Source organism: Microcaecilia unicolor, chromosome 11 (genome assembly GCF_901765095.1).
Source record: "Microcaecilia unicolor chromosome 11, aMicUni1.1, whole genome shotgun sequence".
NCBI classification, from domain to species: domain Eukaryota; kingdom Metazoa; phylum Chordata; class Amphibia; order Gymnophiona; family Siphonopidae; genus Microcaecilia; species Microcaecilia unicolor.
Window position 1 is genome coordinate 193,113,956 of NC_044041.1, and position 120,113 is coordinate 193,234,068.

Genomic DNA, 120,113 nt, shown 5'->3' on the forward strand with positions numbered 1-120,113 from the left:
TTAGCTTTTGAGAAGAATACTTCCGTCCTCCAGAGCTTACTCAAAGACTAATTTACTAAAATCTGTTAGAGGATACACACGCTTCAGCAGCAGCGATTCCGATTCTGGGCCTCAATGCACTAGTGGGCCCCATAAAATGTTGAGAAGGGTCACGTGAGGCCAATGCAGCAGTTTTGTGGTCATTCAACCAGGAAAATGAAAGCTGCAACGCAGGGAAGCAGGACAGCAGTTTAGCAGCGGTATTATTACTACAATGCACCTAGGAAATGAAGACTGAGGACAATCAACTGAGATAGCCAAGGTCACACACACAAGACGTGGCAGAAAGGATTTGCACTGGAGTCACGTTCTCTTGGCTTTGTAGTCAAAGGCTTTGAATAGTGACTCGTAACCCTGGGGAACAATATACCTTTGAATCAGAGGCCAGCAGGAATAAATCTCCAGACTTGCTGCCCTCTGCCAGTGGATGTTTTATTATCAGAGTTGACTTCTTCGGTTTTAATAAAGGGAGTTTTGGCCAGCCCTTGTTTTGGAACTAACAATCCCTGTGCATGGTGGAACTTGTAGTCAGGTGACTTGGAAAAAAAATCCAGATGGGAGAGGGAATTTGTACAGACCTTCTCTCTCTGTACCTCCCTCCACCAACCTATTTTCTGCTCTATCTCATATTTTCCAAAAGGGTGTGGATGTGAGGCATTTCTTCTGCAGGAAGAAGTGGGTTTGATGAATATGCACCACAAGGGATTATGGAGGTGAAACAAAACACCATACAGTCCATATGTAAGGAACAAAACAAAAGCTCTCAAGCAATGCCCCCTCGTCCGTCCAGCTGCAGTCCAAGGAGGTTGAGAACCAAGTCAGTCATGTTCAAATCCCACTGGTTTCTCTTTGTGATCTCAGGCAAGCCAGGGCAATCTCTGTCACCTCAAATACAAACTTGAATTGTGAGCCTTCCAGGCTCAGGGAAATACCAAGTGTACCAGAATGTAACTGGACTTGAACTCCATGTCGCTTCTTTAGGATCCTTTAACTAAAGTGTGCGCTTAAGTCCTAAGAAGCCCATAGGAATAAAATGGGCCAAGCTGCAGATAACTCAAGCTAAGCTTTAGTAAAAGACCCCTTTAGTATTTAGTGTCTGCCAAATTTGTAAGGGCACCTTAATAAAGGGAACCCTTTGAGTCTGGCTTAGGCTGCAGGTGTTATTGTCTTCCCCTACCCCCCCCCCCCCCCAAGGGCGCTTACTTGAGGGGGGGGGGGCACAGAATGCTGAACCACTTTTCTGATCATGTTTCAAATTTGTATGAATATGAGAGAAAAAAATGAAGCTTTTAAATCAGTAAAAAAAATGCAATCAAACACTATCTATCACTATACAATTTACACTTTAAAACGATAGTCACAAGCAAAATAAATAACTTTTTTTTTTTTTTTAGAATGAGTGGGGTAGGGATACTAAGCTCAATACAAAGCACCACCTTCTAATCTAGATACAATGATAAGGTAGGTCTTGATATCTACAGCTCGGGTGTGACTCCTCCTCCAGTACTTGTCTGAGCAGGAAGTACACCGCCGGGACACAGGAGGCGCAATCTCTCCGGGATCCCAGCAAGAGCACAGGACAAGACCAATCCGTCCTCTGGGGGGCTCTCCAAAACAGAAAGCACAGTATTCTCAGACAGATGCTGGAAAGATGGCACAAACTTGGTTAAAACATAAAATATCCACTACTAACCTCTCACTAGGCTTTTCTTCAATGAATAATATGTCCTTTTGAAGCTTGCTTTCTTGTTCAGTTTTAAAACGTTTCCCCTCTACTCCTGTCTCCATTGGTACGCTCCACATTGTTTACTCCCTTTACGAGCTCTCGGGGGAGGAGCTGCTCCTTCGATTTTGCGCCTCCCAGCGTACGCAAATTGCGCGCCGTTTGACAGGCAGTTCCGGAGAGCCAATCGGCAGGGGGCAGGAGCCAGCGGACGACCAATCGCCTTCCAGATACGGCGCCCGAAGAGCGGCGGGACTTGCCTCGGGCCAACTAAGTTTCTTAGTTGAGGAAGAGCGCGGGCGGGGTGGGGTTTCCGGTGTGTGGATGGCGGTGAGTCGCTGTGACCGGTGAAGAAGAGGAGCAGCGGTCCCCAGGGAGAGAGGCGCAGACGGAGGTCTCGGAACAGCCTGCCGGTGAGGGAAGGTGCGAGACGGAGGCTCCGGGTGGGACAGGCCCCCGCCACCTAGAGCTTCGCCTGGTGCCTGTCGGCCTCGGGCCTAGAAGTAGCCTCTTGGAACGTTTGGAGAACAGCTTCCTGCTTAGAATCTGGGCTCCCCGAGGGGGGGAGGGGGGGGCGCGCGAGAACTTTAATGTTCAGCTGAGTTGGTGAATTCGGCCTGGGAAGGGGTTTGGCTGTCTAGGGTTTCACTTTCTCCGGAGTTTGGCAGGAGGAGAGTCTAGTTTTGTAGAAAACTGTTTTTATTATTTATTGCATTTGTATCCCACCTCTTTGCAGGCTCAATGTGGCTTACAATACATCATGAGTAATGGAAATATATTAGCAAATGGACATTTAGTGTTACAGAAGAATCTTTGCTAACATCAAACAAATAAATTGTGAGTGACCGTACTCACTCACAAATGCGCAGTAGAGACTTTCCCTCTCTGTCCCGCCCCCGCGTCAATACGTCAATGCGCAAAGGGGAGGGAGGGAACCGCCGAGGTCGCCGCCGCCCCCCCTCCACCCGACCCGGGCCCTCTCTTCGCAATTGAACTTACAGCGCCGAAAACGCAGCAGGCAGACCAGCTGAGCTCCCGTCGGCCTTCCTTCCCTGCCTGTGTCCCGCCCTGCCGACGTTACATCACATGAGGGCGGGACGCAGGCAGAGAAGGAAGGCCGACGGGAGCTCAGCTGATCTGCCTGCCTGCTGCGTTTTCGGCACTGTAAGTTCAGTAGTGAACAGAGCGCCTGGCCCGGGTGGAGGGGAGGCGGCGACTCTGGGGGGGGGGGGGGAACGGAAGGGGGGATATTGGGGGGGGGGGGGGGGGGAGCGACGACCTGGCGAGGAGGGGAGCTGGAAATCTCGCCCGTTTTAACGGGCACAACGGCTAGTGATAATGATAAGACATGAGAGTAGTATTACAAGCAGATATTATAAGACAGTTCTGAATATGTGTGGAGGAGTTATGTATATTCACATTGGTTGATCTTTGTGGTAAGCCTTGTTAAAGAGATGGGTCTTCAGTAGTTTGCGGAAGTTCGTTAGTTCAGTAGATCAGTTTATATTTTGCTCTTCGGAATCCAAAATAGAGAGGTGTGGTAGCCGTGTTAGTCCACTCTTACGGTTATCAATAGAAATCAAAATAAAACATGGAAAAGAAAATAAGATGATACCTTTTTTTATTGGACGTAACTTAACACATTTCTTGATTAGCTTTCGAAGGTTGCCCTCCGTCAGATCGGAAATAAGCAAATGTGGTAGCAGATATATTATATATAAGTGAAACATCCAAGCATTACTTTGACAGGCTGACAGGGTGGGAGGGTGGGGGTGGGTAGGAGGTATGCATGGGGACATCAAAGCATTTCATTGATATTCTAACAGGATGGGTGTGGGTAGGTGAGAGGAGAGTGATAGAGAAATCCAAAATAGAAACTTCACGTCTCCCTGTCCAACCCCTGTGGAATTGAACCCATATTCGCCCATCCCCACCCGTACCTGCAGGTGTTGGTGCCAGCACTTGCAGCCCTCTGTTTCCTCCCAACCTCAGCAGCCTCCCGTGGGTTTTTTTTGGATGGTATTCACTAGTCAACTAGTGAGCGTTCCAAGCCTCGGTCTGGTGCTCCAGTTGCCCCACTCAGTGTATTCCTAGGAGTCACTAGAAATGTTTGACTACACTCCTTCGGGAATCCCACGGTAACTAACTACTTCTATACCCACGGGAATTCTGTGGACAAATCCCCATTCCTGTGCAGCTCTCTAGATCCTAAATGAGGAAGGGATAGCGTGGGAAGTGTTTCAATTCTCTCTTCCTGTGCCACCACCACCACTTTTGTCAGCAAGAGAGTAACATCCTGAACAGCCACCTCTGTGGAACCAGCAAAGTTTTACACTGTAATGGGGCTTTGCTAAACAGAATATCTGATGCTTTAAGTTGTGTACCATGTTTATACATTTTGTTTAGTATTCTTTGTTCTATTTTGTGGAAAAGTCATAAACTCCAGCCCTGCTTATTGGGCAACGTGTGTTAGTGGTTGACAGAGTGCTGTTTTCAACAGCTTCAATCTCCTGCCTCTGGGGCCAATGCAGAAAGCCACACAGAGCTGGTGGCTGAGTGCACAATGTAGTGATAGTTGCTGGTTGATACAGTAAGCTAATCATACACAAGTCCAATATGCACAGAACCTACTGTCAATCAGGGAGTGCACACATCTGCTGATACTTATATGCAGAATAATATTCCAGCACATGTTCAAATACAACTTTATTTTTCCTGCCAGGACCTATGTGCTGAATGGTCACTTCCCTGTGGGTGCTGTTATGCTCACAGCAAAAAGAAGCAGGCTTTAAATCCTCAGTTGCTGCATAGAAGAACAAGCTGACCCTGACTTTTAGGTTCCTGTGTTATGCAGGGTTAGCATTTGTACAACCCCTTTTTGCATCATGCACCCAGAACATTATGTGCAGACCTTGCATAACCCTGTACATCATCTGTGCTAGCTTTCTGCATCAGCCCATCTGCACCTTATTGAAAAGGCCAAGTGGCCCATCCTCCATAACCACTAACCCTTCCTATTCCTAGGGGATCCCACATGCTTGCTCTCTACTTTCTTAAATTCTGACACAAGCCTCGTCTCCACTACCTCCACCGGGAGGCCATTCCATGCTTCCACCACCCTTTCTGTGAACAAATACTTTCTTAGATTCCTCCTGCGCCTATTTCCTCTTAACTTCATTGTATGCCCCCCTCATTCCAGAGTCTTCCTTCATTTGAAGAAGGCTCACTTCCTGTACATTAACGCCCTGAGATATTTAAACATGTCTATCTTATGTCCTCTCTCCTTCCTCTTTTCAGCGTATACATGTTGAGGTTCATAAACCTATCCCTAGGTCTTGTAAGCCAAGACTGCTTACAAATGTTGTAGCCGCCCTCTGGATTTACTCCATCCTGTTTCTATCTTTCCGTAGGTGTGGTCTCCAGAATTGTACACAGTACTCTAAATGAGGCCTCACCAGAGACTTATACAAGGGCACTATCTCCTCTTTGTTCCTGCTGGTCATCCCTCTCCTTATGCACCCAATCATTCTTCTGGCTATGACTGTCGCTTTTTTACCAGTTTGGAAACTTTAAGGTCATCAGACACAATCACTCCCAAGTCCTGCTCTTCCTTTTTCCACAGAAGCACTTCACCCCTTTTATTGTACCGTTCACTTGGATTCTTGTGACCCAAGTGCATGACCCTGCACTTTTTAGCATTAAATCTTAATTGTCAAATATTGGACTATTCCTCCAGCTTCGCTAGGCCCTTCCTCATTGTCATTCACACCCTCCGTGGTGTCCGCCCTGTTACAGAGTTTGGTATCCTCTGCAAAGAGACAAATGTTACCGACAAGCCCTTCTACAATATCATTCAAAGATGTTAAAAACAGCCGGCCCTTTTATGCTAGCGCCTCTCACTTGATGCCATTAGTTGCTGTCGCCCCTCTTTCTTATGTTGTTGCAGCTGTTTCCTACCCCACCAGTGCTGCTACCTGTGGAGGCATTTTCCAGTTGTGTTCTGTAAGAAAAGCAAGATTGCAAGTTCTGCGTGTAGTGGAGTAAACCAAGGACTGCAGCCAATTGGCAACCCTTGTGCTTTGTATTCCCCTCTGACTGCTGTAGTCTACTCTTGGAACAGTTTATGCTTCCACGGTCTCTTCTTCTTTTTTTTTTTTTTACATTTGTACCCCGCGCTTTCCCACTCATGGCAGGCTCAATGCGACATACATGGGGCAATGGAGGGTTAAGTGACTTGCCCAGAGTCACAAGGAGCTGCCTGTGCCTGCAGTGGGAATTGAACTCAGTTCCTCAGGACCAAAGTCCACCACCCTAACCACTAGGCAACTCCTCCACTGTTGCTACTATTTGAGATTCTACATGGAATGTTCCTATTCCACTAGCAACATTCCATGTAGAAGTCGGCCCTTGCAGATCACCAATGTGGTCGCGCAGGCTTCTGCATGGAATGTTGCTAGTGGAATAGCAACATTCCATGTAGAATCTCCAATAGTAGCAACATTCCATGTAGAATCTCCAGTAGTAGCACCATTCCATGTAGAATCTTCAATAGTATCTATTTTATTTTTGTTACATTTGTACCCTGCGCTTTCCCACTCATGGCAGGCTCAGTGCAGCTTACATGGGGCAATGGAGGGTTAAGTGACTTGCCCAGAGTCACAAGGAGCTGCCTGTGCCGGGAATCCAACTCAGTTCCTCAGGACCAAAGTCCACCACCCTAACCACTAGGCCACTCCTCCACTTTTTCCCTATTTCCTCTTAACCACTGGTCATCCAACTCTTCATTCCTTCAAGAGCTGGAAGGGAACTGGGGTGTGAAATGATGTGGGCTAGGGAGGGAAGGTAAAAAAAAAAAAAAAAAAGGGAAGAGAGCGGCTGTGTTGAAGAAAGAAAGAAAAAGTGGAAGGACCCCAGTTGGCATAAATCACATGCTGCTAAATGTTATTTTTTTAGTGCAGAGAGGGAGTGTCTGTAGGTGGAGAGTGGGTGTTTCTGCGCTCATCAGCGCATCTACCTTATCGCATGCTGATCGCAGGATTAGGGTCTGAGCCCTTACCTCTTATTTATTTATTGTTTGCATTTGTATCCCACATTTTCCCACCTCTTTGCGGGCTCAGTGTGGCTTACAATAAGATATGAATAATGAAAATACATTTGTTACAACTTGGTTATGGGTTACATTGTACAAGTTATGCGAGATAATCGAATTATCATTAGGAATATCACAATGGGACATCAACATTGAGACATTGGGAGCAGACAATGGGAAGCTTAAGGGCAGTGTTAAGACACAAAGGCATATGGTTTACATATTTCTGTGGGTAAATGTATGAGTAATGTGGAATTATGGGGGATGGGAGATCATAAGTGGATGTATGATGCATTGATGAACAGTGAGTGTGGACTCTATAGATAACATTAAGTGCTTGTTGGCTAATGGCCATTACTTAGAAAATAGGCCATTTAGTGGCTGTGGTAAAAAATGGCTGTAGGGTTTGCTAAACCCACTTTTCCCCTCAGGTTTGAAAATTCCTCCCCATCCTCCATTTAAAACAGTTTACTTATGTATAGTAGTCAGAATGATAATTTTGTTGCACACCCAAGTAAACTGTGCCTGCCTGCTCTGGAAAGGACTATTTCAGTAGTTCAGTGGTTCCCAAACCTGGTCCTGGAGGCCCCCCAGCCAGTCAGGATTTCATACACATCTCTCTGATGAATATTCATTGTGGATATCCTGAAAACCTGACTGGCTGGGGTACCTCCAGGACCAGGTTTGGGAACCACCGCAGTAGGAGAAAAGAGAGAAAGTAAGACAAACTGAACTTGAGGAGAGAGGAAAGGTATGTGAATAAAAGGAAGTTTTAGTAGAGAGAAAATGAAATAGATATTTTGTTTTGGTGTGATATCTTAAACTTTTGGAAAGATGTCTTAAAATTTGATAAAATGTGAATTTTCTTAAAAAGGAACAAGCAGAACAGAATATACATCAAGGTAACAACATAGTAAGTGACTACAGACTCGCAAAAATTGAGAAACAGTGCGTTTTGGTTTTTGGTGATTATTTTCTATTTGCTAATTAAAAAATGTCTTCTCAGCTTGCTTATTAAATGTCAGGTTTGTGCAGAAAGGATGCCTGGGGGAGTTACCAGCGTTGAGGAAGAAACAAAAATTGTGAACTCTGCGTGTAGGCCTAAGTGTTAACACTTGAGTTGTTCCCTGTTGATGCCTAGAGTGTGCAGTCTGCATAAGGAAAGAGGGAGGCAGCCTAACCTGCTTAATGTTGAGATGTTTTGTCCTAGTTTTTCTCTGTAAGGCCTGTTTCCAGCTTAAGTTGTTTGATAATCCTATGGGAAGTTGCCTGGAAACCCTGATTTATTTTTTTAAATTACTGGAAGTGTCCCCATCGTATTTCGATTTCACACTGGGAATAAAAGAGTCCTTTCAAGGACTTGCTTGGCAAAGGAATATGAAGCCTTCCAATTCTAGGTCACTGCTTTAATCTTACTCAGGTTGGCAGTGGTCAAAATGCATTAGCATCTGAAAATTGTTGACTGGTGTGCATGAAGTAAAGCTGGTGGTCTTAGAGATGTTCCTAAATGATAATATTATCACATTAAGAATCCTGCTCAGTTGGACATCCTTCCCTTGTCTGCGCATGGTGTTTCTTCCCAATAACGCATAGTCCTTCTACCTTCTGCCTATTAGTTCTGTGGTAATCTTTGTGTGGCACTCTGATTAAAAAAAAAAAGAAAAAAAAAACAAGGAGTGGGAACTGGATCAGGCTCTTCAAAAACACTCAGGACTCCAAAGTGAAATTATAGGACTTTGTTTAAGCTGACTTAACACGGTACCATGTTTAGCCACATACGTGCCTGCCTCGGGAGTCTATACAAATAAAAACAAATGGATAATAATACGATCTTAAAATCATACATAATGATGAACAATAATATTAAAAGAATGCAATCAAATGGGAAAATGATAAATGAAATACAGATCCTAAGGAGCTTAGCCGAGATTGGGTAGCACAGCCGGAGGCGGGGATAGTGCTGGGCAGACTTATACGGTCAGTGCCAGAGCCGGTGGTGGGAGGCGGGGATAGTGCTGGGCAGACTTATACGGTCTGTGCCAGAGCCGGTGGTGGGAGGAGGGGCTGGTGGTTGGGAGGCAGGGATAGTGCTGGGCAGACATACGGTCAGTGCCAGAGCCGGTGGTGGGAGGCGGGGATAGTGCTGGGCAGACTTATACGGTCTGTGCCAGAGCTGGTGGTGGGAGGAGGGGCTGGTGGTTGGGAGGCGGGGATAGTGCTGGGCAGACTTATACGGTCTGTGCCAGAGCCGGTGGTGGGAGGCGAGGATAGTGCTGGGCAGACTTATACGGTCAGTGCCAGAGCCGGTGGTGGGAGGCGGGGATAGTGCTGGGCAGACTTATACGGTCTGTGCCAGAGCCGGTGGTGGGAGGAGGGGCTGGTGGTTGGGAGGCAGGGATAGTGCTGGGCAGACATACGGTCAGTGCCAGAGCCGGTGGTGGGAGGCGGGGATAGTGCTGGGCAGACTTATACGGTCTGTGCCAGAGCTGGTGGTGGGAGGAGGGGCTGGTGGTTGGGAGGCAGGGATAGTGCTGGGCAGACTTATACGGTCAGTGCCAGAGCCGGTGGTGGGAGGCGGGGATAGTGCTTGGCAGACTTATACGGTCAGTGCCAGAGCAGGTGGTGGGAGGCGGGGATAGTGCTGGGCAGATTTATACGGTCTGTGCCAGAGCCGGTGGTGGGAGGAGGGGCTGGTGGTTGGGAGGCGGGGATAGTGCTGGGCAGACTTACACGGTCTGTGCCCTGAAAAGGACAGGTACAAATCAAGGTAAGGTATACACAAAAATTAGCACATATGAGTTTATCTTGTTGGGCAGACTGGATGGACCATGCAGGTCTTTTTCTGCCGTCATCTATGTTACTATGATTAAGATTAATCACTGAATCATTGCATGTCTCTTAAAAGCATAGAGCGAATAAACATAAGCTGGTCTGAAAAGAGAAAGTAAGAAGAGAGACCTTACTTTCCTTATTGCCGTGTGTGATGTGGTGTAGAATGTGGGTTTGATGAAACAAGTAAGAAGCGGGCGTACCAAAGTGCTGTTGAGCAATGTGTGAATATACCATCCAGATGATCATTGATGTGTGATAAATGTGGCGGTGAGTAGGATAATGGATATAGTGATAAAGTATGAATAAATATGGAATGAAATGGAACGACAAAACCAAAAAGAAGACTACATTAGTGAATAGGGATCATGCATGTGAGTAATGAAACTTCTCGTACCGGTGTGGCAATCCTGAGCCACTGTTTGCGAATATGTGAATGTATAGTAAATCTCCCTTAGTCAGTACAGAAAAACATATAGCAGTGTTCTGTAAAAAAAAGACAGTATAGTTCATTGTGTATGTAGGCATGGTTTTACTAGAGGTAGGGTTTGTCAGACAAATCTTATTAATGCCTTTGGATGACCAGACAGTTGGATCAAGGGAGAGCGCTAGATGTAGTGTACTTAGATTTTAGCCAAGCCTTTGACACAGTCTTGCATAGGCAACTTATAAATAAACTGAGTGCCCAGGGTATGGTCCTTAATGTGACTGGGTTAGAAACTGGTTGAGTGGATGATGACAAAGGGAATTGGTAAATGGAGTTCTCTCTGAGGGAAGGGGCGTTACTTTTTTGTAAGTGATATTACAGAAGGGCTGTCTGGTAAGGTTTACCTCTTTGTAGATGATACCAAAATCTGCAATAGGGTATACACTGCTTATGGTGTGGATAACATGAAGAGGCATCTAGGGAAGCTTGAAGAATGGTCTAGAACAGAGGTTCTCAACTCGGTTCTCGGGACACGTCAAGCCAGTCTGTTTTTCAAGATACCCACATGAATATGCATGAGATTTGCAAACACTGGCGGTGTCATATGTAAATTTTTCTTATGCATATTCATTGTGGCTATCTTGAAAACCAGACTGGTTTGGTATGTCCTGAGGACTGGGTTAAGAACCCCTGGTCTAGAAATTGGCAGCTGAGATATAATGCTGAAAAATGCAGGGTCATGCATTTGGGCTGCAAAAGCCTGAGGGAACAGGGGGTGAAGTACTTCTGTGCACAAAAGAGGAGCAGGACTTGGGTGTGATCATATCTGATTTTTTTTTTTTTTTGTTACATTTGTACCCCGTGCTTTCCCACTCATGGCAGGCTCAATGCGGCTTACATATTGTATACAGGTACTTATTTGTACCTGGGGCAATGGAGGGTTAAGTGACTTGCCCAGAGTCACAAGGAGCTGCCTGTGCCTGAAGTGGGAATCGAACTCAGTTCCTCAGTTCCCCAGGACCAAAGTCCACCACCCTAACCACTAGGCCACTCCTCCACTGTTGCTACTATTTGAGATTCTACATGGAATGTTGCTATTCCACTAGCAACATTCCATGTAGAAGTCGGCCCTTGCAGATCACCAATGTGGCCGCGCAGGCTTCTGCTTCTGTGAGTCTGACGTCCTGCACGTACGTGCAGGACGTCAGACTCACAGAAACAGAAGCCTGCGCAGCCTTCTACATGGAATGTTGCTAGTGGAATAGCAACATTCCATGTAGAATTTCGAATAGTAGCAACATTCCATGTAGAATCTCCAATAGTATCTATTTTATTTTTGTTACATTTGTATCCCGCACTTTCCCACTCATGGCAGGCTCAATGCGGCTTACATGGGGCAATGGGGGGTTAAGTGACTTGCCCAGAGTCACAAGGAGCTGCCTGTGCCTGAAGTGGGAATCGAACTCAGTTCCTCAGTTCCCCAGGACCAAAGTCCACCACCCTAACCACTAGGCCACTCCTAAGGTGACTAAACAGAAAAGGCAATGGCAAAATCTAGAAAAATGCTAATGGCCAGCAGGAAAAAGGAGATTAATAGTGTCTCTGGTAGATTACTATGTACAGTTCGGAAGACTGCACATTCAAAAAGCAGCCTAATGATTAGTGCAACAGATTTTGATCCTAGCATCCTGGGTTCAATTGCCACTGCAGCTCCTTGTGACCCTGGGCAAGTTACTTGACCCTCCATTGCCTTGGGTACAAAAACCAAGATTGTGAGCCCTCTAGGGACAGAGATAGTACCTGCTTAAAAATGTGATACTGTTCTCTGCTTTGAACTTGATGGTTAAGCAGATTATAAATGTTCAGAAGGTGGCTTCTAAAATGGTCAATGGTTTTGCAATAAAGTGTATGGCATCAGACTTGAAGATCACAATATGTGTACTTTGAAATAAAGACGGGAGATATGATTAGAGGTTTAACTGGAGGCAAGTCTTTCAATTGAAAAGAAGCTATGGAATGAGGGGACATGGGAAAAAGGTAACGGGGCCATACTCAGGAGTAATCTAAGGAAATGCTCGTTGGAAAGCGCGGTGAATGCATGCAGTGGTTTTGTGGTAGAGGTGGTGGAGACGAAGATTGTATCTGAATTCAAGAAAGCATAGACAAGTGCATAGGATCTTTAAGGGAGAGGAATAGATATGTAAACTGGATAGGCCACATGGTCTTTATCTGCTATAATATTCTATATTTCTTTGTGGACTTAGATATCTGAAATGTATAATGTGGGTTTTATTTTATTTTTTGCTTATTCTGTTTCTATGGAGAAGCCTGTGATACATCTGGTTTTTAGGGTCATTGTTTCGAAACCAACCTGTAATCGGTTCCAGATCCTTTTGGGCTTTATATGATAGGATCTTTCTGAAATTATAGTTAAATTGGCAATTTAAAATTCACCAAAGTAACAAACGTGAAAGGGGGAGCTTGCTTGAAGTCAACGTAGACAATGTAACAACAAGCGAACTTATGTTTTGGTATGAATTAACAGTGTGACAATTAAAAAAATAAAAAGGGGGGGGGGGGGGGAAGACCTCGGAAAGTAGTGACCATCAGCTCCAAGACTGAAGTGACTAAATCGTGCTGGTCACAATTCTTCCGTGTAATCATCGGTCAAAACCCCCCAACCAACCTGGATGGTTGTGCAAATCTTTTGTTTTTTCTTATTGCATTATGTGAACACCAAAAAAAGAAAAGGAAGGGAATTGCATCCAATCAACAAACACTCCCCACCGCAAAGCTGTAGTTTTTTGTTTTAGTATAAAAGTTCAACTTAACTGACTGAGCTTGACTGTGTGCAATAGTCACAGGAAGGCATCCAGACCCGTTTCACCGTGGGGCTTCTTCAGGGGATGCAGGATACCAAACTCCTTGGTGCAGATTCCGACTCGGCAGTGGCGCTCGACAGGTACTACAGATTATAATTCTCAATTCTGCACTTCCCTGGCTCCTTTGTGTCCCGATTTTTCACCAGCCTTTCCAATGTCTCCCGCAGACTGCGGCCGTCACCTACACTGCTTGTCTCAGGCATCTGTCACTACCTTCTCGGCTTTGCTGTCCTGTTCGCCTGCCTTAATGAGTCTCAGCGAGTCAAGACCTGATTTTGGACTTTTCCTTCCTTCCTCCTCTTTTTTATGCTTTCATTTCCCTGCCTCCTTATTTATTTGCTTTGATTGTATTTATATTCCCTTCTTTCCTTCCTCTGTCTGTTCCTTCTACCCTCTCAATTCTCATTGTAATTATTCCATTAGTTCATTGTAAGCCGCTTTGGGGCTGCTAAACTGCGGCAAAAGGTGGGGTATAAATGACCTAAATAAATTTTTAATTGTCACATTGTTAATTCATACCAAAACATAAGCTCGCTTCTTGTTACATTGTCCCATTTTAAAATTAAAAAAATAAAATATTTTTTAATAAAATGGCAACCCACCCCTGATTAGTCCTAATAGCCAGTACATACTTTTATCTTGCACAAAATTTGAAGCACTTCATAAACAGTGTTTAATTGGTGCACTATGCACCTTTACAACACTCTTTTCACTAAGCTTTCTATGGTTTAGGTTTAATTGCTGGCTGTGTCACCCAGTGTGTTAAAGAGCTGTGGCAAAGTGCACTTCTTGCAACAGGCCAGGGCTTGACTGATGTTTGACAAGGAACGGGGCGTTCTTTTAATTTCTCAATGATGAGTATTTAAATGACAGGGTAAAGGGGTGGGGGATGGAAGCTGGCAGATTCAGGCAATCATTAACAGATGAAGATTGTGGGGAGAATATGAAAACGAGGCTGCCTTTGAGCCCTTTCATAGGATGCCAGGATGAGTCTGTACAGAGTGCAGACAAGCTGAGGAGAAATAGTTGGAATGCTGTGAGCACAAATGGTCATAGTCTAGGCAATAAAATTCCACATTTGAAAGCTTTAATTGCTGTTATGGAGACATGGTTCAGTGACTGCCGTGAATGGGATGTGGCCATTTCAAACTATAATCTGTTTATGAAGGACAGGGCTGGCAGAGAAGGGAAAGGAGTTTCTTCTGTGCTCAAAAAAAAAAAAAGGAAGTGTGTAATGGACCAGCTTGAAGTGAGGAGATGCCATTTGCACTGTTGTGATCTACTGACTGTACACAGATGTGGTAATGAAAGGGGCGGTGCCATTAGAGACTTTTAATCAGCCAGTTGGAGAAAAAGGATGCATATTTGCAGATGACAACTAAGATCTACAACAGGGTGGATATGCCTGAGAGAGTCTTCATTCCCAGCCCCTCTGGGCCACCAACAGATCAGGTTTTTAGTATAACCTTAATATATAAGAGAGACTTTGTGTGCCTACTGCCTTCAATTATATGCAGATCTGTCATGTATATTTGAGGGGCATCTTGAAAACCTGACCTGTTATTGGCCCTTGAGGACTGGGAGCGTAAACAAGGAGGTAGACTGTATGAGAAGCAATCTAAGATAATCCAAACAGCAATCCACTAATTTTTTTTTTTTTTGTTACATTTGTACCCCGCGCTTTCCCACTCATGGCAGGCTCAATGCGGCTTACATGGGGCAATGGAGGGTTAAGTGACTTGCCCAGAGTCACAAGGAGCTGCCTGTGCCTGAAGTGGGAATCGAACTCAGTTCCTCAGTTCCCCAGGACCAAAGTCCACCACCCTAACCACTAGGCCACTCCTCCACTGTTGCTACTATTTGAGATTCTACATGGAATGTTGCTATTCCACTAGCAACATTCCATGTAGAAGTCGGCCCTTGCAGATCACCAATGTGGTCGCGCAGGCTTCTGCTTCTGTGAGTCTGACGTCCTGCACGTACGTGCAGGACGTCAGACTCACAGAAACAGAAGCCTGCGCAGCCTTCTACATGGAATGTTGCTAGTGGAATAGCAACATTCCATGTAGAATTTCGAATAGTAGCAACATTCCATGTAGAATCTCCAATATATCTATTTTATTTTTGTTACATTTGTATCCCGCGCTTTCCCACTCATGGCAGGCTCAATGTGGCTTACATGGGGCAATGGAGGGTTAAGTGACTTGCCCAGAGTCACAAGGAGCTGCCTGTGCCTGAAGTGGGAATCGAACTCAGTTCCTCAGTTCCCCAGGACCAAAGTCCACCACTGCTAAGTTGCAGTACTAAAAATTTCAGAGTTATCAACTTGCTAAACAGAATGAGGCATCTTTTACTGCTGCCTTATCAACATGTTTGGCCATGTTTTAAGATCGTCCAGTACGGTCACCTAGATCAGTGTTTCCAAAGTTCGTTCCTAGAGTACCCCTTGCCAGTTAGGCTTTCAGGATATTCATAATGAATATGCATGAATTTGATTTGCATACACTGCCTCCATTATATGCAAATCTTCCTCGCATATTCATTGTGGATATCCTGAAAATCTGACTGGAAAGGGGTACTCCAGGACCCGGACTTGGAAACACTGACCTAGATCCCTGCTATGTGCACAAAACAAAATGGATGTGGGTGTGACCATATTGGATTGCAAGTTGAACATGCTTTGGCAAGGCCAGGATGGTGTTGGGTTATATAGGTAGAAGAATAACTAGCATTTGATAGCGCCATTGTATAAATCATTGGTGAGACCGTTCTGGAGACTGCAGAAAGATAGCTATAAACTGCATGGCTGGTAATCTTAACTATAAAGCATATAGGAGAAGCTTAAGTGTAAAACTGTATACCCTTGACGGACATATGAGCTATAATATATTGAAATAAATCCAAGGAATAAAGGTACATAAGTAATGCCACACTGGGAGAAGACCAAGGGTCCATCGAGCCCAGCATCCTGTCCATGACAGCGGCCAATCCAGGCCAGGGGCACCTGGCAAGCTTCCCAAACGTACAAACATTCTATACATGTTATTCCTGGAGTTGTAGATTTTTCCCCAAGTCCATTTAGTAGTGGTTTATGGACGTCCTTTAGGAAACCGTTTAACCCCTTTTTAAACTCTGCCAAGCTAACCGCCTTCACCACGTTCTCCGGCAACGAATTCCAGAGTTTAATTATGTGTTGGGTGAAGAAAGATTTTCTCCGATTTGTTTTAAATTTACTACACTGTAGTTTCATCGCATGCCCCCTAGTCCTAGTATTTTTTGGAAAGCATGAACAGACGCTTCTCATCCACCTGTTCCACTCCACTCATTATTTTATATACCTCTATCATGTCTCCCCTCAGCCGTCTCTTCTCCAAACTGAAAAGCCCTAGCTTCCTTAGTCTTTATTCATAGGGAAGTCGTCCCATCCCCGTTATCGTTTTAGTCGCCCTTCGCTGCACCTTTTCCAATTCTACTATATCTTTCTTGAGATGCGGTGACCAGAATTGAACACAATACTCAAGGTGCGGTCGCACCATAGAGCGATACAGGAGGCATTCCCCTCTGTGAATGGAAGCTACATCTAGAATAGTGAATCATGGGATGATGGTGAAAAAGAGGAGAAAAGTAATCCAAGGAAATAATTCTTCACAGAAAAGGTGATGGAAGCATGGAATGGCCTTTAGTAGAGGTTATGGAGACAGTGTCAGAATTCAGGAGTCCCTGGGACAAACAGAGGTTCTCTGAGAGAGAAGAAAGGATGATACTGAGCAGGTGGTAAAGATGGACCTTATCTGCTGGCATGTTCTATGTTTCTGTATTTTGGGTGCATAGATCTAAGGGAGTGCAAAATGATGGGGGAGGGGGGGGAGGGGTTGAGTTACTGAAGTTCACAGAATAGGAGAGGGACTTTGTGGTGATTGATAAGGTAGTGAAACAATTGAGCAGGGTGGTAGCCAGAGTGGATGCTAAGGTAAAATGGGGTAAGGCATAACTGGTAGAAAAAGTGTTTATGCTTTTGGCAGTGAAGCCTTGTCTTAAGTAATGTTGCCGGTTTGGCAAGCTGACCTCCTGAAAGGATATAGTCAGACACCCTAGAGAGAGGTTACTGAGCTACTGCAAAGTCTGGTGGTTATATGAGAGGATACTTAGGGATTTAATAATATATACAAGGAGAGATGAGACAGGGAAAATAATAATAAGACATTTAATAGTACGTGAAAATTAATACCAAGAACCACATCTTTCTGTGGAAAAGATGTTCTGGTAGACTCAGGAGCAATTCAAGAGGGTTTTTTCATAGAAATGGTGGGGAATGCCGGAAATGTTCTGGTTCTCTTGACATATGTAACCTGCTTAGAACTTGATGGTGTTATAGGGATTTAAGACGGAGTGTAATTTAATGACACATCTGGAGTGAGTGGTGGAAACTGTTCTTGCAGATGTGGGATGAGATCAGTGGATTCTTGGCTGCAAGAAAGAATAACTAGAGGTCTTAGTGGAAATGCAGAGGGTCAAGTAGCTGGGACCTCCTGGCAGGCTAGGTGCTTCTCTTATTGACTGGATGAGTGTGGTAGGTTGTTTGTGGTTGAGGAGCCACCTGGAAAAGACAATGAGGCCAGATGTTTGGCTGACAGCTGTGCTGGTGTTGATATCTGGATTATTGTGGAACTTGGGAGCAGAAAAAGACAACCTTGCATCCTTGGCTATCCTGGTGGAAGATGGCAAGTTTTTTTTTTTTTTGGGGGGGGGGGGGGTAGGGTGTGGCAAATTCTTCCAAAAAGTGGTAAATAAATCCTAATAAATAAATAGATTAGATAAAAAATAAAGATAAACCTGTGGAAAATCACATTATGAGACAGCTCTAGGATATGTGCCTGGCAGTGTGAGCCAGAGGTGCTGAGCAGATAGCATAGGCCAGCTGATATTTTTTCTGCCAAAACTTATTACCGAGTTTTGGTATTCACCAACTACTAAAATATGGACAAAGTATCTTAAGTTTTAATAATCTGCCTCAGTGTATAGTGTTATGCCCTTAAGTTACTTTTCAACTTGGCTTAGGGTGTTTGCTATTTGACATGCCCATTACTTGGCTTACAATCTTTGATCTTTAAGCCTCTCTCTAGGTTGTGGGTAGGTGGGTATCTCATGGGATTTGCTAATTGGTTCTAAACATAGAATAGTCATTTATGGTGAGTTGACATGCTGAGAAACAAAAATCTTGTTTCACAATACTATGATGTACTGAAAGTGTATTTATTTACAAAAGAATTTATTCTGCTTTTCTGGATCAACCATTCAAAACAAACAAAACTCCAATTGTGACATAAAGGCAGAAAAATAAAACCCTACCTTATGCAAAAATATATCACATACAAATCATATGTCTCTTTCTAAGGTATTGGTATTTAAACCAGGGGTATCAAATGTTGGCCTTTGCCCAGACAGGTTTTCAGGATTTCCCCAATGAATATGCATGAGATCTGTTTGCATGAACTGCCTCCCTTGTATGCAAATCTATCTTGGGCATTTTCATTTTAGAAATCCTGAAAATCTTACTGGCAAAGGACAGATATTTTATACTCCTTGTTTAAACCAGTATTGTTGGTAAACTGATTTAAACTTATTTTGGTTTAATTGGTGGTCAGTTAAGTTCCAAAACCTACATCCTTTTTTTTTTGTTTTGTTTTTTTAATTGCAGCCTAATTGTGTGAACAGTAAAATAAGTTTGCAATGTTCATTGTTTGTGTTGCTGTTGACCTTTCTTTTTGTAGGGTGTGTGTATGCGTGTATATGCATTTATATTTGCAGCCATTTGCGTTTTCAGGATATCCCCAGTGCATTTGCATGGCATAGATTGTCATCCATTGGCGACCCAGTATATCCACATTTCTTATAAGTAGTTATTGCAGGTTATCCTAAAAACACTGACTGTAGGGCAGTGGTACCCGAACCTGTCCTGGGGAACCCCCAGCCAATCACACTTTCAGGATATCCACAGTGAATATGCATGAGTGAGTTGCATACCAAGGAGGCAGTGTATGCAGACTGATCTCATGAATATTCAGTGCGGGTATTCTGAAACTCTAACTGGCTGTGGTTCCCCCATGACAGGTTTGGGAGTCATTGGTGTAGGGTCACTAGCACAGGTGTGGGATGCTTTTGCTGATTTTTGGATCTAGGTTGGTGGTTCTTGTCTGTCCTTTTAAGTTTGTCTCTTTTTATTTTTAAATTGTCCATAATATCTATTAAGCTTATTCTTGGCTACTTGTATATAAATGTCTGAATAGTCATATGGAAAGTCAGGCCTGTTTGTTAATTGAAAATCTTTGTTCTGTGGGTCCTAAGTAGAGAATGACACAGGGACGAGTAACCGCGGGGACAGGGGACAAACTTTGTCCCTGTCTCATTTTCTACTTTGTCCCTGTGTCATTTTCTACTTTGAAGCCTGTTAATGAACTGGACTGTTATTTATATTTAAGTGATGCCTACAAAGATATTTAGATTTTTTGGAAAAGCGAACAAACATACTGACCACAAGTAGCAAAATGTGCATGGAGGATCCTATAACATCCTGCTACCAGCACATCTTCTAAGAAGACAACTTCTATTCCAGGAAGGACTGTGGAAGACAGGAGAGCTAGATTGAATCCTGAGATTGTTGATGATGACTTAATTATCCACGGATTAAAAAAAACATAATGGTGCTTTATAGGGCATATTTTTCCCTTCTAGGGCATACAGAACGGGTTGTATTTTGTACCCCTGGACATTAACAGGGTGTATGAGGATTCCTTGGTGTAGTAGAAATCAAACAAAATAAAACATGGAAAAGAAAATAAGATGATAGCTTTTTTATTGGACATAATACATTTCTTGATTAGCTTTCGAAGGTTGCCCTTCTTCGTCAGATTGGGCAACCTTCGAAAGCTAATCAAGAAATGTATTAAGTTATGTCCAATAAAAAAGGTATCATCTTATTTTCTTTTCCATGTTTTATTTTGTTTGATTTCTATTGATAACCTTAAGAGTGGACTAACACGGCTACCACACTCCTCTACTTGGTGTAGTAGAAATCACCTATTGTTGGGGTTGGAAGGGTAGAGGGTGGTGGTGGGAAGGAGAGTTGTTATATTATTCTCTATTTGTAATTTATACTCAACAGTTGCACAATATTCCTTTTTATACTTTAATAAAAAGATTTAAATATAGAATCATAAGCGTTCAAGGCTTCTGCAGATGAGGATGGGGTGGGGATGGAGACAAACTTTGTCCCCTTATCATTCTCTAGTCCTAAGTCAGCTCTGCTGTTTCTGTTCTTTGTTGAGTAGCCTATTATGGAAGACTGAGGGTTTCTGTTGCAAGAACCAAGAGTGAATGAGCCTGTGCCTGAAAGGTTCTTCAGAGGTGAGCCTGTTGGGTTTTCAGCAATTTCCAGTGGCCTAGTAGCTGACATGGTACAAAGGAATGAGGAAACAAAACAAAAAAGACGAGTTAATTGGGTGAAGTAGATAGCGTTGCCACTGTTTTTGAACATAAGATTAAGCCGAAGAATATAAGGCCTTTTAAAGTAGGAAATGTGTTAGAGGGTTGCTTCATTTCTTTCATATGGTTCTGCCGCTATGGTTTTTTTCAGTGTGAGAGGGGAAAAAACCCCCCTGCTGTTAAGGTGTGGCTCCTGAGATCTGTCTTGTTGCTGGCTGCAGTTCCCACTCTACAGCTGGTTGCTTTTAAGAAAACCTTCTAGTGTGGTGCAGGTTGCAGCATGGGCAGGCCTGATAAGGATGCTTATTAAGATTTTAAGAGAGCCTTTTCAGGTTACTCAGATTCATAGATTTCTTTTGCAGCATTCAGACTTTTGAGGTTCAAAGGTTTTACTCTCCTAGGTAAAATAGCTGAAACCATTTTTCCATTTTCGGAAACACAATAGTAAACACAATTAGATATGCTGAAACCCAAATCATCAATTTTAAATGTTTAAAGATTTGGTGCTAGCTGGTCATCAATTTTTTATTTTGGTCTTTTTCTTAAATTCCTTTTTCTTCCCTAAGTTATTTCTGTATTGTGACTTTGAAGTTTTATTGTACAAATCTCCTTTTCTGCATAGGTATCTATTCTTGAATGCTTCCACTGATGCTTCCTACCCATGTTTGTGACAAGAATCAAACCTATAGGGATCCAAATGCTGATTTGTCTCTGAGTTTGAGTAGGAGTTTTTAGAAACAATATTTTAATATAATACAAATCAACATACAAATAGAATCTTAATGGTTTATTTAAAATCTTTCATTAACATAGTTGAAGATGGAAGCTGAAGACTAGAAATGCCCATCTGGTCTTTCCTCAGTTTGCATGCTTTGGATAGATATGCCTATTTTTATTTTTACTATTTAGCTCATGCCTTTCAAGTATTAGTTCAAGGTGAGTTACATTCAGGGTACAGTATGCATTTCCCTGTCTCCAGAGTGCCTACATTGTCTGTACTCGAGGCACTAGAAGGTTCTGATTTGCTGATTCAAACCCTCCATCGCTGCTTCACAGCTCTACTTCTTTAACGACTAGGCTACTGCAAACTATTTGGGGGGGGGGGGGAGGGATATAGCATTGGTTTTTCCAAATTCTGCAATCTTCACTGATGACAAGGACTTTATGTCCACTAGGCCGCTTTCAAAAGTACACAGCAAGTGCATTTCTTCCCTTGTAGATCACATAGAGGGGCATAATCTAACAGAAACGCCTATCTCCATGGGCGTTTATCTCTGAGAACGGGTCCGTGAAGGGGCGGACCCAAGCGTATTTTCGAAAAACTTAGACGTCCATGTTTTATTCGCCAAGTTGTGAGCTGGGCGTTTTTGCTTTTCAGCGATAATGGACAATGAAATCGCCCAGCTCAAAAACGAATAAATCCAAGGCATTTGTTCGTGGGAGGGGCCAGGAGTCGTAGTGCACTGGTCCCCCTAACATGCCAGGACACCAACCAGGCACCCTAGGGGGCACTTTTACAAAAACAGAACAAAAGGTAAAAGAGCTCCCAGGTGCATAGCACCCTTCCCTTGTGTGTAGAGCCCCCCAAATCCCCCTCAAAACCCACTGCCCACAAGTCTACACCATTACTATAGCCCTAAGGAGTGAAGGGGGGCACCTACATGTAGGTACAGTGGGTTTGGGGGGGGGGGGGGGTTGGACGACTAAGCATTAAGCAGCACAATTGTAACAGGTAGGGGGGGATGGGCCTGGGTCCACCTGCCTGAAGTCCACTGCACCCCCTAACAACTGCTCCAGGGACCTACATACTGCTGCCAGGGAGGTGGGTATGACATTTGAGGGTCAAAATAAAAAGTTGTGAAACATCATTTTTTGAGGTGGGAGGGGGTTTATGACCACTGGGGGAGTCAGGGGAGGTCATCCCCGATTCCCTCCAGTGGTCATCTGGTCATTTAGGGCACTTTTTGGGGCCTTATTCGTGAAAAAAACAGGGTCCAGGAAAAGTGCCCTAAATTCTAGCTAAAAACGCATACTTTTGTCCCATTATCTGTGAAATGCGCCCATCTCTGTTCGGCAGATAACCACGCCCCAGTTCCGCCTTCGCCACACCTCTGACACGCCCCCATCAACTTTGTCCGCATCCGCGACGGAGTGCAGTTGAAAACGCCCAAAAATCGGCTTTCGATTATACCGCTTTATTCGTTTTTGTGAGATAAACGTCCATCTCCCGATTTAGGTCGGAACTTGGGCGTTTTTCTCGTTCGATTATAAGCTGGATAACCTCCGTTCCATCCTTATAAAATGATCACACAGTCCTCTCTTCTGTGTGCTCCAGGTGCAGTCTCTCTCCCTTTTTTCCCCAGGCCCTAATCCTTCATACAGCTTTTCTCTTCTCTCTGTCCTCCCAGGCCTCAGTGAAGAGCCAAAGCTGCTACCACTTTTACAGAAAGAAAAGGTTTCTCTGCGATGATCAGGCGAGCAGTCGTCTTATTTTTTGTAGGCCATGACGAATTTGAATGTAGAAATGTAACCTTCTCTAAATCACCAAGTTAAAATCTGCTGTTAATATTTATCCAGTTGCATAGGGAAAGGAATATCCTGTTGTGAATCTTTCTCCTCCCTCTCCCCCTGTTTGTAAGAACAAATGGAAGGTCAAGGCATATGTCTTTGGCCTTCACTTTCATCCTCAAGGGCCACAAATAGGCCAGGTTTTCAGGATATCCCTAAAACCCATGAAGTTAAAAGACTGAAATTGGTTTCGTTTTTGAAAGAAGGATGGATTATATAAATACGAAACAATAAAGAAGAAAAGAGGGAAGACGTGTTTATGAACTGTTTTGAACGGTTATGAACATTCTGGTTATAGAAAGTTCACACAGGACAAGAATAGATATCTGTGTAGGAAGTATCATAAAACAGTATTCATAAATACCTTTGGGGCACTAGGATCATTTGAAGTTATTTATGTTGTTGTAACAGGTTTTATGGTATGTGTATATATGGTTGAATGGATTGAATGAATGGGTGTATATTGGGGGTGTTTTAGATGACATGTTGAGTTACTTATATGTAAAAGATTGGTTAAATAAAGATTTGTTATGTTTATAACAGTTGTTGAAGATTGAGTAGATATATATTACAACTATTTATAGAGAGGAACTTGAATTTGGGGTGTGTAAAACCCATGAGAGAGATTTTGCATGCAAATCTGTCATGTATATTAAGAGTATTCTGAAAAACGGACTTGCTGGCGGCCTTTGGATTGGGAACAAAGGCCAAGGGCCTGTGTGCTTTACTTTTTAGTGTTCTTCCTCTGCGGTTTTCACACCCTGTCAAGATAATTCATACTGTTAAAAACTTCTTCACAAAGGTGGTCGGTTTCTGAAAATTAGAGATATGCAGGGCATTAAGTGTGTAGGTATAAATTTTGTCTCTGTCTGTGGCTTAACTATGACATACCAGCAAAGAGCCATGATAAATGTTGGTTAATATTTGATTGCTAATTGGTTTTAAGAACAGCAACACTGATGGAATTCTCTCTGAACTTGCTGATCTGTCAGCTTTCCTCCTAGAGTTAGGTTTTCAGCTTGTTCAATCAGGTGGGGGGAGGGGGAGGGGGCTTGTTTACACTGCAAATTAAATTCGCATTCATTTTACTGCCTGCCAGACAACTTCTGTGCTCCATAACTCCGCTGGTCTCTTGTCCAGTTTAACCTTTAAAGACAGAACAGTGACCAAATGCAGTAGTTTTCCCACTTCCCCCTTTGCAGGCTAAATAGAAGTATGAGGCAATAAATCTATTTTCAGATGTGGTATCGTACTGTTGTCAAGAATTTTGGGTGGCGAGACGTCCATTTCCAGGGGCATGCATTATGTGCAGTCTTAACAAAGGCATCTTGCTGGAACTTCATAGCTTGTGGCAGTGAAGTGTACGTCTTTTGTATGTATGCTAGTATGTGTTGAGAACTGGACCTCTTAAGTATGTTTCTGTGGAAGTTGGTTGATATATTTTGTGTTGTTTACCTGCAGTACTGTGCCTTAGAAGTTTGAAGAGCAGTTGAAATGGAATCAAGTCTATAACATCACTGCTGCCCATTAGAATGCATAACGTCATTTCATATAGGAATTCTATATCTGTGTTCCAGTACTGGAATACAGATGTGTTAGCGGTTGTAACTAGATGTTGAAATGAGTGGCAGCTTACTGATATTTGATGTGTAAATATGCTCATCCAAGGAAAGAATTGTTCATTTACAACAGAGACATTTATAGTCTTCATAACTTTCGAATTGGAATATGGTGGTTCATTAGAATCAAAAATAGTCGCCTTGAACTATTGAGAAAGCTGCGTGTTAAATCCAAATCATGGTAAAGATGCTACTGGGAAACGAAAATCTCAATTGACCCCAAAATGGGGAAGAACAAGTGGTTATCAGAATTGGGTGATTATTGGCAATCAGAAGTAGGGAAAGTAGAGCCCACAAGATACCCTACACATATCTTAAAGAATGTAAGTTAAAATATTTGTAAATCAAAGCTATCATAAAATAGAATAGGGAATGTTGTTTACGAGATCAAGTTTTTTTGAGGTATTCTTGAGCAGAATTTGAAAACTTGCTTTTTTTAATGCACACCTGCTATTGGGATCCCATTGGTAAGTAAAAATTTTCAAAGGCCTGGATGTGTGTTATGTGCCAGTAAACTCTACATAAGCCATTGGATAGATGACTGACCTTATGGCTGCATAGGATGTTCATCAGCTAGTGGCAAAAGAATATGTAAGACCTTGAGGCCTTCCTTGGGGGTTTGTTGTCCACACAACTGCTTCAGACTTCTAGCATACCAAAACCAAAGAAAACGGCACTGTAAAATTAACAGAAGTGAGCCACTCGGTAATGGGGAAATAGACTCCAGCTCTGTGGCTAGTGTGTCTGATGATTTTAAGAGCGTGAGTATAGATGTTAGTAATGAAGGGAAAGGGAAATGGGACTTTATACCGCCTTTCTGAGGTTTTTGCAACTACATTCAAAGCGGTTTACATATATTCAGGTACTTATTTTGTACCAGGGTTAATGGAGGGTTAAGTGAGTCACAAGGAGCGGCAGTGGGAATTGAACTAGGTTCCTCAGGATCAAAGTCCACTGCACTAACCACTAGGCTACTCCTCCACTCCTTATATCAAACCTGAATTATACTTGGTGTGTTGGGAAACTGAATGTGAAAATTACCTGAAATGTCACTGTAACCTAAGAAAATGTGCATAGTGGTCTCTAAGGAGTAGGAGTGATCCCTAGTTGCTTCTGTCCCCGCCCACTGCATAGTCAAAATAACTTCCCGTAGGAGGTTGTGGCTGCCATTTTGTGTTTGGAACCGTCATGGGCAGGAGCAATCCGCAATCAATAATTTGATTAGTTTAAGATAACATAGGTGAGTAGTAATGAGTTTTTTGCATTTATTTTGGGGAGGGGGAGGGAAAGGCCTTCTTTCTCTGTTCCCTCGGCAGCTGTGAGGAAACTGCTGTTCTAAGATTATCTGTGTAACTTAAGCTAACCAGATGGATGAGGCAAGGAGCAGATGTGGGAGGAAGTCAAAAGAAAACTTGTATTGAACTAGATCAAATTGTATCTTCCGCTACAGAGAGACCCTTCTTGTATGGGTTGAATCCCCATGAGTTTAGATTGCGAACAGCTCTTCCTGATGCAAATAGCTTCTATTTTACTTCTGATAAGGATTTAATCCTAGAAATTTGTGCATGAAGCCTTTTTCTTCCAAGTATGGTAGGTATTAATATGGTGATATCCTGTTGGTAGCATTACATTTTGATCCAGAAATGAGCATGGAAATAAACACCTGATAGGCCTGTGTAGAACGAGTACAGCTAATTTTCACCATCACTTGACCGTAGTGAAATACCATGAGTAACTTTTGGGCGAGGAAAAGATTGGTGGATGAAGGGCCTTGTTTAAGAGGGATGGTCCAAGAAAACAGCAGGGTAATCGATCTGCAGACTGCAAGATGGACACCGAACGAAGCAGATACATATGTGGAAAACAATATTTAATTGATATGGGCTGCATCAGGGGCTACAAAACAAACAATCATATAACAATTAGAACAAATATAAAAGCAAGTAAACATAAAAATAGATATAAAATAATAATTACATTTCATTACCATAATCTCATACTCAGCTGATAGTAATAGAACACCATGGTGATACAGTTAAATAAAAATTAAAAAAAAAAATTAATTGAAATATCAAAATAACATTGTATAGAACTTAATTGTACACATTGAATAAAAAATATGAATAAAAATAATATAATGTAAATCACTAACATAACATTCATAGACAAACAAAGGTGCAGCGTACTTGTAATGGTTGTGGGGATGTTTTTGTATTCCATGTACTTTTGAAGATGTAGACTGCAGTGATACATATTCTGTTAGAATCCAGAAGAAAAGCACGTTATCATTTACATTGCATTAAATATTAGTATAAGTCAGCAAACTATGGGTACCCATGGTCTGCCCACCGTGAAGCACAATGCTGAAATAAAAAATCTCTGCCAGATGCCTTTTCATCAACACCATAAAGCTAAGCAAGGTGCCAATTTGTATTTCTCACACTGAAACTATTACTCTTGGATATTACTAAGTGCTTTGTGCTGGATACACAGAATACAGCGAAATGCTGAAGGGCTTTGTTTCTTGATAAGTTAAGTAAATATAGAAGCTGTCTTTTTGTCATTAGTTCAAACACTTAAGTGAAATGCTCAAGACTGGAGCATTGTGGCACCTGTGTGTTTTGCATTTGCTTTTACAGCAACTTTGACATTTGTTACTGCCAGTAAATTTTCTTTGTTGGAGTTGGTGGTAGTTTTATTAGTCTCCTCGAACTTCTTGGTCAAGGGGCTGGGGAGTTTGGCGTGGGAATCAGTTATTTGTGTGAGATGCTGCACTGTAGCTGTTCAGTGATGGAAGCCAGCTTGAGCTTTTGTGGATTTACATGAACAGAATAATAAAGGCCTTCATAAGTATATCCTATTTAAAAAAAAAAAATTAAATCACGTTAAGATGTTTTAATGAAGGACAATGAATGTAACTTGATGTTTACAGCACAGAAATAAAGTTGAATTCCCATAATTCATTCGTTACTTAATTTTTGCATCTAATTTTTGTGATATTTTCATTTATTGTCATTGTAGTACCTATCTGTATTACTCCGTTAATGGTGATCACCATTGCGGCATAATGTAAGCCACACTGAGCCTGCAAATAGGTGAGAAATGTGGGATACAAATGCACAGGGCCGGTCAAACCCAGTAAGCGAGGGAAGCACCGCAGGGGGGCGCCTGCCTTCAAGGGCGCCACTGCACCCGCCATACTGCACCACTGTTGGGGGTTTAAATCTTTTATTTACCTCCGTCCCAGCAGCTGCGTCATTTCAAAGCCCTGCCCGTCTCTAGCCTTCCCTCCCTTCGTGAGTTCGTTCCCGCAGAGTCCCGCCTTCTGACGTCATTTCCTTGTGGGCGGGACTCTGAGGGAACGAACTCACGAAGGGAGGGAAGGCTAGAGACTGTGGCAGGGCTTTGAAATGACGCAGCCGCTGGGGCGGAGGTAAATTAAAAAAGACTTAAACCAAGCAGGGTGGCAAGAAGAAAAAGGGGGGATGTTGGGGGGAGAAGAGGGTGGGCAGGTGGCCATAAATGGGAGGGGGATGGGGCGAAGGAGAATCACTGGGCAGGGTGGGAGGAGAAGCTGGGGGGGGGGGGGCGCCAACTGATAGTCTGCAGGGGGGCGCCAGAGACCCTAGGACCGGCCCTGCAAATGCAGCAAATGAATAAATAACTTGCTTCTTGCTTGTCTGGCCTGCAGAAGGCCTTCCTTTTCAAATATGCAGTTTTCTCACTTCTGAATGATTTTTTTGCTTTAGTCTCGAGAGAGTTCCACTTGTCTTGCCTTATGGGAAATGCAGTAGTAAACCAAATTCATTCTCTCTGTGCCCAAATGGCTGGGCTTTGCATACTAGCCTTTTAGCTAAACAGTGCTGGCATGTTTTTAAGCAGCTGCTTACAGTTCTTAGGTGGTAAACCTACAGGGAAGTGGAAGAGTTGGGCAAATACTGTGCTGTAATTGACATCTGACAAGGTGTCTGATACAGCCAGGCTGTACCCCATCCTGCCACACTTGGGTCATGATTGCAGAAGGGCATGCGAGACGCTTTCTGGAACAAATAAGGTTTCTGCAGCTGGAAGAATGGAATACTTGATGGAGCCATTGCATGGCAGCTTGCTGAATAATTACACTCCCTATTGCTTCAGAGCTTTTCTGATGTGGCACTGATTGCTAATTAAGACACTTGTGCTGTGCTGGTTCCCTGGGTTCACAAATTGTTCCAGAGTTTCTCTTGACTCTCACTTTTTCTCTGCTTGTGTGGTGAATCTAGAGATAGTTGTGTTGTAGAAATGAATAAACATCACTTATTTTATTTGTAATGAAATAATACACTAAGGTATTCTTTGTTTTTAGGAGGACAGCAAGTGTCCTTTTCATGTTGTCGTTCTGCTTGATGTAGGAATGATTTTAAAAGGAGCACGTTCATGGCACTAGTATAAAAAGGTTTGTTCTTTGGTCATGTGATGAGATTACAAATTCTGATTTTTCTGCTTCGCTAAACTTGCTGCCTGTTAACTGGTTTTTGAGGTTGGGACTGGAACTTGGAAGGTACCGGTGGCAGTCTCATGGCTGTATTATAAGTTGAAACACTGCTAAAGGGAATTTTGATCCTAAAGGAGATTTTTAAAACTTTTTTTTTTTTGCATTTTCAAGTAGTTTTACTAAATTCAATACATTTTTGTTTCTGATTTGTAATTAGAAAAATCTATTATGGAAATGGCTAAGGAAGAAGTTACTGGTTATAGTAGAATAAGTGGAAAGGGAAAGGTGTTGACTACTGAAAGACAGAGGAAACAAAGTACTTGTATCCTGTGATAAAATGGGAAGCACATGCAGGTTCTCTCATCCTTTGAAACAGCAAATAAAAGATCCTGTGAAGGGATCTGGACTTTATAAAGTTACATCTGTCTTTATAAGTTCAACATACATTCACTTGGTATAGGGTATATTCCTGACCCCGATGGGCTTAATTAGAGCTGTTTCTAAGGCAATGCAGGGTTAAGTGACTTGCCCAAGATCACAAGGAGCAGCAATGGGATTTCATCCCTGGCTTCCTTGGTTCTCAGCTCACTGCTTTAGTCATTGGCTACTCTTCCCCTCCTGTGTAAATTAAAACTGTTTCTGAACCGACGTCAGTTAGGATTAAAAAAAAAAAATTTTTATATGGACTGCTGCAACGGGACTGAAGAGCCAGATGAGGAACCCTGGAAACAGGGCTGGGAGTTGGACTAGGCCTCATGCTGTCCTTCCTGCCCACTGGGTGGGCCTGTAACCTCATAAAATGACTGAAATGCACAGCAGGGCAAAAGGAAAGCCCAAGATTGCTGAAAGAACTAAATGGGGAGAGGAGGGGGAGCAGGGTAAGAGCCTTGGTTGCCACTTGGTCACTCACTGAAGGTGGCTTTGTTCTATTTTTTTTTGACACGCTTCCATCGGCACTAAGCCAGTTTGAGGTCCTTGCTGCAAGTGAAGCTTTCTGCATGCTGTAATACCACTCGTCATTTTTTCCAGATCCTCTGGCTTATAGAATATAAAAGGGGGTTTTGTTCTTTTTAAAATAGAACTCAAAGACATTTTGCTTCTGCTTTTGGGAAAATGAAGCAGCTCTGATGTTTGTAAAACAGGGGAAGATGTTACACAGTGGAAATGTTCTGTGGTTGACAGCGTTCCTTTCTATAAAGAACAGAAAGCTGTACTGAATATGCAGAATTTGGGGAAAGATTTTGCTTGCACCCTTTTAGTGGGAGTTACATTCAGGCACTTGAGGTATTGCCCTGTCTCCGGAATGCTTTCAGTCTCTAGTTTTGTACCTGAGGCAGTGGATTAAGAGATTTGCCCCAAGATCACAAGGAGCAGCAGCAGGATTTGAACCCGGCTTTGCTGGTTGTCGGTCTAGTGTTCTAACCAATTATCTTCCCACCCAGTGTGCAAATTGCTGGTAAGCACCTGGACTGTGCCTTCTTGAAACAAAACTTAATGTGGGTAAAGAATGAAAAAAAACCTGGTCAGCTACCACCCTGGGCAGTCTTTTAAACTATATGGAGATAGTTTTATGAGTAGAGGGATTCCCCTGCTTAGGAAGTGCTTGGGAGCTGAATAGGGGCAAAGAGGTTTTCCTATCCTGGTTTATAGTATTGAATGACTTGTCAGAACTAAGGTAAAATGGAAATGTTAAGCCTGTTGAGCTGTCAAAATGCATGGAAGTGCTTAATAAACACTAAAATGTTCTAACAATAACATTTCCACGCAGAGTATACACTTCTTTTGACATACTCTGATTGTGGTGATGGTAGTACTATGCTGGATTCTGCTGCGCCTACATTTGGCCATCTTCAGTCTGTTGTCCTCATGTTCACATGTTTTACTCTTTTTCTGCTTCAATATTTGCAGCAGTAGGTATGACAAAGGACTTTGGGTAGGGCAGGAGGACAGGAAAAGGAGGCACAGACATGTCTGGGTCAGCGCTGAATGCCATCTACAGAAAAAAGCCCCAGCTCTGACACGCTGAGCAAACTTGGAGGACGTATCTCATCCATCGACTCTTCAGAAACTTAGATCTCAGGCCCACTTCTACAAATCTACCATTCTTAATGTTAAAAAGAAATATTACTCCGCCCAGATAGGAAAAGCACCTCATTCCAGATAATAAAATCCCTGATCGACACCCCCCCAACCACCACACATTTGCTGAGAACCTAGCAACAGTCGCACTTCCGGTGATCGGCAGTGTAAAGTGTGAGGCTTTAACTCAGTCCTGCAGGGCCTTTGCTTGAAGGGTGTGCTCCCCCTGCAGTTTCCATGCTTTCCAAAAGTGCTTGCTTCGGTAGCACATGTACCCAAAAAAATAATTTTTTTCCAATTGGCCTCTCTAGCTTCATGTCCTTTGTCAGGGGCTGATGCTGTGGTAAAGAACTATGTAGAGGATTCCCTCTAGGCACACTCAAGAGCCAGGGACAGCAGAGAGAGGCCGTGGCAGTCACAGTCCTCCGTGCGTCTGTCGTGGTATAGCATGCTGGTGGCACACACTGCATGGTCTTCAGAGCCAGCAGCTGAGCAGGGATAATGGATTATTTTTACAGTGTGTGTAAATGTGGACTCTTCAGTCTGTCTTTTCTCTCGGTGAGCTTTTTACATGTTCTGTTCCCTTCTGCCCTTCAGCTCAAATGGATATATTTTTCACAGTGTGCCTGCCAAGGCACATTGGCAATTAGAATCCACTCTTCTCTCTCAAATCACTCAGACTGGAAGGACAAATCCCTGGTCATCTGACAGGCTCTTCATTCCAGTACACCCCAGGTCCCGTTGTGGGCCCCTGGGGATCTGTAGGGCCCTGGTGGGGTTTTTTGGGTCCAGAGCTTGACCCAGATGGTTAATCAGGCCGTAATCCTAGCCCTTACCCTAACCCTCATCCTGTTGATGGGGGAGGGGGCCCTGAGGGGATCAGCAGGGGCCCACATTTTGGGGTCTTAGTGCTGTAGAATGTATCTGGTTGTTTCGGGAGGGGGGGTCCAAGCTCTTCAGAGGGAGCAGAGGAGACCTCAAGTCCTCTCGGGCTCCCAGTTCCCCATGGATTCTGTTTCCATGAACCCTCCCTGTCAGGAGGCTGTGGAGTAGTGATCCCATGGGTTCCAGCCCTTTTATCATGAGTAGCTGTCTTGTCTCTTAGACAAGGACATGGGGGCCTTGGCTTAAGCTTCCTGCAGTGAGCCCCTCAGGCCCCGAAGCATTTTCTACTCCATAAGGCTCTCATTTGCTTAATGGCAGAGTGGGAGTCCCTTGATGTCCCCTCTGGGGTTGCCTGTGCTCTTGGTTGTGTCTGTGCCTTTGCCGAGGAGGTGAACTGTTGGGCCTTCCTGAAGGTGGATGCCCTGGTTACAGTGTTCAAAAAGATGACTGCTGTACCTGTCTAAGGGGGGTGGGCTTGGCCTTTATGGAGCTCCATGAAAAGTATGTGAAGCAGCAGCTCTGCCTTTCAGGCTTCTATTTGTGGCGGTTACATAGCTCCATGCTGCGTTGGTCCCAGCAGTTGCTGGAGTTGCCAGAGACTTCTCACCTGAGGTCTGGATCTGGCTTTTTGGGTGGTCGTCCTATACGATCTGGTCCATCTGGCTTCTCACTCAGTGGCAGCGTTGAGGGTCGCTGTAAGTTGTGGCTTCTAGCTCTTTGGTGATTTGGAGAGGTTGGGTGAAGGTTATGGGGGAGGTGTGGCAAGGGTGTGCAGCAATCTTCGGTCTCGAGGATTAGTGCCTAGGCAGGGGGCAGAGTAGATCCGTCAAGCAGCGGTCATTTTAGGCCCCAAGCAAGCTGGACCCTGGAGTCCCTCTGGTGGGACCTCAGGTGCTTGGCCTGCTCAATGAGGGTCTGCTGGGTCCCTCATTCTTTCCAGTGGGAGGCAGGCTGTCCCGCAATGAGTGTGTCTGCTTCCTGAAGTCAGTGGGTTCTTGAGGGGGTACTCCATGGAATTCACCTTCTGGTTCCGGATGCCTTTGTGACATCTCCATGCAGCTCAGCGGTTGTTGCCATTGAGCATCTGTGTAATATGAGAGCAGTGGAACCTGATCCACCAGCAAGTTGCAGCCTGGACACGTACTATTTCAAGGTCTCAAAGAAGGGTGGCTTTCTTCAGCCCATCTTGGACCTCAAAGGGTGCAATGCTTGTCTCAGAGTTCAGCACTTTCAAATGCAAGTTCTGTACTCAATTGTGTTGGTGTGGCCAGGGGAGTTTTTGACTTCCTGGACCTCACGGAGGCTTATCTCTCCATTCTCACAGGAGATATCTGCGCTTCTGTGTGCTAGGGCATCATGTTCAATTTCAGGTCTTGCCTTTTGTCCTGGATATGGCACTGTGCATGTTCTCTAAAGTAATGGTGGTGGTGGCTGCACATCTTCAGCACCAGGGGGTTCGGGTTCACCCATACCTGGACAGCTGGCTGATTAGAGTGGATCCAGTGATGGAGGCCAGTCAGGCTGCTGCTTGGGTCGTGTCTTGGAGTCTCTGGACTGGGTTGTGATTCGATCCTAGAGACACCTTGCTCCGTCTCAGGTTCTGGAGTACCTGGGAGTCCACTTCGACATGAGCTGGGCAATGGTTTTCCTTTCGGAGCAGCAGGTGGAGAAACTGCAAGCTCGGAGGCACTAGTTGTGTGAGCTTCCATAGCCCACGGTCTGGGGCTATTTGCCGCTCCATGGCTGTGAGTCTGGAAGTGGTACCATAGGGGCTCACATGCTCCCTCTAAAGCGAGCCTTGTTGTCCTGGTGGGTGTCAGCCTTTCAGGATTTCCTTCTTTCTCTCCCGCTCACACTCAGCGAGGATCGGTCAGGCCTCCTCAGTGGGTGCTGGTCACCATGGATGCAACTCTCCTTGGTTGGCAAACTCACTGTCTTGGTCATGTGGCATAGGGCACCTGGTCAAGCCAGGAGACATCCTGTCCAACTGCCTGAAGACCCAGGCAGTCCATCTGGCTCTGCAGGAGTTTTCAGCCACTCTTAGAAGGGAAAGTGGTCAGAGTGATTTCGGATAGTGCCACGGTGGTGGCATACATCAACTAGCAGGGTGGAACCAGAAGTCTGGCAGTGGCCATGAAGGCGGCAAGTCTGTAAGTGGGCGGAGATGCATCTGCAGGTGCTCTCAGCAGTCCATATTGCATGTAATGGCAATATGCATGTGGACTTTCTTAGTCGCTCTCTTATGAATCTAAGAGAATGAGAGCTGGAACTTTAAGCCTTCCAACTCATTATAGACCGCTGGGGGGCCACCTCAGTTCGACTTGATGGCGTCCAGAGCCATAGTGAAGGTCTCTCGGGGGATAGGTGCCCTGGTACAGCCTTGGTTTGTAGTGGAGCCTCTCTATATCCTCCTTTTATGGCCTATTGGTTGCTTGTTACTCAGGATGGTGCATCATTCTCATCTGGTCTTGCTGATGGAGTCAGATTCTCCTCTCAGATCTTGGTGTGTGGATCTCTGGCTTCTGCTGGTGGAGGTCCCATTTCTGCTGCCCAAGAGTCAGTCTGCACCTGCAAGGGCTGGTATAGATGGATGATCCAATCCCTTTTGGCTTATGATATGGCCATTGAGAGGCGACTGTTAGAGAAGTGCGGGGTTTCCTCTGCAATGACTTGAATATTGCTTCACTCCAGAAAGTTCTTTACGTCCCTGGCTTATGTCAGGATCTGGCATGTGTGTATCCTGGCGCGGGGAACAGTCCCTATCTCTGAGGACTCAGGCTCTCGATATTCTGGGTTTTCTGCAGCAGTGCCTGAAACAGGCTCCCTGAGGGTCCAGGTAACTGTGTTTGCCAAGTTTTTTTTTTTTTTTTGGGGGGGGGGGGGGGGGGGGAGGTGAAGAGCATCTCTCTGGCTTTGCATGAAGAGGTAGCTCAGTTTCTGAAAGGGGTGTTGCATCTGCACTCCCTTTATTCTTTGTTTCCTTCTTGGGATCTCAATCTGGTTCTTTGGGCGTTGTCCAAGGCTTCATTTGACCCACTGTGCTTGGTTTCCATCAAGAATCTTACCCTCAAGATCGTATTTTTTGTGGCCATCATTTCTGTTAGGGCCTGCAATTCCAAAACCTTCCTGTCATATTGGGATACTTGGCTCTCCTTGGAGGATTCCATGTCCTTGTGCATGATACCATCCTTTCTTCTGAAGGAGGTTTCTCCATTCCATGTGAATCAGGATCATAGCCGGAGGATTGGAAGCTTCATAAGCTGGAAGTCCAGAGGATGCTGCTCAAGTACCTCAAGGGGACAAACATTTCATCTCTGACTACCTCTTTGTACCTTTTTCCATGGCCCTCAGAAGAGCCAGATGTTTTCAAAAGGCCTCCATTGTAAGGGATTAAGGCATCTATTGAGTCTGCTTACATCCGCAAGAATCGTCCGGTGGCTCAGGCATTCTAAGCCCACCATAATAGGGCTCGTGCAGAGACCCGGATGGTATCCCCTAAGGAGATCTGCAGAGGGTGATGACTTAGTCGTCACTTCATTCCTTTAAGCACTACAGATTGGATGTGCTGGCCAGAGCCCACAAGGATTTTGGCAGAATTGTCATTTGGGGGGGAACATTGGGGCTGACCCTGAGAGGAGAAATTCTTACCTGATTTTCTTTGCATTGGTCAGCGACATTGTTCTGAAGTCCCACTCTTAGAAGACCTCAGCTTGGAATTCTAGGTGTGCTCTGTGCTTCTTTTTCTGTGCTACAAAAAAAAAATCATTTTGTGATTGGCAGCCATACGGGTTCCCGTTATATGACTATATTCTGATATGTTCAGGGTAGCGAGTGCCACACTGGTGTTTTTGCTTGCTTGACTTATCGTTGCAGCTCCAGTGGTTGATGGGGTATGGGTGCCTTACAAAGAGACCTTGCTTCTTGGGCAGATGCATACTGGGTTGTTCCAGGGAGCACCTTAGATTATGCTGGTGATGTCACTGGCGGGGTTCAGTTTTCTCTGCCTCCACCTGCCGGTAGGAAGGGATAACACCCATTGATTCAGAACAATGTTGCTGACTAAAGAAAAATTATCAGGTAAGAAATTAATTTCTCCATATTTCCAAAAATAAAAGCTCTAAGGCAGCTCCTACTGATCGTTCCAATTAATGTTCCATTCATATCTAAGATTGTAGAACGTCTAGTCTCACATCAGCTAGAAGACTACTTGAAGAAAATTCAAAACTTCACCCCAACCATATAGGATTTAGATAATCCCGTAGCACTGAAACAGCACGTTTAGGCATCATTATCTTCATCTATCAGGCCTTTGACCAAGGCAATATCTTTTTTTCCCTTGACCTATGATCTAGTAGACCACATTCTTCTACTGATCAGGTTACACGATGTCCCTTGACTTGTTTCATTCTTATCTCTCTAACAGAACCAATACATTGGCGCAGTGTGCGTCAAACCCTATGCCAACTCGGAGCTGTCGGGTTTCCAGAGCATTGGGGAGGAATGGGGAATTCTGCCAGCATGCATTTGCTTGCTAGCAGGCCCCCCATCGTGCCCCAATAAAATCAAAGCCCCTCTCCCACAGCCCCCACCCCAAGCCAACAACACGGGGATCTTCAGGCCTCCTAAACCCCCCCCCCCCCCCACTCCTAATTTAAAAAAAGCCCTGGTGGTCAGTGGGCTGCAATCAAATCTCTTTCCCTCCCACAATCATGGTGGTCTAGCGGCCCCATTCCCCTCCCCATACCTTTTGAAGGTGGCACTGAAGAGGAGGTAGTGTGCTACTTCCTCCACCACTAAGGTACCAGGGGGAATAGGGCCACTAGATGTAGGTTTGGGGGGGGGGGGGGTTGCGATTGACCAACAGGACTTTTTTTTTTTTTTTAATGGGTGCAAAGGGGGTTGGAGATCCACCAGAACTCCAGCCCCCCCCCCCCCCATCCCAGTGAGCTTGTGTTGGGGGGGGGGGGGGAGGGTGGCTGGAGGTCTGATGCACCTCCATCCACCATATTGCCGGGTTGGGGGTTCAGGAGGCACTAGGCCACCAGGGCCTTTCAGTTGTAGGGGGGTCTGGGGGTTCCACGGACCTCCTCCAGCCCCTGTGATGATAGGTCCGGGCTTTTGACTACTACTACTACTACTTAGCATTTCTATAGCGCTACAAGGGTTACGCAGCGCTGTACAAGTTAAAACATGGGGAAGGACAGTCCCTGCTCAAGAGAGCTTACAATCTAAAGACAGCCTGGACCTGGCAAGAGTGCGGGTGCTCAGGCACAATCCTCTCACACTTTTACCCTATGATCAGAGATAATGGCGTGCTTAAATCTGCATGCTATTATCTCTGATCATAGCATGGGAACAGCGCAAGACTTTACCGCCCCTCTTTTTAGAGCGCTGTTTAGAACAACGCGGGGCTTTTGATATCTGCACCTCCTGCATTAGCAGGAGGGGTTGGCAGGCAGCTCTGATTAACTCCTACCACCTTCCCTGCTGGCTTTTCTCTGCTGCCAGAGAAATGGGAAGACCCATTTATAGGAATTTTAAAAAATATTTTATATTACAATGGGGGATCCAATGTACTTGTTTGTCTAGGGCCCAACAGAATTAATCCTGCCTTGCAAATAAGACTTGTAAAAGTTCTGTAATGCAGGTATGTTAGGAAAGGAAACATTTTGGTAGAGGATCTATTTTAAATCAGGATTATCTCCCCCCCCCCCCCCCCCAAGTTAACAGTATAGGCACAAAAATGGCAAAATAAAAATACCAAAATGATGGGGGGAAAATGAATCTTTCATGCAAAAGTGGAGTAGGCACTTCCTGCTTTTTATGATTCATCTTCCAACTTAGTCATAATGTAACTTAACTCTTCCTTGATATGTGCCACATACCTTTAGTCTGTTTCTAATTTTTTGGATTGTTTTTTCTACAGAGTCTGTTTTCAGTTTGCAGGATATATTTACGTACTTGTACTTGCTGTTCTGCCTTAAGTTTACATATGTAGGAAATTACGACAACATACAAATATGGGCCATGTTCTGTGTAGACTTATAATATTCAGTTGGACCAGGTTGCATAAAATAGTTCAGATCTAGGTTTTCTGCTGCTTCTTCCAAATTTGTGGACTTTTTTTTTACCCATGTCTGCATTCTAGAATTTAAGACATATGCAAATCGATTGTATGCATGTTATATTGACTTTATGTGTACTAAAATTAAGATGGGTTTAAACCAGATGTGCATTAATAAATACACATCTGTAGTTTTATGAAAAGGACGGTTGAAAACCCACCCCTCCCTCCTGCTGCATCTGTCCACTTTGCTGTTGCCTAGAGTTGGCAGTGACTGTGAACATTAATAGAATATGTTCCAACTTAAAGTGAAAAATAAAGGGTTATTTTTGTTTGTTTTTCAGAATGCTCCCCCGACGCTGAGTATTAGCATGTATAACACTTATTTTGACCTTGTACATGTGGGCTAGTAATTATTCCCCCTCCCCCAAAAAACACACATGTTTTGGCTACTTGGACTGGTATTCTGGGGGGGGGGGGGGGGGGGTTATGCTGGTTTGTTCGGCTGGATCAGATACCTCGTTCTATTGGTTTTCCATGAGCAGAGCCAGTTCGTATTTTGGCAGATGCACTCAACACTCAGCTGCTGCCTGCTAGATAAACCCACGTATCTGGTCAGTAGCTTGATCTTTTGCAGTGGTCAGTTTTGTAATTGTGAGACAGCTGATTGGAAGGAAGTGACAAATTTCAGCATGAGATGAGCTGTCAAGTGCTGTGTTGCTAAGAGTTAAAGGTACCATGAAACCTAATGATTTCCTGGTTTTTTTTTTTCTGTTTCTCTTTGATCTTTCCAGAACATTGCCTGAAGCAGGAGCACCATGCCGTTAGTAACGAGGAGCATTGAGCCAAGGCACCTGTGCCGTCAGACTTTGCCCAGCGTTCGAAGCGAGCTGGAATGTATGACCAACATCACCCTGGCAAATGTCATCCGACAGCTGGGCAGCTTGAGTGAGTGCCGCAGAGAGGCTCTGCTCCGCTTTCCCCTGCGGAGCCGCTCTGGTGCCGTTTCATCTTTATTTAGCTCAGCTCTCTACTGGTGCTGCTCGGACTCCCCCATCTGCTTTTCCTAGTCTAATGCAAATAAAAATCTTGCCTTTTTGTTTTTTTTCCCTGCTAAGCATGGGATCTTTGCTGCTTTTACTAAGTCTAGTTTACCAGGTGTCATTTATGCTAAAATCAATGAGATACTTTAAAAAGGAGACTATACAAAGCAAATTTAGACTCTGTAGAAAGTTGGTACCTTGCAGAACGTAGTAACATTACGTTACATTTCTGACATAGCCTAAAACAGAACTGAACCATGTAAAACTTTAAACCTAAAATAATCCTTGCTTGTATTCGTAACCAATGTAACGAGACATCTCTCATTTAGAAAGTCCAAAAATCAAACAAACCACCGTATTCTGTACAGTCTGTAGCCTTTTCAAAAGCCTCTTTGTACAGCCCAAATATATCAAGTTACAATAATCGAGATATGATAAAATAAGAGCATGAATTAAGGGCTCAAATTCTGTCAAAATATTTCTGGACAGTACATTGCTTTCTCATCATAAAAAAGCACTTCTTAACTATCGTATTGGCCTGCATTTCCATTGAAATAGCACTATCGACCTGAATGCCCAGAATTTTGGTGATTTTTATTTAAACATTTCTATATCACAGTGGTTAACAAATTGCACATGCGTTAAAAACATTGTTTATACAAACATAAAACTTCAAACAAGCTAAAGCAGAATAAAAAAATCAAAGAAAAGCTAATTATTTCTGCAAACTCAGTTTTGATCTTCTGCAGCTCCATATGCCTGTATAAAGAGACAAGTTAACTCTTGCTTTGAACTGTTTTACTTCCTGTATCTTTTTAAGCTGCAATGGAAGAAGGGTATTTCACATGGTAGGACCTATTACATAAAAAAAAATATTAGCTGTGTACTCATTCACTCAACTTGATGTGAGGGTACATCTAAATACATTTGCTGTGTGTATCTTAAAGCTCTAAAGGGTTAACACATGCAGCTTTGCAGCCAATATGGCCAATACCTGACCGGTTAATATAGTAAATACTAAGAGCAGAATTTTAATACGATACTCAATGGGCAACCAGTGCAAAGATTTCGGCACCGGTGCATAAGATCCATCAAGCCTAGCATCCTGTTTCCAGCAGTGGCCAATCCAGGTTTTTACAAACACCTGGCAAGATCCCAAAACAGTGCAATACATTTTATGCTGCTTATCCTAGAAATAAGCAGTAGAGTTTCCCCAAATCCATTTTAATAATGGCTTACGGACTTTCCTTTTAGGAAACTAACCAAACTTTTTTTTCTTAAAACCCTGCTAAGCTAACTGCTTTTACTACAAAACTCTGCTAAGCAAACTGCTTTTACTACATTCTCTGGCAACAAATTCCAGAGTTTAATTATGCTCATATCTAGGTAATACCCACTAGTACTCTTGCCATAGAATTCTGGGTGATTTGTAATGCTTTTAACTGAGGTTTAGAAGTACCAAGAAATAAACCATTACAATAATCAAAACATGGCATTGCAAAAGAGAACAATGGTTAACAGTAATAGTTTTAGGCATTCTCTGTGGTTAGTGTCAAAACACAGAAATTGTTTCATCTGTGTTTAGTTTTAACTAATGGTATATCCTCCATTTATCTAATAGATTTATGCAGAGTCTGGAAGGTTCATTTCCAACAGTTGATTGGATATGAATTAATACTGTGATATCTGCTGAGATTATATTGAAGAAAACCATTTCTTTCTAAAAGAGGGACCATGGGATCGCAAAAATACAGTAAACAATACAGTGGAAAGACCAGACCCGTGCGACACTCCAGTTATGCTCCACTGGCTTGACATCGATGAAATAGAGGGATCAGAAGGTCAAAAGGGGTTTGATTAAATCACCCTAGAGTTTTAAAAGTCCTGGCAGAACCTCGAGGGACCTAGTCATCACTTTAGAATTCAAGGTTCCATGTAGAATTTCCAAAATACGTAACATACCAACAATCATAGGTGCCAAACACAGTACAGATTACCCCTCGCTAGACATAATGAACGAGCTTGCTTAATACTGGGGGTGCTTAGCACCTAGTGGCAGCCACAGAGCTGGCTCTTAGGCCAACAGCAAAATTCATAGCATTAAAACATGTCGCCGTTGGGTCATGAGTTTTGTAGAATCTTTTTTATCCAGGTTCTTTAAAGTGCTCCTGAGCAATTTGGAGCAGCTTATGTTACAGTCCAAATTTCTTCCCCTCGTTGAACGTGATTTGGTTCAGCTTCAGTTTTGACTTTGTGACACTATGGTCAGCATGACTTGTTTAGTTGCTATATATACTTTGCTGACTATATCTCCCTCTAGGACTCAGGGAAATTGCAAGAGACCTGCTCAAACTCCAGAGTTAAACCTTTTGTTGTGTGTACTTAAAATTTTCAGTTCGTGCTTTATATTGGCACTAGTAACGAAGGCCCCTTTCAAATCGCAATGAAACGGGCGCTAGCAAGGCTCCCCTCCGTCCCTTTGTGTCTCCGTGTGTCGGCGGCCCCCCCACCCCACTGACCTGCCGAAGTAACGTGTGCTCTGCCCTCGACGTCATCGCGTTTTGACGCGAGGGCGGAGCAGAGCTACAGTGGAGTACAATGTTGGAGCTGAGAATGTGCTCCGGCCTCAACGTCATAACGTTTGACGCGAGGGTGGGGCCCACAGACTGTGATTTTCGAGGCTTCAGAGCTTCGAACATACGAACCTTGGCTTCAGTGATGTCAGCAGCCAATAGAAGGTTGAGGGTGAGTTTTATATATATAGATGTGTAAATCAACATAAAACCATAGGAGAGTGCATCGAAGCAGTGGCGTAGCCACAGGTGGGCCTGGGTGGGCTAGGGCCCACCCACTTAGAGCTCAGGCCCACCCAACAGTAGCACACATTTAGCGGTAGCTGGTGGGGATCTCAAGCTCCGCCAGCTGAAGACTTCCCTCTGATGGTAACGAAAACACTACTCTCCATGATACCGGCATCTGTGCATGCTCAGTTTTCAGCGCATGCCTGCTGGAGACTGCCATGGTGGAAAGAAGCATTTTCCTGCCAACTGAGATATATATTTTTTTGGGGGGGTGGGGGGGGGGGGGGGGGGGGGAGAACATTTGGTGCCCACCCACTTCTTGCCTAGGCCCACCCAAAATCTGTTGTCTGGCTACGCCCCTGCATTGAAGAGAACAAATTTTTTTTTGTTACATTTGTACCCCACGCTTTCCCACTCATGGCAGGCTCAATGCGGCTTACATATACAGGTACTTATTTGTACCTGGGGCATTGGAGGGTTAAGTGACTTGCTTGGGGTCATAAGCTGCAGTGGGAATCAAACCCAGTTCCCCAGGTTCTCAGCCCACTGCACTAACCATTAGGTTGCTCCTCCACTGTGTAATATTTGCACCAAATACATGGTACAAGTATACATCATTCCTGGTGGGAGCAGCAGCCATCCTCTCAAGAAGGATCAGAAAGATCTTGCTGAAACTTTCTCTCCCCCCCCCCCCCCCCCAAAGCATGTGTGCAAGTTCAGCACTATGATAGCTGCATACCAAAGTTTATTAAAGAACTATTGATCTACCCAGAAGTATTTATATGTTAAAATATTTTCTGTGCATAATTTCCTTCCTGTTCTTGCTCAGTTCTCTCCAATGGAATAAATTATTTTATTTCTCAGAATTCCATTTCTGCATCTAGGTTTTCTTTAGCTTGTCCCTGTCTTTTTGACATCGCAATGTTTTTCACAAGCAGAGTGTTAGATTTCTGCTGAGGAGGATGAGAGACTCAGCAAATAAACTTTCCACGTTAGTCTGTAAGGGAAAAGAGATGGCTACTGAAATAATTGGACTAGGAGTAGATTTATATTTTGTGTTGTGATATTAAATGCCTGCAGCCCTTCCATGGGGATGGATTTCTGAATCTGCAGCTATCGGTCTGCTTTTACAGTGTGTGAAGGGAACAGGAAGTACGAGAGATGAAATCACAGCCTGGGAGAAGGCACTAATCCATCTGTCACTTATTGCAGGGTGCATGCCCCCATGGGGTCAGATGTGCTCAGGCAGTGCTGTAGAAAATTTCTGTATAGCGGTGACATTGGCAGAGGCCTGCTAGAGCATCATTTTGAGAAGAAAAGGAGTAATCTGAAATAAACCACTCTCGCCTAGTGACACAGTTTATTGGTCAGTCTCTGGTCCTAGTTAAACATTTTGATATTATTTTAAAATCCCCTTAGAACTGTTTATTATCTTCCTCTCCCCCTTGTCCCTAAGCTTTTGTTCTTCCCTTGCCTTTTCTGCTTTTTTTTAGATACTAGGTTGGTTTGGAAAATAGCATTGAAGTAAATTCTGCTTTCTTGTAACTATTTGCTCCAACATTCTTATATGGTAGCCTCTTTTCCGGGTTATATTACTTCAGAAATGCCATTTATTCCAATTGGACGGTTAGCCTGTTCTTGTAGTGTCAGGTCCTCCATTGGGATTATGGGTTTAATCAGTAGCGTTGGAGCTACCTTCTTGATAAGTTGAATTGCATAATATAGATGTGAATATATTATAATTTGCATAGTTCATACAAGGTGTACATATTTATTTTATTTATTACATTTCTATCCCACATTGAACCGACCATTCGGTGGGATAGTGTGGCTTACATGGAACAAAGGGTAGGTACAAAATGAAGGGTACAGGGTAAGGAATGGGGTGGGTTTGGAGGTCAACAGGAATAACTAGAGGTTGTATGAGCTCTTGTGGAAGAGATTAGGTTGGGCGTTAGATCAGTTTGCTTGATTCGTTGTTGTGGAATAAACAATGAGAGTCGAGAGGGGTCAAGAGGAGTTGGGTTGAGTTAATTTCTTGGTCGGCCATTTGTTGAAAGTGAGAGTGTGTGATTGTGATACTCGGTCCCTGCTCTCTAAGTAGCTTAGTCGAGACAGGACACGTGGCGAAAAACAGAGGCTTTGTGTTGAGACATAACTGAGAAAAAATAGGTGGGATTAAATTGAAGAGGGACAACTTCTGTACTACAGACATTTGATAACCATTAAGTGTATTATAGCTTATTCTCACTTTCTATACTGCCCAAGCTGACCAGCAGATCTGGTTGGTGTACAAAAAGTAAAATTTACAAATAATTAGAAAAAGTGCATTCAGACCAATTATTGGCAATAAGGTTTCCCCACCCCTAATATGGCATGGAATCGTGCAGGAGTCAAACAAGAGACTTTTCTTTTTAGTATCAGGGAAAGGGGAATAAGGTTTGATATATACTGCCTTTCGGTGGTTACAATCAAAGCAGTTTACATATTCTGTACCTGGGGCAGTGGAGTGACTTGCCCAGAGCCACAAGAAGCTGCAGTGGGCCCTGGTTCTCAGGCTGCTGCACTAACCATTAAGCTACTCCTCCACTCCAAGGCCATGATTCGGTTTATAGGTTGCCTAGATTGAGGAAGGGCATCTGTAATTGAACAAAAAGTGTATGAAATGAGTCGTCTTAAGTCTAAACGCAAATGACCGGTAGAATTGATTAGTTGTAATTCCATGTCCTAATCTGAAAATTGAGTAATACTATACAGGAAGCCCAGGCTCATCTGCATTTCAGTTCTAAATAATTAGAAACCAAAGAATAAGCCAAGTTGAGTTAATCGGTGGGATAAAATTGAGCAAAGGGACCAGTCCGAGCAAAGCTGCAAGAACTTGCTTTATAGGGCAACTAGTAAAAAAGGCCCGTTTCCGAAACCAATGAAACGGGCGCTAGCATGTGGTTTTTTTTGTGTGTGTGTGTATGTGTCACAGAGTTATTTTGTGTGTGTGAGTGTGCGGTATGTGTGCAGGTTGTTGATGTGTGTCTTTTTTTGTTTTGTTTTTTGCTTGGGGGTTGGGGGATGTGCTGTGCTGTGCTGGCAAAGTGGGTTGTATTGGTGTGTGGCTTTGAGGGTGTGTTTCTGTTGTATTGTGTGTGTGTGGTTTTGTCTGTCAAGGAGGTTCGTGGAGGGGGGTTTTTCTGTTGGTGAAATGTAAATGTGAAATGTAAATGTAAATTTTTGCACATACCCACCACAGCAGGAATATTCTTCTCTCGTTCCAGCGGTGGTTCTGTGCTCTCCATGCTGCACAGATAATGAGCCATTCTGCTGGGGAATGCTCCTCCCTTATTGTCACGTAGTTTCCTCTGATTGGTCCGTCTTACGTTGCCTAGTGTTGCCTGGGAACGGTGTTGTGATGGTCCTTTGTGTTTCAGAATGTTGAGGGTGTTTTTTCTGATTGGTCTGTCATGCGAGGGCGGGGCAGAGAGACATGGTCAGTGTTGTGGCTTCACCACCATGAATCCATGAACCCTTCAGTGACTGACTGAGTGACTTCAGAATGTTGTCTTCAGAACGTTGAGGGTGAGTTTTATTATAGTAGATAACCAGGCCATATGAAAAACAGCACACAGTGTGAGCGAGTGAAAGGCAAGTTAGAAGATGTTTCAGGAGAGCTGAATGTACTGCTGCCTAGTACAGTGCTTCTCAACCCTCCCCTGGAGGAACATCTAGCCAGTTGGGCTTTCAGGATATCACAATGAATATGCATAAGAGAAACTTGCATGAGAGGCTGACTGAAACCATGTTTTCCAGTTTTGGGCAAAACTTGCTGCTCTTTTTCAACCGAAACTGCCCCCCCCCCCCCCCAAACAAAGGTAGTGCCGCAACCCCTCCTCCCCACCAGAAAAAATTGTGGGTCTGACTTAGAGTTCCTGGTGGTCTCTAAGGAATCCTGTTCAGAAGGAATGGATCCTAAGGAGCTTAGCCGAGATTGGGTGGCAGAGCCAGCCGGTGGTGGGAGGCGAGGATAGTGCTGGGCAGACTTATACAGTCTGTGCCAGAGCCAGTGGTGGGAGGCGGGGCTGGTGGTTGGGAGGCGGGGATAGTGCTGGACAGACTTATACGGTCAGTGCCAGAGCCGGTGGTGGGAGGCGAGGATAGTGCTGGGCAGACTTATACGGTCAGTGCCAGAGCCAGTGGTTGGGAGGCGGGGATAGTGCTGGACAGACTTATACGGTCAGTGCCAGAGCCGGTGGTGGGAGGCGAGGATAGTGCTGGGCAGACTTATACGGTCTGTGCCAGAGCCTGTTGTGGGAGGCGGGGCTGGTGGTTGGGAGGAGGGGATAGTGCTGGGCAGACTTATACGGTCTGTGCCCTGAAGAGGACAGGTACAAATCAAAGTAGGGTATACACAAAAAGTAGCACATATGAGTTATCTTGTTGGGCAGACTGGATGGACCATGCAGGTCTTTTTCTGCCGTCATTTACTATGTTACTATGTCTAGTGGCTAGTTGGAGAGGGCGTGATCTTGGTTGCTCCTGGCCATGTAGTCTCCACCATCAAAATAGCTTCCACAAACCCCAGAGGATGTAGTATGGGCAGTTAGTGTATCAGGGTTTAAAAAAAGGCTTGGATGAATTCCTGGAGGAAAAGGCCATAGTCTTCTATTGGGATAGACATGGGGAAGTCCACTGCTTGTCCCTGGGATCAGTAGCATGAATCTCGATGCTATTTGGGATTCCGTCAGGAGACCTGAATTGGCAGGATACTGGGCTATTGGTCTGACCCAGTATGGCTGTTAATGTTCTTATGAGATTGGAGCTGGCATGGGTAGAAGCAGCTGGGGGTTGGGGAGGGGGGGTTAAGAGGGAGCTGAGCCTATTATTGTTTGGGGGAAGAAAGGAAGAAGTGAGCTGAGCCCGCTTTTGTTGTGGTGGGTTTATAGGGAAGGGGAGAGAAAATGAGCTAAGCCCACTTTTCTTCAGGGGTGGAGGGGGGAGGAGCACTCAGGGTGCACAATAAGTTTTGGTTTTGACTGAAATTGAAACGACAGAATATGGATTTGGAGCAGATTTCAGTGCTGAAACCGAAATTCAGTCAGCTTCTAACTTGTATATATTAGAGAGCTATTGTATGCAGACTTCTCTTGCATATTCATTGTGGTAATCCTGAAAACATAACCAGCTAGGTGTGCCTCGAGGAGGGGGGTGGGGGCGGTGAAATTGAGAAGCACTGTCCTAAATAGCTTAGTGGCCATGAAAAAAAAATAGGCACTTCTCTGTTTCTCAACTTGATCCTGGACACATCCCCAGGCCAGTCATTTTTTTCAGGATATCCATAATGAATATGCATATGAGGGATTTGCATGCATTGCCTTCATTGTATAGAAGTCGGGCGTCCTGAGAAACAGACTGGCTCAAGGAGGTACTCGAGGATCAGCTTGAGAAACGCAGAAATCCATATCGCAGTAGTTTCTAAACAAGCCCACGTTTTGAGCAGGCATTTTGAAGTACTGTTATAGACCACTGATCTTTTTGTATCTGTGTGGATCCCGTACTACGGTTTATTTAGTATTTAGCTTTGTAAACCCACTTGATGCCTTGTTAACCAAAAGACAGTCAAGCAAGCAAACAAATATTCTCCTTCAGCATATGGTATGCCTAGATAAATGGGGATGGGACTTGATATATTGCCTTTCTGTGGTTACAATAAAATGTTCACGTTTGATCCAAAAAAAAAAAGGGTCCTCTGAAGGAAGTTGAGGATTTTGTACATTGCTGACAGATGACTGGGTCAGTTCTTTTTTTTTTTTTTTTTTTTTTTTTTTGATTAATCAAATTCAGGCGTCTTAATGTGGAAGGTGCTTCATTAATTTGTTGGCGTGTAAGAGGAGAACGTATCTCCTGAAGAGGTCTCAAGGTGATTCTTTGGACTGACTTGATAGGGCTGCTTAAAGCTCTTGGTGATTACAGATTCACGAAACCAGCACTTTGGAAGAGCCATTAGATATGTGAGAAATGTGTATATTGCTGTCTCAGCACATTTTGTTTTGGTTATTTTATTTGTCCTCCGTCTATAGGTTTAGAAATACTCATCACGTCCATGGAGACCTCTGCTTGGTCGTGGAGACAAACAAAGCAGATCAATCCAGCAGCTGAGAGATGCGACCAGACTTACCCTGTGTATTGAGCTGATGTCCTCACCTTGATTGAGGAAAGCACCCTGCTGGTTTTTTACCTTTCAATCTCATGTCCTGCTTGGACTATTAGCCCCTGACGCAGCCCTTGTGGGCGAAACACAGTCTGTGTCGGGCGAATCTCTGAAAATAAAGTTTTGAACCATATCACTGATTGATCTGCTTTGTTTGTCTCCACGTTGGATTTTGCAGATCGCTTGCCATCTTGTTTTTTAGGACCTCTGCTTGGTCTGCATAAACAGACTTTTTGGTCGCAGCCTGGCTAGATTTCAAAGCTGAGCCTGAGCTTTAGAAAACTTTGCATGCTTTCTGTTTTTGTGTAGATGAGGGCAGTCGTTCACTCATTTCTGATAATTCCAGGTAAATATGCCGAAGACATATTTGGTGAGCTGTTTACAGAGGCCGGCAAGTTTGCTGTGCGGGTGACCTCGTTAGGAGAAAGGGTGGACCGTCTGCAAGTGAAAGTCACCCAGCTGGATCCCAAAGAGGAGGAAGGTAAGGAGAAAGTGTATAGTCCAAACAGATGTGTTGGCGTCTACCTGGAACAACTTTGAGCTGACATATCTTTATTTGTGCCCTCTTCAAGCCCAGCTGTAAGACTCGCATCTCTGAGATTTACTGTTCAATCCAAAAACTCTGACTTTCTGATCTGACCCTCTCGCTTTAAACATGTTTAATATACTTTGGTGACTAAAAATTGTCTTGTGTGTGGTGCGATATACATATTGGTTCTGGAGAAATGTTAAAGTAGCATTACATAAGAGTAGCCATAATGGGTCAGACCAATGGTTCATCTAGCCCAGCATCCTGTTTTTCCAAACAGTGGCCAAGCCAGGTTACAGTTACCTGGCAGAAATGCAAATTGTGGCAACACTCCACACTACAAATCCCAGGGCAAGCGGTTGCTTCCCATGTCTGTCTCAATAGCAGACTGTGGACTTTTCCTCCAAGAATTTGTCCAAACATTTTTTTAAACCAAGGTACACTAACCGCTGTTACCACATCCTCCGGCAAAGAGTTCCATAGCTTAACTATGCCCTTGGTAGGTACAGGAGATTTTTTTTTTAACTTTATGGAACAACTAGTAAAAAAGGCCTGTTTCTGGGAGAGATGAAACGGGCGCTAACAAGGTTTTGGGGCAGGGGGAGATGGGGTTTGCAGCCTCTAGAGCCATGGTCAGCGACCCAGCTGTCCCCGAAGCCCCCTGCAGGCACGGGGAGATAGCGTTTGCAGCCTCACCACCCACCGTCAGCGAGGCAGCTGTCCCCCAACCCCCCTCGAGGCACCTGCGCGCTCCGTGATGCTGTTTCCGTGGAGATGGCACGTTTGTTTCCTGCAGTGTAGTCCGCCGGAGATTGCGTTTGTTTCCTGCAGTGTGGTCCGCCCTCATCGTCATGACATTGTGACGCGAGGGCGGGGCACACGACGCTTCACAGTTCTGACTTCCGGTTTACAGACATGGGCAAACAGGATATCTCTGGTGCCTTAGTTCCGGTTTTGAGGCTTCATTTAGAACGTTGGGGTTGTGAATTATGTCCGGAAGGGGCGTGGCTGAGGGCGGGTCCTGAGTGACAGTGAGTGAGTGGTGCATGAGTGAGAGTGAGTGTTGCTGACAGCCTAGCCTTCAGTGTTTCCCTCCCACAGAGTGAGCTTCAGAATGTTCCAGGTGAGAATTATTATATAGGATAATAGTACCTCTAAAGTTCTGAAATTTCTCATCTCCTGAGAGAGAGAGACTCGGAAACCAAACTGGTGTCTCTTTACTGGTGCAAAACTCATCCTGTTCCTGAACATTTTCTATGCATGCTGTTTCGGTCTCGTATTTTAAAATGCTGTATTTAAAAGTGAGAGAAAATGTTCTTGTCGTACATAGGATTGTATAAAACCATGGTTCTGTGTAAATTCATAGGGAGCATTGTTATTCAAGACAGTAAGTCATTTGTAAAAATGATTCTTCCTTATTGAATCTGTTATGCTGAGGCCGCATCTATTCAAACTGCCAGGAAGTGACATGGGCAGTTTATTTAAAAAAAAAATAAAAAATCTTGAACTCACATTTTATTTTCTTGTGTACAGCAACTGTGCTTTGAAATAGTAATTTTAACCAGAAAAACACCCATATGTGACTATAAATCAGAGCAGATGCACATATAGTACCTGAAAGCTCTGACCTTGCTTCGGAACCCTTTAAATGATCTTTTGAGCGTAGAAGATATAACAGAAGTGATGCTTCTTTACAGTGTGAACCACCTTCCTTTTTACTTCCTCAGTGTCCTTACAAGGCATTAACACAAGGAAGGCCTTCAAGAGCTCCACAGCCCAGGACCAGCAGCTCTTTGTCCGGGATTCCCTGCCAGTTCCTGTCGTTGAAACCTACGGCACATGCAATACCCCTCCACCACTCAACATCCTTTCCCCCTACAGGTAAGCAAGGCTCCTGTTACTTTCAACCCTTTGACATTTTTGTGTGGGCATGAAATATCTGCAGTGACTGTAGTATACAACATTCGTTATATTGGCGAGTTACATTTGTACTAATTTTATCACTGCCTTTCCATTCATACCTTCCTGTCTGAGCACCTTTTATTGTTAACAGTATACTCGTGTATAAAATACTCGTTACTAGGCAAGATGGGGTTAATTATGCCGTTCACAAACCCATTCAAGTCAGCAGTATGTGAATTTCTCCGTCTTGGATTTGAAAAGCTTTCTTGTCTGTACGTGCTGGTCAGTTTTGCTGTCTTTTGAGCACCAGCCTCAGACTCTTCCATTGGTTTGTAATTCCCATGTTTTGTGGAGCTGTGAATTTGAGAGAGAGCTGTTAGTTTGAAGTAGCAAAACTGACTGCTGCTTTCACCTCAAGACTTTCAAAGGACTAGAATTCACATTGTCACCTGCATGTATTGTCCTCAACTGGTGCATTGAATGGGTTATTGTGTAAGGTGTGGCCAGTCTGTTTTGGTAGCACTATAAGAGGCACTATGATGTACACTAGTAAAATGAAGCAGGCAGAGGTGTGAAATGCCATTACCAAAATTCTTCGTGAAACCTCAGGGCGTATAAAATTGTATCTTTCTTTTTTTTTTTTTTTAATTTGTATACTTTCAATTTGAATAGAGAAGGAAATGCTGCTCATCAACCTTGTTCTGGCATAATGGCATGTTTCCCTTTCTCTGTTCATAGACTTCGGGATGTCTCTGTGAAGGACATAGTTGGGGCATACTTACCAGCTTATAATCGAAAGACAAAAACGCCTATATTGCGACCTAAATCGGGAGATAGGCGTTTATCTCCCAAAAACGAATAACGCGGTATAATCGAAAGCCGAACTTGGACGTTTTCAACTGCACTCCATCGCGGAAGCGTACAAAGTTGACGGGGGCGTGTCGAAGGTGTGGTGAAGGCGGAACTGGGGCGTGGTTATCGGACGATCAGAGATGGGCGCCTTTCGCCGATAATGGAAAAAAAAATATGCGTTTTTAGCGAGAATTTAGGGCACTTTTCCTGGACCCTGTTTTTCCACGAATAAGGCCCCAAAAAGTGCCCTAAATGACCAGATAACCACTGGAGGGAATCGGGGATGACCTCCCCTGACTCCCCCAGTGGTCACAAACCCCCTCCCACCACAAAATATGCCGTTTCACAACTGTTTATTTTCACCCTCAAATGTCATACCCACCTCCCTGGCAGCAGTATGCAGGTCACTGGAGCAGTTATTAGGGGGTGCAGTGGACTTCAGGCAGGTGGACCCAGGCCCCCCCCCCCCCCCACATGTTACACTTGTGCTGGTAAATGGGAGCCCCCCCAAACCCACTGTACCCACATGTAGGTGCCCCCCCTTCACCCCTTAGGGCTATAGTAATGTTGTAGACTTGTGGGCAGTGGGTTTTGAGGGGGATTTGGGGGGCTCAACATACAAGGGAAGGGTGCTATGCACCTGGGAGCTGTTTTACCTTTATTTTTGTTTTTGTAAAAGTGCCCCCTAGGGTGCCCGGTTGATGTCCTGGCATGTGAGGGGGGACAGTGCACTACGAATCCTGGCCCCTCCCGCGAACAAATGCCTTGGATTTATTCGTTTTTGAGCTGGGCGCTTTCATTTTCCATTATCGCTGAAAAACAAAAACGCCCAGCTCACAAATTGTCGAATAAAACATGGACGTCTATTTTTTTCGAAAATACGGTTCGGTCCGCCCCTTCACGGACCCGTTCTCGGAGATAGACGTTTTCGTTCAATTATGCCCCTCTTAGTTCTTAATGGGGTAACAGGAGAATGTGGGGGATGTTTGAGAGTGAATTATAGAGGGGTGTGGGGTGGGAGCATTCTCTCCTCCTTCCAAACTTGATGGCTGGTTATTCTGAGCATGTTCTGGTGACAGAACCGGAGCTGGTTTTTGCTAATTCACTCCTTCTGATGCCCCTGCTGTAGCTTCCACCAGGCCTATGGGTGACGGGGAGTTCCCTCTCTGCCACATTGAGACTTACTCCCTGTGTATGCACAAATGGATACACAAAGATGAATAGACACTGACCCCAGACAACTGACTCTTTTTCTGTGAAGTGTGCCCACAAAAGAACTTTTTGATATTAGAGGCATTATTATGGTTCCTCACCGTATTTCCTGGGGTAATGTAGAGCTTAACATCCCTTTGGTGACCATAAGGATGAAGTTTAACATATGTGTTTTTTTTTGCAAGTTTGTAAGGTTCCCCAGTTCAAGTCCTGTTCTAAAGCTGTATTTCTCTGTTGATCGCCCCACCCCTCACCTATCCACACCCATCCTGTTAGAATATCAATGATATGCTTTGATGTCCCCATGCATACCTCCTACCCACCCCCATCCTCCCACCCTGTCAGACTGTCATAGTAATGCTTGAATGTTTTCACTTATATACACTGTCAGCTAGCACATTTGCTTATTTCCCATCTGAGGAAGAAGGGCAACCTTCGAAAGCTAATCAAGAAATGTATTAAGTTATGTCCAATAAAAAAGGTATCATCTTATTTTCTTTTCCATGTTTTATTTTGTTTGATTTCTATAGATTCTACATGGAATGTTGCTATTCCACTAGCAACATTCCATGTAGAAGTCGGCCCTTGCAGATCACCAATGTGGCCGCGCAGGCTTCTGCTTCTGTGAGTCTGACGTCCTGCACGTACGTGCAGGACGTCAGACTCACAGAAACAGAAGCCTGCGCAGCCTTCTACACGGAATGTTGCTAGTGGAATAGCAACATTCCATGTAGAATCTCCAATGGTAGCAACATTCCATGTAGAATCTCCAATGGTATCTATTTTACTGTCATAGTAATGCTTGAATGTTTTCACTTATATACACTGTCAGCTAGCACATTTGCTTATTTCCGATCTGAGGAAGAAGGGCAACCTTCGAAAGCTAATCAAGAAATGTATTAAGTTATGTCCAATAGAAAAGGTATCATCTTATTTTCTTTTCCATGTTTTATTTTGTTTGATTTCTATAGATTCTACATGGAATGTTGCTATTCCACTAGCAACATTCCATGTAGAAGTCGGCCCTTGCAGATCACCAATGTGGCCGCGCAGGCTTCTGCTTCTGTGAGTCTGACGTCCTGCACGTACGTGCAGGACGTCAGACTCACAGAAACAGAAGCCTGCGCAGCCTTCTACACGGAATGTTGCTAGTGGAATAGCAACATTCCATGTAGAATCTCCAATGGTAGCAACATTCCATGTAGAATCTCCAATGGTATCTATTTTACTGTCATAGTAATGCTTGAATGTTTTCACTTATATACACTGTCAGCTAGCACATTTGCTTATTTCCGATCTGAGGAAGAAGGGCAACCTTCGAAAGCTAATCAAGAAATGTATTAAGTTATGTCCAATAGAAAAGGTATCATCTTATTTTCTTTTCCATGTTTTATTTTGTTTGATTTCTATAGATTCTACATGGAATGTTGCTATTCCACTAGCAACATTCCATGTAGAAGTCGGCCCTTGCAGATCACCAATGTGGCCGCGCAGGCTTCTGCTTCTGTGAGTCTGACGTCCTGCACGTACGTGCAGGACGTCAGACTCACAGAAACAGAAGCCTGCGCAGCCTTCTACACGGAATGTTGCTAGTGGAATAGCAACATTCCATGTAGAATCTCCAATAGTAGCAACATTCCATGTAGAATCTCCAATGGTATCTATTTTACTGTCATAGTAATGCTTGAATGTTTTCACTTATATACACTGTCAGCTAGCACATTTGCTTATTTCCGATCTGACGAAGAAGGGCAACCTTCGAAAGCTAATCAAGAAATGTATTAAGTTATGTCCAATAAAAAAGGTATCATCTTATTTTCTTTTCCATGTTTTATTTTGTTTGATTTCTATTGTCCTGTTCTAGAATCTGAATTTTACAAACCTCAGTCACACATTGCAGCTCTACTGAAAACAATATCTTAACATTTCTCTTCTTAGTTAGCCAGCACACAAACACAATGATTTTTTTTTTTAGTGTTAAGTCAAGTATTTTTCACTTTTTTTTTTTTAAAAGCAGCCAGTATTTCAGTTCATGTATTTGTTTTTTAGCCCTATGCCCTCCACACAACAACTAGTTGAAATGGATATAATAGGTACCACTTGAGCATCCTTAATATTGAGCAGGCTCTTTCTGTCTGGCTCCTTTGACGGAAACCATGCAAGCTGTATGAAGAAGTGTCCTTTGCTCGTTTTGTCTTCTATATTAAAAAAAGGAGAAAAAAAATCTTCCCGTGTATCCTGGGAGAATCCATAGCCCCAGTCAGCTAGCGCCTCCCCACCAGTGCTGCTGTCCGGATTCAAAGAGCTAAGCTGCTCTTTATAATCTTCAAGCCCCAGTTTGATTACATATGCAATTTGTTTTCTATCACCTTCACAGAAGACCATGTCACTTTTTAGTGATTAGTGCTTGCTAACCTCCTTCATGACCTGGTTCAGAACGCACAAGAAGGTGCAGTCTGGGGCAGTCTAGTTGCTGCAGATGAATTCAGCTTGCTTATTAGTGTTTGCCTGATTCTGATCTCGGGCAGATACTAGTGTCCACTCAAGCAGGGAGAAGGATGCAAAATCAAAGTGCTGCTATCGTTTTGGGAGATGCTACAGTTTTGTATAATCTCACAAGCACGAATGAATCTGAAGCAGTATAAGAATGTCTCATTGCAACCTCCCCCCAGCCCCCCCCCCCTTTTTTTTTTAAACCAAAGTAATTTCAGGTTGTTAGAGGCATCTGTAAGAGAATAGTTGGTCCTTCTGAAATCCAAGGACAGCAGCCTGATCTATGGCCCTTGTGACCAGAGGTTACTGTTTCCTGCCGCAGCGGGGTTCCAGTAGCTCACTCTGAAATGTTTGCTTCTTTGTGCCTTTCCCAAAGGGGGGAAAGGCAGGATTCCTGTGTTGAGTGTTTTTCTTTTTGGTGCACTCTGGATGCAGACATTGACCAGTATGCTGCTACCTGCTGCTAGTGAGCATGCTCAGATGCACTGAGCAGTCTTAGTGTTTTCCTGTGTCAGCAGGAGTCGCATCTGATAGATTCTCTAAAGGGAAGACGGCAGAAAAACAAAATGGGGAGTGAATCTGATAGAGCTGTTCTGTTCAGTAATTTTGCATGGAACACAACCCTACCAAGCAGGCCAGTGCTAAAGCAAAGGCAGCAAGTTTTCAACAGAAGTTAAAGCCAGCTGTAGCTTCTGATGAGAGAAAAGCCGCCCCTTCTGTTCAGGTTCCCTTGAATTAATGTAATTGTGTTAGAATGATTTCTGTCAATAGCGGCAGAACATAGAATTAGGGGAAGGGGCAAACTGGAGCAGCCACACTTCACTTTGCTAGAAGAACTATAGACATAGACCGCTATTAAATGGACTTGGAAAAATTCCGCATTTTTAGGTATAACTTGTCTGGAATGTTTTTACGTTTGGGGAGCGTGCCAGGTGCCCTTGACCTGGATTGGCCACTGTCGGTGACAGGATGCTGGGCTAGATGGACCTTTGGTCTTTCCCAGTATGGCACTACTTATGTACTTATGTTAACTAGAGCAGAGCTTCCTAAATGGGGATCGTGAAATCCGCATTTGGGGGCACAACCTGGGTAGGCTTTCCATAGGACATCATTCCCCTGCGCTGCCCAGTGGCTGCACACTTTCTGCAACCATGTGACTTGAGGTCATGGCCGCAGAATGATCACTGAGCGCTGAACTAGGGGTTACGATTTTATGATGTCGCCGAATTGTTGCCATATGCTTACAGATACAGGGGGAAATATTTGCTGTTTGTGAAAGAATATTCCATCAGTAACTCTGCTGTTTAGTCATTATTGTTGTTAGCGTTACATCCTCATTCTTCTGTAGCATTCATGTATTGTACTTCTCTTCTTTTTATAATTCATGTAAGCCACATTGCGCCTGCATTTGCGGGAAAATGTGGGGTAGAAATGAACCATAAATAAGGAGCAGGAGATGGTGGTGTTAGTTTTTTTTTTTTTTTAATAATTTGGAGCTGGACTTTTTTCTCATAAATGTTGACTTGTTCTGTTGTCAGGGAGGATGGCAAAGAAGCACTCAAGTTTTATACCGACCCTTCATATTTTTTTGACCTGTGGAAGGAGAAGATGCTTCAGGACACAAAGGATATCATGAAGGAGAAGAGGAAACACAGGGTAAGAGACGAGGAAGGATACCGAGATCTTGTGAAATGGTTCTCGGGAGTCTGGTGAAGCGGAGATGATGACCAAGCATATGAGAGAGAAGAGTGTATGAAAGATCATGAGAAAATACCATAGAACTGGTATGCAGGAAGAAATAGCTGGTAACGGGAGCCAAGGAGGAGGTACCGTATTTTTCGGACTATAAGACGCACCTAGGTTTTAGAGGAGGGAAAGAGGAAAAAAAAAATTTTCCTCTTTCCCTCCTCTAAAACCTAGGTGCTCCGGTGCGTCTTGTCCGAATTTTTGACCTCCGTTTTGTACTTACAGGATTCCGTGTTCCCTGGTGGTCTAGTGACGTCGGGGCAGGAAAGAGCCCCCTCTTTCCTGCCCATCGTGCTGCTCTCCCTGCTTCTCAATTTGAATATCGCCGAGACCGCCGGAAACCATTGAGAAGCAGGGAGAGCAGCGCGATGGGCAGGAAAGAGGGGGCTCTTTCCTGCCCCGACGTCACTAGACCACCAGGGAACACGGAATCCTGTAAGTACAAAACGGAGGTCAAAAACCGCTACCTTCGGACTATAAGACGCACCCCCCATTTTCCTCCCAAATTTTGGGGGAAAAAAAGTGCGTCTTATAGTCCGAAAAATACGGTAATGCCTTAAATGAGAAATGAAGGGAGGTACATATGGCATGCAGGAGACCTAATTTACCTAGAGAATTTGCCCCTTTAGCTCCCTAGTAGGCCCAACTGTAAAGGCAGAAAGTGGCAGGTTAAAATCCAAACGCTGATAGAAAATTATTGAGCATTGCAGAGTGCTACAGCACTTGTACAACCTACCATGTGGAGGTGAAGATCAAAGCAGGAAGCAGCTTGGAGAGAGCCACAGGAGTTAATGGCTGCAAAGGAGATGAAGGTGGCTTTCAGTTAATTTTCTCCATCTTTGAGCCCTGAAGTACCTCGGAGCTCTCAAATTAGTTTCCATATTTTTCTGATTTAAACTTGTAATATCCTACTACTACTAATAGTTTGAGTGCAGCATAAGTGTGTATATAAAAGGTTGCTTCTTCCCTCAGAATCGCCAAAATGTATTTACTTCACAGCAAAAGGAAAAATAGTTTGGAGCATTAGAATGTAGATCCTGGTCTCTACCCCAGCCGAGTACCCCTCAGCCCCCAACCCTGCTTCCAACTAAGCTCACGATCACCCTGCAGACAACACCTGGACTTTGTGTTGCCTGAAGGATCACAGTTTAGTACATTGTGTTGTGACCCTCGTCATGACCGATTGCTGGTGCAGTGCTTCAGGTATGGTCTTGAGTGAAGCGTTCAGAGTAGAGCACAAGTGCATTTTCCTGCGCACCTTCTGTTGTCCCCATTCAGGGACCGATCATGCTTAAATCTGCTTGGCTATAGAGATTAATTTTTTAATGGCTTTCTTCCTCTTTGTGTTGTCTCAATTTCTGCCGCACTTAATACATAAGGAGTTCTCAGTGTTTCCTGTTAAACGTAAAGCTGAGCACCATGGATTAGCATGATTATCGACAAATACTACTACTTAACATTTCTAGAACGCTACTAGGGTTACGCAGCGCTGTACAGTTTAACAAAGAAGGACAGTCCCTGCTCAAAGGAGCTTACAATCTAAAGGATGAAATGTCAAGTTGGGGCAGTCTAGATTTCCTGAATAGAGATAAAGTGGTTAGGTGCCGAAGGCGACATTGAAGAGGTGGGCTTTGAGTAAGGATTTGAAGATGGGCAGGGAAGGGGCCTGGCGTATGGGCTCAGGGAGTTTATGCCAAGCATGGGGTGAGGCGAGGCAGAAAGGGCGGAGCCTGGAGTTGGCGGTGGTGGAGAAGGGTACTGAAAGGAGGGATTTGTCTTGAGAGGGGAGGTTACAGGTAGGAACGTAAGGGGAGATGAGGGTAGAGAGGTAAGGAGGGGCTGCAGATCGAGTGCATTTGTAGGTTAGTAGGAGAAGCTTGAACTGTATGCGGTACCTGATCGGAAGCCAGTGAAGTGACTTGAGGAGAGGGGTGATATGAGTATATCGGTCTAGGCGGAAGATAAGGTGCACAGCAGAGTTCTGAACGGATTGAAGGGGGGATAGATGGTTAAGTGGGAGGCCAGTGAGGAGTAGGTTGCAGTAGTCAAGGCGAGAGGTAATGAGAGAGTGGATGAGAGTTCGGGTGGTGTGCTCAGAGAGGAAAGGGCGAATTTTGCTAATGTTATAGAGGAAGAAGCGACAGGTCTTGGTTAAAATACAAGAGGCAAAAGGTGGGGAAAGAAACAAAAGCAGTGAAATTGCATAGAAAATGAAGGGAAATGTCTCATAACATACTCCAAAACATCTCCAGTTCATGAAAATAACTCTCCCCCCACCCCCTTTCCATTATTCTGTTTAGAAAGAGAAGAAGGATAATCCAAACCGTGAGTATGTGAATCCTCGCAAGATTCGGACACGAAAGGAGGAATGGGAGAAGCGAAAGATGGGTCAGGAGTTTGTGGAACAGAAGGACAAGAACTTACCACAAAGGTATGAGATTTTCTTTAGGCTTGGTGGTGGTTGGCCTCCTTTCTAAGGGACTCAAATGTCTGCTCATTATTCCTCTTGTTTCCCAGAGGAATGTGAGTACTGGCTGGAGCTATCTCACTTACTTGAGACAGCTGGACTGAAAGTAATGTGAGCTACAGGCGAAGTAACTTCATCCCTCTCTCTTTACCACCCTCATTTCCTGACGCTGACTACAAGCAGGTGCTCCCCAGCTCACCCCACACACTTTATCCCCCACCCTCCTTGCCACCTTCTCTGAATGGACAGCTGTATGTATAATGGAAGCTTTGAGACTGCTGTATTTCATTTTTCTCCAAGCTTTTGCAGTTGATTAAGATTCATTTACTGCCTTTTTGGAGAAATTCACCCAAGACGGTGTACAGGAATTGTAACTGGACATATGCTGTCATAATTTTAAATTGCCTGTCTGTAACAAGATGCTCACATCTGCATAAGTACACAGAAAAGCAAAGTAAACGAGAAAAAAAGGCAAATTGATCATAGTAGCAGGAATATGAAAGTACCACACAGTACAGTGTAGAATGTTGGCCTCCCATCGTTAATTGTAATAAAATTTGCAAAATTGTACCTTGAGGTACACAGTTACCTTTTTACTGTGTGTTTGCTTACCGCCCCACCCAATGCTTGCGAGGTCCTTATTGATAGCAAGCTCCAGTTGTATCCATCCTGGAAAAAAAAAAGAGTTTCTCGTTAGAATTCAGACTCCAGTGCCTGCTATAATCTCTGTTGTGTGCAGCCTTGTTGATGTGTATGTTTTATAAAAAGCCATTTTTTCTTTCTGGGGACTTTTTTTTTTTTCCCTTAGCCACCCTTCCAACGTGGTATACCAAAATGGCTCTATAAGTTCTGGTGAGAATATAGATATGCAGCACTATCCACCACCACTGCAGTATGACTCTGCTTCACCATCTTCTCCCTCATTCTTGGATGACTCTTTACCGCCGCCACCTGCAGATTTCAGGTAAGCTTCAGTACCTGGGTATTCCTCAGTAGTTTTAGCCTCTCTTCAGGATTTAAAAGGACATTTAGGTTTGGTAAAATGAACATTTCATGTATTTCTTTCCCACCCAAATGTGGTGACTTGGGATGCATCTGCTCTCAACTATTGGAAAGCGATGTAGGTTTTTGTGCAGTTCTGTGAGGTGGGTGGGGGGAGGGGGGTCCTGTGAGGAAATGCAACTTTCTTCACCAGACTTGGTAGTGCGAGAGGATTTTCAGGTATAATGACAGAAGCTGTGGAGTACAGATTCCCTCTCCAGCGTCCAAGGTAAGGGCAGTTCTAGCTCTTCTCTGAGAAAAAGCATTTGGAATTTATAGCAGAGTGTTGGGTCGTGTGTGTGTGTTGGATTTTGGTGGGAGATATTTGTGTTCAGAAAATAGTAGAGAGAGAGAGTAAGTTAGGTCTACCAGAAATGGAAGGATGAAGAAAGGCAAGTAAAGGAGACCGCATGACCTAATAAAGGGGAGAACATTTGCTGACCCTTCTGGAGGGTCTACAGCTCAGTAAAGACCTGCACGGCTTAAAGCTGCAGGCTCTGAAGCTAACCACCTGCTATAGTGCTATTGGTGACCTTTCACTCCTAAAAAATCAAGCCTATCAACCTCTGCTCCCTGGTTAATTGTGAGACGAGTTAGTGACCAGCTTTCTCTAGGGGGATTAGTGGGACAGTATGGAGGTGTCAGTGTTTTACCCAATCTGGAAATCCCTACAAAAATTTTGTTGAGTATCTAGAAGGGGGGACGGTAAGGTGTCTTTAACCAAAACCGAGGTGATCCAGCAATATGGCGTAAAAGGCTTTGTATCCTTTTTGAGTTCTGGCAAAAACCGGATTCTGTGTAGGTTGTGATACCTTCTTAAACTGGATCAACACATTGCATGACCTTCTAAACCTTGACTAGTATGTTTTAGTGGAGTGATGGACCAATGTTTATAGAGGTGATTCAGCAGTAAAGGTGGGGAAACTGAAGCAGCAGAGCTCACGGAAGCAAGCTTGACAGGGTAGCACAATCTTATTTGGTTTCACCCTTTTGCTGTTGTCCCCTAGTTACAAGCTAGAGGACAAATATTCATGCAGAAGGTTATGTAGATCAAAGTAGAAGTGTAACCCAGCAATTTTACAGCAATAACGTGATAAACTGTAGCTTAATTATTCATTGACAATAATCTGAAAGCTCTAGGTATAATTTATAGACAAACATTTAACTTTTGATACTCAAGTTCCCTCAGTAATCACAAAATCTTTCAGGTCTCTTTGGAAGCTAAAAAGGATCAGTCCCTATTTCTCATCAGAAACATTTAGACTATTGGTTACAATCATTAACATTATCCCAACTCGATTATTGTAATGCCATATATGCTGGCTGTAAGGAGTACCTGTTGAAAAAAACTCCATCATATACAAAATCTCTTATTTTGAAAGTTCCTCCCCTTTATTAGTCAGATTACACTGGTTTCCCATCAAAGTGAGAGTCACTTTCAAATTATGTACCTTTATCTTTCAAATCCTAAATGGCACAGCTCCAGACTATATGGTACTATCAATAAACTTACCTCAAAGAAACACTAAATATGCGGCAAGAAACTCTCTCAGACTACAGCTCCCAAATTGCCAAAAAGTGATCTACAAAACTGTCCCCTCTGCAAACTTCACTTACCTAGGAACCAAATGGTGGAACCCCTGACCACCCAAAATAAGAAATATACTAGATTCCGCAAAATCCTCAAATCGTTCCTATTCAAGCAAACTCTCACAAAGAACAACCATATATCAAACAATTAATTTTGACCTGAATTGGTTATTACTCTATTTACCATTAACCTTCTCTTTGCTTCATGTACAATTTCTCGTTCATAATAGATTTCCTAAATGTTAAACATCCATCGTTATCCCAGTATGTTTATGATACTGTATTGTAAAATTGGATTCTTACAGCAAATTACTTTTTGATGCGTTATTCATTGTTATGCATCCTATACTGTTTATTGTAAGCCACATTGAACTCATCCTTGTTTGGGATAATGTAGGATAAATAAATACATTCAACAGCATATTTATAACATTTGTTAAGGGTTCCTCAGAAGAACTGGCATACACAAAGCACAGAACATTTCTCTTCGTGATAGAGTAGGCCCTTCCTCACTGGTCCTAGGTTTTATACAAAAACATCTTATGAAAAACTTTAAAAGCAAATAAACTTTGCCAAAAACATGCTTTTGCTGCTGAACCAGCTAGCACTGAAATTGGACCTTCTGCCAGCGTGGCCAGGTTTTAGTTTCTTCATCAGGGTAGCAGTCCGAGATATATGGTGACTGCTAGTAAAGACTTGCTATGTTATACAAGTTAGAATTCTCCGCTGTAATCATAGATTCTTTCTTGGAGTCCCCTTTTGCGCAGATTGCAGAAACTAGGGGGTCCTGGGGGGGCGGTTGTTCCAGTACCCAATAGTGCCTCTGTATAAGGCTCTGGTTAGAGTTCATTTGGAGTCATATGTGCATTTCAGGAGACCGTTCCTTCAAAAAAGATAGAAACGGAATGGAGTTAATCCAGAGGACAGCCACTAAAATGGCTCTATGAAAACATGTGGGATCAGACACAGATCTCTATACACATACATTTAATTTTCTCTGTATAGATGCAACATAGTAGATGACGGCAGAAAAAGACCTGCACGGTCCATCCAGTCTGCCCAAGAAATGTGCCACGTTTTTGTGTATACCTTACCTTGATTTGTACCTGTCTTTTTCAGGGCACAGACCGTACAAGTCTGCCCAGCACTATCCTCACCTCCCAACCACCAGCCCCGCCTCCCACTACCGGCTCTGTTATCCAATCTCGGCTAAGCTCCTTAGGATCCATTTCTTCTGAACAGGATTCCTTTATGTTTATCCCACGCATGTTTGAATTCCGTTACCATTTTCATCTCCACCACCTCCCGCGGGAGGGCATTCCAAGCATCCACCACTCTCTCCGTGAAAAAATACTTCCTGACATTTTTCTTGAGTCTGCCCCCATGCAATCTCATTTCATGTCCTCTCGTTCTACCGCCTTCGTATCTCTGGAAAAGGTTCGTTTGCCGATTAATACCTTTCAAATATTTGAACGTCTGTATCATATCACCCCTGTTTATATGTGTATATACCTATTTACTTTGGAACAGAGGCAAAAGAGCCACATTTTAAATACCCCTGTGATGTAAATTCACAAGAGGCAGGTCTCTTTTGAAAGGAAGCTCTGGAATGAGGGGTGAAAGGGGACAGACCCTGGACTAATCTAAGGAAATATTTCTTAAGGGAAAGGGTGGTGGATGCATGGAATGGCCTCCCAATGGAGGTGGAGGGAAAAGGACTATCTAAATATATGCAAGCATGGGATAAGCAAGCACAGAGGATTGGATGGTAGAGCTTTAATAGTTGGTAAATAATGGACATACTGGCTAGGCCATATAGAGGTGTACTTACAAAGTTACATAGTAACCTTTGGAATTTTGTAAGTCGTTCTTTGAAAATGATCCTCATAGTATTTTATCTGCTGTCATTTTCTGTGTTTCTATATTCTTGCTGTAATGTAGATGCTAAATTGACTATTAAGCTGAACATAACTATTAAAAAAATAAATTGGGAGATTGCAGCCCTCTGAGCAAAGCCCCTTCCACTGCTCTGAAATACAGGTCATCTTTTGTATGACTTATTTGTAAACATTTGTTATACCACAGTATCACCAGGTATCAAAGCAGTTTACAGTATCCATAAGTTTTTGGTTTTTTTTTTTTTAAAGCATGTATATTAAACAATCACAAATAAACATATCGGGGGGTGGGGGGGGGGGGGGGGGGGGGGGGGGAGACAATTAGAAGCCAAAGATTCAAAATGTGCAAAACAGAAAACCAGAACACAGAAGGAAATAGGATTGCAAAATTACAAAGAAAACTTTCCTAAAAAAAAAAAAAAAAAAAGTCTTTAATGACGATTTAAATGTAATATACAAAGGGTTATGCATCCCTGTTTTTAGTTTTTAATCTAGCTATCATGTACCTAAGTTGAAAATCGTAGTTTAAAAAGCTGGCAAAATTAAACCGAATCTTAGCTGTTCTTCCTCATTGCATAGTCACTTCCTGTCAGTGCTAGAGGACACAGGAAGTGAACACACACTACAAATTGATTCTTGGTCCTGGCTCCTTTGGCTCATAAATGGGTCTATAAGAATATTTGTAATGAATATGCATGATATACATTTGTTCTAAGGACCATGTTGATTTGCATATTTGGATTACCGTTAAACATTTTTTGAGTTTGGATTGGAGATTAACAGCACTGATTGACAGCAGCTAGATCACGCCTGGTCTCTAGCTAGTATAGAAAAGCAGATTCTCAGAATTGCACTGCAGCTTAGATTTGGGGTTTTCTTTTAGCTTGTGCAGCCAACACACAAATGGAAATTGTTAAACTACATGGACATTCATCTTGCTAAAATGATGAAATCCTGGGTGTTTGTGATGGTATTAAAAGCAAGTTCCATGCTGAAGTGTTTTTCATAAGATTCCATTTCTTATAATTTGTTTCCTCCCTCCAGCTTCTCCGGAGACGCCCACAACGGATCTCTTCCTGGAGGCCAGAAACGCTCTAGTCTGATCAGCCCCAGCCATCCCCCTCCTGCCCCACCAATTGCATCACCAGGGACCAGACCAGGCTTTTCTCCACCCCCTGCTCCACCCCCACCTCCCCCCTTTGGAGCTATTCCTCCACCACCTGCTGTGGGTTTTCCAGCCCCTTCAACTCCACCCCCTCCCTCACCTCCATCCTTCCCTCCTCACCCTGGATTTATTGCCCCTCCTCCTCCTCCGCTGCCTCCACCAGCACCAGAATTTTCCTCCCTGCCACCATCCTCTTTTCCCCAGCCAGGTGGGGCTCCTCCTCCACCTCCACCACCTGGTCCCCCTCCTCCAGCTTTTGGGGCATTGGATGGTCCACCACCACCGCCTTTTCTACCATCAGACTCCTCTGTGCCTTCCTCCACTGCAAAACCAAAGTCTTCTCTGCCTCCTGTTAGTGATGCCAGATGTGACCTGCTGTCTGCCATTCGTCAAGGTAAAAATCCCTTTTATCTTGTATTATTTTCTCTCCCCAATTCAACTTGCTATTGCTCTTCCCAGTGAAGCCAGTGTGTGTTGCCATGGTAACTAGTGAGCCCTTTTCTCTGCTCTGTTCCTTCCTCGGGGCAGCTGAGGGACTGGCATTATGACTGTCTGCTTTCAGATCCTCTCCCACCTGCCTCACTTTCTTACATTTTAATGATGCCACAAGAGCCTGTGGACTTAGTGCTGAGCCATTTCTGCACATGTGCACGAATCCTTTCAGCGTTAGATCACTGTGCAGTGAGCGAGTGGTACAATCATGTACCCTGATCAGTTGGTTGTCCTGTTTGCTGCTCTTGGCTCCATCTCCTTACTGCCATGTTTTTGGATAATTGCTTTTTTACATTTGTTGTGTATTCCTAAATGCCACTGATCCCCATCCTGGGAGCGTTATAACCTGGGGACTCAAGTTAGGCTCGTAACTTCTAGAGAATCATTGGATGACTGTTCTTGGTGCTTCTTGCACTTTCTGAGCCACGGGTTTCAAGCTGGTTTTAGTATGTGCTGTCCATCATTTGCTTTCCTTAAGCTTTCAATTTTACCTTGGTTTGCATTTCCATGTACCCCCTTTGTCCTGGGTTTTGTTTGGTGCCATGTGAAAATTTTGAGAGATGGGTTTTTGGGGGAACAGGATTGACCTGAAAGCTTTCTTGCGGGGTGTGTGCACATGACATGATTTGCTCGATTTTTGGACTTGGAGCTAGTGTTACTGTAACTTGTAACTCAAGTTGGCAGCCGTACTTATCCTAGAGAAACTGGATTCTCTGCAGGGTGTTATGCCTTTTACAAGATCAAGATCATGAAAATTATCTGATTTGCAGTTCACAAACTTTTTTGAGCAGTGACAGAGTTCCATCTGATACTGTCTGTTCTGGTGCCACACAATCACCCACCCCTGTCAGCCTCTCTCTCTCTCAGTCCCTGCACTTGCCCTCTTAAGGATCATGCTACTGCAGCAAAGGTCAAATTATAAAGTGAACACAGGCTTCATCCCTGCTCTCAATGTACAGCAAAGGATTATGCTGTGGGGAGGAAGGTGGGCAGCAGTAAGCGGAGAGATTTTGGAGGTTCGAGGCAAAGTGATAATTCAGCAAGTTACGTGCAGGTTAAGATTCAGAACACTGTGGGGTTAATTTGCTTATCTCATAGCTCTGCTTAACAATTAGTGCATAATGTAAAAAGTGAGGTGATGTGCAAATAGAACAGTAGTAAAGGATCACGCAAAACACATGCTTATTCTTATCGGCTGGGCATCTCTTGGGTGATTATCTGCTAATCATTTGTTTTTCACAAGCAGACAGGCTGGGGTACCTTACAGTGCTAACACTCCTTAGTGCATGCACCTACTCCCACAGTGGAGAAGTCCCAGGCTGCAAGCCAGGAGAGCCCAGTTCCAAGTCTTTCTGTGGCAAGATTGGTAGTCAGCTGGGGGGGGGGGGGGGGGGGGGGTCAGAAAATTGCTACCCTGGGCCCAAACCTGTGTGTAAATTCAGTTTTTTTTTGTTACATTTGTATCCCGCGCTTTCCCACTCATGGCAGGCTCAATGCGGTGGGCAATGGAGGGTTAAGTGACTTGCCCAGAGTCACAAGGAGCTGCCTGTGCCTGAAGTGGGAATCGAAAGTTCCTCAGTTCCCCAGGACCAAAGTCCACCACCCTAACCACTAGGCCACTCCTCCACTGTTGCTACTATTTGAGATTCTACATGGAATGTTACTATTCCACTAGTGCAACATTCCATGTAGAAGTCGGCCCTTGCAGATCACCAATGTGGCCGCGCAGGCTTCTGCTTCTGTGAGTCTGACGTCCTGCACGTACGTGCAGGACGTCAGACTCACAGAAACAGAAGCCTGCGCAGCCTTCTACATGGAATGTTGCTAGTGGAATAGCAACATTCCATGTAGAATCTCCATTAGTAGCAACATTCCATGTAGAATCTCCAATAGTATCTATTTTATTTTTGTTACATTTGTACCCTGTGCTTTCCCACTCATGGCAGGCTCAATGCAGCTTACATGGGGCAATGGAGGGTTAAGTGACTTGCCCAGAGTCACAAGGAGCTGCCTGTGCCGGGAATCGAACTCAGTTCCTCAGGACCAAAGTCCACCACCCTAACCACTAGGCCACTCCTCCACCTGCTGTTTAGCTTAGGGTCAGGTGAGTTGGCAATGGTTTTAGCCAAGCTGATGAAAGTTTAGCTTGTATGCACTTACCTCACAACTTTTTCTAAGGTTGAAGGTATTTTCTGTGTCCCCTAATGGGCTGTATCTGAGGCAATGGAGCATTAAGTGACTTGTCCAAGGTCACAAGGAGACACAGAAAGACTTGAACTGGGCTCTCCTGGCTTTCAGCCTGCGACTTCTCCACTGTGGGATTAGGTGCATGCACTAAGGAGTGTTAGCACTGTAAGGTACCCCAGCCTGTCTGCTTGTGAAAAACAAATGATTAGCAGATAATCACCCAAGAGATGCCCAGCCGATAAGAATAAGCATGTGTTTTGCGTGAGCCTTTACTACTGTTCTATTTGCACATCACCTCACTTTTTACATTATGCACTAATTGTTAAGCAGAGCTATGAGATAAGCAAATTAACCCCACAGTGTTCTGAATCTTAACCTGCACGTAACTTGCTGAATTATCACTTTGCTGTTGGTGCTCGGGTACGATTTCACAACAGTTTTTCACCAAGCTCCTTTATTCTACTATATATCTAGTCTATTCACCTAAAAACTGGCTCAGGTGTTCTTACCTAGAGCAAGTCATTGTAATAACTTTTTTTTTTATTTTGTAGCCTCCCTCCAAATGATGCTCAAGGTGACTTAAAATTGGGTTCATACCCAATCAGTCTTTCCCCTCCCCCCCCCCCCCCCCCCCCCCCCCAAGAAATTTTGATCAGAGTGGGTGCCTGAGTGTCCGTAAGAGCAGTGGAATTTCAATACTGGTTTCTGGGGTTATCAGCACATTGTTCTAGCCTGTGAATCCTTTTGCGTGTTAGCAATTTGGACCCATGACACTTCATTTCTGTGATTTACTGTGTTCACTGTGTAAATATAAAGGCGCATTTATTTTATTTATTTTTTTATTTTTGTTACATTTGAACCCTGCGCTTTCCCACTCATGGTAGGCTCAATGCGGCTTACATGGGGCAATGGAGGGTTAAGTGACTTGCCCAGAGTCACAAGGAGCTGCCTGTGCCTGAAGTGGGGATCGAACTCAGTTCCTCAGTTCCCCAGGACCAAAGTCCACCACCCTAACCACTAGGTCACTCCTCCACTGTTGCTACTATTTGAGATTCTACATGGAATGTTGCTACTATTGGAGATTCTACATGGAATGTTGCTATTCCACTAGCAACATTCCATGTAGAAGTCGGCCCTTGCAGATCACCAATGTGGCCGCGCAGGCTTCTGCTTCTGTGAGTCTGCGTCAGACTCACAGAAACAGAAGCCTGCGCAGCCTTCTACATGGAATGATGCTAGTGGAATAGCAACAGTCCATGTAGAATCTCCAATAGTAGCAACATTCCATGTAGAATCTCCAATAGTATCTATTTTATTTTTGTTACATTTGTACCCTGCGCTTTCCCACTCATGGCAGGCTCAATGCGGCTTACATGGGGCAATGGAGGGTTAAGTGACTTGCCCAGAGTCACAAGGAGCTGCCTGTGCCTGATCTGGGAATTTCTGAGAAGGCAGTTCTAGCATCTGCTAACTTGTGTAGCACATTACGCTGAATATAGGAAATTTGCTTTAGGGGAAATTCCTGCTTCCTGTCTTCCTCCGTTGTCACTGTCTCAAATTACTATTGCCATCCTCTCTTCTTGACAGGATTCCAGTTGCGAAAAGTGGAGGAGCAGCTGGAGCATGAGAAAAGGGACATTGGGGGAAACGATGTGGCAACCATCCTCTCTCGTCGTATTGCTGTGGAGTACAGCGACTCGGAAGACGACTCCTCGGAGTTCGATGAGGATGACTGGTCTGATTAATCTCTCAACTAACTTCTGGAAGATTCAGCTAATCGTTTTTGTTGCCAAAACTGCTTCTCCATCCTGTCTGACTGGAAGAGCAGAGGTTTACCAGTAACCTCAAATAGATTCACAAGATGCCTAGCAGAAAAGACTTTTGGGTGTTTCACCCTGGAGAGCTCTCTGTACATAACCTTAAGTGCTGACAGACTGGCTGGTTCTAGGTGGTTGGGGAAAGTGAGGGAAAGGGAGGTAGAGGAACTACATAAATAACAGTACCCTTACTGCTTGTTGCTGAAAGGTTGTAAGTTCATAATGTAGGTGCTAATTCCCCTAACACTGTTTTAAAATCAGCAGATGAATAAATTTGCACAGGAAGATTCAAGGAAATTGAAATTCGTGTACCATGTGCTTCAGCTGTCAGTTCATATGTAAGCACAATTTTCACTTTTTTTTTTTCTTCAGGGACATCAATATTGACCAGTTCTGTTCTGCTTCTTATATCCTGGCCTCTAGCATTACCAGAATGAATTGCACAAGATATGCAACATGTGTATTCTGATACTGGCCCTGTGTGCATCAACACCCTGTTTCCTGTTCCTCTAGCTGAGTACCAAAGCTTAGTCCTGGCGTTGATGTTCACCCAGACAGTGGGTTTCTTTAGATTCCTCCCTGCACATTAAGTGGGAATTTCTTGAAAATTAATAGCTTGTTCTCCCTTACCTGGTGGTGGGGCTTTGTGCGTTGTGTGGTCCCAGGATCAGGAATTTAGTGACTGGGTTTTAAAGATTTGTTCTTCTGTGTTGTAGTTACGGGAAGTTTTATTGATCGATATCCTCCTCAGAGCCAGGAGATTGCACGGATACACGCTACCCTTCGACAGTTGCCTGGATGGGGCACTGCACTGAATGCAGACCGGAGTATAGGAAACACGTTAGGGGCAGGGGTACCTAGATTATAGTTGCCTTTGATTCGACTCGTGCAGGTAGAGAGAGGTTTAAACATAGTTAGCTGTGGTCTTACCTTACCCCTGAGGATACAGCAGTATGTCAGCAAGAATCCCTGTGTAGAAGCTTCAGAGTCTTTTCTTGCATTATTCACTTCTTGGCTGGCTGCACTGTATTGGGGACCTAGTGATTTAAAGTTTATTCAGGATGTATTACATGTAGCCACGATTACTTGTTTCCTTAGGATTCTGGTAATGTCTCTTGCCTTTGCCGTCATTGTAAAAGATTTTATTTCCCCTCCCCAAACCACATCCTCTTTTGATATGTCTGGGAGAAATGAACTTGTAGCATTAAATGTAAAATATTTTGGGTCATTCACTTGGTTAGCAGGTATCTGTTATCGTGGTTGAGGAATGGGTATGCAAGATATCTTTTGAAAACACCTTTGGGGACCAGATGTGTGTGTGTGTTGAGAAAGGACATATATGTAATGAGGCAAGAATTAATTCCATAGGAAGAGGTGCATTAGGGCTTGTCTGTTCTTGCACATGGAATGCTCTTTATGAGTTAATGAGGAACCAAGCAAAAACTTTGATTCTGATATATGCAAATAAATTATTTTCCTCCCGCAAGTGAAATGAGAGAATGGGCTACTTTGTGTTGGTCCATATAGACGGGGAAAGACTTTTTAGATTACTTGTATTTTTGCATAATTTCGATACTTAAAGTGACTAAGCGTTAAGATAGCTGTAGTTGTAGGAATGGGCTTAAATGTTAACCTTTTGTATATATGCATATCACTTAACTATAGAGATCTTTCTAACACTCTAATCAGTGCCTGATGGGTGTGGAAGGTTGTCATTTTCAAAACAAATAATGGTGGCCAACCATCCCCTTCCCATTGAAACTCTTGGATATAGACTTGCAGCTACTGTATGCACAGGCCGAGCCACAAGCCTTTTTAGCTAGTCGGTCACTTTTTTCTATTTTAAAAGTTTTGTATAGCTTTTCTTTAAAAGAAAAATTGGTAATATTGCTCTGTATGTATATCTACAGTCTAAAAAAATAGTACAGATTAGAGGTGTCAGATGTCCAGATTTGAAGATTGGTTGGTACCCTTTTCTGGTATGTGCACACTTGTCTCTAGGAATAATCAGACATCTTTAGCCTAGCTGTTTCCGACTTCAGGCTTTTTCTTACTCATCTCTCTGAACTTTTCAGATGCCAAGCTGAGTCCTGGAGCATAAGCTCCTAAGGGCCGAGATTGAGAGCACCTGTAGCTCTGAAGCCTGATAAGAGTTAGGTAGCCAGAACTGAGGCTTTGGCAACCTAAACATTTAAGAGAAATCTCCAGTCATTCTTTCTGAGTATTTTGCTTTTTAGTTTGTGATGAGAGGGTAGTGAGTATGAGACACCCAGCTGTCAAGCCTTGAAAGGAGGGTGAGAAGGGTTGGAATAGTTTATGATCCCTCTATGCGCCACCTTCACGTGTCAAATGTTGGTATACAGACCATATCTGTTAATAGCATGAGCTGAGGTGGATTGTGGCCCGGATACTGGGTAGCTGGAAATTTAGTTAAACAAAACTGAGGTTAAGACCTGGTGGGGAGACAGGGGGTGCTGGCTGAGGAATTTTTGGAATGGGACAAGATTAGTATGTTAAAACAGATCTTGAAGATGGTGAAAGGGTGTGTTTTTTTTTTAAATAATTTCCAGTACACACATCAGATTGGATTGAAGGGTGAGACCAGGTTAGCAGTTGGGCTGTGCTGCAGGAATACATAGTCACCAGGTTTTGATAGTATTGTTTTGAAGATGCAGTTGGGCAGACAATGTGCAATACAAGTATCCTTGTCTAGCTGCAGAAAGGCACCGACGAGAGATTCCATTTTTTGACCTGCTTACTGTCAGCCATTATAAGAGATGAAGGAGATGAAGAAAGAGCTGCACACCTTCAATTGGTCAGGTAAGTGTGAAGCTGGCTGCCAAGGTCACATGTAATCGCTTTGAGGCATGTGGGGCTAGAGTAAAGAAGATTCCCTGTTGAGCAGCCATTATTTCCCTGGTGTAGGAAGGAAGTGTGTATTGATCAGCAAAATCTTAAAAATAATACCAAAAATGTAAAGATGATCAGACGGACAGATAGGATCACCCAATTTTCTATATTTTCAAAGCCTTGAATTTGGTGGCTGGAGCAGTTAAAAAAAAAAAAAAAAAGGTTTTTAACCCATATTGAGAAGCAGCAAATGTAAAAAAATAAATAAATTTGCTTGAACGAGAGCCATAGAAGATGCATAAAGTGCCTTATTTTATCAAATGATGCAATGTGTTTATAGATGTTTCAGGCGCAGGGGAAGGAGACGGCGCACAGAGCAATAAGAGGATTTTATAATAAAGAGATTGTACTCCTGGAATTGCTTTTTTTGTTATAATGTAAAACTTTCCGCAGACTTTGGGAGGTGGGTGAGGATGCCTGGCAGACAAGGAGAATCTGTTGAAGGGCAGTTGTATTCTCCTCTCCCTATGCTTAAACAAGAGTTAAGAATCAGGGTAATTATGCAAAAACTGTTCTTTCTGATGGTTTGTATATGAGTAACTGGCCAGAAAACTATTTGTTAAATGTCACGTATGACTTAAAAAAATGTGTAACTTTGAAATTTTTTCTACTTTTGTACTCTAATCTTGTTGGTTCTCTAATTATAGATATTACAGTGCAAGATGGTTTTTTTGATGCACTTAATTTAGCCATAATGTTGTGAATTTTCTGTCTTTTTCAGATGAATAGTAAAGTAATATAGCCACTATTTATGTTTGTTTCATAATCATGTTTCTAGCATCTTAACTGGATACTACATCTGATCTGGCTTAGTGCCATTTGGCCTTTAAAGTTCTGACCGCTAAGTCTGTGCTGTGTGTCTGTCCCCAAAACCTGATCATACTACACCCTGTGCACGTGTGACTTTAGCTGGGTTAGTCTGTGTCTGAAGAACCCAAGAATTCTTTTGTATTTCAATCTTGTAACGCCTTTTAAGCCATGTTCTGATTTCGCTGTACACTTTTAGAATTCTGCTTGGATCACGTGGAAACATGCATTGTTGTAAACATTTGAGAAAAAAAGAAAACATGATTTTATCATCACTCATCGGTTGTTTCTACTACTTTACTTGGTCATGATATGAAATGTCTGGCGTTCCACGAGGGGCCAGAGCACTGATTGTATGTGAAAGCGTTGTGTTTAAAGGTCATGTTAGGCTTGCCTGCATACAGCCGTGTACTGGAGCATATGATGTATAAGAGAGGAAACCTCATACAAACTGTGGCACTGCCTGGTATATGTTAACCAGGAAATAAGCAAGGCGCACAGTGAAAAAGTAATCATGGGTGAAAACCTCTCTGCTAGGCATTTACTTGAGTGACAAAAAAATGGTCTAACCATTCATCTTAAACAAAGATCTGAGAAATGGCCAATAGCCAACACTTATCTTATGCTGCTGTGTAGCTAGGCTCCGTAACTCCGTGCTGCTGAGGTCCCGACGGACCCGTTTCGCTTCCGCTTTCTCAAGGGTCCTCAACACATAACCCGGAGAGCTGGAGCTACTACAGCAAATGGACACGGAGCCTTGCTTATTTCCTGGTTAACATATACCAGGCAGTGCCACAGTTTGTTTGAGGTTTCCTCATACATCATATGCTCCAGTACACAGGTGTTTTTTTGATGATTCACTTAGTACATTGGTATTATACAGTTACATTGTGAATCAGGTCTATTTTTGTATACTTTGCTTGCATACAGTACAGTCTATAACAAATGGTGCTTTTAAGGAAACCCAGCCAAGAAAAGGGTGTAATTTTTTTTTCCCATTAAGACTATAGGGCCTGGCAAGGTAATCTACTGTAATAAAACGCACCCTCAACGTTCTGAAGACACTGACGTCACTGCAGCCACTCAGACACTGGTTCGTAAGTTCATGGTGGTGAAGCCAGAACACTCACCATGTCTCCATGCCCTGCCCTAGCATCACATGTGATGACGTCAAGGGCGGAACAAGTACACATCAACGCAAATGAACGAACAGGGAGGGCCTCCCCTTCCAACGAATTGCTGCACACAGCCTAACAAAAGCAAGCCGCCAAGGACGTGCCCATCACCCCGCCCCTTTCGCGCCATCGCCCCGCCCCATTCACGCTACCGCCCTGCCCCCCCCCGGTCGCCCCCTCTTTCCCCATCACCTTCCCTCCCCCCTGTCACCTCTCCTCCCCTTACGCTACTATCCCTGGTGGTGTAGAGGTACCTGTTCGCTCGGGGCAGGAAAGAAAGAGCCCCCACTTTCCTGCCCGGAGCGCTGCTGCTAGCTGCCCTGCTGCATCCTGTGTGAGTCCGGCTCTCGGCGTTTCAAAATGGCCGCCGAGAGTTGAAGCAGCCTCGCGAGACTTCAACTCTTGGCGGCCATTTTGAAACGCCGAGAGCCGGACTCGCACAGGATGCAGCAGGGCAGCTAGCAGCAGCGCTACGGCCAGGAAAGAGGGGGCTCTTTCTTTCCTGCCCCGAGCGAACAGGTACCTCTACACCACCAGGGATACTAGCGTAAGGGGAGGGGGAGGGAGTCCCGTGCCCGCTAGCGCCGTTTCATTTCAGGCAGAAACGGGCCTTTTTTACTAGTATATTTATATTTTTTAAACACCATGAAGACGTATAGACTGGAAATGCCTGGGGGGTGGGGAGGGGGTAACGGGTACAGGTGTACACTTGGGACTTCTACTGTGCTTATTGTGTCTGTTCTATAGGTACTAGTAGGTTAAGAGCAAAGACTTTTTTTTTTTTTTTTAACTTGCAGGCTTCGGCTGTGAAAGTTGTCCTGGACAGCAGACCACACTTTTCCCCTGAGGAATTGAATTAATGCTTTTGCAGCATATAGGGTCTGTCAGCAAAAGTTAGAAAAATACAGAGGCAGACAGAATAGGGAGCGGAGGTTAGAGTCCTAGATGCACTGTTTGCAAAGGACCTTTTGTTTCCTGGCTCATTTCTTCCACCCGCACCCCCTTCCACCCCTGCTTTAGCAGTGGCATTCGCAGCATGGGGGATGGGTGGGAGTGAGGAATGCTGTAGAAAATATTCACAACACCTGGGAAATAAGGGATAGAGACAGTTAATTGTGCAAAGGTGACACCTAGTGGCTAGATTTCGGGTCCATGATTGCAGAGTTCTGGAAAAAGCCCCACTGCCCTGCAGACCCCCATCCAAACTCTGTTGCTGTAATAACTTTCCTAAAGTAAATTATTTATTTTATTGCATTTGTATCCCACATTTTCCCACCTATTTGCGGGCTCAGTGTGGCTTACAATACATTGTGAATGATGGAAATACAATGTGTTACAGTATGATTATGGGTTACATTGTGAGGAGTAATGGGGAGACAAAGTCAAGTCAAAATTTGTTGGGGCGTAGAAACCATGGGGTGTTACAATGTGGTAAAGATAAGGCAATAGAACAATAGCAAGAGAACATAGGGTATAGCATATTAAGTGTGGTGGAAATACGGGTAAGAGAGATTCATAAGAGAGTGTATTAATGCATTTCTATTAGTGTGTATGGACTTCATGTGTTTTGATCCTTGCAATAAATTTTCTCAAAGAGAAGAGTCTTCAATCGTTTGCAGGATGCCAGATTCTTTCCCTGGTTCTGATTGAGCTAGGAGGAGGAGGAAGAAACTTGGGTCAATATTAAAGAGCTGCAAATGCCACGAGTAAATCGGGCTCAACTCCGACTTTTGTGCTTTCTTTAGCAGTATTTTGCAATCTGCTGGAATGATACTTGAGGAAGAAAGGTTTGGCCTTTTTGCTTGCTTGAAAAAGCGGAAGGTTTTATGTTCTGTCAAAGAGATTAAGAAGGCATGACTGATTTCTGACAGGCAGTGTTGGCTGGGAAGAGGTGAAAGGGGAAGAAAGGCAGCTAGAGGTCAAATTCTCACTAAAATTACTTTCTGGCTGGGACATCTCCAACAGCTTCCAAGGAGGACAATAAGTTTCTTAAGGAGTAGGTGAATGCAGAAGTTTGCAGGTGTCTGTAGTAGAGATCCTCAGTGCTAGATGTTCAGACAGAGTAACTCGGAGCGCGAGTCGGCTCTGACTCATGCATGCATCAAAATTGGAAGTACGATTTTAAGACGTTATAACACTTCTGCAGGAGCCTGAACCGATATATCACCCCTCTTCTCAGGTCACTTCACTGGCTTCCAATCAGATACCACATACAGTTCAAGCTTCTCCTTCTTACCTACAAATGCACTCAGTCTGCAGCCCCTCATTACCTCTCTACCCTCATTTCCCCTTTACGTTCCCGCCCGCAACTTCCACTCACAGGACAAATCCTTCCTCTCAGTACCCTTCTCCACCACCGCCAACTCCAGGCTCCGCTCATTCTGCCTCGCCTCACCCTATGCTTAGAATAAACTTCCTGAGCCCTTACGCCAAGCCCCCTCCCTACCCATCTTCAAATCCTTGCTCAAAGCCCACCTCTTCAATGTTGCTTTCGGCACCTAACCTTTATACCTTTCAGGAAATCTAGACTGCTCCTATTTGACTGAATGTACATTTGTCCTTTAGAGTGTAAGCTCCTTTGAGCAGGGACTGTCCTATGTTAAATTGTACAGCGCTGCGTAACCCTAGTAGCGCTTTAGAAAAGTCAAGTAGTAGTAGTAGTAGCTCCAGTTTTCTAATGTGTACAATTGGACATGTTGCTCTACGTTCTGTCCCTAACCTTTATCCAAACTATTTGGCTTATTAAGGGCGTGCTTGCTTCTTGATTGTGTATTAACCCCCTTTCTCCATGTTTGCTGTTCTGACACCATGTGGCTGATGTAATAAAGTTCAGGAAGCTTAGTGCTTCTCTTATGTGTTATGTTCACAAGTTTCTGTGCTATTCTGGCCACCCTGTGCATAGAGGAGTTCCGTACACATGAAGCTCCTCAGAGAGTTGCTTAAACATAGCACACTACATTTAAATTCAATCCTAATAAAGGTAGGAACTCTTAAACTCTGATGCAAAGAAGGTGTGCACAAGACCTGAAGGCCAAATGCTACCCCGCACATGATCTGAGGAGTAAAAAGCTTGTCCTGCAGGTACTGTTAGTGAGGAGTTTGTACCAATTTGTTTTGTGACAGCATGAAGTATCCAAAACTTGCTTGGACAATCTTCTGAAATACATTGGTTGGGGGGGGGGGGGGGGGGGGGCAGGGAGAATTTTAGCAGATGAGTGAGGACTTGAGGTGGTTCATCTCTGAATTTTGGGTTTAAGGTGGAGGTGTGACATGATGGGCAATGCGCTGGACTGCAGAAACTTGCTTGATACCATGCCACTAATATTTAGATGCAGAATATGCATTAAGTATGCCAGATTTGTGTCTAGTGTGCATAATATGGTTTGCCAACACTCTCGCCAAGTTCTGGTAGAATCAGTGCAAAATATTGTTTCAGCTCCTAATACATTCTCTTGTCCTAGAAATCACGTGCCTCCATGGTAATAGTTGAGTTCTCCCATGTTTGCACAATTTTTTGGATGCACAGTTGCATATAATTTACTGCATTGGGTATCAATAGAAATCAAACAAAATAAAACATGGAAAAGAAAATAAGATTATACCTTTTTTATTGGACATAATACATTTCTTGATTAGCTTTCGAAGGTTGCCCTTCGTCAGATCGGAAATAAGCAAATGTGGTAGCAGATGGTAGATATAGGTGAAAAATCCAAGCATTACTTTGACAGTCTGACAGGGTGGGAGGGTGGGGGTTGGTAAGAGGTATGCTGTCCTCGTCTCCAAGACCCCCACGGGAGACCATTCCATACTTCCACCACCCTTTCCATGAAAGTATTTCCTTAGATTCCTCCTAAGCCTATTTCCTTTTAACTTCATCCTATGCCCTCTCATTCCACAGTTTTCCTTCATTTGAAAAAGGCTCACCACCTGTACATTAACGCCACTGAGGTATTTAAACATCTCTTATCGTATCCCCCTCTCCTGCCTCTCTTCCAGCGTATACATTTTGAGATTTATAAGCTGTCCCTATATGTTTTACGGCAGAGACCTCTTACCGGTTTTGTAGCCGCCCTCCGGACTGACTCCATCTTATTTATATCTTTCTATAGATGTGGTCTCCAGAATTACATGCAGTACTCCAAATTGGGGTCTCACCAGAGACAGATACAAGGGCACTATCGTCTCTCTCTTTTTTTTTTTTTCCTTCACCCAAGCATCCATCTGGCTTAGGTCGCTTTCTCTACCTGTTTGGTGTCATCAGACACAATCTCCCCCAAATCCCATTCTTCTTTGTACATAGAAGCACTTCACTCCCTATACTGTACCGTTCCCATGGATTCTTTTAACCCAAGTGCATGACCTTGCACTTCTTAGCATTAAAATCTTAGTTGCCAATTTTTTTACCGTTCTTTAAGCTTTGCTATATCCTTCCTCATGCCATCTACACCGTCAGGGGTGTCCACCCTATTACAGAGATTGGTATCATCCGCAAGGAGATAGTGACATAGTAAATGAAGGCAGATAAAGACCTGTACGGTCCATCCAGTCTGCCCAACAAGATAAACTCATTTTACATGGTATGTGATACTTTATATGTATACCCAAGTTTGATTTGTCCTTGCCTTTCTCAGGGCACAGACCGTAGAAGTCTGCCCAGCACTGTTCTTGTACTAAAAGTTCTGAAGATTCTGGAATCGTAAAGAGTTACAAGATTCCAGAATCCCAATTAGTAGCAACATTCCGGTAGAACCCCAAAGAGTAACATAGTAACACAGTAAATGGCGTCAGATAAAGACCTGAACGGTCCATCCAGTCTGCCCAACAAGGTAAACTCATTTTACATGGTATGTGATACTTTATATGTATACATGAGTTTGATTTGTCCTTGCCTTTCTCAGGGCACAGACCGTAGAAGTCTGCCCAGCAGATAAACCTTACCAGACAGTCCTTCCGCAGTATCACTCATAAAGATGTTAAAAAGAGACGGCCCAAGGACCAACCCCTGCAGTACACCGCTGATAACATCCTTTTCCTCAGAACAAGCTCCATTTACCACTACCCTCTGTTTCCTCCCATTTAACCAGTTTTTAACCCAGTCACTTTAGGTCCCATACCAAGGGCACTCAGTTTTTATCGGTCGCCTGTGTGGGACCATGTCAAAAGCTTTGCTAAAATCCAAGTACACCACATCTCATTTATACTGACTCGGGGTGCTTTTCTTCAGTGGAAAAGTTCCATAATAATTACCCCGATCCCTAAGAGCACATCTGCTTCATTGAGAGATGTTACAGACCTGTCTCTTCTATTCCATTGTTGACTAAGGTAATGGAGGGAATAGTTGGTACTCAGCTTATGTATCACCTTTCCTCTTTCTCCCTCTTGCATAAATCCCATTCAGGCTTTAGGCCTTGTTATAGTACCAAGACGTTTTGACCATCTTAGTATCTGATTTTGATCATGAATTGCTTTTAGGCCTGTTTTACCAATTCAGACTTTATGGGAAGGTTCATTGGTGGTTCAGTGGGTTCCTAAAATCTAGATCGTATCAGGTGAGGAAGTCAGGTTCTCTCTCACCACAGTGGTTTCCTGATTGCAGGGTACCACAGGGCTCGCCGCTTTCTCCATTCCTGTTCAATGTTATGATAGCTCCATTAGGTGAAAGACTGGAGGCAGCGGGGTTCCGCACTTCCTGTTATGCAGATGATATCACAGTCTATATCCCTTTTAAAACTGGTCTTCCAGAAATTATCCCTAAGATTGTTCTTGATCTGTTGGAATCCTGGGCTTCCAAATGTAAATGTTAAATAGAGAAGACTAAATTTCTTGTGCTAACCAACCCCTTTGACCATATCCTATATAATTTACCATTGGCAATGCGTTCTACCCCCTAGACACTAAGCATAGGGTACTTGTATTAATTGGCAGTCATCTCATGTTCGAGCCTCAGGTTTCCTCAGTGAAAAAAATCCTTTAGGTTTCTTTGGAAGCTGAGGAGAATCAGATCATATTTCTTGTCTGACATCCTTAGACTGATAGTTCTATCCTTGGTTTTAACTCAGTTTAATTACTGCAGTTCCATCTATGCTGGATGTAAGAAGGGTATCCTAAAATGGCTGCAAATGGCCCAAAATACAGCAGCTAGGCTTGTCCTCAAGGGATTGTGTTTTGATAGAGCCCCTCTATTATGCAAGCTGTACTGGCTACCCATTAAAGCCAGGATTCTTTTTTAAATTGTGTTTTTGTCTTTCAAATATTATATGGCATGACACCAGATTACATGCAGCCCTTATTCCTTAGTGTCAGCAGCAGATGAATCCAGAGACTTGTGGGTTGTGGAGATAGAGCGCTGCGCTCTGCCTTATAGGACGGAATGCTCCCTGGTCAGTCAGTATTTCTTCTCAATTCACCTTTGTCGTTCACTGTGTGCTCCTTCACTGTTTGGACTGGACAAATGAGTGCTGTTGGTCAGCTCATTTGTTCGCACTTTGGACCAGTTTCAGGTTTTGCGGCTTTCAAAGTAATGCCACCTCGCTAGGTCATGGGAGCTATCACGTCCGCATACTTCTGGATGTTGCACTTCTGGCCTGATTCTGGGAGCTGCCTTCACGATCTGTTGTAACGTCTTGGGCAGAAGCCTGTTCTACCTGGAGGATATCTGTAGGGCAGTCATGGTCTTCCTCCTGTACCTTCTCCAGATGCTGCTGTTTGGGTGTGTCTGCTCAGTTGGATTCACCTTTTGGAGTTTTGGTGCTATCTGTAGGAGTTTCAGGTTCCCACCCTTTTACAGGACTGCTTTGGTACATCCCGCAAGCCTCTGGTTTCATCTGCTGCTGATGCTAAGGTATGAGAAATTCTTACCTGATAATTTTCTTTCCTTTAGTCACAGCAGATGAATCCAGAGGCCCATCCTGTTTTTCCGGTGGTTTCTGTTAGTTACATCTCTCTGTTGAACCAGGTAGCTGCATTTTTACATTGTAGATGGAATCTCGTATTTAGATTATGTGTTGGCAGATCTTGGCTTATCCTTTTTCCCTGTGGGGAAGGAGACATGTTATGTTAAATTCTATGTTATTATGAGAAATACTGACTGACCAGGGAACATTCTGTCCTATAAGGCAATGCAGTTTCAATGCTCTGTCTCCACCTGCTGGTAGATGGACACAACCACAAGTCTCTGAATTCATCTGCGACTAAAGGAAAGAAAATTATCAGGTAAGACATAATTTCTCATTAACTATTTCACTATGCAATATAACCTCTGGTTCTAGGGACTATTTTAGACTTCATTTTCCAAATCACAAGAGTGTGTGCTATAAGTCTGTTCACTCTTCATGCTTTAGATACCAAGGTGGTAAGTGGTGGAACTCGCTGCCAATAGAAATCAAGGGTCAGCCTGATTACTTGGTATTGAGCAAAAGACTGGCCACTTTCCTGTTTGAGAAGTTTCTACCCATTGATGGAGTGTTAAATTGTAACTGGCCATCAATGGTTTATTATCTAGATCTTATTTGTGCTACTCTGATTGCTCTTGATATTTTGTTTATGGTATTGTAAACCTTGCCTGTCGTTCTATTTTATTGTAAGCTACATTGAACTTGAGTATATTCAGGATAATGTGGGGTATAAATGTCAAAATAAATATGTAAAGCTGGCTTTACTATTCAGCTAACCAGGCAGTCACCTAGGGCAGCAGCTTCTAGGGAGAGCAACAAGGGGTAGAAGCAGTCAAAGTAAAATGATAAGCCCTCAGTCACATTTACCTGCAGAGAAGGTAGGCATTTTGAGTACGTTTTCCTAGGTAAATGGCTTTTTAGTATGTAAATATAAAACAAAGTTTTTAATATTTAAAAGTATTATGTTCAATTGCATTTTTACAGGATTGTCAGGTGTGTGATGTTAGAATAATCATGATTGAATTTAATTTTCAAAATCTCAGGGGTGAGGGGTTAGGACTGAAAAGTGGAGGATGGGGCAGTAAGGTTGAAGGTCCACCTTGGGCACCTTAACTGCACACAAGATCGTCTGATGATTTATAGAGAGTACAATGATGTTCAAAGTTTTCCTGCTAAAGTGTGAGGGTCTCCATAGCTTTTTAAAGCAGGTGGAATGTTTAGAACAGTGATTCCCACAACTTGTCCTGGGTGAATCCCAGCCAGTCAGGTCTTCAGGGTATCAACAGTCTTCAAAAGATTGATTTGCATGCACTGCCTCCTTGGTATGTAAATCTATCGCATGCATATTCGTTGTGGATATCCTGAAAACCTGATTAGCCAGAGTTCCCCCAGGACAGGTTTGGGAACTCTTGGTCTAGAGCATGAGGTTGGCTCTTTAAAAAAGTGAGGCTGCTGTTGGTTTGTGTGTATATGTTTAAGACTAGTGAGCCTTTTGTATCATGAAAACCTAATTTAGGGTACAGTTCATGGTACCAGTCACAATTATGGAGGAGTCAAGGTGTCAAACCAAGAATTGCATTAATTGATACGGACTTACTAAGGCCAATTTTTAGCCGGTTTGACTCTAACCAAAGTGTCCTCATGGTTCATCAAAGTTGGTTTGCCTAGTTCAGCTGTTTGCGTTGGGTTTAGTGTAACATGGTCCTTTTTAGTTGGTAGTGGGCCTTAGGAATGTTGATTTGGTTGGTAGTTGGCCTTTCTTGTTGGGAGAGGTTTAGGACTGTAGAGGGCATTGTGCTTCCAGCATCCCTTAGAGGCACTACTTTGGTCAAAACAATACCTCCAACCAGACACCCAGAATTCTCAAACAAAACAAAGCCCCCCTCCACCCCAAAAAAAAAACAAAAAAAAACAAAACCAGAACACAATACTTCATTTTGTGTTAGAATGCTTGGTTGTACCAAAGCTTAAAAGAAACAGAGCAGGACTGTCAAACTGCAATCCTGGAGGATGACAAAACACACTGGATATCCCTAATGAATATTAATGAGATTTGCATACAGCGGGATAACCTATAGACCTGGTTGGTTTGTGATTTTCCAGTTCGACACCCTTGAAGTAGATTTCTACTTACATCAATGTTTATTGATTAAGCCAGGATGAGCCTTTTCATTCCTGTGGTGATTCTGTAGCTGAGTTTGCAGCTAGTTCTGCTTTGATCTTATGCAGGCTTCCAGGTAGAAAAGACTTGTAGTAAGCAGCTGTAGGGAATGTAGTATGGATAGACAGCCTAAGCAAGGAGGTTGCCAGCCCCGTCCAGTGCAACATTTCAGGGCCAAAGGTAAACTATGTAAAGACCAATGTATGGGAAGCAGGGTTTGCAGTCTGGAAATATAATTTAAATTAAAAAAAAACAATTCTCTGCATTGGTGATAGGAGTTGGAAGCGTGGTGGGTGGGGGGGTGCTTTGCATTTAACTTCTAACTGTTCACCTATGTGTAATGTCTGTCTGCATTTTAGAGCCCAGATGTAGAAGACTGGACTTTTTACAATCCTGGTCTCTGTAGTATTCTAATCCAAGGGTTCTCAACCCAGTCCTTGAGACACACCCAGCCAGTCAGGTATTCAGGCTACAGTGGCGTAGGAAGGGGGGGAGGCGGTCCGCCCCGGGTGCACGCCGCTGGGGGGTGTCGGCTCCGCGCTGGTGCACTGCCCTCTCTGCCCCGGAACAGGTTACTTCCTGTTCCGGGACAGAGAGAGCAGTGAACCAGCGCGGAGCCGATACACCCCAGCAATGTGCAGTCGGGGCGGATCGGCCCTCCCGCCCGTCCCTCACCGCAGGTATGCGCTCCGGGGGGGTGCGCTCCAGCGGGAGGAGGGTGCGCCGTGCTGCAGCCGGGGGGGGTGGGGGTGCGCAGCGGCGACCCGCCCCGGGTGTCAGCTCCCCTCGCTACGGCTCTGTCAGGCTACATGAGAAATTTGCATAGAATGGAAGTAGTGCATGAAAATTTATCTCATACATTTTGATTGTGGGCATCCTGAAAGACTGACTTGGCAAGGTGTGTCCAAGGGCGGGGTACTACAGTTCTAATCTGTTCCTCAGCTGTAATGTTAGTGTTGTGGAAAAATGGGATCAAGGGCTCAGAAAAAGGTGCAATTTGTTTACATCATTCCAGACCAGTCCAGACAGATGGGTTATACACTTCTATCCGCTGATGGAGTGGCTATAAATGCCTTGTTCAGTATTTCTCAGACTCCAGTAGATGGTAGGTGTCCTGTGCAGCCCAAATCTAGTGAGGTGGGCCAGAGTTTCATGGATCTGTTTGTATATATATATATTTTAAAAATAGCTTGTTGGGTGATGAACAATTTTTAGAGGCAGAGGGTCTTATAGCCCGGATCTGTGCCTTAGGGGTGCTACACACACAGAACCTAAAAGGAACTTATAGAAAAAAAAATTCCCATCAATTAAGTGGAGTTTATTCATTTTGCTGAGCTCTTTTTTGTATGCCCTGCTTGTGTTTTGGCTGTTACAGATTGGGGGGGGGGGGGAACAATTCTGCAACAGTGTGTGGTGCATTTGTATGGAGGTGTTAGACAAGTTGCACTAGTGCTGTACTTGCAGCGGGCATGGTGTCTGGGGATAAGCTGCAAGTTCTGTGCTGCAGCATTCGGAGGGAACCATGTTGGTCACCATTGAAAGGGTTGACTGGAGCAAGGTGATAACTGGAGACCAGATGGTGTCCAAATTCAGCAGAAACCACCGTCGTCTTTGATTTTGCTGATGAAACAGTGGGCCCTCCAAGACTGGAGGGGGCAGTGTTTTCATAGGAAGACTGGGCCTGCCTCCTCTGGACAGTCCCACAGTGCACAATGAAGGCTTATGGGCCTACTTTCTGACCATTGTAGGTCATTGCAGGGGTTTTATTGGAAGTGGGTGCAGGTTACAGATGACCAGTGGGTTCTCGAGATTATCAGGGAAGGATACACCTTGGAGTTTGCCAAACCATTGCAGGATGCTTTCCTAATATATCCTTGGTTGCAGCATAAGGCAGACATGGTTAGGGAGACACTGCAGATGGGTGCAACTCCAGGCAGTGGTACCCATACCACAGGATGAAAGGGGTACAGGACAATATTTCATCTATTTCATAGTTCCCAAGGAGGAGAGCACTTATTGTCCTATCCTAGATATCAAGGGTGTCAACAAGGTGCTGCGGATTCCCAACTTTTTGAATGGAAATTCTAGAGTTGGTAATGGCTGCGGTCAGGCAGGGTGAGTTTCTTACCTTCCTAGATTTGACACATTCCCTGTGATAATGGGACAGCATTATCAATTTTTTGCCCAGCCATTTGGACTGGCAACAGCTCCCAGGACTTTCTTAAAGGTGATGGTTGTGCCTGCAGCCTTATGGAAGGAAGGTGTTTTGGTGCACCCTTATCTGGACCCTGGCATTTTGCTGGACCCTTATCTTGGTTGATGAGTGAATTCATTTCAGGAGGGCGAGCAGGTGATGGTTCAGGTAGTGAATTTTCTAAAGGAGTTATCTTGATCAAGAACAAGCTGGTTCCCTTTTTAGTTACAGTATCTAGGGGTGAGATTTGACACTTGGGGCAGGGACAAGTCTTCTAATGGAGAAGAGGGCGAGGAAGTTGCAAACTCAGGTGAACAGGCTCTTAGCGAGGCAGGACCTCAAGCATGGACGACCAGATGCTCAGCTTTATGGCAGCAGTGATAGAGGTGGTCTCATGGGCCAAAGCACACATGCACCCTCTAAAGAGATCCTTGTTATCACATTGGTTGCCACAGTCTCAGGAGTTGCAGCTGCAGCTCTCCCCAGAGCAGAAGATGAGATCGAGCCTGATTGGTGATTGCACATTGGCAATTTGAAGAAAGGGTCAAATCTTGACACACCAGCAAGGACTGCAGTGACCATGAATGTGAGTCTTACGGCCTGGGACAAGTGGCCCAGGGACACTGGTCAAAGGAGGAAGGAACTTGGTTTATAAATGGCTGGAAATCACGGTGATTGGTGCTGGAGGTGATTCAGGACCTAGTCCAACACAGAATAATGTGGATTTTGTCCACCAAGGTCACACCAGTAGTAAATGCAAATTGCCAAGGAGGAACCAAAAGCCCTCAGATCACCTTATTAAAACTTGTACCGCCTTTAGCTGACACAATGTAGGTCAAAGCAGTTTATAATCTAAGTACAATATATAGAATCCAATAAAACTAATAAAAATCAGTATCCAGATATTCCAGACCAAAAGAAATACAAGCATATGGCAGGGAATGCAAAATAAATAAACATATTGCAGTGCTGTGGCTGGAATGGGTGACAAGCCACCTGATAGATTTGTCAGTGGTGCACATAGCTGGAGTGAAGAATGTACAGGCTGACTTAAGTCGCAACTAGTTAGACCTAGAAGAGTAGAGTAAGGGTCAGGAGACCTTCACCTTTGTGGTACAGCAGTGGGGCAGGCCAGTCTTGGATCTGATGGCAACAACAGCCAATGCAAAGGTGGACGACTACAGTCAACCGGAAAGATTGTTGAGCGGAAGAGAGAGAGATACCTTGATACAACTGTGCCCCAGTTTCATTGGTATGTGTTTCTTCCATGGCTATTGCTAGAAAGAAGAATTCAAAGAATAGAAGAGCACAGAGAGCCCGTGGTGTTGGTACCCAGAGGCCATGCTAGAAAGACCTGATTTGTTTTGTAGGGTTTCAAGTGTCAATCTCTGTTCTGCATTAGGGGCTGACTGTTGAGAAGGCACAGTTGCGGAAGAGATGATTTCGGCAATGTAATATTTACTATGCTTAGTTCCAGTAAGCTGTCGCTAGCCTGTGTCCGTGTGTGGTGAATTATTGAGGTTGGTGTGTAAAGCGACAGTGGATCCCCTTGAAGGTGTCATGGTGGACATATTGGAATTCTTACAGAATGGCTTGGATAAAGGACTGGCCTTGGATTTTATTATAAAGGTTTAGGTCACAACCTTGCCTTGTTTTAGGGGTCTGGTCTTGGGCAGATGGCCTCGCGTCCAGATGTAATCCATTTCCTCAGAGGTATTAAGTTGCTGAGGCCATCTGTGTCCTGTGTTTCCACTGTGGGGCCTGAGTCTAGCTTTGTTGACTACAGTGGATCCTCCAGTTGAGCCCCTGCGGAAGGCAACGTTGAAGGATATGTTCTTGCTACCAAGAAAGTAGTTTTCAAAATCCTTGGTGAGGCAGATTTGAGAGCTTCAAGTGTTGTCATGCAGAGAACCATACCTGGTATTTCATAAGGAGAGAGCGGTGCTTCCTTCCTCCCAAATATGGCATCCATTTTTAATGTCAACCAGAGTATTACCTTACCAGTCGGAGAAGGCAAATGGTGACGTAGATCAGAGGTGGTTGTATCATCTGGAGTGTTGCATGAGTATCTCAGAAGAATGGAGGAGTTTTGGGAGGTCTGATAGGGGCCAGAAGAAAGGTGAAGTGGCTTCTAAAGTGGTGGCTTAAGGACGCCATCACTTCTGTATCCACAGTGATCTCCACTGTCTCCTGAAGTTTACTGAGTTCTCTTGTGTCTATTATGGGGAAAGCTTGCCATAGGATCATATTTAGATAATCAACTGTTGATTCCTATTTGCCAAGCTAAAATGCTAGTCTACATAGACTCATTTAGGAGCGAGGATTATCTGTCTGCCATTCTAGTCCAGTTCTCTTGACTATTGGCACCTCCCAGCGTTCTCTGTTCAGTTATAAAAGCAGTGTTTCATAAGCAGCTGCGTCCCAGAAGAAAGATCTGGACCTGGGGTTAAGACAGCTCTACCCTTTCTGCTAGGTGGCATACTGAGCTCGTGCTCACTCCTCACTTTTGGAATTGCCAGTGGCTCCTGTGCTGCCATGGTAACAGTCACAGCTGAGCTGAAAGCTCAGAGTGTCATGCTGTTACTTAGAGTAGCCATAAGACCACAGCTGCAATCTGGGATATAGTTCTTGCACCACACTTCACAAAGAAGATGAAAACTTAAGATGCAGAGGAAATACTAAGGGGCAGGGGCTGTCTTTTCCCCCCTTTTGATTTTGTGTGTGTATATATATATATATAGATATATACACACACACGAGCCAACTTTTCAGAATTATTGGGGATGCTAAGCCCAATGGACACGTAATGAATTTTCTCAATAGTGGGGGTGCTCAAGTACTCAGTCGGCTTGTATGTGTTGTGTGTGTGTATATATATATATATATATATATATATATGTTGTTTACGTAGCACTTAATATATTACAGCAGGTGTTCTCAACCCAGTCAAATTTTCAGGATTCCCTACATTGAGGGTATCTTGAAATCCAGACTGACTGGGTCGAGTATCTCTCTCTTCTAGGATTGTGAAATGCAGCTGTGTCACACTGGCCACCATCTAGGTGGCCAAAAGTATATAAAAGGGCCACTAGCCCACATCAAGGGCGATGGGTCACAATAGCCAACTGTCTACTGCATCCCCTGGGATGAGGAACAGTGTAATGTTGGGTAAGAGAGTAGGACCAGGAAGAGTAAAAAAAAATGAGGAGACGGAAGGAAAAATTACTGAAGACTTGGGATGTGAGGTCATTTATGCTAATGGGGGAAATGGCAGTAAAGGTGTTGAGGGAAGCAGAGCAACTGTGGCAATAATTTTTCAATATCTTGTCATAATAATGGAAGGAACCTGCACATCAAGCATCAAAGGATTACAGGCCATTCGATTTGTATTTTGGGTCAGAAAATGATAGTGGCAAAAGCATTTGGTGAGGCTATAGGTTTAATAGTTTAAAATAATTTGATATCCCACCCTTTTTGTTGGATAAGTCAGAATGGTTTATAATAAATTAAAATTAAGTCAGAAAGTAATGGTTTTGCTAAAAGGAAAGTCACTCAGCCCATTCACAATTACTCAACTTACAAACCTTACTGTTCTACTGGTCCAGAGGTGTGGAAAGCAAGCTTCAACCAGGCAGCCAAACATTTTCCAAAAAGCTATGCTTTCAATTGGGCTTCAAACAGCTCATAGGATCCCAGTTTACAAATAGTTAATGGAAGATTGTTCCACAAAATTGAGACCTACCAGGAAAAACAAAATCCTGTCTAGTAGAGGTTAGATGAGCTAAGGCCTGAGATCCTAACAATGCTTTAGCCTGGGACCTAAGGACCTTAGATGGAACATACATTTGCAACAAATCAGCCAAATAGCCAGGCTTCCCTGTATGATGTACCCAAACCCCTTATATGTAGACAGATATTCTACCGGAAGCCAATGATTTTTTAATATAAAGGCATGGCGTGATCTCTCCTTGTCATTCCCGCTAACCTAAGCCTGGCATTCTCAACAACAGTTTAACAAGAAAACAAGACATCCTCATATAAATCACATTGCTGTAGTCCAACTTGGACATCAGCAATGAATGCAAAAAAGAACATACCGCTCTCAGCATTCTTAAAGAGGCAAATCGGTGCGAATTACCTATGGAACCTGTAGTTCAACTCTGAATCAACCCATCCGATACCTAAAAGAATCTGAAAGCTGGATTTTACCTTGTAAAAACTGAGGTAACACATGCCTTACCAGTCAACGGGCAGTTGGCTTCCCTACATTCAAGACCAACTGATTTTGATTCATCCTACAGCCACCAAACAACCTTGCAATGCTGTTAAAATTTGGGTAGTAGGTGAGCAAAAACCCACCAACAAAATAATCATCTGTGTACACATAAGCATGCACTGTAGACTGCTGGATAATCTGCAACAAGGGGGCCACATACAGCTTGAGCAGCACAGGTGATAAAGCAGGCCCTTGCGGGACACCACACTGCAACCTATGAACTGCTGAATGTTCCCCTCCCACTTGGACCGCAAATGAGTGGTCTTGAAGAAAAGATGCAAACCACTGTAGCACCCAACCATGTATTTCCAACAAACTCGACTGTTACTACCATCACTCAACAATAATGCTAGCAGGGTCTCGGTTCCATAATCTCTAAACTCAGATTGCAAGGGACTTAATGCCCCAACTTTATCCACATACTTGGTTAATTTAATTGCTGGAATACTATTCATTTCATCAGTTGTGCCATTAAACTCAAGTTCGATATGGGCTTATTAACCATCTCTAGTACATCTTTCCCAGATCCCTTCAAAACCGTGTGCACAACTGCCTTTTTCCAAGGCACTGGGACTTCCCCTTCTACCAAACTCATAGAACTTTAAGCTAGACAGCAGAGGTAACAACCCCTGCTACTACTACTTAACCAAAGAGATAGGGACTGGGTACAAATCCTCTCCCACCTGCAGCCCTTTCCATCTCTGAAGAAGGGCATCTGAAACTAATAACCCACAACAGTATCCTCACCCTTTATCCTCCCCCATAGCAACCCTACCCTCCCTTATACCTTGTTCGCTAGAACCCATGCACAAATCTGCCACCTTTTTAATGAATCCGCCAAGAGATGCACAGTCTGCATGGGAAGTACCTCCCTCCCACCCCCTGCAATCCCTTCAGCACCTGATTAAACCTTTTGAGCATAAGTAACCAATAAAGTTCTATTTTGGCTAACTTTATTTGGGCCTGGTAATATCTCTGCATATTTTTTAAATGCTAAACTCAATTCTTGGGTACGCTGCTTCCTCTAACTTCTCTGCTTTGCTGTCGCAGTAACCCACAGATGGTTCTTTATACCCCTCTTTCCTATCGCCCTATATGGGACTACCCCCATATACCACAGTCTGCAAAGTTTCATTCCAGACGTCCACCTGATCCTCTAAAGTGAAGTGTAACATGACAAAAGGCAGTGGTAAAGGGGGATGGGACATAAGGCATGAAATGTGACCCGGTTATACCTACACTGGCAGGAGGCCTTTCTTCTATGTCTGTCTTCTATGGTTGTGCAGCGCTGTGTACGCTTTGTAGCGCTATAGAAATGCTAAATAGTAGTAGTAGTAGGCCAGATTGCAACCCAGGCATCATCATCATCCATTTAGCTGATAATTGACTTGCCACCTTATAATTGAAAGAGAAAAACGCCTAGATTTCGACCCAAATCGGGAAATAGACGTTTATCTCACAAAAACGAATAAATCGGTATAATGGAAAGCCGATTTTGGACGTTTTCAACTGCACTCCATCGCGGAAGCGTACAAAGTTGATGGGGGCGTGTCGGAGGTGTGGCGAAGGTGGAACTGGGACGTGGTTATCGGCCGAGGAGAGATGGGCGCCTTTCGCCGATAATGGAAAAAAAGTATGCGTTTGTAGCTAGAATTTAGGGCACTTTTCCTGGACCCTGTTTTTTCACGAATAAGGCCCCAAAAAGTGCCCTAAATGACCAGATTACCCCCAGAGGGAATCAGGGATGACCTCCCCTGACTCCCCCAGTGGTCACTAACCCCCTCCCACCACAAAAAATGATGTTTCACAACTTTTTATTTTCACCCTCAAATGTCATACCCACCTCCCTGGCAGCAGTATGCAGGTCCCTGGAGCAATTGTTAGGGGGTGCAGTGGACTTCAGGCAGGTGGACCCAGGCCCATCCCCCCCCTACCTGTTACAATTGTGCTGCTTAATGCTTATTAGTCGTCCAACCCCCCAAACCCACTGTACCCACATGTAGGTGCCCCCCTTCACCCCTTAGGGCTATAGTAATGGTGTAGACTTGTGGGCAGTGGGTTTTGAGGGGGATTTGGGGGGCTCAACACACAAGGGAAAGGTGCTATGCACCTGGGAGCGCTTTTACCTTTTTTTTTTTTGTTTTTGTAAAAGTGCCCCCTAGGGTGCCTGGTTGATGTCCTGGCATGTGAGGGGGGACTAGTGCACTACGAATCCTGGCCCCTCCCATGAACAAATGCCTTGGATTTATTCATTTTTGAGCTGGGCGCTTTCATTTTCCATTATCACTGAAAAACAAAAACGCCCAGCTCACAAATTGTCGAATAAAACATGGACGTCTATTTTTTTTTCGAAAATACGGTTCGGTCCGCCCCTTCACGGACCCGTTCTCGGAGATAAACGCCCATGGAGATAGACGTTTTCGTTCAATTATGCCCCTCTTGGTCTCACATTAAAGGAGTCAATCTAATTAAATAAATGTGTATTAAAATGCAGTGGTATGATACATTTATAGTCTGAGTCCATGTCAGTCCAAGGCTTGTTTGGAAGAGAACCCAAAGCAAGAAAGGCATTGGAAAAAAAAGCTGAATAAGTTTTGTTAGAGCTCTACATGATGCGATGATAAACTATGAGGAGATTTTAATTCAATGCAGGGTCTGTAGGTACCACATGGAGTCTGATATCGGAGTAAGGGGTTACTGGTCCCTCTTGTGGTGGCAACTCGCCAACCAAAAAGGATGACAAGTTAAGCAGGGATACTCGGGTACCATTAGATGGGGGTAGGTGTGGAATGTTTAGCACAAAATAGTACCTAATAGACTACAAAGCAGGTGGCTGGTAAATTTTGTAAGTACATGTATCTAAGGTCAAAAGGTTGGCTCAGACTACAAATGCAGGTGATGGGGAATTTCTGAAAGCTAAATTTCTAAATGCATATATTTTCAGATTTTTCTGTTTGGTTTGATGCATAGATTCTTTACTGCTCTCTTACCTGTTTGTCTAATTTCTTCCAAGAACATTGCTGACTTTACCTCCATCTATTCTATACAGAATAAAAAAAAAAGTGTGTGGGGGGGGGGGGGAACCTTCTTTCCTCTCATTTGCTGCTATAATTTGCTATATTTCAGTCCTCCTGTTGACTTTATAATTATTCTTTTGCCTTGTATGCTTTTTTTTGTGTGTGTGTGCTGAAATTGACTGTTCAATAAGGATGCTTATTTCAAGAACTGTGTTTGAAATTGTTTCTACTGCAGAGTTGACTGAGGCTTAATTTAATTAATTTGGCTCCTATTTTACTTGCTGCCTAGTAGATTCTGTGTCTTTTTAAGGGAGAAGCTGCTTCCTGGGGAGTTGGGAATTTCGGAAAGTTAAAGCTTTTCTGAATTTATATATTTTTCATATTTTTTTTGTGTTTGATTCATAGAATTTTTTTACTGCTCTTACCTGTTTATCTCTCTCTAATTTCATCCTAGAACATTGCTGACTTTACCTCCATCTATCCTATACAGAAAAGGGGGGGAGGGGGAGAAACTGCCTTTCCTCTCGCTTGCAGAGCTGCTATAATCTAGCAATTTGATGAGTTGAAATGGAAGTTGTCAGGCTGGAACTGTTTATTTTGTTATATGTTGTACTGTTTTATTATATTTTGTAATTCTGTAACCCATGCTGGGCACTGGTGGGAGGATGGGCTAAATAATGGAATAAATAATAATTAGCTCTCTTTCTGTCCCCCTGCTGACTTTATAATCCCTCCCCACCCACTCCTAGGCTAGTTCTCCCTATATAGGAAAGCCAAAAGACAAATATCTTTAATAAACCCTCTATGGGACAACCCTGCTCATATCCCTTTATATAGTGCACCTTCTTACACTTAATAATCAGATCGATATGACTTTCATTCAGTGCAATATTTGTTGTGCCTTAGTCCTATCTGAAACCACCCTCCCAACCTTTGCTGCACTGGAGTGGAGGAGTGGCCTAGTGGTTAGGGTGGTGGACTTTGGTCCTGGGGAACTGAGGAACTGAGTTAGATTCCTACTTCAGGCACAGGCAGCTCCTTATGACTCTGGGCAAGTCACTTAACCCTCCATTGCCCCATGTAAGCTGCATTGAGCCTGCCATGAGTGGGAAAGCGCGGGGTACAAATATAACAAAAATAAAATAGATACTATTGGAGTTTCTACATGGAATGTTGCTATTCCACTAGCAACATTCCATGTAGAAGGCTGCGCAGGCTTCTGTTTCTGTGAGTCACAGAAGCAGAAGCCTGCGTGGCCACATTGGTGATCTGCAAGGGCCGATGTTGCTAGTGGAATAGCAACATTCCATTTAGAATCTTAAATAGTAGCAACAGTGGAGGAGTGGCCTAGTGATTAGGGTGGTGGACTGGGGAACTGAGGAACTGAGTTCGATTCCCCGATTCCCACTTCAGGCACAGGCAGCTCCTTGTGACTCTGAGTAAGTCACTTAACCCTCCATTGCCCCATGTAAGCCGCATTGAGCCTGCCATGAGTGGGAAAGCGCAGGGTACAAATGTAACAAAAATAAAATAGATACTATTGGAGATTCTACATGGAATGTTGCTACTATTGGAGATTCTACATGGAATGTTGCTATTCCACTAGCAACATTCCATGTAGAAGGCTGCGCAGGCTTCTGTTTCTGTGAGTCTGATGTCCTGCACGTACGTGCAGGACGTCAGACTCACAGAAGCAGAAGCCTGCACGGCCACATTGCTGATCCGCAAGGGCTGACTTCTACATGGAATGTTGCTAGTGGAATCTCAAATAGTAGCAACAGTGGAGGAGTGGCCTAGTGGTTAGGGTGGTGGACTTTGGTCCTGAGGAACTGAGTTCGATTCTCACTTCAGGCACAGGCAGCTCCTTGTGACTCTGGGCAAGTCACTTAACCCTCCATTGCCCCATGTAAGCTGCATTGAGCCTGCCATGAGTGGGAAAGCGCGGGGTACAAATGTAACAAAAAAAAAAAAAAACCAAACCTTAGAGTTTGCCCCATCTGTCTCCAAATCTCTGCTATAAAAAATGAAAATCAACCAACTAAAGAAGGAATTGGCACCAATTAAGGAATCATCCAGGATTACTCAGTTCCCAGCCAATTTACCACCAGCACTGTCACAGAGAATGAAGCAACAGAGGAATAGATGGGTCACAGTAGGCTCAGGTACATTAGGACCTATGTCACAGAGGCATTCACCCTCCCAACCTTTGCTGCACTGGAGCATTATGATCAGAAAAGAAAGTACTGAGGTGGAGCCAGAGGCAACGAACATAACTCGGTCCAAAGGACCTCCCCAAAATCATGACAAATCAGCTCGAAGCAGAAAACTCTTGCTGCTAGGAGACTCCATTATAAGAGGCATTAACTTAGGGACCACAGTTCACGGGTCCCAATCTAATGAAATGCCTTCCAGGATCTTCGAATAAGGATTGTGATATTGTTGTCCATCTGGGAACAGATGGTCTGGCCGACACTAGCAAGTTTGGAGCACAGAGAGCATTCCAGAAGCTTGGGGAGGAACTCAAATCCTTGGTTCAGACTGCAGCTTTTTCTGAAGTTATTCCTATATATATATGGAAAGGGAGAGGAAAGACTATGTAAAACATAGGAATTTCAGTAAGGGGGTTGAAGCCTGGTGTAACGAAGAAGGTTTTAGATACATAGGAGGATGGGGCAGTATGTGGAAAAATAGACTACATCTTTCGGTGACAGGAAAAGGGATCCTTGGGGAGAAATTCAGACAGTATGTTTCTAGACATTTAAATAGGAGGGGAGGGGGTGACAAAAAGAAGCAAGGGAAGCCAGTCACCCCCAGGAAAACATGACAGTGGGGAAAGTAATGTTGATATAGAAAACCATCTAAACTTGCTTAACACATGGAAAGCAATGAGCACAAATACTCGTAGCCTAAGTAAAAAGGTTCAAGATTTACAAGCCCTGATGTTTGAGGAACACTTTGATATTTTTACTATTACAGAGACATGGTTCAATGATTCCCATGAATGGGTTGCAACCATACTGGACTATAATCTTTTTTTTAAAGAAGGATAGGAAGGGCTGAAAAGGTGGAGGAGTGGCACTGCATGTGTGAAAAAATATTAGAACTGCAGAAATGCAGGAAACTAAGGAAGAAGCTATATGGATCGTCCTGGAAAGAGAAGATGGAATGTGTATCTACACAGCACAAATGGAGAAACTGGACAAGGAATTGATCAAAGATATCCCTAAGCTTGGAATGACAAGGGAGGTGCTGTTGCTGGGAGATGTCAACTTGAACGTCCCATCGGCAGAATCAAAGAATCAGAGAGGTTGTGGATGCCTGTTAAGTGCTTTACTCAGACCAGTGGTGTTCCTAGCCTCGACGGCACCCGGGGCGGATCGCCGATGCGCCCCCCCCCCCGGGTGCAGCGTGCCCCCCCCCCCCCGCAAAATGACCCCCCCCGCAAAATGACCCCCCCGGGGTGCACACCGCTGGGGGGGGGGGGGTGCCGCAGCGCGTGCCTGTCTGCTCCCAGTTCGCTACACTCGCTAAATTCTCTCGTTCGCTGCAGCTTTCTCCCTCTGCCCCAGGACAGGAAGTAACCTGTTCCGGGGCAGAAGGAGGGAGCTGCAGCAAACGGGAGAATTTAGCAAGCGTAGTGAACTGGGAGCAGACAGGCACGCGCTGCGGCACCCGGGGCGGCCCGCCCCCCCCCCCCCCTTGGTACGCCACTGACTCAGACAAATGCTAAAGGAACCCGTGAGGGAAAGGGTTACTCTGGATGTAGTGCTCACAAATGGTGGAAGTGTTTCCAATGTCCGGGTGGGTGCCCACTTTGGCAATAGTGATCATAACATGATATGGTTTGATGCAAGAGCAAAAGCGGAGCGCAGACGCACAAAAAAAAAAGTACTGGATTTCAAACATACTGATTTTGGTACAATGGGGGAATACTTGAAGGAGCTGACGGCCTTGGTAGGCAGTGGTCCAAGCTGAAAGCTGCTATAAATATGGCAACGTCTTTATAGAAGGAAAGTAAACAAAAACAAGAGAAACAGGAAGCCTATATGGTTCTCCAAACAGGTGGCTGAAAAAATAAAAACAAAAGCAGCTTCATTCACAGAAAAACGCAACATGAGGATCACTGAAAAGATTACCAGAAAAAAAATCAACAAAGCGAAGAGGAAAATTTGGCTACCTAAAGATGTAAAAAGAGAGGTGACCAAACCTTTTTCAGATACATTGGGGGGGGGGGGGGGGGGGGGGGGGGGGGGGGGGGGAAGCTAGGATTGAACTATTTGACAATTTGTTTACTGCATCAGTATGCAGAAATTGTGCTTTAGATTTGTGTTAGGAAGGCATGCGCTAAGCCATCAATGCAAGCTTACTGTAACTGTCTACTAGAGAATGGCACGGGGATGGGGAGCTATGGTAAACTGCAGTAAAAGAAAAATAAAATGTGGCCCGTTTACCGCAGGCGAGGGAGCAAAACTTTTTACCACTCCACAGGAATGATAAAAACCTTTGCTCCTTCAGTTAAAAAAAAAAAAAAAAAGTTAGTTACTGCTCCTGCAGGTCCGGCATCTCCGTGCCCGCCTTCCTCCCTCTCACAGTAGGTGTACCTCATGCAGTAGCAGCCAACCAGCTGAGCCAGCACCAATCCTCACAGGCTTGCGCCAGGACTTTCTCTCTGCTGGATCCTGTCTTCCAATGCAACTTCCTGTTTATCAAAAACAGGAAGTTGCATCAGAAGGCGGGTTCCAGCAGCGAGAAGGCCCTAGAGCCAGCCTGTGGAGATAGCTGTTTTCTCATCTGGCTGCTGTATAAGAAAGCTATTGGGGTGGGGAGGAGGAAGACAAAAGTGCCAGACCCATAGGGGAGGAGAGGGAGCACTGGAAGTGTGGAAGGGGGCTGCTAGACCTGCAGAGAGAGGAGGCACTTGAAATGCCAGGAGGGGGGCTATTGGATTCATGGAGAGGGAGGGAGCACACCCCTTGTCAGTCTTTAAAAAATGAAGGCATTTCTTTCCGGGTACAGAAGAAAAACTAGTTACATTTATAAATAAACTAGTAAAAAATGCCCGTTTCTGTTTGAAAGGAAATGGGCGCTAGCAAGGTTTTCCTCTGAGTGTGTATGTTTGAGAGAGTGTATGTGAGAGTGACTTCTGTTCCTGCTGCTGTGCATTCCCTGTGTTGTGCTGATTCGCTGCTCCCTGTATCGTGGCTCCGCCCCTCTCCCTTCTACTGGCCAATCTGGTGTGGGTTGTGTGACATCACTATTATCTACTCCAACATGATCCATGGTTCCAGGCAGCCTCAGAATGTTGGAGGTGAGAATTATTATATAGGATAAAACCATCATGGCTGAACAGGTGAAAATGTTCTTGTGTTGTCTGAGTGGCAAAAGCCACTGTTCCCTTTTCTGTGTTGCTCCTGGTAGCCTTCTATGTCAGTCCCTAAATGTTTCTCCTTTCCTAATGTTGTTGGCTTTATCTAGGGTTACCGTAAGGCTCCAGAAAAAGGAGGACAGATTGAGCCAGTCTGGGTTTTACTTCCATTGCTTTCAGTGGATGCAAAACCCGGATTGGATAAATGTATCCTTTTTCTAGAGCCATATGGTAACCCTACATTTGTATTCACCCCGCCCCCCCCCCCCCCCACACACACACAGTTTCTCTGAAACCACATATATCGTTAAATTATTTTTATTTTTCATATGATTTGTAAACAATAATACAGTAGCTATTCAAATATGATAAAATATCGTGGCCTAAAAGGAGACTGTCCTTGGGCCAAAAATGTACAAGAAGCTTTAAAATATACTTTTTAAAATTGTTTTCCTGTGTCTTCACTCTGGCTTTTTACAGACTGTCCCAGTGATCCTCCTAGGAAGCTTTATCATTAATCTTACATTTTGTTTCTTCAACAACAGAGGCTAATATGAAAAGGGCTGTTGAAATCTACGTGGCCTGAGCTTTCAGAATGAGGGGATCTAGAATGAGACGGATTTATCAAGTGCAAGTGTTGAGCCCCTTCTGTTTTATCTCTGCCCCAATACGGAAGGACCCCTTTTAAGAATATTTGTGCAACAATACAGAAAGGAATCCTTTCTCCAAGTGCTTCTTATGTTCATGCCCATACTCATTGTTTTGTTTCCTCCCCACCCCCCCAAAAAATGTGCATACGTTTACAGTACACAGCAGGGGCGTATCTGTAATGGGGCCATGGGGGCCAGGGCCCCGTAGATTTGGCCCTGGACCCCCCTATCGATGGCTCTCGCAACCCCCCCTCCCGCCGTCAACCTTTGCTGGTGGGGGACCCCAACCCCCGCCAGCCGAAGCCGTCGTCCTTCGTTCGTTTGTTTTCTTCTTTCTGAGTCTGACTCGTCTCTGACGTCCTGCATGTTGTGTACGTGCAGGACGTCAGAGTCAGACTCGGAAAAAAGAAAACAAACGAATGAAGGACGACGGCTTCGGCTGGTGGGGGTTGGGGTCCCCCGCCAGCACAGGTAAGCGACAGCAGGCAGGGGGTTGAGAGGGTCGTTGGGCGGGAGACAGTTGGAGGTGGTTCTGGGGGTGGCGGGGGAGGGGGTGTCAGCAATGGTGCTAGGGGGGGGGTGCGGGGGGGGGCTAACATTTGCCCCTTTAACTCGGCTCTGGACCCTCCTACCGGCGAAGTCCAGATACGCCCCTGGTACACAGACATCTTCCCCTCGCCCCCTTGGGTTTTGACAGCAGGGCTCCTTTTCTCCAGCGGAACATTAAGAATTTCATTTAATAAGTTTATAGTGCAAAATTTGTAAAGACTTATATTTTGTGTTTACCAGCATTGGCTTTTAATACATACATAGGCACAGATTAGCACTGCAATGTTCCCTTTTTCTTACATACATTAAATAGCTTCTTTTTGTTTTCGTTATTGTGTCTTGCATGAAATACTGTCTAAACATTCAGCCACATTTCTTTCCTTGCATTTCTCATGATAAACCCTGGAGGGCAGCATAAGCCAGCTGATAAAGCTATCAAAATTAAAGAAGTGTCTGTGGGTACCCTAGACATAGCAGCAATAAATAATGCACGCAATTAAAAGCACAAACGATTTTCCCTAGTTCACCCTGATGGAAAGAGCAATTACTTTTTTGTTGTTGTTAAATTCAATGTAAAAAGTTTCTGAGGTAATTTAGCAAGACAGTACAAAACGCAAGAGCTTTTCTGTCTTAGAGTTACATTTTCCCATTTTTGGGCATTATAAATACATTTCGTAAAAAAGATAGATGTAGACTACGCTTATCTTTAAGGTTAAGCACAAAAATAATTATAGATTTTTCAATTGTTTCCTATCAATTAGTGCTCTGTGCACTAAGGGGCCATTCCACAGGTGGAAAGTATGAGTAACCCCCTTTAAGAAGCACCATAGAGGGAAATAGATCTGGTGCAAAGCAAAGGTTGGCTTCATAAGTAACGGAATCATAGTGGAAGTGCTTCAACAGCGATACTGTATCTTTAAGACCTTGTTGAAGGACTGTGCAAAAAAGGCTATTGGATGTGCAAATGAGATGTCAAAAAAAAAAAAAGATAATCAGACATCGCTGGGGGACCTGGATCTGAAAGGCGTATTTGAGGAGAAGCACCCACAGCACATGGTCCAGAGTACTTTCTGAATCTCCTGGTTCCGGTAGGCATAGATCACAGGGTTAATCATGGAATTATAGGTAGCAGGCAAAAGGGTTGCGTACGTGTAGAGGGGAGGGTAAGTGTAATCACCTAGCAGGCAATAAATGGCGAAAGGCAACCAGCAGGAGGCAAATGTCCCCAGAATGATGGCCAAGGTGGAAATTCCTTTTCTAGTGGTGACATAATGGGAGGTAGGTAGAAAATGTCTCTGAACGGCGATCTGGTGCGCGTGCTTGCACACTATCTTGCAGATCTGTATGTACAGCTGTAACATCATGGCAAAGATCATGAAGAAGGATATGGAGAGGATGATCAGGTTGTTCTTCGTCAAGGGCGTCACAATGCTGCACAAGGACAGTTCATTCAAGCAGTTCCAACCTATGATGGGAAGGATCCCAAAGCTGAGAGAAACTCCCCAAGTCAGGATTAGCATGATGTAAGTCCTCGTCACTGTCCTTTCAGAATAATAGGTCAAGGCATTGTAAAGTGAAAGATAGCGGTCAATGGTAATGGCTAGAAGACTGGTGATGCTGGCTGTAAAAGATGTAACCAGGAGTCCAACCGTGATGAGGCTGACTATCGGGGATTGGATGCAGTACAGAAAGGCGAAATGGAAAATCAGCCCCAGTCCTGCCAGCAGGTCAGCGGTGGCAAGACTGCCAATCAGTAGAAACATCGGAGTCCTGAAGGCCGGAGTGTAAAAGATGATCGCCACCACGATCGCGTTCTCGCAGGAGATGATGGTGCCAGAGACGCAAAGCACCACGTCCCATGGATTCAGGACCACCGGCCACTTCTCGGAGGCCAGATCCAGAGCGTCACTTTCATTGTTTGGGGCAAACCAGCCCTGCTGGACCCCTGAGGAGTTCTGTGAATTGCTTTCACTCATGATGTCCAGGAGTAACCTGCGGTGACAGTAAGACATAAAAGTCCACTTTAAATTTCAATCAATGCTTACCCTACCCGACTCTGCTAGGACAAGACCTACTTATAATTGTGGATCACCATGATAAAAAAAATAGAGAGAGAGATTCTACACTTTGCAGCACACCAAGTCGTTTATGATCTGAACCGAAATCCATCTACCGATATATTTAATAGCACATCATTACAACCAAGTGAGACCCCTCTCTATATATACCCTATCTAACAAAGCTTTCGATATGAAAAAAAACAAACCAAAGGTTGTTATTGCTCTCACGTGTCAGTGGGCCCCGGCTCAGCCAATGATAGTGCGAATTTGAAATCCATTGATTTAGAACCGTTTAAAGGTGGACCTACAGGTCCGGCTTCTCATTGGCTTCTCCTGCAATTGTGGGTTCTTTCCTTTCTCTCTATGCAAAGCTTCCCTTCGGCTAGGGTTAAAGCGGCAGGCTCAGCTTATTCTAGGTGCACGTGTTCAGGACTCGTGCTCAATATTTGCTAACCACAGGGGAAGAGGCCATTTCTGTACAGATACCACTTGTTTTTGCTTTATAAAAAAAAAAAAAGGCAACAAAACAGCACTTCCAGTTAACTCCGGCCCTTGTTTGTTCTAACGGTCTGATGTTGCATAATTTCAGCAGTAAAACAACACTGGTTCTCACAACCTGGATCAGTCTGCTAACCTTTACCAGATGAGAATGGCTAAACGTGCATCACATTCCTGTATGTTTTTTCCGTGGTAGTTGACTTTTTTTTGCACCTTCAAGAAAGGCAGGTACTGGACGCCCCAGCCAAACTTCAGCCTTGCCCTCTTCCCTCATTAACTTTTATGCGAATTGACCAACCAACAATCATACTCACCCCTACCCTCGTCCCCAAATAATCTGGGTATTTTGTTTTGACTGACAGGTGCTCATTGCTGCCCTAAGCAACTACCCAGCCCTGCCTACAAGTCATTCAAGAAATGCCCTTCATTTCCATCTCCTATTGCTTTTTCCTCGTCTTAAAACTATTTACCCAAATCTAGATGCTGAGCATTTTTCAACCTGCTTTTTCTATGGGTTTCAGAAGATTTGCTGAAGAGCTGTACAAAAAAAAAAAATTAGCTCGATAAAAAGAGGGGGCTGGAGTGAGAGAACTGAAAGCAAAATTAAAATTGACAGCCCAGAACCCCCATATCGTTAAATGCAAGTGTAGCTTTAAGGTCCCGTACACTAAAGAGCAGAGATACCTAGTGTAAAATGACATCTTCAGCTGCACATTTAATAATTGCAATTGTATGATTTTTGTCTATTGTACCCTTCTCAAAGCACAACTTGTCAATGCCAGCTGAAGCTTTCCCTCACCTGATGTGATGCTGCAGAAGGGGAGAGCACACATTCAAATGCGAGGTTCTCTGGAACGCAAAGACCCGAAAGCAAACCCGCACCCGTCTCGCAGATCCTCTTCCAGTAGACGTTCTTCGCAGGATGCAGCTTGAGTTGGGATCGGCGGCGCAAAGGCAAATACAGCCCGCCGAGGGTCCCTATAGTTTTAAGTTCACTAGCAATAAACCACCTTGGAGTGACTCATTGCAACCGGCTAACCTGGCCTCCTGTTCCCTGCTCTGTGACGTCAACGGCCCGCAGGAGCCAATCAGCTTTGGAGTGAGGGCTGCCCGCGCCGTTCCGCATAGCAATAAGGTTCGAACTAGAGAATTCCATTCATAAAAAAATATACGCAGTCTCTCCCCCACCGTCCTTCTGCAGTAAGGGCGACAGCCATAGACCCAATGGAAAAAGCCTCAGTTTTTTTTTTTTTACCTAGTGGAAGACAAGGGAGTTATTTTTTTTTTCATACATTTGCATCATAGGCTCACACTCCCTCTGGGCCTGTGGTGAGTAAGGGACTTGGGGGGGGGGGGGGTGTTCATCCTCATTTTCTCTACTACTGGGTCACAGATCACAAAATCAAGACAGACATTGGAATTTAGTAGAACTCTAATTCTATCATGTCTAATACTGCAGAGAATGAAGAATACAAATTCTCAAATTAAAAAGTATTAATCCTTTCCAAAAAACGCGTTTCAGGGTAGCTTTGATACATTATATCTACAGATGATTAGATGCCCCCTTGCCAGGTACTTGTGACCTGGATTGACCACAGGATACTGGACTTGACGGACCTTCAGTTTGTCCCAGTATGGCAAGGCTTATGCTCTTATGTTATGACAGACAGGAAACTAAGTGGACCTGGCAGGAGCTGTAACATCAATCTTTTTAATTAATATGCCTTTGGAGAATGTTGTTCGTCAATAGATCCTGAAGCAAGCATGTCAGATATTATTACAGCCACAGGAAATATATAGTATACAGTGCAGTCCGCTGAAGTGCAAGGGTCTGGGACTAAAGAAATACATGCAGTTAACCGGAGCGTGCACTTAACCGTTGTGACCCAAAGAAGCTTGACATCTGATAAACATATGTACAGTACTGTTTATTATATGTACAGTCTCCATTAACTGACGTTATACAGTTTCCGTTAACTGACATTAGGCTTACTTGAAGTAATCAGTCATAGTCCTCTGTACACTATTGTGTCTATGAGTTCCATAGACTACACCTGCCAGACGGTAAAAACTGTCATAGCACTGACATCCAGTGGCCTCCAGATAGGCCCGCACAGTGTTGAGACTCTCCAGTGCTCTTGCAAAAGTGACAGGAGGTTGTTGAATTTCGTCAGCATGTGCCTCGCTACTCATTTCATCATCTGTTTCATCAGCCGTTGCCTGTGTGTAGGCGCATATCTGGACATCAGTGCTGTTGTCAGCTGTTTGTAGATCGTAATCAACAGCTACGTAGTGATGAAACGCCCCTTCAGTAACACCAGCTGGGATGTCAATAGCCTGTTCATCTGACGCGTTTGCAACAGCTGCATCTGTTTCGTCCCTCTCCACATCCTTAACAAAGCTTGCCCGCTTGTAGCAGTTCACAATGGTTGCCCGTGTGACATGATTCCAGGCTTCTTTCTGCATATGTAGGGAATCCAACAGTGATAGATTACGAGCCAGTTCAACAGCACGTTTATCCTTGCCAGTCTGGTCATCCATAACGCTCATCAGACAACGTAGCACAAGAGCCCGATAATGTTGTTTGAAATTGGCTATTATGCCCTGATTCATAGGTTGGATCAGAGAGGCAGTGTTTGGTGGCAGGAAGACCACTTTGACATTAGACAGCCTGACACCATCACTGTGTGCAGCACAATTATCACAAAGCAACAAAATCTGATGCTTTTGTGCCCGCATTCTAGTGCCACTGCTTCCAAATTTCCCAAGTCATCCATGAATTTGCGTTAGTCTCGTATGACACAGGAAGTCGCTTAACATTCTTGAAGCAACGGGGCTGTTTGCTCTTTCCAATGACGAGTGGTTCCAATTTCTCACTCCCATCCATATTGTAGCAAAGGAGGATTGTCAGTCAGTCCTTCGATGTTTTACTTCCTGTAGTTTTGGCTTGTTTGAATGCAAGTGTTCCATCAGGAATCGTTTGCCAGTAGAGTCCGTTTTCGTCAGCATTGAAAATGTCACGAGGTGCAAACTCGTTCAAGATGGTAGGAAGAACTGAAACAACCCAATTTTCAGCACCAAAGTCATCAGCGTCTTGTTTTTCACCATGCTGTTTCTTGAATTTTATATTGTTCCTCTCCTTCCATCTTTCCAACTATCCAACAGTGGCTTTGAATTCAGTTAGTCCAAGACTTTCAGCTAGCTGTTTAGCTTTCTCCATAACCAGTGGACCATTGACGGGAAACTGCTCCTGGCTTGAGAAAACCACCAAAGAAGAGCATCTTCTACATCCTCAGCTTTTCCCGCCCGTTTTCGTTTCCTGTGTGGATTTGTATTGTTTTGCCAGTCTTCCAGAAGCTGATCTTTCTGCTTCAAGATAAGTGAATTTTGACTGAGATTGACACCATATTCTTTAGCAATAGATGCTTGACTTTGGTTTCTAATTTTTTAAGAACTTCTATTCGTTCAGCCAGTGTTAAAGTCTTACAGTTGCGCGACGATGACGACTCCAGTGTACACAACATTCTTTTGCTTATTCTGCCTGTGGCAGTTAACCAACAAGATTTCAAATTTACTGCCCCTTTGTCAAGCGCCAATCGGCTTCCATATTCCGTACATGCGCTTATGCGGAGTCTTTTCTGCAGAAGAGCGATCTTAAACCATGCATATAAGCGAATCTTGCACTTATCAGTGGTGCGCTAAACTAAAGTTTGTCCCCATAGAAATTGATGGCGCCAAAAACGGGACTGAAGTTAAACAGAGCATGCGCTTATCCGACATGCACTTAAATGGAGTGCACTGTATATAATACATATATTTACTGAGATCAAAATGCAAAGTGATCCATTCTAAAACAGTTACTTGAAGAGATGACTCACTGTCTGCCAGCTGCCTCCAGTGTTTCAGTGCTCAAGATTAAACTTCCTTTTGAAACAAACTAGACAATGCATTGTATCCCACAATAAACCAGAAGAATACTATGCATAGCTGTATAAATGTATATAACTCATGTATAAGTACTGTATATTTAACTATTGGAGCTGGGACTGTCTTACCTATGGCTTTCCCCTCCCCCTCTCCCTATTACCTTCTTTAAACCATTCCTTTCAATTCACATTAGCCTCTTTTTACCATATTCAATATTCATAAGCATTATTAGCAAATAACTTAAACAACACACCGACTGGGAGTAAACAGTAGGCTGCAACTTTGTTTATTAAACAATTCTATGAAAATTGCAACAAAGGGCTCTGAACATTAACACCCTGAGCTACACTTAAATATTCTGTCAAAGCCACTCCCAGTTACTTGCCTTATCAGCTAAGTAGCAAGCCCATCATCCGCTCCATCTCCAATGAGCTCCACTCCACCAAACCCACCTTGACAGCTAGGGCCTTGAAGCAAGCATGGACCTCCATGCCTGTTAACTGGGTCACGTGACCCACTATGATAATGAAATCTTGATTCCTGTGAAAGCTAGGAGGATGCTTGGGGGCATAGGGAGAAGAATGGCCAGTAGGAAAAAGGAAGTGATGATGCCTCTATAAGATTCTGTGAGACTTAATTTAGAATATTGTGTACAATTCTGGAGACTGTGCCTTCACAAATATTTAAACAGGATGGAGTCAGTCCAGAGGGTGGCTACTAAAATGGTCAGTGGTCTTCATCATAAAGCGTAAGGGGACAGACTTAAAGATATCAATATGTATTCTTTGGAAGAGAGGGGAGATATGATAGAGACATTTAAATACCTATGTGGCATGAATGCACAGGAGGTGAGTCTCTTTCAATTGAAAGGAAGCTCTGTAACGAGGGATCATAAGATGAAAGTGAAAGGGGGTAGACTCAGAAGTAACCTGAGGAAATGCTTTTTCACAGAAAGGGTGGTGAATTTGTGGTATGGCCTCATGATGGAGACAAAAACAGTACTGTATCTGAATTCAAGACAGATTGGGACAAGTACATAGGATCTCTAAGGGAGTGATATGGAGAGTAGATGACATAGATGGACAGACTAGATAGGTCATATGGTCTTTATCTGCCTATATTTTTCAATGTTTCCATGTTATGGCTCATCCCCCATGAGCCACAACCCCTGTATCTAGTGTGTCCTCCCGCTACAAGAGTACCAACCCCATAACCCATGACATGTCCCTACAGCAAGGGAGTTGACCCAGCCCAAGGTTAAATGATACAGAAGGTGGATGGGAGGGTAAGGAGCTTCCGAGGAGCAGGGAGAAACCCTGAGCCTTGGAAGGGGCTACTTTAGATACTTCTGCTGTCAAACCCACCCCACTGGAACACCCAACAGATGAGGGGGTTGGCAGAGGTCCATTGGGATATGGTGCAGAACTGAAGGGGCCAATCATTTAGCTAGCCCCAGTATTCTGACCCCCATCTCCTCCCATGACCCCTTCTCCAGCTGGAACTTTCACCTGTCTTCCAGAGCTGTGAGTCCAAGGTAAGCGGCCCAGCCCATGGTTAATTAGGCCCTTCAAGACCAGCTGTTGGGCTTGTCTCTTCTAGGTCTCCCACAGATATACTTTGAATGGCTAAGAAACAAAGGTTAATTTTCTAATTTGCTAAACATTGAGCTAACAAGGACACATCATTGTATGGGTAGCATTAACCATTATTGTCTTCGTAACATGCAATTTTAAGTTTGCAAGCCAAGTGACAATTTTGCTATGATACACACTACTTAGGCTTTGAGTTCTCAATTCTGGTTCACTGTTATTGTGCAAATGGAATGGTCTTGCTGTTGATGGAAAACATAGATGGAGTGACTTTGACATTTTAATACTGTGTTTTTAGAAGTTCTGAAGCAGTGTCTCTACCACATAGGCACAAAATCAAAGGGCCCAAGTGCTCATATCTGCCAAACACTGTGTGGCTTTTTTTCCCCCCTTTAAGATTGTTATGCAAATGTTGTAGCATACCTTCCATCCTGTAAGTAGCTGGGTGCCTGTTTCTGAAGGATTACAATTATAGAGCTGTTTGGCTAAAAGGTGGTAACATATATAATTATTAAACCTATAAACTTGTACCTAATCAAAGTAACTATGTATTTCAGATCATTTCGGAAAGCTAGTAGAAATGATGAGGGATTGCCTTGATATGTCTGGTGTAATAATGAAGTAGCAGCTCTTGCGATATGTACAATGTGCCTACTGATTTTAATGTTGATGTTTTTTTTATATATATTTTTTTATTTTTATCATATGTGTTTTTATTACATATGTAATTTGTAAGCTGCTTAAGACTGGAGATGGGTGGGATATCATTTCTTTTCAATAACTAACTAAATAAATCCTTCCTCCTCTTTCCTTCTAAAACTGGATGAATGGCTTCGGGCAGCCTATTCACCCACTGCTCCCCAGCAGGTACAAATCCTTGACTTTCTTAATCTATTTCTGTCTTTGATACAGTGGATCATGGTGCTCTAGTCTGGCTTAATTTGTTCCTTCCTTGGCAGGTTTTCTTACTTCCTATCCAACAACTAACTAACTAACTAACTAACTAACTCTCTCTCTCTCTTCACTTCAACAACTCTTGCCCCTCTCTCAATTGGTTCTCATCAAGGATCCCCTCTAGACCTCCTGCAGTATTTTGTTTTCACTGAAGACTTTTGTGTTCTCCATGCTCATATTATTTCTACGCCTATGATACATACATCTTTTTTTTGTTGTTGTTACATTTGTACCCCGCGCTTTCCCACTCATGGCAGGCTCAATGCGGCTTACATGGGGCAATGGAGGGTTAAGTGACTTGCCCAGAGTCACAAGGAGCTGCCTGTGCCTGAAGTGGGAATCAAACTCAGTTCCTCAGGACCAAAGTCCACCACCCTAACCACTAGGCCACTCCTCCACTGTTGCTACTATTTGAGATTCTACATGGAATGTTGCTATTCCACTAGCAACATTCCATGTAGAAGTTGGCCCTTGGAGATCACCAATGTGGCCGCGCAGGCTTCTGCTTCTGTGAGTCTGACGTCCTGCACGTACGTGCAGGACGTCAGACTCACAGAAACAGAAGCCTGCGCAGCCTTCTACATGGAATGTTGCTAGTGGAATAGCAACATTCCATGTAGAATCTCCAATAGTAGCAACATTCCATGTAGAATCTCCAATAGTATCTATTTTATTTTTGTTACATTTCTACCCTGCACTTTCCCACTCATGGCAGGCTCAATGCGGCTAACATGGGGCAATGGAGGGTTAAGTGACTTGCCCAGAGTCAGAAGGAGCTGCCTGTGCCTGAAGTGGGAATCAAACTCAGTTCCCCAGGACCAGAGTTCACCACCCTAACCACTAGGCCACTCCTCCATCTTCCTCTTCTTTCCCACCATTCTGATGTTTCCATTTACCTAGTACCATATTTCTTTGTAATAGTCTTAGGCATTCTGAATTTTGGATGGGTAATACTTCAAAAACTGAGGTTGTTTTGCTTTCTTATTTTTGTACCTGTCTAGCACTCTGATTCCATGGGAAAACTTCAGTATTACTGCTGTTCCATCCCCTCTCTCTCCCTCAACTCGCATGTATTATCTCCCTCTATCTCCTTTTCTCCCTTCTGCTTGTTAAATATGCACAATTCCACAAATTCTGTATATGGCAGCTAGAGTTATGCGTGTGTAGCTTAAATAATGAGTCGATCAGTGCTGATAATCGGGTGATAACCAATTATAGCACTGATTGGGTTTAATTGAGAGTTAGGCACACATCAGATATGTGCCTATGATGTTAGGCACACAGCTGATGTGCACCTAACTTCGATCATGCATAACTGTAGGGGGGTGTGGATATGGGTGTTCCGGGGGCATTCCCAAGATTTGGGCACATAAACCAAGAATTCCATTTAAATGTAGGCACCTGTATTTAGACCTGCTCATAACAGGTGCCTACGTTTAGGTGCGGTTTTGCGCTAAGCGTGATTCTATAAAGGACGTATACTCCTTATCAAATCACTCTCGGCGCCAATGTTGTAGGTGCCATAAATAGAATTTGGCCCATTATGCCGCCCTCTAACTTTGTATATAACAGATAGATGGCTATTAAATTACATGGGATTGTTGGAAAACAAATAACAAGATAGAGTAAACTTCAGAATATCCAACTATTGTATATTTCCAAGAAAAATTGTTATATAAATCATTTAACTAATTTCAATATTTAAATGACCTCAGCGATGTCCGTTGCCATCCTATTTAATGTAATGGCAGCGTTAAACAACATCCATCATCTTCATCGGTCCACTAACACATCGTGTAGACTATTGGATTTTTTAATTTATAAATTTCAAAATGACTTAGCTTTCAAAGAATTTTTAAAAAATTCTTTGAAAGCTAAGTCATTTTGAAATTTATAAATTAAAAAATCCAATAGTCTACACGATGTGTTAGTGGACCGATGAAGATGATGGATGTTGTTTAACGCTGCCCTCTAACTTTGGGCATGTGCCATGTTCTACTGCATATTTTATTTTCTGGCTGGATTACTGCAATAACCTATTTTCTGCTCTTCCCAATACTACATGCCACTCATTTCAACTGGAGTGGTGGCATGGAGGAGTGGCCTAGTGGTTAGAGCACCAGTCTCACAATCCAGAGGTGGCCAGTTCAAATCCCACTGCTGCTCCTTGTGATCTTGGGCAAGTCACTTAACCCTCCATTGCCTCAGGTACAAACTTAGATTGTGAGCCCTCCGGGGACAGAGAAATATCCAGAGTACCTGAATGTAACTCACCTTGAGATTCTACATGGAATGTTAATGTTGCTATTCTACTAGCAACATTCCATGTAGAAGACTGCCCTTGCAGATCAGCAACATGGCCACGCAGGCTTCTGTTTCTGTGAGTCTGACTCACAGAAACAGAAGCTTGCACGGCCACATTGCTAATCTGCAAGGGCAGGCTTCTACATGGAATGTTGCTAGTGGAGGAGTAGCCTAGTGGTTAGTGCAGTGGAACATGGAATGTTGCTACTATTTGAGATTCTACACAGAATGTTGCTAGTGGAGGAGTGGCCTAGTGGTTAGAACACCGGTCTTGCAATCCAGAGGTGGCTGGTTCAAATCCCACTGCTGCTCCTTGTGATCTTGGGCAAGTCACTTAACCCTCCATTGCCTCAGGTACAAACTTAGATTGTGAGCCCTCCGGGGACAGAGAAATATCCAGAGTACCTGAATGTAACTCACCTTGAGCTACTACTGAGAAAGGTGTGAGCAAAATCGAAATAAATAATAAATAAGGTTTATACAGAATTGCAACCCCCCCCCCCCCCCCCCCACTCCATGACATAGCATGGCTAGAGAAGCAACTATTGATTTTTTTCTTTATACTTGAGCACTGCAATCATGTGGTTTCATTATTTTGGTGTGCCTATAATTACTTAAGGTTGTTTTCTAGGTCCAAACTGGATTTCTTGAATTGCCTCTGTTTGTTTATTTAGGCATTTAACATAGTCTCTATACAGCAAATTGCATGAAAGCAAAAGAAGTGCTTACCTAGTACAGAGGCAGTGAAGCATAGAGGATAAAATGACATGTTGAAAAGCACAGTATCAGTACCAAACCTAAGAATGAACTTGGCCATTTAGAACCCATTTAGTTAACCTAACCGCTGGCTCACTAAGGGATCCTTTTACTAAGGTGCGCTGAAAATGGCCTGCAGTAGTGTAGGTGCAGGTTTTGGGCGCCTGCAGAATCATTTTTCAGTGCACCTGTAAAAAAATGCCTTTTAAAGGTTTTTGCCAAAAATGGACATAAAGCAAAATGAAAATTGCTGCGCATCCATTTTGGGTCTGAGACCTTACTGCCAGCCATTGACCTAGCGGTAAAGTCTCACATGGTAGCCAGGCGGTAATAACCTACTCACGTCAAATGCCACTTGGTGCGCGTCCAATACGCACAGCAGACAATAAAAATTATTTTTCAGTCGTGCATATCGGACGCGTGCCAAAAATGAAATTACCTCAAGAGCCACACAGTAGCCAGGCGGTAACTCCATTTTGGCGCATGTCGGGCACGCGTAGATGCTTATGCGGCTTAGTAAAAGGGCCCCTAAAATCATACTCATAATTTGGAGGGGGGCAAGGGGGTGCGCCCTTCCCCACAAAGTTCCAGGTGTTGGTACTGATTTGCTCATGAACCCACAACACTAATAAGACCTTCCTATTCCTCCCTCCCCACCCCGCACCCCCACCCCAACAAAGCAGAGGAACTGCACTGATGCTATAAATGTTAGGTTTTATCAACATTAAGCTAACTTAAGCAATCGATACCAGTTAGAAATGTGTATGTGTGTTCCTGAAACTGGTCCTGCACATACAGAAAGCAAAAAGTCCGATTACATTCTACAAATCTGGTATAGGTTGTATTTCAAATACTGCAGCAATCCCTGCCAAAAAAAAACAGGGCGAGAAGGGGGAAAGCTGAGAATTGTAGCATTGGCCAAGGGTTTATCGCCGAACTGCAGAATAAAGCAGACGCCAGCCCTTTTCCCTTCAGTCATTCATTCTAAAGATTAGGACGCTGGGAGAATAAAACCAGCTCTCAGAAAGACCGCTTCAGAAGAGGTAGGGGAGAAATATCGAGCACAGGGTTTGAATAATACATAACTTGCCTTGAAGTAACAACAAAGACTTGCACATTTAATCCTGCCAGAGGTGATATTCTATGCCTTTCGCAAGAACTGTAAAAACAACCAGTTCCACGAAATACTTCATTAATAGCGAGTTTCAGGTTACCGAACATGGCAGTGTGCCAGGAACTCTCCGTGGTGCTGAACTATCTATCATCTTACAGTATTGTGACATGGGGGCTCGAATCCAAGACTTTGAGGTCGCCTCCAATTTAAATTATCTATAGAGACCCCTAGCTCAAACCCTCCACTCTCCTCTCCAGATAATTTTGTGCTGCAGTATTTTTTTAAATCGCTATTCTGAGACTTTTAAAATTTGGAACTGTAGGAGAATAGAAAATCAGTCTGGACAAGCCCTGAATTCTCAAGTTGTATATTTTTCCTTTTCCTCTCTAATCCTTCCTTTTTTTTTTTTTTGAAGACCCTTTGATAGGAGCAGGCAGGTCTAGTTCTCATGTTTGATAACCACTATCATTTCCAAGAGAAATTTTTTAAAACTGCACAGTCTAATTAGGCTTGTTGGACAAAGCTTATGCAGTGTGGATATATTGACAGTTCTCTTTTCCCAACACCTGGGGACTTCACAGCCAATGGGATTTCAACATATCCGCAATGAATATTGCATGAAATAAATGTGAATTTTCTGAGTTTCTAGTGAATGCAAATTTATCTCATGTAACATAGTAAATGAATGAAATGATGGCAGATAAAGACCTGTACGGTCCATCCAGTCTGCCCAACAAGATAAACTAATTTACATAGTATATGATACTTTATATGTATACCCAAGTTTGATTTGTCCTTGCCTTTCTCAGGGCACAGACCATGGAAGTCTACCCAGCACTGTTGTTGTACTAAGTTCTGGAGCTAAGTTGAACCCTCTTAAAATTTACACTCCAGCCTATCCCTCTCTATTCAGTCACAATCAGGGCATAGACCGTAGAAGTCTGCCCAGCTCCCATTTTATTTCCCAATTACCGGTGTCACCACCCAATCTCTGCTATGATTCCCTGGAACCATTCCTTCTAAACAGGATTCCTTTGTGTTTATCCCACGCATGTTTGAATTCCATTACCATTTTCATCTCCACCATCTTCCATGGGAGGGTATTCCACATATCCACCACCCTCTCTGTGAAAAAATACTTCCTAACATTAGTCCTGAGTCTGCCCCCCTTCAACCTCGTCATGTCCTCTAGTTCTACCACCTTCCCGTCTCCAAAAAAAGTTCATTTGCGGATTAATACCTTTCAAATATTTGAAGGTCTGTATCATGTCACCCCTGTTTCTCCTTTCCTCTAAGGTATATAAGTTCAGGTCAGCAAGTCTCTCCTCGTACGGTTTGCAACGCAAATCCCATACCATTTTTAAAGCTTTTCTTTGCACCGCTTCAATTTTTTTTACATCTTTAGCAAGATACTGCCTCCAAAACTGAACACAATACTCCAAGTGGGGCCTCACCAATGTATAGTCATTGTGATTATTCTGAAAACTGCACTGCAAGGTGGTGGGGTCCTCAGAACCGGTTTGAGAAGCCTTGCCCAAGAGTATTCTGGGAAATATGTTTCAGATTCTGAAGGCTGATCTATGCATTGGTGTAGTGAAAAGAAATAGCGCTGATCTCACCAGTTTATCTTTTGGCACTGATTTTTGTTTCTTTTCAGGAAGACAGGTGAATCAATAAGGTTTTATTATTAATTTCAGAATTGAAATATGATTTAATCATAGCACCAGACAAGAAATCAGAGGCATACTCAAGGGAAAATATCATGGTTCTTAAGCAGATGTTATTTAATCATCTGTGGACCAACTAGGTATAATTTATTTCTTGATACATCCCAACCATCAAGAAAGCAGATAAGTGGAGGTGGGAGAAATTCATTCTCTATACACATTCAGTAAGTCCCCCAACCATGGTCTAAGGAGCCTTAATTTTTTTCTGCAAAGTAGTCCCATGTCCCTTTTAGAGTTTACTTTATGATATAGATGCCATTACGTAGACATATTTCCAGATTTCTGAATGATCATCTGTTATTTAGGCTTGCTATACAACTGGCTTGCAAGCAGTTACTCCTATTTCTCCTTAGAGTTGAAATTTAAAACTTGTGCTACAGATTTTTTAGTCATGAGAAAGGCAAGATCAACATTGTGTAGCTTTGTAAAGTTATATAAAGATTTGTATTTCCAGGCATATATCTATAACTTTTCCTGGAGGAAAAGTCCAAAGTCTGCTATTGAGACAGACATGGGGAAGCCACTGCTTTCCTTGGGATTGGTAGCATAGAACATTGCTATTATTTGGGTTTCTGCCAGGTACTTGTGACCTGGATTGGCCACTTTAGGAAACAGGATACTGGGTTGATGGACCATTGATCTGACCCAATATAGAAACATAGAAACATGACGGCAGGTAAAGGCCATATGACCCATCCAGTCTGCTCATCGTTTGTAACCCCAAATTCTTCCTGTTCCTAAGCGATCCCACATTCTTATCCCATGCCTTTTTAAATTCTGTAAGAGTCCTCGACTCCACAACGTCCACTGGGAGGCCATTCCACGCTTTCACCACCCTTTCTGTGAAATAGTACTTCCTTAGATTACTCCTAAGCCTATTCCCTCTTAACTTTGTCATATGCCCCCTCATTCCAGAGCTCTCCTTCATTTGGTAAAGGCTCTCTTCCTGTACATAAACGCCCTTGAGATATTTAAACATCTCTATCATATCTCTTCTCTCCCTCCTCTCTTCCAGCGTATACATGTTGAGGTTCATAAGTCTGTCCCTATAATTTTTGCATTCAAGACCACTTACTAATTTTGTAGCCTCCTTCTGGACCGACTCCATCCTGTTTATATCTTTCCGTAGGCGCGGTCTCCAGAACTGCACGCAGTACTCCAAATGGGGCCTCACTAGAGACTTATACAACGGCACTATCACCTCCTTTTTCCTGCTAGTCATGCCTCTCTTTATGCACCCAAGCATCCTTCTGGCTTTGACTGTCGCTTTTTCTACCTGTTTGGAAGCTTTAAGGTCATCAGACACAATCACCCCCAAGTCCCGCTCTTCCTTCGCACACTGAAGCACTTCACCCCCCTATACTGTACCGTTCCCTCGGATTCTTGTGACCCAAGTGCATGACCCTGCATTTTTTGGGATTAAACCTTAGTTGCCAAATATCGATCTATTCCTCCAGCTTCACTAGGTCCTTCCTCATGTCATTCACACCCTTCAGGGTGTCCACTCTGTTGCAGAGTTTAGTATCATCTGCAAAGAGACAAACCTTACCAGACAGCCCTTCCACAATATCGCTCACAAAGACGTTAAAAAGAGCCGGCCCTAGGACCGATCCCTGCGGTACTCCACTGACGACATCCTTTTCTTCAAAGCAAACTCCATTTACCACCACCCTCTGTCTCCTACCATTCAACCAATTTTTAACCTAGTTACTCTAGGTAAATAATGTTAATTTACCTAAAAAATATGTTATTCTTATGTGTTGCTCACGTGAAAAAAAATTGCACTCCCTCTGTCTCTCTCTCTCACACACACACACACACACACATACACACTCACTCACTCACTCACTGTTTCAGGGCCGAGGAGTTCCTGAATGCTGAAGGTATGATAGGATAGACCTATTCTTTGTATACTTCTTCTTAACACTTTTCACTTGATGCTGGGCCATTTGGGCATCATAATCCAACCTAGTAGGGTGCATGTGTTTTATTCCTTTGTTCTAGTGCTTATGAAAGTGAATTATTCATAAATTTGGCTCCAATCAAACATAGGCAATTTCACTTACACTGTTTTTCAAATGTATCATCCTCTAAATTGTACCTCTCTATGCTACTGGCATCCTGAGTCCCTACACTTCTGCCAAAGATGCTTATTCTTAGCTAGCACAATCCCTTTTACCTTACCTTTCTCTCAGAGTACACCAATGTTTCCTCTAAGGAGTGGCCTGGTGTGTGCAATTCATTTTTCATGCGAGCAACACATAGGAAGAACATACTGGCTGGGCCAGATCAATGGTCCATCTAGCCCAGTATCCTGTTTCCTACAGTGGCCAATCCAGGTCACAAGTACCTGGCAGAAACCCGAATAATAGCAACGTTCCATGCTACCAATCCCAGGGTGAGCAGTGGCTTCTCCATGTCTGTCTCAATAGCAGACTATAGACTTTTCCTCCAGGAATTTATCCAAACCATTTTTAAACCCAGATATGCTAGCCGCTGTTATTACATCCTCCGGCAAAGAATTCCAGAGCTTAGCTATTCATTGAGTGAAAAAACATTTTCTCCTATTTGTTTTAGAAGTGTTTCCATGTAACGTCATTGAGTGTCCCCTAGTCTTTGTACTTTTTGAAAGAGTAAAAAATTGATTCACTTCTACTCATTCTACACCACTCAGGATTTTTTAGATCTCAATAATACCTCCCCTCAGCCATCTTTGACTGGGTGACCAGAGAGTTGGATTGAGGGAGAGCGTTAGATGTGGTGAATTGAGATTTTAGCAAAGCCTTTGACATGGTTCTGTATAGATGACTAATAAATAAACTGAGTGTCCTCGGTATGGGCCCTAAAGTGACTGACTAGGTTAGGAACTGGTTGAGTGGAAGGCGGCAGAGTGTAGCGGTGAATGAAGCTCATTCTGAGGAAAAGGATGCTACCAGTGGTGTGCTGCAAAGTTTGTTTCTTGGGCCAGTTCTTTTTATGAGTGATATTGCTGAAGTTCGTGCCTAGGGATGACACACCTGATGCTGTGGATAACATGAGGAAGGACTTGGCAAAGCTAGAGGAACGGTCTGCAATTTGGCAGCTTAGATTTAATGCTGAAAAATACAGGGTCATGCCAGTGGTTTAGGAAGGGGAGGGGGCGGTGGGGCGGTCCACCCCGGGTGCACGCCACTGTGTGTGTGTGTGTGGGGGGGGGGGGGGGTCGGCTGTGCTGGTTCCCTGCTCGCTCTGCCCCGGAACAGGTTACTTCCTGTTCCGGGGCAGAGCGAGCAGGGAACCAGCAGAGCCGACACAGCTCCCAGCAACGTGCAGTCGGGGCGGATTGGCCTTACCGCCTGAACTCGCCGCTTTGCGATGTAAGTAGGAGCTCCGGGGGGAGGGTGCGCCATGCTGCACTCGGGGGGGGGGGGGTGCGCAGTGGCGACCCGCCCTGGGTGTCAGCTGCCCTCGCTACGGCACTGGGTCATGCAATTGGGCTGGAAAAACCTGAGGGAACGGTACAGTTTAGGGGATGAAGAACTTTGGTGCACGAAAGAGGAGCGGGACTTTGGTGTGATCGAAAGTGATGATCTTAAGGCGGTCAAACAGGTAGAAAAGGTGACAGCGAACACTAGAAGGATGCTTGGATGCATAGGGAGAGGAATGGCCAGTAGGAAAAAGGAAGTGATGATGCCCCTGTATAAGACACTGGTGAGACCTCATTTAGAATCTGGAGACTGCACCCTCAAAAAGATACAAACAGGATGGAGTTGGTCCAGAAGGCGGCTACTAAAACAGTCAGTGGTCTACATCATAAAATGTATGGGGAAAAACGTAAAGCTCTCAATATGTATACTTTGGAAGAAAGGCGGGAGAGGAGAAATATGATAGAGACTTTTAAATGTCTATGTGGCCTCAATGCGTGGGAGGCGATCTCTTTCAATTGAAAGGATGCTTTGGAACGAGGGAGCATAGGATGAAGGTGAAAGGGAATAGACTCAGAGGAAAGGGTGGTGAATTAATGGAACAGCCTCCTGGTGGAAGTGGTGGAGATGAAAACAGTACTTAGGCATCCACCTTCTCCTATATTAGCGCTCATTTGTGGAATGGTCTACCTAAATTGGTGAAACTTACTCCTGATCACCCGACCTTCAAAAAACGCCTCAAGACCTTTTTATTTGGAAAAGCTTACGCTCAACTCCCGCTTAGCATCTCTTACTTCTGAACAGTCTCTGTCAAGGCGTCATATTGATCACCTCTACTCTTTCTCGTTTTCCCTTCTTTGCTTTTACCCTTTCGCTCTTACACTTCTAAGAAAAAGATTGTTTGTTTGCTGACTTGATGTATGTTTTTACAGACTGTTGTAAGCCACATTGAGAAATTGTGGGATATAAATGCTATAAATAAATAAATAATATAGGATCTCTAAGGGAGTGACAGGGAGAGTAGATGGCATGGATGGACAGACTGGATAAGCCATATGGTATTTATTTGCCTGCATTTTTTATGTTTCTGAGTACGTTATGACTTTTTAAAAAAGTAGATAATGGTAATGCTAAAAAGAATTGACACTTCCCTGGCAAAAGTGAAATGAAAGCTTGAAGCTTGGCAAAATCCCGACTGTTCTGTCTCCACTGACACTTCCTCCAGTTCTGGGTCAAGATTTAGAGGCTGGTAAAAGGTACGAATTGCAATAGAAGCTTGCTTGCCAGCTGAGAGCTCTGAAAATTACCGAAATAATAGTTTGCTCTCAGCAATGTCGAGGCTTTTGCAGTGCTGCAGGGAAAAGCCTCTTCTGCATATGGTTGGCTGGGAATCATACAGCTAAGCTTTCTTTATTGCTCTGTAGAGTCTGTGCTGCTAGTTACGACCTTGGGCTTCACATTTTGTTTTCTGACTCAGGTGTTCTAAGGTATTCAGGATGCGAGTTTCTACCCACAAATTGGGCATTACCAGAGTCACCTCTGTTCGTATTATAGCAGCAGGGCTGTAGCTTCCCTGTTTCCTAAAGGTTTCACTGAATCAGGAGGGCAAGGAAAGAGCATTGCAGTGAATGCTGTAGGACTGCAAAGAGTCGAATTCATATACTGGAAACATAACTGAGTTGGTTTGAAATGGCAAGTGATGAATCAATATGAGTAGGATGTACCCAGCTGGAGCATGCTGGATTTCTGACTCACACTGCTGCAGATAATATTTTGGTGTTATAAAGAATATATTTGTATGTTCCCAGTTCAGATGCTGTCTGCACTGCTGCATCTCTTATTCTTCAACCCTCCTTCCCTAGTTCTCCTTAAGGCTTTGGTTATCAATAGAAATCAAACAAAATAAAACATGGAAAAGAAAATAAGATGATACCTTTTTTATTGGACATAACTTAATACATTTCTTGATTAGCTTTCAAAGGTTGCCCTTCTTCTACATGGAATCTTGCTAGTCTTTGAGATTCTACTTGGAATGTTGCTACTCTTTGGGGTTCTACATGGAATCTTGCTAGTCTTTGGGATTCTAGATGGAATGTTGCTACTCTTTGGGGTTCTACATGTTAAATAGAGAGGTGTGGTAGCCGTGTTAGTCCACTCTTAAAGGTTATCAATAGAAATCAAACAAAATA

The 120,113-nt window shown here is 43.8% G+C and overlaps 2 protein-coding genes across 3 annotated transcripts; one reads left to right on the plus strand and one right to left on the minus strand.

Moving 5' to 3' along the window:
• Window positions 1–2,074: 2,074 nt before the first annotated feature.
• WASF2 (WASP family member 2) lies at window positions 2,075–73,588 on the plus strand. Of its 2 annotated transcripts, none has more exons than XM_030217371.1 (9): window positions 2,075–2,177; window positions 38,933–39,108; window positions 48,550–48,684; window positions 50,460–50,613; window positions 56,730–56,847; window positions 59,238–59,368; window positions 60,213–60,368; window positions 64,978–65,492; window positions 69,365–73,588. In XM_030217371.1, exons 2-9 carry the CDS (start codon window positions 38,979–38,981, stop codon window positions 69,520–69,522), a joined length of 1,497 nt encoding a protein of 498 aa, XP_030073231.1. In that variant the 5' UTR covers window positions 2,075–2,177; window positions 38,933–38,978; the 3' UTR covers window positions 69,523–73,588. The 2 variants fall into 2 exon arrangements, with proteins under 2 accessions (XP_030073231.1, XP_030073232.1); XM_030217372.1 differs by having other exon boundaries at window positions 2,075–2,175; window positions 38,955–39,108.
• A 26,978-nt stretch (window positions 73,589–100,566) lies between these two features.
• GPR3 (G protein-coupled receptor 3) lies at window positions 100,567–101,567 on the minus strand. The gene has a single exon (XM_030219329.1). The coding sequence runs from the start codon at window positions 101,565–101,567 to the stop codon at window positions 100,584–100,586; it is 984 nt and encodes a 327-aa protein (XP_030075189.1). The 3' UTR covers window positions 100,567–100,583.
• Window positions 101,568–120,113: the final 18,546 nt, after the last annotated feature.

What these genes read in the sequence shown, in the direction of transcription:
- WASF2 (XM_030217371.1), top strand. Translation starts at nt 38,979, where the DNA reads ATGCCGTTAGTAACGAGGAGCATTGAGCCAAGGCACCTGTGCCGTCAG. An exon ending in GACAAGAACTTACCACAAAG is followed by an intron (nt 59,369 to 60,212) that starts GTATGAGATTTT and finishes TTTTTCCCTTAG; the next exon opens with CCACCCTTCCAACGTGGTAT. An exon ending in CCGCCACCTGCAGATTTCAG is followed by an intron (nt 60,369 to 64,977) that starts GTAAGCTTCAGT and finishes TCCTCCCTCCAG; the next exon opens with CTTCTCCGGAGACGCCCACA.
- GPR3 (XM_030219329.1), bottom strand. Translation starts at nt 101,567, where the DNA reads ATGAGTGAAAGCAATTCACAGAACTCCTCAGGGGTCCAGCAGGGCTGG.